Here is a 118,192-nt window from a genome sequence, read left to right on the forward strand (position 1 = left end):
ATAGCATAAATTTTTTTTAAACATTACTTTTCAAACATTCATTGAATCACTAATATGAAATATTTACACTTTTTATGCTTGTTATTCAATGGATATTTAAGAAAAAAAAATATTTATGCTTTATTATTATTATTATTTTGTTTGTTTTTTTGAATAAGTATTCATAGTAACATAATTTCAGTATTCAATAAACATGCAATGGGCGGTAAGAAATAGGCCTTTTTACTATTTTATAAGTATTAGAAATCAAACAATAATGCAATTTCAATATTGAGTATAAAATAAATATTCCAAAAATATTGTTTCAACTTTCAGTGCTATTAAAGGTATAAAATAAATGATAAAACGAACTTAAAGTAAACTTTAAAAAAAATTCAAATAATTTAATATGGTTTAAGAAATGAAAACTTACGTCGTATGTTTTGAGCTCGGCTTCACAGGGTGATTGAAGCGAAGTCGGAGACAGCGGTGGTTTATCCGCGTTCGGCCCATAATCTCTGTCCTTTTCTGGTGGAAGTTCTAATTTTCTTCTTACTCGTCGTGAACGGGAGTGAGAACGCTTGCGGCTTCTCTTGTTCATAAATCTCCTGAAATACATTCCAGGACTATTTTCTATCACAGATTTCCAAGGACTACGGTGCCATGTTGCTTTTTTGTTATATGATAGTCCTGTAACATAGCATCGGCGCTGGAAGGCACCGCGATTTGTCAAATTAAGCCTCTTACCAGCATTGAACTTTGACAGAAGGCTCATATACAGCTCAACCCGATTAGTTGTTTCGTTTGGAACTAATCGGTCTGCCTTTCTTATTAACTGGTCTTCAGCAGCCATAATGTGGTAATACAATCCGGCCTTTTCTAAATCTGGAACTAAGTTTCTATCTTCTTTCTTTGTACAAAAGTACTGTTTGCACTTCTCGTGGTTCCCAAATACGTGCGATGGACCATTTCGCAGGTCATCTCTAAGATCCTGCACTGAACACTTCTGTTTTGCATTATAGGATATAGCTCCCCGAGCAGCAGCGGTTAGACGTGGAATTCTATCTCGCAAAATTGTTCTGGCTTGCAAGGGAAAACTATTTTGCATACGCAGCTTGTGGAGCGCACATGTATAATTCCGCACACAATGATTTGCGCATTCAACTTTCGTGACTTGACGTCCATACGGCACCTTTTCGATTATCCTGGAGTGAACGCTGGAGTCGCCATCTGCCACAAATCGTTTGTAGCGAAGCGTATGCATTTCTTGGCTCTTTGAAAAGCCTTCTACGATTATGTCAGCTTCCATCGACGAAGATGAGGATGACCACTTGCGGTAGCATCGATGGTCGCTTGGTTTTTTATTTCTTGATGACGCTGCAGCGCACACTGAACAATATTTGTTTCTCACTCCCAAAAATAATAGCTTGTTAGTTTCTTGACCAATAACACTGGTCTACATATGAAAACATTTTTTCTGCTGACTGAGGTATTTGACTAGGTTTTTTAAAAATCGAGGTCGCTGATTCCGGTGGTGTAGTTAGTTTTTGCCTACCACGTCAGAATTTTACACAATCTGATCATACTTACGCTGACAGAAGTTTCTTATTTGTTCCATATATCTTAGTAAGAAACTTACATTAAATATTGTACTATTGCCTTAATATTAATATAAATACGGAACAAGTAACGATAAAGTTACTGATACCCACCTACACCTACCTAATATGGTTCCAGAATATTACGTATGGAGTAGTATTACGAACCTATTTGTCATAATGAATTTAGACTTGATAGAAAGTTAAGCAAATCCAATACATTTTTTAATTTCATTTACGACCACAAGCTGATAAATGCACACAACAAAATAACACAACGTGCTTACCTATTTAGGCAAAAATCTTCGTTTCTTTGATTTTCTGGAGTAAGTGGCGTCCGGAACGTCACGCTGCAAGCACCAGCGATAGTCAGCCATCATGTTTTCGTTCCACCTTCCCTGGTACCGGCTCCCCATGGTTTTGATATCCTGGTGAAATCCTTCATCCTGTTCTTCACTAAGGGCACCAAGATTGGAAGGAAAATAGTCTAGATGGCTGTGTAGGAAGTGAAGCTTCATACTCATATTTACTCCTAACTTCTGAAATGTGACCAACAAATTGTCAACAAGTTCCTCGTAGTCGTCCGCTTTAAAATTTCCAAGAAAGTTTGTAACAACGACACAAAAAGCACCCCATGCATCTCTTTCTGTGGGGTTCATGGTTTGCAAGAACTCTTTATCTTTCATTAGCAACCTTATCTGGGGGCCGTCAAAAATACCAGCTTTCACTTTCTCCTGTGTCAATGCAGGAAATTTCGAGCAAATATATTTGAAGCAAGCACCATCCTGATTCGAAGCTTTTATATACTGTTTTATTAATCCCAGCTTTATGTGTAGTGGAGGGAGTAACACTTTCTTAGGGTCAACAAGCGGTTCGTTCTGGATGATTTTCACTCCCACTTCAAAATCTACTCTGGCAGGCCACAATCTTCGTACCCAGTGTTCATTCCTTGCACGGCTGTCCCATAAAGAAATAAAGCAAAGAACAGGAATGGATGCCAACTTATTGCCATTATGCAGCAGTACACACTTTAAACTCCTCTTCGAAGAGTTAATAAAGAGCCTCCATTCACTCGCATCACAGTCACATTCCATAGCTTCAATTAGTCTTTTTACATATGAACAATACACAAGTCCTTCATATTTTTGAAAATATTGTAATAGATGCTTCTCTTTGTCCCGATATACGATAGTTTTCCTGATGCAACATATTCTTTTCTTTCAGTCTTAAACACAGCAATTTTGCTGATGTTTTTGGTAGAGCAAGGTCGCCAATTAAATCATTTAATTCTGATTGAGTGAAGGGTTTGCATGAATTGCATTCATCAGACACCACAAAATTCTCGTCACTACGTTCTGTATTTGTGTTGACAGGGCAATCGTCATCATCACTGGAACTTACAAACGTGCTGATGTAGGGATGGGAATTTTATTACTGTGAGGAACAGGTCTTCTAACAGAGTAAAGATCAGGATACTGAATAGTACGTTTAGATTTCCTGCTCATACCAGATACATTTACTATACAGAAATAGCAGTCTTTACATGATTTTGCTCCTCTTGCCACACGATTGGGATTCCAAAACTAAGGCTTGTTCTTCGATCCTTGCTCCATTGTCTGAGATTTTCTACACAAGTCCTGCATACTTTATGTGGTGCCCATGGTTTATCTTGGTCGTCCAATTGAATTCCGAAATATGCATGATACACTTTTCGTATAAATTCCGAAATATTTGTTCGTTGTTTCGGGGTTGTGAAAGAACCACAAATATAGCAAAATGTATCCGGATCATTCTTACACTTTCTACGAATAGATGTTATGTTATTTAAACTCGGTACAGCTGCCAACTTTATCAGAATGTGTGTAGTATACACTATAGTAGTTGTAATCCTGTAGATATCACTACACCAATACAGCGCACCAATACTAGAAATAACCAGATCAGTAAATGTTTGCAAATTTTCTACAAAATTCTAGCACACTTTTCGCAATCTGTTAACTCGCCATGCTTTCCATAAACAAAGAGTGCCGCGTAATTCGTCACCCTGCATAAAAATTCAGCTGCGAGTGCTCCTTTATTTCAACCTTTTACATACGTAATATCCTCTTCAATTTTAATTCAACATGATTTTAACTCGTAAAAATAAAATTAAACGTAACAGTGTATGTGCTGCCATCTTGTGTCATCTTGTAGAACTACGTTATGATTAATGGTTCTAAAGCATACATGAAATATGAGATAAAATTTCATTTTGTGAAAATACCTGACGTGATAGAGAAAAACGGATTTCATTTTTGGATTTAGCACATTGGAATAGTTAAAGAACAGCTGACAGCCTCCAGTCAGCAAAAGTGATGTAGACCAGTGTAATACATGCCTGGAAAAGATAATATATACAACAATGTAAGTAAAATTTAAGTATTAGCAACATTATGCACGATAAAACGTAAAACGTATTCAATTTTAACAAAACACAGTGTAGACCTTAGAGCGTTTGCACACGTCCACGGCAATGCTGGCCCAGTACCGACAATGCCGGAACCGGAACCGAGGATGCTTTGCACACGCGGCCGGCAAAACCGGATCCGGCGCTGCTTTGCCCACACATCCCGGTAATGCCGGTGCCAAGAAGTAGTTAGAATTTGAACGTGAAGGATAGAACATGAGTCCAGCAATAAACAAACGACATCTCCTTGCCTTGATGTACGTACGGCGAAGAAAAAGGAAACAAAGCAGTACTAGAAAGATTTGGATCCATCCATTGTTGACAGTGCGTCATGTGAAAGGTTCGTTTTATACATTATATGAAAAGATGCGGAAATATATTGAAACAGGCTGAGATCACGGTATTTAAAATACTACTACTACTACTACTACTACTACTACTACTACTAATAATAATAATAATAATAATAATAATAATAATAATAATAGGAGGTTCTGAAAAGGCAGCATTGCGGTTGCATATTCACTCAGTCCACAATCGTTCTATGGAACATATGCCAGACTAGACACAGAGTACATGAATACTTTTATAATGATCTATAGGGTAAAGCAGCATGCAACCACAAGACTGGAAGTTTTCTTGTTCTGCTGGTGCTTTTTCAGTTCTTTCTGTAGTTGTGTTGTAGTTTTTATTTACTTTAATTGTATTGGGATGCTTTACTTGGGATGCCTCTCGTAAGCCTCTGTAAAATCATGATACCCTTTCCCCGTAATATATTATGTTCCTTACTACAAACTTTTTTTCATGCTTACACTGTTCGTTTCATGCAAAAGGTTTATGACAGAAAAATAAATGTGGAAAACTTAGTAAATAAAAAAAAAAATAACTAAAAATCAATGGTAAAATGGAAAAACATCCCTAAGAGCAAGGAATCGTGAAATAATATTTATAAAGTATTGAAATTTCATTTGTTTCAGGATGTCAAATATTTATTGAAATATTTTTGACCACAGATTGAACATTTATGTTATTATAAATGACACTTTTCTCTGTGGATTTTAACCGCTTCAGCAGACAAAGCTCAGGCCAGGAAGTTGACCATAAAATCGCAATGAAACTGGATTCTCTCTCTCTCGCCTTTTTTTTTTTTTTTTTGTGCGAAGGGAACATATGTAGCGTTGTTCTTTCCTGTACCTCTGCACAAGAAACAGAGCAGGCTTTCTGCTAAATTGAATAGAACAGCGGTACTTCAAATATTGCGAATGGACGTTTCTAACTGCTCTTTCACTTTCTCTAATGATTACCGACGAACTGTACATATCCCTACGCAAGTTTTGTGTGTGTGCCACTACTCTGAAATCTTTCGGGCTGTTTATCACAATGGAAACAGGGAACGCGGCGTATAATGTGTAGTACTGTATGTTGTACGTATTATTGTAAGTGACCTGCTAGGAGTAAGATTGTAATTCCTGGAATAAACTAGACGATGGAATATGACAGCTATTGTAACGGTCGAGATGTAAGAGTATAAAAATAGTTCGTGCCGGCAGGGTCAGAAACAAGAGATTGTCTTTTTTTTCCCCCACCTATCCCAGTTGGGGAAGGAGGTGTTTGGAATCTTGGCTAAGATAATTGCCGCTAGTCTAAATTGTAAATCTGCTAGTACAAACAATGTACTGGAAAAGGAAAAGGTATTGTGGTTATAAAATTTCATCCCTTCACTTCAGCTGTTGCTTCTGGCAATGAGATAATATCGAGTTCGCAGAAGGAAGGCTGCAAATGGGAACAGCTCTTCAATCTTCTCTTTCGTGGTCAATAAACCCCCACCCCTATTTGCAGTGACCTTCACAAAAGACTATTTCTGCTTCAGAAGAAAAATAATATCCATTCATCTGTGAAAGCTTTCAGGAATGTTTCGGAGCTTATTTGGGTGTTTCATATGAACATACGTATTTCGCGAAAAATTCACACAGCCAGGAGTGGAAGCGGAAACTATTGAAAGCCTGTTGTTGGCGGAAGGTGTTTCCAATCTCCACAGAATGTATACTAACAAAAATTATATTACTTGTGCTCATAAAAGAATGCCAAGTTGAACTTTTGATTTTATGTTTAGCGTTCCTTTGAGCAGCGAGGCTACATGAGACGTAGATATACAACTCCTGAAATCCGAAGATTATCGTTCAATGCACTCCCACTGGGAATCGAACACGGGATCCCGTTCACCAAAGTCGCGCATAATAGCCATTAGACCAGCAGAGAGGGTCACCCCAAATAGAACGTGGATAGCAAACAAAACAATTCATTTCCCATCTTCACAATGATTGGTAGGGTGAAATTACAACTTACAAACATTATTTTAAAAAGAATGTGGTTAGTTGAATATATAGACAAAATATTCGTCGGCTTCACCCCTAGATCTCCTAGTTTGCTCGGTTTACGGCCTCTCAGTTCATGAACCTAGAACCATATTTAATTTCATTTGGGGCTTCGCCCACAACCTCCCTTATCCCTTTTGATCGGCCAACGGCCTTGCATCTGATAAACTTGCAAGCACACCGAATTTCATTTCAGATCCGGAAAATCGCTCCGTGTACGGCCTCGCATCTCATTAGGCATTTACTCGACCTATGGCATCGTACCTCATAATCCTGCAAGCATATTGAATTTCAGTTGAAGTTGTCAAAGGATTAGCTCCAACCCAGGTTTGCAGGTTGAGTCAGGTTCAGTACGCGGGGGCTTCGCCCTCAGATCCAGGGGCGTAAATAAGGGCCCCGTAGACCCTGTATTGCGGGGGGCCTCAAGCCATCAGGGGCCCCGAAATCGTGAAGTGGGAAGTAGGGAAGGGGGCTCACTCCACGCTGTCTGCGGGAGGGCCCCCAAGCCTTTAGTTACGCTACTGCTCAGATCCCCTACATTTGCTCTTCATATCATACACCTGCACATTTCCCGAATTTTTGTTCAAATTCCAAGTTTCATGTCTCTAACATGCCGGGGTTCCGAGATTTGAACATCTTTTCTTCCCGCCTCTTTTCTTTCCTTCTAGGATATACACCGGTGTATATAAAAACGCTTAATAAGTATCTAATAATCTTCATTGAAAAGTATAAATACCACATCCATGTTCCTAACCTTCAAAGATTCCAAGATATCGACATCTTATTATAAGAATTACAATGTAGCTCTTTTCTTCTACTTTCACTAAAATATCAAAAAATGCTGAAACATGTGTTAATTTATTTTAAATGGGAAATCCCAATACCAAATTTCAAGTCTCTAACCCGGAGTGAACATCTTATTATAGTAATTATAATCCACGTCCATTTTTCTTCCCTTCTGGGCCATATTTAAAAAAAGGCACTGAAATACGTGCTACATTATTTTAAATGAAAAGTCCAAATACGAAATTCTATGTTTCTAACCGTCAGAGTTTCCGAGATATTGGCAAGATACGAATTGCAACTCCCATTGCATTTTCCTTTTCTCCCCTTCCTATTTTCCTTTCCCTTTCGCCATTTTCCTTTTCTTCCCTCCTCTTCGTCCCATCTAATTAAAACATCACAAAACGCTAAAAACATGTCAAATGATTTTCAATGAAAAAGTGCAAATATCAAATTTAAAGTATCTAACGTCACGAGATTCGGAAATAATTCCATTTTATTAAAATATTTCAGACACCATTTTCATTCTATCCCTGTCGCATTTCCAAAAATCATTCCTTAGTGGTACTCTACGTCACAAATCCTATGTATTGTCCTAATTTTTTATTTTGACTTCTATATGGTTTAGTTTTTAATTCCTTCCTATATAAGTCATTAAATTTGTATAATTATACTCACCACTCCAGAAGCTGCATTGTATCCATGTCCATAACTTCTTTTGCTCCACCCTCCGTCCACGTATACAGTTATCCATGGTATACCATCTGGATCTACATGGCCCTTTTCAATTGCTAATCTTCTTTCTTCCTCTCCAGCTTCTTTCATCTGACTCCAAAGAGAATCTGTCCACACCTATAAAAGATATACATTGTTTTAGAAAACATGGCATATCGTTATTTTGTTCTAATTTTGATTCATTACAAATCTCATTACCCATTTACTTTCTACTTTGAGTGATATCAATAACGAACAAGATAAATTTCCCTAGTCATCGAGAATGTGACTCAGTTTCTCTATGATTGTGCAGAAACTATACGGATAAATAGTTATTATTTGTCTCTGCATGCTTTGTCTGGTATGCATTGCAAAGACTAGCAGCGTTCAGAAAATATCAGTTTGAATTTTACTTTGTATAAAATGTAGATAGCGACTGAGGCTTCACCTCTTGAATCCCACATATGCTCACTCTCCGATCTCTCATCTCATAAACATAAAATCATCAATGTTTGGTTAGCCTACGGCCCCGCATCCCTGCAAGAGTGCTGAATTACAGTCGAAATACTGGAGGATTTGTTGCAGAAAGGTTTCTAAAACTATTTCCTTGTGGCCAAATAGCGTTCTCGCTTGCTGTGTGGGAGATTCGGGTAATATTTCGTGAAAGATCAATGGTTTGGATTTCACGTTAATTTACAGATTAAAGTCTCGTATGGCTCCGGTGCGCAACCATCTCATCACACACACCATAAAGTATTCTTGACAACATCAATATGAAAATTCCACGAGAGCAGCAAAACGAGTGTGATCCACAATTCGTTATATGGCGGGTTACGGAAGCTGAGGATCATAGCGAGACTACGCTTGGGTCGCAGAGTGGTGCAAACTCCGAAAACGTAATCAAAAACCCCTAAATCAAAGTCTCAACTTTGATACTTCTCCAAATAGATAGGTTAGGTTAGTATTTTAACCATTAGGAACCCGGTTTTGTGGGTCAGATGCATATACTGGCTTTATATATATATATATATATATATATATATATATATATATATATATATATATATATATATATATATATATATATATATATATATATATATATATATAAGCGCCGAACTCCTCACATCAAGGTCTCGCTCGCTCAATTTCCTTGTGATTAAAGTTATTTTATCATTTTCTCCAATGGAGTCAGCGATTGAAAATAAGTAGATTTTAACTACGTACGTTAATTGTAATAAAATTTGCTTGTTAATATATTATTGAACCATTTATAACATCTTTTTTCCATTATTTTGAGTTGAAATTGCAAAATTAAAAATGTGGTGAGTTCAAAAATCTTACTACACCCCACCCTTCAACAGCTGCCCATGTTGACCCCATTTTGTTTAACCCAAATTTATCCTGCATTCGCATTTAGATATGAAATTTATGCACCGATCCTGAAGGAGACGCTGATGATGATAATGAATGAAATGGTTGAATGAAGAAAGTGGACGAAAGAAAAGAACCCCCAAGTAAACCCACGCAATGATATCTGTCCGTTTGGCGCGAGATGGGATCAAATCAGGAAACCCACGTACCAGGTGAACGCTCTACCATCCACCACGACTCAAATATTCGCAGTTAGGCGGCGAATTCATGCTTTCTTTCAGACTCCCCCGTTCAATATGAAGTGGTGATAAATTTATTTGTCATTAATTTATTTACAATTCAAAATTAGCCGCTTGGGAGACCCATTTATATATTTTTTCTTATGAGATCGCGTTAGTTCAGTGGTGGAACGGACCCTGCTTCGATCTCGGTCCCACCAATGTGGACTTTATGGTGGACAAACACCGCGTAAGTGTTTTCTTTGGAGTTCTCTAATTTCCTTCCACTTCCTTCATTCCACCATTATCGCTTATTTCATCATTACCGCCTTTCTTAGTCGCGGTGCAGAAAAAAAAAAAGATTTTCTCAAAAGCAAAAGTAATTTATTATAAATCCGTCATATTTGATCGCTATCAAAGCTGAAATCACCGATTTATGTGCTTTATGTGTTTTTTCTTTTTCTTTTTTTAACGATTAATTTACGTTTTCGAATTTTCCACATTTTTGGCAATTGAAACTACTACGTTGCCCTTGTAACCAGGTCAGCAACTAGAAGGGGGCAAGGGGCCAGACCTCCCTAAATTTTTCATGGCTCGCAGATCTCAATGCATCATATACTATATTAACACAAAAAATCATGAATTTATATATTTGTAACAATTATTTTAAGACTTGGGCCCCCCTAACATGTTTATGGCACCCCCAGACTTCTATGGCTGGTTGCGGGCCTGCTTGTAACTAAGATTACTTTCATTCCGCAAGTGCTATTATGATAAAATCTTCTATACAGAACTATATCAATACAACTATTATATTAGCCACTTGTGATATTGTTGATAAGTAGGAAAGTATATTTGTCAGTTTTTTTTTTTTTTTAAGATCAAACGGATTTGTCAATTATTACTTACCGGTTCCAGATCTTGTTCAATCTTGTTGAAAAGTTTGAAGCTCATACATGGGATATCCATAATACTGAGAAATTCCTCTAGATGAGAATACCCACTTCCAATGGAAACAGTACCCCAAACAGCTGCAGTATTGATTACAGATCTTTTCGACTGTTGTTCCTCCTCTGTAGAGTGACATACTTCGCGTTTGCACACGCGGCACTTGAAATAGAGGTAAGACACTAGTCCTGAACGTCTCTCTCTATGAAAATCCATTTTTCCTAAGACACATATCTTTCTGTGGTTTTCTTGGAGCTTTATGGACCACTTGAGAATGTGTCCTAAATTTACAATTCGGTAGCCATTTGGAAAGTCATTGCGACTAACAATCTCTGTTTCGGGCTCCACTACAAGAGATGGTAGAGACTCAGTGTCAGAGCTGAAATGACATATAATAATAATAATAATAATAATAATAATAATAATAATAATAATAATAATAAATTATAGAAATGAAAATGAAATTTATAGAAATTTAGTGCTTATATGTTGAACGATATGGCTTATATGAATAGGGTGAATAATTGAAGGACAGATGGTCAAAAATTACTTTTTTCCTGTATGTAGGACTGCGAAATGTGTTTATCTTTTTAAACATTTGAATTAGATTTTCTTCTCTATGACTATTATATTATCTCCTATTGTCGCTCGAAAATTAAAACCAAAAAAGTAACTTTTATATGAAGTTCAAATGTGAAACTGGTTTTGTTCTTTGGTTTGCAATTTAGATAGATTAAAACAGTGCAATTTTAGACTCGGTTTCATGACTTTTCGGGGAATAACCAAGAGTAGAAAATCATATGGAGCAAAAGCCACGACGAAAAAAAAAAAAAAGTTGAGGGCGAAAATCACGCTGCCGGAATCTTTGATGTAAACAAACAACTGAATGTTGTTGTAGGAGGCTGAGTCCCCTTCAGGTGTGAGTTGACCAAGGATTTCTAAAAATTATTTAGTAGGAATAATCTGTAAATTAAGCATGATTTTTTAAATAGCTTTCCACTAATAAATTACGTATAGATTTAAAGTTTGAATTTCAGACTTTTTTTTTAAAGTAACATTTCGATACATAAAGAAAATATGTATTGTTGAAATTAAATGAGAGAAATAAATCACACGAAAAAAAAGCCTTTTAAGTTAGTGAACAATGTGTATATATATATATATATATATATATATATATATATATATATATATATATATATATATATATACAAGGGCGGATCCAAAGGGAGGCTAAGGGGCTATAGCCCCCCCCTTGACGCTCAGGTTTACATTGGATAAAATGGGCTTCAATTCTGCTTTACACTGGATAAAACGACAAATTATGGTTTAGCCCCTCCCTTGATCATATCCTGGATCCGCCACTGTATATATATATATATATATATATATATATATATATATATATATATATATATATATATATATATATATATATATATATATAATTACTTTTTCCTCTAAACCTTCAGTTACAATGAACAATTTAGCAGGTGATTTTCCTCGAAGTGTACATATTTTAGCAGTAAACCATTATAAAATGTGTGATAGAATGAGTCGAGTAAAGTACATTTCTTCAAGTCTGAAATATTAATAGTCCTAAAGTAAAATAATCGTTTAATCCTTATTGTAATTCTATATGTTGTCAGTTAAATTAATTCCTATTTTTTATTTTAGCTGTATATTAAAACAAGTTTTTGTAAAGCATCTAATTCAGGTGAATTCTAAACAGTATCAAAGAAGATGGCAAGTGTATTAGGGTATATATATTATTGAACCAATAAAAGTAAACACTTAATAAATAAGGTAGAATACATTTCCTAAAATACCTACATATACAAACACATAATATTCAGACATAAGATGCAATATATATATATATATATATATATATATATATATATATATATATATATATAATATGTCGCTGGTCTAGTGGCTAGCACGTGCGCTTCTCTGCAAGGGGTCCTGGGTTCGAGTCCCGAAGGGAGAGCATAGAACGATTGTGGTTCGGATTCCATGTTAACCAGTAGGTCCATGTTTCATGTAGCCTCGCTGCTGACAAGGGACTCTAAACTAATATATATTTATGATCAGAGAGAAAAGTGAAATTTGCCATTGCATCATAAAAAAGTAATTTAAACAAGAATACTTACTATATCTACTGATCCTAATTTCGATTTTTGCAAACTTGTCAAGATCAACGGGTTATCAGTGGTCGATTTGGAGGAAATACGGAGAACGTCGTTCTCCATTTACCAGAAAATCAAATATCCGTTCCCCTACTTTATTTCGTTCTGGAACGCGTTACCCCGGAATCTTACAAAATAATTTTGTTATTCAATGTATTAGAGCATTTTATATTAATACATAGAGAGTGTTCCCCCACTTCTTTAAAGCCAAATCGACTACTGCAGGTCGTAAGATATGCAAGGTCCTAAAAATAGTGATTTTTTTTAAATGTGGCATATTGTTCCAAGCCCTTCATATATAACATTGCGCATAATACTATTATTATATGTATCGCTGTATAAAATTAAACACGCAAATGATTCACGTAATTGTATTTTAAAAAAATAATACACCTAGCAATATTATAATAATCCACTAAAAGATTAGTGAAACATGTGAAGGGTACAGGGAAAGAACATGGTAAGTACATTTTTTTTCTTCGATTTTGAGATTGCACCCAACCGTAAAAGTATGCGTTGCACACGATGTTTTGGACTACTCAAAGTGGTAAAAAATTTTGATCATTCCTCTGTAAATTGGATGTTAAAAGCAGCTATATGCGTAAAGAACACGCTCAGTCAGACTACAAAAATGAGTTTTGGTATAAAATCAATAAAACTGGATTTACAATGTTCTTTCCCTGTATACATTTAGATAGAATGATAACAATTTTATAAAAGAATCATTTTATGTTGGTTCAAAGTAATTAATAATCAGGATGGAAAGTAAAATAAATCTCACCTTTCTTTATCATTTGATTCATCCCTTGCAATTGGAACCTCCATAGAACTTCCACTTGTTTCTTCCAAAGATACACAAACAGAAGTGTCACACTTGGAGCTATCTTCTATTTTACGCCTTTTTATCCAAGATAAACGAATAGCCTTAGAATGCTTATTTCTCTTCCTACTTCTGGAAGGACATCGCCGCGTACGACCCATTTCTAAAACACTAGCTGAATAAAACTGTGCGTTGGTAACTCTGTCAAGACTTATCCAGACTGCAAGAAGTTCCGAAAAAAAACGTCGCCTGAAGTGGGAGGCGCCACCTCACAAACCAAGAGGGTGGCATTTTACATATTACGAAATTGTTTCATGTTTTACTTTGAAATGCATATGTCTATATCCAAAACTGTGGTACCAATCAAAAGACAAATATATAGGGATTTGCCTGATATGCAATATATAGGAATAAATAAAGTATTTTTCACAAAAATAGTGCTCAAAACTGAAAGTTTGTTCCTCATACGGAATTCAGTAGTATCAGCAATGCACTTTTCCATTTTCAATTAATAATAATTTAATATCTGTCACGATATTGACGTGTATTATTATTTTATGTCAATGAGAAATGTGTAAAGAATCATATACTTTTTTACAAAAATATTTCTGACAATTGATTACAGAGAAAAACACGTAATAAAAATGCATAATTAATAATTAATTATGCAGTAATTAATTATCTAATTTTGTATAAAATCACTTTTAATCATACATATAGTCAATGTAATAGTGTTTTCATACAGACAGAACATGAGTAATGCATTAATATTAGTAAATCTCAAAATGGCAAATGTCCCCTTAATGGCACCCCTGCCAATTACTGTATATTGTGGTGCCAATCACTGTAATTCAAAATTAATCAAATTGAAAAAAAGTTGATCACTTTAGCTCTTAGTTTCGATCGCGTGAATCAGAAGTCATGGCTAATTAGTATAGTGTTATTCAATACTACACCAAGGGCCAGAATCTCATTATGAGATAATTAAGTCTAAAGTTTTTAAAGCGAATCACATATAAGTAAACTTTTGCTTAGTCTTTAAAATTATTTCTTGCCAAACGCTGCTAAGAATTGATAGTGATTTTTATTTCCATGACTTCCCAAATAGAGTGCACCATAAACAGAAATTCTAAGAAGTGTCGCTTTCCCTATTGATGCAAAACACTGTCCGCTTTTATTGTTTTTTCAATTGAATCATTGAGTTTGAAAACTTGTCATCCCCATCGAAACAAGTCTTTCCAGGATATGGAATGTTTTCAAACTAAATAAAAATTTCAATGCTCAATATTTTCTACAACCGGTTGCAGGAGATGACTTGTTTTCAGCCTGAATGGTGTGCCTGAATGTTTTGATTATTGTTGAGCTGGAAAGTGCAAGAACATCAATTTTGTCAAAAAGTGGAGATGACTGGTATTCGAACTCATCGATTCAATTTATATTTATGGCTGCATGTTCTGGTAATGTTAATTTTCATATTTGTACTGGAGTAGTTTCCGTTGGTTAGAGACCTAGGCTAATATTGCAATACGCCAAGCTTTCGAACTCTCAAATATTATAAGCAAAGGCTTAAAGATGCTCTCCAAGTAGTGTCAGAAGCCATGGGAATCAAAACAGTCTCAAAGATGTACGGTGTACCAAGATCTACACTGTAATTCCGTTAAAAAAATCCTAATTGCATAGATGACTTTGGTCCTACTCCAATTTTGTAAAAATAAGAACCTATATAAGTGAAAAAGATACAGGGAGTGTTCTAGCTGAAAAGAGTACCAAAATGTGTATGAAGTTAATGCTAAGGATTCAATAACAGTAATGTTTACATTTAACGCTAACGGTGATACAACTCCACCAATGATGGTGTACCCTTATGTCCGTATTCAAAAAGATGTGGCAAAGTTTGTTTCAAAGAGATGGGGTGTTCGACATAGTAACAACGGTTGGATGAAAGGTGATCTATTCTACTAATGTGTTGTACAAACAACAAAATGTTAAATTTCCAATCATTTATTTTGTTGATGGATATAAGACCCACCTAACGTACCAGTTGAGTCAGCTATGCTGTGAGTTAAAAATAGAACTTAATGCTTTGTTTCCAAATGCAACTCGAATACTTGAAACAGCAAATGTTGCAGTAGTTCGGCCAATAAAAAAGGGGTAGAAAAAAGTGGTTCGGAATTGGAGGCATAACCATCCCGATGAAATGTGAACGAGCTGAATTTTGCTCCTCTTCTTAAAGAAGTAGTGGATAATTATATTTCCCCATCAACTATTAAGAATTGATTTCCCTTCTTTGACTTGTTTCCCTTTGACTCAAATAGTATGGACTATAGTAAATGCATTGGAAACACATCTACGTCCTCACCAATTTCTGCTCAACATTCTTGTGCGGAAACAAACGAAAATATTCTCTTGACAGCTGAGCAGTCAAGAGAAGACATCGTACGAGAAGATGGATTGCAATAGCTGGAAATCACTAAAGTGGAGAAGGACTCGGAAAAGAACAATAATGTGGAAATGCCAATCTTATATTGTTTGTGGAGACATTTCAAAACATCTATACAAAGCAGTAACTCAGCAGAGTGCCCATCAGTCAATTAAACAGAAGACATATCAGGTGCCGCCATATACGAACAAGAAGCAAACCTAAATACTCGTGATTAAAATAACTCCAACAATGTTAGATCATCATTATTTTCTGAGAGTGTAAATGTAGAGATTTTTGAGAATGAAGTCAGTGCATCGTGTTCAGAAAGTACTGAGATGAGTAAAGGTTGAAGCAGATAGTTGAAAACTGGCGGTTTAAGTTATGCGTCATTTGCCGATCATCTTCATTGGCCAGAGACGGCTAAGCGCAAGACAAAACGCAATATAGAGCGCCTACCGTTTATTGTCACTTCAGAGAAATACCAAGAAATGATAAGAGAGAAGGAAATCCGGAAGAAGCAAAAGCTCAGTGGAAAGTAATGAGAGAGGAATACAAGGCGGGAAAGGAAAGGAAAATGCCAGCAATAATAGGATATAAAGATTGTACAGCCAGAGGGGAACCAGAAATAGCTGAGAGTAGTGCCACAACCGGAGGCATTTCTCCTCAGAATTCAAAACAGGAACATACTATAAAGAGAAATTTGTTCGGTGCCCCAATGGACGTCAGTAAAAACTCCAATAAATCATATTGAAAATGTGCACTACCGTTAAACGCTTACAACATGATAACGCGTTCTTTGTGTATGAATAGTTTTCATTTGTATAGCATTCCTAGAGATCACAAGATTCATATTCCAGAAGACCTGCAAGATGATGATTTTGTGTACCATATTCAGGAGGGTAGCCAAGGGGGGCTATATCCCCCCTTGACGCCATAGCATATTGGGAGGCCATCCAAGGGGTCTAGGTAAAGGGTATTTAATGACTTCAACGGCTTTACTGTCATGCTAATAGTTGGTATGATATGTAAAAGATGTAGTGGAAAAGGGTAAAATAAATAAAGAATTACATTAATTTTAAATCTTTAATAGTTAAAAAAGTATTAAACGAGTATTAAGTTAAAAGCATTAAGTTAAGGATTTAACTTCTTTATTAGTTAAAACGTATTAAACGATAAACAAAAACATTAAGTCATGACATTAAAAATGATAGGTCTAACTATTGCATTGAGAACTTCGTGAAAAACACATTTTTAATTATTAAGTAAATGATCAATACTTTGAAGATTTAGGGCTATTTTTACATAAGGGTTATCTTCCTTTTTTCCTTTTTTGAGCTGTAGATATCAACCAAACTCTCTATATCCAATTTTCTTACAACATCTGATTCTGAGTATAGGACAATTAAGTTGTTCATCCTTTCTTGGCCCATAGTGCACCGCAACCAGTTGTGAATCCGCCTCATTACTGAAAAGGATCTCTCACAGGTGGCACTATTTGATGGCAAAACGAGAGCAATCTTCAAAATGGTGCCAAAGCTTGTGTATGTCTCTGAGCCGGTTGTTAATACAACTTCCATTAATTTTGCAACAATTTCTTTTAGCGTGTTTCTTTGCAGATCTATACCAGAACTTTCCATAACTCTTTTTAAAACTACCATTTCTGCCTTTAGTATATTTCTATCAACTTCAGGTATAGAAAACATTTTGACGAATGGTTCTGCTCCAGCTTCATCTACTCGGATAAACCGTTCGCTGGCATCAGCTATTTCCAAAGCTTCGCCGCCGAACCTTCTTTTAAGCTCTTCTGTTAAAATGTCTAGCAAAGGATAATAAAAGCCATTTTTGTACTTATTTTTGACAAATTCATCAATTTTCTGCAAATTAGTGGTTTCAGGATACATATCATCTCTATCTCTCTGGCCTATTGAACTACAAATTACGAAATCATCTAGGGTTTTCGATATCACTCGAGGTCGTTTAGGCTTGGAGCTATTATCTGTAGCTATACCACTTTCATCTTTGTTTTGAAAAATCCTTAGGTCAAACTCGTTATCAAAAGCCAAACCGCCTTATGCGGAGTCGTTTTGACAAATGATTAGCGTCATGCTAAACGCCCGACTTCAGCAGGAAGCATATGTAAGTCGAACGCTTTAGTATGACACTAATCACGCGTCAGAAGGACTCTGCATATGACCCTTTATGTCTAGCCATTTCTTTTCCCATGAGATTTGGTTTCGATTGTTAGTTAGCTCTTCGATCACACCCGTAGCAACATTTGAATTTTGTGCAATTGATGAGTCAGCTTTTTGTAGAGCTTGGCTAAGTACATTGATTCCGGGAATTTATGTACAATCACAAAGAAAATTGCATTCTATTATTATATTATGATTTCAAAGATAAATTCGTTTTTATATCACAATATGTTATTACTGTTTTCCCCAGAGGAGTCTTTAAAATATATATTCTGAACGATGTTGTTATTTTATTAATATTTTATTATATTTAGAGAGTACGCATAAATGGATATTTATTTACAATAGGGTCCTATGAAAGTAAATATATTTCAAAAATGGTATAGTAAACCCACATACTTTTAAACCGCTGAATAGTTTATATTTACATGTGAGTGGCTTTTCTAAACTTGACTCTACTGATATTATAAAGATATTAAATTGTTAAATGTTATAAACAATTTTGTCAACATTTGCGCATAAATATGTAGGCCTATGTTCACAATATTTGCAAGATACTTTCCTATCTTTATAATTTTGCATATAACATTGCCACACACGACCTTTCCTCCTGTCCATTTCTCGAAATTTCGTGCGTTAATTCACATGTAAGTCCGAGTACCTCTTCAGAAATTCGAGTCAGAGAAAGAAGACAGACCGACGTCTATTACTAACGGTGGTTCAGGGTTTATTAATAGTACTTCATCTCTATTTCTACAAATTACTTTACAAAATGAATTAACTAAATTAAATAAACTAAACTGAATAAGCTAAATTACTTTACTTAATTCTAAATTACTTTCCTTTTCATCATTTGTAAATTAGTACTTTGCTAAGTTTGGCTGTTGTTTAGCATTGGGGGCCAGCTTTTGCACCTACTTTTTTGCGATATTCTATTCCGATGCGGTTGTTTTGTGGGTTCATACGTGAAATTACGTACAAACATTAAATTCAGACAACATTGCAGAGCGAGCGTTAGCGAGTCAAGGCGGGTTAGAGCCCCGCATGGCACGTTGTTTTATATCTTCGTTACCAACAACTCACTTTCTTTCCTGACATACATCACTTCCACTTATCTTTACGGTTTGTACAAATCCCCTACTGCCCTAAAAATTGTGTTCAATACCTTCATGACTACTTGAACATTACTATCAACTCATTTCTTCCGTAAACCATCCTACTTTTTGCTAGTTTTGGCCCCGAATACTAAACAATTACCCTACTTTTAGTTCAAATGGAAATAGCACTTAAAAAATCATATTATTAGTTATATAAAGTACCGTCAAATAATTTTAAATTCTTTAACCTCGAAATTCCTTAAAACTTAGAAGTAAATCATAATATATTAAAATAAAGTAATTAGTCATATGGTTCTTATAATTTGGAAGATAAAGTAAAGAAATGGAAATAAATTCCTTCCCGGGAATTTATAGGCCAGGGAAAAAACCGGGAATATTCCCATTTTTTAAATCCCTTCCCACCGGGAATATTCCACTGCCCATCACTAGTACCTACCAAATTTTGCATAATGATACATTTTCAATTGTTGTTAAGCCTCAATAAGTACTTTTTCGAAATTCATCATTGTTCTACCCGAAACCCAAAAGTCAATACCCGATCGAAATTTGTGCTCTGATATTTGAAGAAAGAAGTAAACAAAACAATGAACGAATGAAAGAAAGGAAGTAAAACATCAAACTAGAAGCAATCAATTTCCAAATGTTCCACAAAATATGTGGAGAATAAGACTTTCCTGTACCAACCTACTAGTATAAGGCAACAATATAAAGGTGTGATGAGTCACTGCATTTCTAACAACAAAATAAATGTTTTCAATTAATGGAAATAGTTATTCACAAACTATTTCATAAACGTGGAAAATCGAAATTTATTGATAATTCACTCGACATTGAAAAAATAACAAATGACCTACATACATTCAAGGGCGCCGATCCTGGGTGCCCGGTCCCCCCAAAGATCATGTGGATCTGTATTTTTATGAATATATATTTTTATATGAATTTTTTCTTCTAATATGTATTGTTATATGCATTTTTTATGAATGGGCCCCCCAAAGTTACTGAGAAATCGGCGTCCTTGCATACATTTCATTTTCATGTTACAGTGGTCTACATATCAGAACTTTTTTTCTGCTGACTGAGTTATTTGACTTTTTTTTTTTAAATCGAGGTCGCTGATTCCTGTGATGTAGTTAGTTTTTGCGTATCACATCAGAATTTTACACAATCGGATCATACTTACACTGACAAAGGTTTCTTAATTGTTTCATATATTATAGTAAGAAACTTATATTCAATATTGTACAATTGCCTTAATATTAATATAAATACGAAACAAGTTACGATAAAGTTACTGACTCCAAACCACACACAACCTACTATACATATCCAACATGATGTTTGTGGTTCCAGAATATTACGTATGGAGTAGTTTTACGAACCTATTTGTCAGTAATCAATTCAGACTTGATACAAAGTTAAGAAAATGTAATACGTTTTTTTAATTTTATTTACGACGTCAAGCTGATAAATGCACACAACAAAATAACTCAGCGTGCGTACCTACTCAGGGAAAAATCTTAGTTTCTTTGATTTTCCGGAGTAAGTGGACTCCGAAACGTCACGCTCCAAGCCCCATCATGTTTTCGTTCCACCTTCCCTGGTGCCAGTTCTCTATGGTTTTGATATAATGATGAAATCGTTCACCATCCTCTTCACTAAGGGCACCAAGATTGGAAGCAAAATAGTCTAGATGGCTGTGTAGGAAGTGAAGCTTCACACTCATATTTACTCCTAACTTCTGAAATGTGGCCAACAAATTGTCAACAAGTTTCTCGTAGTCGTCCGCTTTAAAGTTTCCAAGAAAGTTTGTAACAACGACACAAAGAGCATCCCATGCATCTCTTTCTGCGGGGTTCATGGTTTGTAAGAACTCCTTATCTTTCATTAGCAACCTTATCTGGGGGCCGTTAAAAATACCAGCTTTCACTTTCTCCTGTGTAAATGCAGGAAATTTCAAGCAAATGTATTTGAAGTAAGCACTATCCTGATTCAAAGCGTTTACATACTGTTTCATTAATATCAGCTTTCTGTGTAGTGGAGGGAGTAACACTTTCTTAGTGTCAACAAGCTGTTCGTTCTGGATGTTTTTCTCTCCCACTTCAAAGTCTACTCTGGCAGGCCACAATCTTCGTACCTAGTGTTCATTCCTTGCAAGGCTGTTCCATAAACAAATAAAACAAGGATATTGCGTAAAACCTGCTTGTTGGCCCAGTAACATTCAAATTCCCTCGAAGTCTCTACACACAAGCCATCTATCATTCTGATAATTTATTTCTCAAGGAGTATTTTCAATGTTTGGTAGCTTTCCTTCAAATGTGTGGAGTGACCAACAGGAATGGATGCCAACTTATTCATTCTACAGGAATACACACTTTAAACTCCTCTTCGAAGGGTCAATAAAGAGCCTCCATTCTTTCGCATCATACACAAGTTCTTCATCTTTTTGAAAATATTGTAATAGATGCTTCTCTCTCCCGATATACGGTAGTTGTTCCTGGTGTCAACATATTCCTCTCTTTCAGTCTTGAACCCAGCAATTCTGCTGATACTTTTGGTAGAGCAAAGTCGCGAATTAAATCATTTAAATCTGATTGAGTGATTGATTTTGCTGCTCTCGCCACACCATTTGGATTCCAAAACTAAGGTTTCTTTTCGACCCTTGCTCCATTGTCTGAGATTTTTTACACAGGTCCTGCATATTTTAGGTGGTGGTCATGGTCGCCCAATCCTCGCCCATGGTCGCATCTTGATCGCCAATTTAATTCTGAAATATGCATGATACAAATATTTGTTCGTTCTTTCGGGGTTGTGAAAGAGCCACAGATATTGCAAATTATATCTGGATCGTTCTTACACTTTCTACGAATAGATATCATGTTATTTAAACTGGGTACAACTTCCAACTTGATCAGAATGTGTGTAGTCTATACTATATTAGTTGTAATCCTGTAGATATCACAACACCAATACAGTGCATCAATACTAGAAATAACCAGATCAGTAAATGTTCGCAAAACTTCCACAAAATTCTAGTACACCTTTCGCAATCTATTACCTCGCCGTGTTTTCCATAAACAAAGAGTGCAGCGTAATTCGTGACCCTGTATAAAAATTCAGCTGCAAGTGCTGCCTTAGTTGAATTGTTTACATACGTAATATCCTCTTCAATTTTAATTGAACATGATTTTGAATTACCTATACTTATATTCTTTAATTCTTACGTTTATATGTTTTCCAATAACTCGTCAAGATAAAATTAAACGTAATAGTGTATGTGCTGCCATCTTGTGACATCTTTTAGGATTAGGTTACGGTAATGGTTCTAAAGCATACATCAAATACTAGATAAAATTTCATTTTGTGAAAATACCTGACGTGATAGAGAAAAACATTTCATTTTGGATTTAGCACGTTCGAATTATTAAAAAACAGCTGGTTGACTCCAGTCAGCAAAAGTGATGTACACCAGTGTTATTATCATTATTATAGTAGAACATGTGAAAGTAAGGTGGAAAGTGGGACTTTTTCATCTCGAGAAGCGTTATTATAGTGTTTGAAGTTGGCATCAGTCTGTAATAGTGGCAACACCCTCTCATCGACAGACTGCGTGTGGGTGCTAATGCCATTTTGATAGTTTTACTGTTGAAAAAAATTGGTTATGTTCATAGGCGAAATATAGATATACTTTTCTTAATATCTACAAATGACTCTGTAATATATGTAGACTTTTGTGTGAGAAACAGACATTTATATTTTAAAGACAAGTTTTCAGGAGCAACATAAACGTTATGGAAACAATCTTTCCATATCAATATGTTCTAACACAGAATTCCTTGATCTACAGGTTGGGACAAGAGGGATATTAGTTACTCGTGAAGGAAAATGAAATACCTAAAGTTTTCACTGTGTTGTATTCGCTGTAAATCAATAGAGGAATTATTTCACCGACAATTGTAAATGGATTAGTTTGGATTTGAATCGTTTGTTATTCTTTGCGGAGTTGTATACCATATAACAATTACATACTTAGGCTACATAACTGAAAAACAAGCGGTAATTACGGAGCTTGTTACAATCCAGAAATCACCTATGAAGTCTTGATATGAAATAGTGTGACCTTCCCTGTGTCGTGCCTAAATAATGGAATGAAAATGCTTGTTGACACAATAATGCTCGCTTCCGTCCACTATCTGAAATAGACGGGAAATGATTGATTCTTGCATGTTAGGTGAGAGGTTAATAAAGAGAAGTAACGACTCCAGTTTACCGCAAAGATATTCATGTATTTTCAATTCAAAGATTTTTGTATAGTGTAATGATTGAGTGTAATTATTGGGTAAGTCAAACTCTGTCAGATCACAATCACGGCATTTCTGGTTATTGTATCACTGGTAACAATTCAGGAACGGAACACATACCTCTGGATTGTCCTGCCTCTCGGCGATGATGATTATATCTTCCGTCCACTCTTTTTACTGCTCTATGGATCAGCGTCCGTCTAACTTCAGTAATGACTGTAACCAGAGATCTTGTCTGCTATATGGAAGCACTCGCTGTTACTTGGATTCCAGAGAATATTCTATGATCGTGAACTATACAAGTCAAAAGTCGGATCTAGCTTTCCCTCCGTTACTAACTGCCAACTTTCCACAACTACTTCCTTCTACCTCGAGTTCCCCAATCCCTGGGTTTTTGTTCTTTCCAGTTGTTGAAATCTGCCGTATCATCTCTCGTCATCCTCGTATTGTCCCATCTGATTGATGAAACTCTCAATGATTGAAATCCCCAGAATGCCTGTGCCTGCAATGTCGACAGTTTTGACATACCCGAAAATTATGTAGATGTTAACAAAATTTTACAATCTTTCCTGACATCACGTTTTCCCAATTCTCTCAAGTAATAATTTTCTTTTCTCATCACAACAATTACAACATTCGCCAAATTGTTTCTTTGACGTTATATAATCATTACATAAACATAAACACAACGCAACGTGCTTTTGTAATCTGTCCGTCTACCCGCAGCATTTCTTAATTTTGTTCCATTAATCTGAAACAATGTGTAAGTTCTGAATTCTAACAAAACATAATTTTAATTAATTTAAAATGAAAATAAAATAACTATCCAAAATACACTCTGGGCCAAACGTCCCCCTTTTAAATTACGGGATGCGATACTGTCCCGATTAGATGTCAGAGGAGATCTGTCTTCTCAAAACACCCTGTATACCTTTTCATCTTCACCATAAAAATAAAATATCATTATCATTGCAACCTAAACCATATTATAAAATCAACTATAAACCATATATCACATTAAAATCATCCAAATTCCCAAAGCTTAACAACTTTCTCAAAATATTCTCTATATAATTGATCCTACATATAATATCTTCTCTCACTTTTAATCTTGGTTATATATCTTGAACAATACTATATTTTTATATACATGCAAACTTTGTATGTATACTTAATTTACAATGAAAATAAATTCCGATAGCCCTTTTTTCTTGTTAAGTTTTTCAAACTATCTTCCCTTCTTCTTTTCTATACACCAACACCACTATATTTTATTATCATAAATACACAACATATACCCTATTGGTTAAATATACAAACAACAATTTTATTTGTTTCTCACAAAACATTATTAATTTCATTATTTCCGTTCTCCAAATTAACTTTGAGAATAGAACGAATTTTCTTTGCTTCAAAAGGCAATCGTACGCCATTTGTTCCATTAGCAATTAACTATCAGCTTTTTACAGTTCACCCCACACACACATATATATATATATATATATATATATATATATATATATATATATATATATATATATATATATATATATATATTTGTTCCACTCTAATTTCCTCTGCAATTTTTGCAGTCCATGAAATGGAAAATTTCCGAGTGCCAATCACTCACATTTATCAGCATTCTCTCCATCCTATATTAATTCTTTTTATCCTCCAAAATTCATCACGGACAGGTTGACGATTTTTGATACACCTATTATTGTGTATTTTCAAAGAACATATTACCATTTATTAATATGTATATACACCACACTATTGTTAGCATTTTCACTTCTTTATTTTATTGTTTTATATTAAACATCCGATCCTAAACATCCCATAAATCCTCCACTGAAACACTTCCTATGAAAATCAAGTTTTGTGAGGTTAGCAACTCTGACTTCACCTTGACCATTGCTGACACTAGTATTTTTCAAGACAGTGTTGCCACACTTGGTACAATTCTACCAAATTCAGCCCTTTTTGTCATTCTTTGGCCCGTTGGTACTACGCTGGCATTTTCAGCCCCATTTCTAAAAAAGTTGGTACAATTCTACCCAATTCAGCACCATTTAACAAATACGTGTCACATTTTCAAAAGTATCAGTAAGATTTTCCTACATTTCACGCTACTCATACTATGTGTTGTGCTCTTAAAAATGCTGTTGAACTTGCGTTCTGTGACGTTGCACAACAGGAATTTTGTGTGGAAAATTCGTAATTCGAACTATACTGGGAAAAAGTGACGCTAGATGGGCGCTTCCGTACCGCGCATGAAGGAGACGAGAAGGAAGCAGTGTGGTGGAAATATTAACTTCAAATCCTAAAAAGAAAGTAGAACCACACAAACACGTTGAATCAAGTGTTGAATATTCTGAGGAAAACCGACGTGTGCTCACGTAAGTATATAATTTATGCCATTGCAAAGACTCTACACCAAAATATAATAATGCACGAAAAATACATTGACATAATTGCTGGCTTAGCGGACTAAGTTGTTTATAGCTTAGTTCACAAATCTCTGCCGCGATTGACACCAACGAAGAATTAGAATCGCGGCAGAGATTCGTGAGCTAAGCTATACTAGTGACGCTATATTGATGAATATAAAGATATCCGAACATTTCTGCGTTTTATAGATCTGTATCGACACTTTCGTTTAGACTCTTGGAAGAGGGGGAGGATTGTTCTAGAACATTATCTCTCTCAGTTTCGTGTTATAGAAACATCTATTACACTGGTTTAAAATTCAGCCCTTTTTGTTTCAATTTGGTACTATTTTTCAGCCCACTTCAGAGCTAAAAGTGTGGCAACATTGTTTCAAGATCACCCTTGAAAGTTATCACCTACGTGGCTTGTCTAGTTGGCTTTGGTGCGCGAATCACTATCGACACTCCGTGCATCCTCGGAATGGTTTTTATTAAACACTACATTTTAAAATTACAAAACTACTATTTGACATGGCGTAAAATATTCCCTTTTACTGCTCGCTGTACTGCCTATTTTTGCACAGTCCTCGCGTTTCGTCTCGGATTTATTTTTGCCCTCCAAATCTCTTCGCGACTCGTGAACCCAGGACCCACGCTTCTAGAATTTTTTCACCATGGGAATTACCAGTGTTTATTTTTCTTCTGGATGTGTTTCCTAATCAAAATTCTTCTCATTACCATGTTATACACCAGTGGGCACCGCTTTATGATCTATACCCATTACATTATGTTGTGTAGAAGAGTGATTTGATATAATGTTATTTTGTGTGTGTTTCTTGTGCTTCATGCTTTATTGACTTTAGTGTATGCTTATTAATCTGTGCGTAAATAGGTGTGGATAAATAGTGTTTGCTGTAAGTATCGGCTAGGCCTACTTTTGGTTTTTCATATGGGCTTGTCAGCTCTATCTCTTTCCTGTTACTACTAATCTTTCCTTGATTCTGATCTTTCTTAATTCATTCAGGATATAACCCGTAGTTATTATAATAATTAGTAATAATACTCCTACCGCTGTAATTGTTAAACTAAAATACAATTCGTTGATATCCATTTTCACCTTTACCTCTAAGAGACATAGAGAGAGAGAATATAAGGCTCATTCTCTCGACTAATAATTATATTTATATAGTCTAACTGCTAATTATAATTACCCTATATTTCTTACTTGTGTCTACCTTTCCTTTAGTTGTAAATACAACGTATTGCTTGGTAGGCCTAACTTGTTCTACTTTTTCATTACATTCTTGTGCATAAATTATGCATAATCCATGCAATATACCTCATTTCTTCTACTTTAATGCAATCTCTTTTAGCGCTATTAAAATCGCCTTTATTTCATATTAGTTTTTCTCCACCTTTTTTTTACTCCAAACCACGACCGTGCTAGCTTATACTCAAATTATTCCCCTTTTAAATCGTTTTACTTATTTGAACGTGTAATATTCCCTTTATTATACATTTATTTACTGTCCTCAGTCAATATATTCGTGTTTTAACTCGTATAATGCATGTATTTCAATATAATCTGTACCAAAGAGTGCATCTTAGATCATAATAGGTGTGTCTTTCCTGGAGGTGTGGCCAAGTTATCCGGCAGCCATTATTATTCTAGCCTCGATGCCAGGCGTCTCCTACACTTCCTACGCTTCGTCTTTCTACCACTAGCGGCGCTGCGAGTCATTGTTTTGCACAAGTAACTCCTGTCCATTTCTTTCTCTCCTAAATTTCTTACGTACTAGAACAAAGTAATTTAAGTATCGAATCATATTTAAATAATTTTATTTAATATTTTAATATACTAAGTAATTATTATTAACCAATTATTGTATACAAATTTTCGTACTTTTCTCGAAAATTATATATTTAATTACATTTTTTAATTTTACGTATTTTACGCCTCAACAATATTTTGACTTATGTTTTCTATAACCTCCTCGGATGGATAGGGGACCAAACCATATTTTCGTAAGTTGTTTTACTTCCTCCATGCATTATATTATTCAACCTGCTTTGTTTTAAATGTAGTACAGATATACGCAAATATATTTTTACCTAGTTTATACTTATAACATATTCTTTAATCCTTGACTGCTACTGTTATTTGGAATACCAAAATTTATCTAACTGTATGTGATCTTGCTACAACTTATTTCTTTGTTCATTACTCATCCTACACTAACTCTATATAGTATCTAAAATCTATCTTTCTTTTATCTTCTTTTCTAGTTTGTGCTGACATCTTTTAATCTTATTATTATTAGCTTCGAATAGTTCTTTTACATTTGCTATTAACATTCTATAGCTTTCGCTTCTTGATATTTACATAATATTCCCTCTCTTCTCTCAGTCTAGTTCTTTGATTAGTCGCCTCTTCTATTTTTATCTAGTCTTATCTATTTCTATTTTCCTGCTTATTTGCTTAGATCGAATTCGCAATTTGACCCTTTGCTTCCATCGCTACCTTCTTACAGCTATTACTATTCTTCGATTTGATCGAGGTTCTAGATACCCTTGTACCTACTTCTATCTGACTATTGGTGATGGCAGAAATGAAAGTACCCCTGCAGGATTTTGTTTTATAATCTGTATCCATATTTCTAGATTGTATATTTTCCTAATTTATTGTTTATTCTCCATCATTAATTTATTATTATTATTTCTTTTTTTAAAAAAATCCCAGTTTTAGGTTTAATTCAACATACTCTTAAATATTTTGTTCCTCCAAGTGCAAATAGTTATTTAACTTTGCCTATTCTATTATTACCATTATTATTATTATTATTATTATTATTATTATTATTTACGCTTCAATATTTTGCATTTTATATTTACGAATGGAATAATTCAGTCGACAATACAATACTATTAATGCACTTGTTCTTATTATTAGTACAATTATTACTTCTCCAATCACGTATGAGATATACTTAGTTTTCATTACCAATTGTGGTTCGGTAGTATCCACTTTTAATTTTAATAATTTCTCCGCTAGTATTCATCTCCTGCGTATGTAATGTAAAATGTAATTGTTTCTCCGACCAATTTCTCATTAAATTTACATGTTTATTCCTAACTTCGAGCACTTGTTTAGTCGGTATTGCCAATTCTCCAATTATTATGCTATTAAATTCACTGTAATTCTCGAAATATGATCGGTTATTTCCATATGGTAATTTAGTTGAAGTAATCTCATGATGTTTTCCTACTTTTGTTCGATATCCCTCTTGCAATAAAGAATTCATTACTCCTGCGTGAGTGTACTTATACATTGCTTTTCCCAAAATTTTTCTGAATTTTGTTGGCAATTCTCCAGGGATGTATTAAATATAATACTATTCAAACATTTAGTCTCGTCATCAAGTATAATAACTTAACAAAATATAGGAAACTTTTGAACTCACATTTCGGCTTTTCTAATGTATGACATATTCCACTCGCTAGATAAACAACTTCTGGTACAACAATTATGATTTAAATATCCCATTGAAACAACATTATACATTACGCATATACTATTATCATAAATAATCGGCGTTTTCAATAATAAGTCAATAATAATTTCATCATAATGATATCTCATAAGAGAAATATTTGACATTCTATAAAACACACATGTCCCACCGATAAATTGAATGTTTTAGTATATCGTGTAAATTTATAAATCTTTTCACATCTTCATTAGACAATATATGATGCGGCAATTGGTTATTTAAAATGTTATTCATGACTCGTTACTCTTTCTTGTAGCAAGTGTGTAAACAGAATAGTTAAAATTTTCCTTTAAGCCTGATGTAAGTAACAATAAAGCTCTTGTAATTTACTCCGAAAACCTTGCAATACATGTACTTTTACTACAATTCCATGAACTATAGACATTTCATTATTACAAGAAGACTAGATTTTTTTTGTTGACAGTAAATTCTCACGTTCTGTTAATTTTCCTATTGAAGATGACAGTTGTTGCGTATGAATAAAATTACATGTAGATAACCCTATAGATGATACTCCCAATAACCATGATAATAAAGATATTTTATTCCTATTACCCTTTATGCATCTAGCACTTCCATTTACATAAATGAAATGACATGTTATAGAATTTACAATGTTGTTTCTAAATTCTTTACAACGTGATCATTTAAAATATCATGTCTCCGTACACACATCATGCATTGGCACTACCTGATGGAAATATATGTGCATTCTTATCGTTGTATAAACTACATTTGATGAATGAACCGAAAATGCGTCTTGCATTAATGCCAATCCTATGTCTTGTAATGTAACTTGTTGATGTTCACCATTTCTATATGCTTCTGTCAATGCCACTATAATTGTGTACAAAATAATTTTCGTCAACATCTTTTAGCTCGGTTCCGAGTTTTCCCAAAACGTATTCCGAAAGTAATTGAGAACGTACTAATTACTATTTTTATCACGATTTTAACGTATTAATTAATTTATTTATGTATTTGTTTGTTTAATTGCACCTTAGACACCAATTTCTACTAAATATCAACATTAAAAATATACATTTAATATATTTTTATGAGAATTCCAAATTATTAACTACTGGAACCAAAACATGTTTTCTGATTCAGAATACAGATGGAGATTCGAATTTCCTCAGATCTCGGATTGGGCTTTTGTTGTTTACCTGCCGCCTTCCTGGTAGTACATCAATAAACACATTTTGTTTATAGTTAATCTACTTTCCAATGACTCATTTATTTTCAAATTAACAACCTATTTCTGTCCATCCCAATTTTCCTTTCCATTAATTCTTCCTCTCTTTTCGTTCCTAGATGTCACTCTCTGAATCTCGATGTTCTTCATCGTCACTCTCTTTTTCCTCTTTCTGGCCTACAAATGGTTTAATCCTTCTTATATCTATGCGATATGCAAGTTTTCGTGTTTCCTTAACGGCCTGAATCTTTACCTCGTTATCAATATATTCGCATGGTAGATCTAAATCCTGCTCCAAGAACGTCCCTGGATCTCGTTCAGTCAATAAATGATACGATGAATACCGTGTCCCATCATGTACTTGGATATTCATCGTAGAAATTATACTTGGTAATATCTCGTCCAAATTCCTGAACTCTTTTTCGATGTAGTGTTTCATCACCTGTTGTATCGATCCGTTTGCGTTCCGCTGTTCCTATTGAGTAGTGAGCACTGGTACTAGCAAAATGAAGATTCATTGCGAAACTCTCCGCCATTTCTTCCAAAAATTTTGCTCTTGTGTCCGGCCAGCCTATCAAGATTCAAATACTCTGGAACCCCATGCTTCGTAATCAGTTCTTCGAATATTACTTGTGCTATTATCTCTGCCGTAATTGCATTTAGTGCTCGCGCAATAACGTATTGCGTAGCATTATCCACAAATATTAAGATGTACTTATTCGTTATTCTTCGATCGTTTAAATGGTCCTATCTAGTCTAAAGTTACAAACTGAAACGGGTATAACTTGGATACGTTTGAGCGTGGAATGGTATTCTCTGTATTTTCCTCTTCTGAACTTGACAGCTAATAGACTGACTGACATTTACCGGAAAAAATTCTTCATTTTGGGGAAATAGATCGACCTTAAAGCTTTCCCATAACATTTAGAGTATGAAATGTGTCCACCTACATAGACTGAACAATATAGATTACTAAACACTTGCTCTCTCAATGCAAATGGAATACACAATAATAATACACAATTTGTTCCGCTCGCTAATTTTTGAGTTCTATCGTCCTTAGTCGTGTACCACCGTGCCTGCTTTTCTGCGTTCACATCTGCACTTTCCGGATGTTCTATTGACCTCATAATTGGACCGAAAAACAAATCTTTACGTTCCAATCCCCCTACATCGATATCCTTATTAAACGTTAGATTTACTTCAAAGTCTTCCATATTTACTTGCAAAACTTTTAAATCTACATCTTTCGTTGTCGGCTTCATATCCGTATTACGTGATATCACTAGGATTGTTTTCTCCTGGACAATGAACAGGGTTATGAGATATTTCCAAACTCCAACGAGGAAGCTTTGGCGATAATTTCGGCGTTGTCTGTTAATACTTCAGGCACTTATAGTTTGTCCACAACTCAAACTCTTTATTGAATAAATAATAGTTAAATGCTTTAAAAGCACTGACCACCGCCAAAATTTATACTTCCACAATATGACGCTGGATTCCTGTGATCTTCAAACCCTACTATAGTAAGCAACTGGAGTCCATTCGCCGTTTTCTTGATTCTGCATCAACACTGCCCCAATCGATTTCATTGATGCATCGGTATAAACTCTAGTTTCCAACTTTTTTCTAAAAGGTGCTAATGAAAGCGCATTTAGTAATGCTACTTTTAACTTATCAAACCCACTTTGATGATCATCCCTCCATACAAACTTGTCCCTTCTTCAGCAAACGATGTAATACTGCTGCAATTTCAGCATAATTTTTAAAAATTTCCGTATGTAGTTTGTCAAACCTAAAAACAATTTTAATTTCTTAGCCGATTTAGGTGGTTTACAAGGCTTAATTGTTTGTATTACTTTGGGACCTATTTCATATCGTGCGTCACTCACTACGTGACCTAATACTAACACCTTCTCCTCTACGAATTGACACTTCTCTACTGATATTTTTAATCCATAATGCCTTAACCTTTGAAATATTGACCTCAAAACTTGCACCATCTTTCCTTGTTCGTTCACGTACACAAATATATTGTCCATACAATACGATACCGCTTCCGAACTTACATTTGCCAGGGTCATAGCCACTTTTTTATATACTGCCGGTGATTGAACATACCCAATAGGCAAAACCTTATATGAATAAGCTCCTATGCCTGATATATTAAATGTAGTGTAGTCTCTTGACTTCTTAGTAATCGCAGCCTGATGGTAGGCCGACTTAATGTCTAAAATGGAGTACCATTTATGGCCTCGCATGCACGTCAAAATTTGGGTATTGGCGGTAAAGCCACGTTATGAAACAAACTTTGAGTTCAAATATCGACAGTCCGAGACCGCTCTGATTGCTCCCGACGGCTTCTTGATGAAAAGCATGGGTGAATTATACGTACTATTACTCTCTTGAGTGATGTTTTGTTCAAGCAAGATGTTTATCTGCTCTCTAACTTTGTCTCTTAACGCAATTGGTATGGGATACTGCTGTCGTCTAAATAGAACTTTCGTTTCTAGTTCTATATGACGTTCAACGTAATTCACTCCCCTTAACTCGTTCTCTCCCATGCGACGACATCCGTATAGTCATATCATAACTTTTCTATTTTATCTTAATATTTGGTTTCGTGCTTTCTCCAAACTTCAACATGGATCTATCAAAATTGTCCCTTGCTCCTAACACCCTTTCTATCTTTTCCTGAGATAAACCTTCTCTTAACTCCTCACTTTTACGTTCTTTCGCCTCTCCAATTTTCACATTCCGTTTCAAAATAATTGGCTTGTTCGAAGGATTCACTAGCTCTAATTTATTATTTTCCTTGGATTACAATACTCCTGGAATTAACATGTTATACCGTTCCTCAAAGTCCCTATTTGGCTCTAGTAGAAATTCATTGCTATTCCAGGAATTTTCTAAATTTTCTATAAGAGTAGTTCGACTTCTAGGTGACAGTTCACTCTATTTTCCAAAACCCATTTTGGTTTTAAACTAAATTTCAGACCTACTGCAATATTTTCCGATACCGAGACCGTTTCTGGAACGTTCTTTCCTCTAACCTGGGGTTTTCCAAACCTTTGAACTATTATTTTACTATTCTCATAATCCATTTGACAAGTTTGACTTTTCAGGAAATCATTCCCAACTATACTCTGTACGGGAAATCCTTAATCACCCGAAATGGCAAATGAAAAATTTGGTTTGCAATCTTAAATTTTACGATGGCCAATTTGTTTACTACTAACACATTTTAAGTGATTCCTTTAATTTTTGTCTGCTGGGGAATTACCGCAGCAGTGGGCGGAATTAAACGTTCATCAATTGTAGAAATTTGTGATCTACTATCGAGTAACGCTTTTATCTCTCTATTCTCTATTTATATGGCCATATACACCATATTATTTTCTTGAATTACTGAGGCTATTACTTCACGAACCTTTTCATTACTATTACCTGTAAATGTGCCCCTTCCATTTACAGTTGTCTCTAGTTTAAATTTTGGCAGGTTGGGTGATAATAATTCGTTCCCTTTACTTGGGTTGGTACAACCTGTACATACCGAGGTTGTTGATTCCCAATTTACTGTCCATAACCGTGACAACATGCATGTTTACATTGATTCCTCTTTTGCCAATAATTTTGTTGTCTTCCTCTGTTATTTCTCTAGTAATTTCCTCTATTTACTCTTCTGTTCTGAAAATTAGTGTTCGCTGTATTATTATTCCAACGATCTCTACTATAACTATCTTGATGTCTGTTATTATTACTCCATCTGCTACTATTATTTCCTCTATACTGATTTGTTCCTCTTCCTCTAAACTGCCTATGTTCTCTACCAATGCCAGAATTTTAACCTCTTGTCGAATTTTCATCCTTATTTTCCTGTTTTCCGCCTTCCTGAGGCTTCGTTGACAAAGCTATTTGTAATTGGTCCAATTTTCTCTCTAACTGTACTAACTGCGTTACATTTTGTGGTTCTTGTTTTACTTTCTTTTCTCCTTTATTCCTAATCTCTTTTCTTAATACTACCCTATCTACTTCCGAATCACTATTCTTTTCTTCTGACTGTTCTCTAATTTAATTTACTAGATCCTTGAATGCTACTTTGCCTGTTTCTCTTTTCACCCGCTTATCTACCTTACACTTATTTTTTCTATTTTCTGAAAATCTTCAACGAACTTCTCTACCGTTGAGTAAGCAATAGTTCCTACCTTCTTCATATAATGCGGTTGTAACCCGCTTATAATTATACCTATTTTCTTCTTATCTGACATGTTTAATCTAATCTTTCGCACATTATCAGCATATCATATATATAATTTATTATAGGCTAATCTTCTTGATGTAACCTTTCCCTAATCCTTTCTTCGATAGCTAATGTTACATTCCTCCGTGTAAACTCTTCTATTCCCCTCCAATTCTTTATACGTAACTTCATCTGTATTTCTTCTCTTTAAAAATAACTTAATCCATACCTGCCTGCTCCTTTAGAGAGACTAGGTAACAATTATTTTCTCTTATTCTCGCCTAATCGTGCCATCTGACATGCGTCATCGAACTCATCTTAAAAACGCTATAATATCCCATGTGTCTTTAAATCGAACTTCGGCTGCTTATTTATATCGGCATAAAAGGTTACGTTTGACGCCATCTTCTGATTCCTCTTGTCCTTATCCTCAAAAATTGACTCCGTTTCTATTTCGCTACTTCTACTAGGGGAACCTGAAGTTTCTAACTTACTTGTATTTACTTTTCCTTGATCTACTAAGTTTTCATCTACTTGTATAATTGATGGAAATTCTTCTGAAAACGATTGAGCTACTAGACTTGATCGAAAATGTACTACCGGTCCTAATTGAAACTCAATTTTAGGACTTGCCGGCTGTGACTGTTTATCCTGTTTCGTTATTTTTGTTGTTTCCGTTTTTCTGGAGTTCCCATGTTAAATAAATTATCAAAATCAATTTGCACCCCTCTAGTTGCTTTCTGAGCTCGAGTACGTATTACTTCTTCATTCATTTATTCCAAAAATTTTTACATTTATTTTTAGCGTGGGAGGGACGGGCAGGTCAATTTATCCTTATTTTTAGTTATCTCTAATCAAAAATTAGGAAGGGTAGGCGGTGCGGGATAACCCACTGCTACTACTCTTTACCATGTTACTTAGAAAAGACGAACATTAACCAAAATATCTTCACCTACTAGACTTGGTGGAAAGAATACTAAAAATTTGGACTTTAACACAACATAGAAATGTAATGAACTGGGAATTGAACCTAAAGCATCTCCACCATGTGAACTCCCCTGTGTCGTGCCTAAATAAGGGAACGAAAATCCTTGTTGACCAATAAACCTCCCTTCCGTCCACAATCGGAAATGGACGGAAATGATTGATTCTTGCATGTTAGGCGAGAAGTTAATAAATAGAAGTAACTACTCCAGTTTACCGCAAAGACATTCATGTGTTTTGAATTCAAAGATGTTTGTATAGTGTAATGATTGAGTGTAATTATTGGGTAAGTCAAACTCTGTCAGATCACAATCACGGCATTTCTGGTTATTGTATCACTGGTAACAATTCAGGAACGGAACACATACCTGTTGAATTGTCCTGCCTCTCGGCGATGATGATTATACCTTCCGTCCACTCTTTTTACTGCTCTATGGATCAGCGTCCGTCTAACGTCAGTAATGACTGTAACCAGAGATATTGTCTGCCATATGGAAGCACTCGCTGTTACTTGGATTCCAGAGAATATTCTATGATCGTGAACTATACAAGTCCAAAGTCGGATCTAGCTCTCTCTCCGCTACTAACTGCCAACTTTCCACAACTACCTCCTTCTGCCTCGAGTTCCCCAATCTCTGGGTTTTCGTTCTTTCCAGTTGTTGAAATCTGCCGCATCATCTCTCGTCATCCTCGTGTTGTCCCATCTGATTGATGAAACCTCTCAGTTTCATCATTGTCTGTCAATGATCGAAATCCCCAGAATGCCTGTGTCTGCCATGCCGACAGTTTTGACATACCGGAAAACTATGTAGATGTTAACAAAATTTTTCAATCTTTCCTGACATCACATTTTCCCAATTCTCTGAAGTAATAATTTTCTTTTCTCATCACAACAATTATAACATTCGCCAAATCGTGTCTTTAACGTTATTTAATCATTATATAAACATAAACACAATGCAACGTGCTTTTGTAATGTTTTCGTGTATCTGCAGCATTTCTTAATTTTATTCCATTAATCTGAAACAATGTGTAAGTTCTGAATTCTAACAAAACATAAATTTAATTAATTTAAGATGTAATTGAAATAACTATCAAAATTACACTCTGGGCCACAATAGGGTGAGAAAACAGTATTATACGTGCTAACATATTTTATTTTTTTATATACAATACGAGGGTGGATTGGAAAGTTCGTGGCCTGACTAGGAAAAGAGAAATGTTGCATTTTATGTTTGTATACACTAGCTCCGTAGCTATCTATATTCGATGGTAGTCATTGTGTAAAATTTCACTTCTCTATTGTTTCAGGTAAGGAGTTTATAAGGCGCTAACTAAGCGGAAATTTGAGACAAGGAGGAAATCGAGTTCGACCTGTCATTAAGTACCAGTATCGAACACTACAGAAAATGTCAATAACGTTTCTGACTTGATTTTGAATTACCACAGAATCAAAATCCAAGAGATGGGTGAGACTGTGGATATTTTCTCTGTGCGAGCACAAAACATTTTTGTAACCGAATTAGGATTCTCTAAGGTTTGCGCGAAATGAATATCCAATTTCTCCATGCCGTAAACGTCGCCAACACCTAGTGACCCACTTCCCGGTAAATGTCAATCGTCAATATAGAGACGAGTCGAATTATTGCCGCTAGTGTCCACTGGCAGCACTGTTTCATGCAAACAGATATATCGAGTCGGGTGTTTAAGTTACCACCGCGTAGCAGAAAGGACTTGGTTTTGTTCCGCACTCCGATTTGTCGCGGAGAATTGCGAAGAAACCAACACGAACTACCGCCAGTCATGTACATGCGGTTATTATTATTTATTATTTTTTCCTGACGAATTTTTCCTAAAGTGAGCTCTGGGTGTGAATAGCATCTGCTTCTACATTATGAATTGAAAAATCTTGAGATGAGTGCGATAATTGTATGAATTTAGATGGCAACTGTCGACGATCATTAGAAAGTAAGTATGGGAAAATTATCAAATAAATAGACACGCATCATTATGCTATACAATTACATGGCGAACGCATTTTGTCTTATACTAAACGATTATAGTCGAATATACAGGATTAAAGGAGCACCTTGATTGACTGAATTAAAAAGACCTCAACGATTTCGCTTTACAAGCCACTTTTCTTCCATTGCCTCCGTGGCAAAGTCGGAAGAACACCCGGCAATAATCATATAAGGTTGGTGGATCAATTCCACTTCGGGGTATGGTTTAAGACGCACCTTTAGGGGGAGTAATTTTGTTCTTCATTGGCGTTTTGTCACGTCTCTGCCACTGGCGGTATAATCTTCAAAACGGAAGTAAGGTCCCCGCCCGGCCGCCAATTTATGGCGAGATATCTACCGACGCTTACGTCATGGCGATGCTTTCGTTTTACACATAAGCAAGTGACTCACCCTGAAGAGAATAACATAAGTCGCGAGTGGAAAAAATGGTGTGCGTAGTAGCTATTTTGAACTGCATCTTCAATTTGAGAACTTAGTTAAATTTAAAATAGAAATAAGTAAATTTTGGGATTATTGCTTCATATGTATGTTTTAGGATCACCTAATTCATATCGGACTTCCGACGAGAAACATCAAAGCAATTTAATGACCGTGTCTATAGCAACAACCCAGTCATCCCACCTCTTCAGTTTTGTTAAAAAGAAGAAAAGAAAGAAGGTAGGAGAAAGGAGGAAAAGAGAAAGAAACTAGGGATAAAAAATCAGTGGGTTATTATAGAATTATGGTAAAGAAACTTGAATAATTATTAAAAGGTGACACGTTCTCTCATACTATCCCGACCTGGATCCAGGTAATTGCACAAGTGGCAGTTACCCTACTCAGCCCAAGTAACGAGAAGTTTTAATTTAATTGTTTGCCTATTATTTCGAAATGTTAAATAATCTGTGTCAACTATTGGAATTTATATAATGGAGATGGAACACACATTTGAATCAGGAAAGAAAAACAATTCTAAAGTAACGTATATATATATATATATATATATATATATATATATATATATGTATATATATATTCGCAAATAGAAGTTTTAAGATTTCTGAAAAGAATGTCGTTATTCAGGCTCATCTTGTTATTTTGGCTTTTCTCCCAGAGCCGATTTAGACCTTAGAATTAGTTACCTTTCATGACCTCCGTCATACACTAATACATATAACATGCTTGTACACACTTATTATAAACACTATTACAGTAAATCATTATTAATTGGTAACAGTAGCGTACGCAGAAATTTATTTCGGGAGGGGTCCAAACTTAATATATTTTATATTAAAAATTTTTAAAATCTTCCCTAAAATTAGGCTAAATTTACACAAAATTCGAAATTTTGGGCGGGTCCGGACCTCCAGGACCCACCTCCCGCGGACGTCCCTGATTGGTAACACTTAAAACAATGTATCATTCATTCTCACACAGTCACACACATATAGGACAGCCTATCGACATTGGTGAAAATAGTTTAAGGAAACCATTTAACTACAATTTGGTGAACATTTATTACATCTACGGAGAAATAAAATAGGATTTTTATGAACATGCAATAAGCATACATATACCTGGGTTAATTCACATACGATATTGCATGTTAGCAATGTAGTGATACATATACATATATATTAGCAGACAGATGAATATATATATATATATATATATATATATATATATATATATATATATATATAATTATTAAACTTCATTGAACTTTTGGTAAAATATGATGTAAGTCCGTGAATATCGTCTCATCCTATGATATTATGAGAAAAGAGAAAAACTGTAGAGGGTTATAATGAGTCTTTATCTCATATATAACAAATTTTAATTAATTCTACGAGTTCTCTCGTACTTTAGACGAGCTATAATGTCACACATACTATAAAAGCATCCTTTCTTCTGTCCATGCATTTAACCTACTTTTGCTCCAATGTACACATATGCGATCATATTTATAACTCTTAAACAACAAATATTCAGTCGGTGGAGTTATTTATCTACACATTTTTCCATTTCATGGATTAAGAGGACAAAGTGTTATCACTCATAACATAGTGACTACAACACTCATCGCGTCATTTCGTTCATTATCTCATTTGTTGACTCCGATTATGTCGCTATCACCTGATATCACCAGGTGCACACGTTTATCATTAGTTTCACGCAACGAATAGAGGAACGAGAGGTTCCCAAATCCAGAAGGATTTTCGTTTGTATTGAGAGCACGATTTCTGAGGCAGAAACACTGTTCAAGTTTGAGGGATGGAATCGAAATCTAATTTTACAGAAGGAACTCGGTTTACTAACTTGAAGCTAGATATAATAACACTTTACGGTTACGATTACCTGCCTTAATCTCATGCTACATGCAGTTAGTGTAATACAGACGATGTTAACTGATACATATGTTAATTAATAATATCACAAAGATTGAAGAGAATCTCATAGGCGCCGGTATTTTACAACTTTTACATTTATTGGATATTTCGGAACTATGGCAACCGACAACCGTTCGGGGTAGGTACAAAAACCCTTTACACATATTTATCTACTCAATTCAACATTATACATTTTACTTTATTATCATGTTAATATTCCACATGTATTCATATCTCAACATACATACACTCAATAATTATTTAATCTTTCAAATTAATAAGCCCGACAAATTAAATTTTAAGTTGCAACATTTTACATAAGAAAAATCCGACATATCACAAATTCGACTAATTACCCGCGGAGAACAACAAATTTCATATTCTCAAACATTACGGTTAGAACAGTGAACATTTGATGTTCAAGATAGTCACGTAAACAAAAAGATATAGATAAGAAGTAAGCTAGAGATATTGATAGTAATTTTGGGCCCAACCAACTACAACAAGATTCACTTTTGGCAACCAAGGGAAACAAAAGTAGATATGATTGATGGTCCAACAGAAAATTCCAAACGGATAATGCCTAAGAAAAAAAAACGAAAGTAAAATTTAATCTTGTACACAAGCATTGCACGCTATTGTAGTGGGTGAAAATATTATTGAGAAATGTTTCTTTAATATTCCACATCAACGAATACCTCCACGTATCGTGTCTCGCGACATCTCAGTTGGTAAGTCAAGTCAAATGATATAGGGTGAATGGTTGGTATTTGTCAAGCTCAATAGTGGGGGAGGGGAGGTTGAAAAATAAAAAAAAACCTTCACGAATAGGATGGAAAAGAGAAAGAAAGAAAAAGGAAAATCGGGGTCAAAGGAATAAGCTAAGACACTAAAACTACAAAGATAGCTGGTCGAAATTTAACATTCAACAATCTATATCCAAATATACTGTATATGCCGAGAAAGGTGGCCTACTAAATATATAGCCTAAGAAAAATATCTCCAAGCCAACAAAGAATTCCAGTTGTCTGAGACCTTGGAGACCCCGGCACTACCAGAAGGTTGGTGGGGTCTCTAATTTAGAATTTCCAAATAAAAATATATCCGACCCCTCAGAAGCTGAGAAGAGTTACGAGTAAAGATTGGAAAAATAGAGTAACGTCGATAAAATAGAGAAAATTCTAATTAGGATTTACCAAAATTAACAAAATTAAATTAAATAAATTTTGTAGTAGTAAGTTATCTGCCAAATCTTATTAGTAGCTCCCACATCCGCAAGGGCGCCAACCTTGAGCTGACGTTGAATTTCAATCGATACCTAGATTAAAACTAAGAAACATGAAAACATTTGTAGGGGGGATCGACACCTTGGTACGGAATAGCAAAATTCTACTGTAATAAATTTTCTATATTATTAGATCCTATCCTCTTCCTCACCTCTGCGGACAGTAAAGACCTCTGCGCTTAGTTTAATGAGGTGACGTGAAAAGGAGAAAAAAACAAGTTTCAGAAGAGTATCGTAAATATAAACTGAGCGCATATATTTAAATTGTATCAATTCTGCAAACGGTTATTCTGTTGTGTATTTAACTGTAGAATATCCGTAATCGTTTCCTATATGAACATTATTCGTAACGTCAGGCTGGATGATCAGTTCGTATGTATATTTACTTTCAAATGTCAAGCCAAAAAGTGAAAATACAGTCCATCATTTTTGCACATCACGCTATCCTCGCAAAAATATCCTGGCGTAATGCTTAGCGTAATAAATATTTATCATTATATAAATACAATCAATACCTCGTACTAAAATTCAGAAATTCAGAACTGCGCACATATATGCGCGGGTGTGCTGTTATTTATTCATTCTCACTCAACATACACATATATATAATTAATATTATCATTACTCACTTACCTGTATATATATTTTACTCCCTATACTCTATCATTATTCTCAAGACTGTTCAAAGCAGTCTCATTATAGATATTAAAATCTACACATTCGTCTAGTACGCTAATCAATACGCGTGAGCTTGTTTGAACAGATATCAGATTCTTTCAAAGCCAATCATAGTATATTTTACTTTACAGCTTCGAATTATTTTGTAGGCAATGAAAACTCAATATTCTTAACTACATGCAATTATATGTTAGAAAATATCAACGATGCGATCGTTCACAGAAAGCAACGAAGAGAGAATTGAAAACTACAGCCTGACAACAAAAACGATGCCTTATAAACAAACTTGAAATTAAAGGGAAAAACAAAGTTTACTATTATTCATAATATGAATACAGGAATATATAAATGACTGCTTCCCAGGAAAATTAATTTACAATGTAAATTATTTAAATGCCTATTCATATGGACCCGAACTAATATTTAATCATCATTAATCGCAAAAAGGGGTCATTTTCGTGCTGTTTAGTTTACTAAGTATTGGAGTAACAAAAACCTAGATGCGAACGATTCTCAACTCGCCACAAGATGGCATTAATAGTATGTAAACTAACTTTGCACTAGTAAATAAAATTTGTACATTTTCCTCGATAAATATAAGCAATCTAATGAGTAATTAAGGTATTGTATTACTATGAATTGGAGTTGCGAATCGGTTTATCCGTTTTAACTGAGTACAAGAGATTACTAATTAAAAATTCACTGTCTATAAAGAAATAACTCACATTTACAATCACACATCAATTCGGCGGTCAAATCACTAATTTGTACACACATATATACTATACCGCACATAAACTTAGAAAACAAATAATAATACATATCACAACACATGTTAATCCATAATATCACGCAACTCTCATATACGTGAATCAAACAAAACAACAAATTTCACCACCTTAAACCAGCTCTATACACTGGGCAAAAAAGAAACGGAATGATCAGAGCTCAATGGCTCTATTAATAATTACATCATGGATTTTCAATTAAAGAAACCTTTTCAATGCCCCAGAAAGGACAGAAGAAAAAAGAACCCTGACAAAAAATCGTGCAACCCATTTCTGTTGGAAGCTTTGGTCAATTTAGGAATAAATGAGAGTCCCTGTGCTAACCTACTCTGACATCATGAAAATTAATTTAACGACAAAGAAACCTACGAATTCCGCCGAGTTAATAATAATTAAAAAAAGTCAAAGTTACTACGTACACACACAGAAGCTAATCTTCAAAACTGTTCTTTTGCAAAAGATCACACACTAAGATAAATAATGTCCATCACTATTTAAAATATGACGTCTATCGAGTTGAAGTTCATATTTCAGTGATTTTTAAGTTTTTAAAATAAAAATCCAATCTTCTGGAGACTCCTCGCGACGGATTTATTTCTTAATTAAACCTGGTATTACCTTATATTACTGCATTCTTAAAGAGAATCCTAATACATATATTCGAAGCAAACTGGCGTAGTGCTGCTTGATTCTTACCACGTATAGAAGTAACAAGATCGACGGCTTAATACTAGAACGTCGAAAATAGGTCGAATCAGAGCAAACAGTTTTCGCTGCGGAAAATATAAAGCGAATGGAAAATAGTAAAAAGTGGATGAAACCGGATTTGGGAGGAAATGGGCATCTCGGAGGGACGAAGAGGGTGTAAATAATTCTGCCAAATAGATTGGTGGATAATTTCATTAGTTTCTATCCAATTGCGGGCCTATGTTTTCGTATAGCATTAAGATGTACAATTTTAATACTCATCCATTTGAAATGTCCATATACAGCGTTTACATTAAAATAATGTATAATAAAGATTTGGATATTATTCTAAGGATAATATGATTAATTCCTATTTGATTCCGAAGCTTCCACATTGATTTTGATTAAAATAAAAAACAAATATATTTACTACCTGGACCGAAAATTATATATTGAAAAATCTGCAGTACACAGTACGTTCAAAAAATATTGGGACCCTCGAAAACAAAAATTTCGTTATCCCGACTGTAATGGTACAACCGTTTTCATGTTTGTTTGGAGCTGATCTTTCAATAAACACCCTAGGGACCTTTAAAATGTCTTAACTTGGAAGATGTTAACTTGGATTAAAGCTTTTTTGCCTTTATCACATATATTTTCATCTGTATTCAATGTTTCTCCTCCAACGTGAACCAGTAATTTATTTCGTACTCTTGGTAAGTGTGAGATTTTTCACTTCTATGTAAAATAGTATTTGTCGCCAATTATGAACTTCAAATAAATTCTTTTCCACACACTTAGTACGCCTGCGGTTTTTACCTGTCTATAGTAATATGTGTATTAATAAGATCCCTTTTCAATAAACTTTTTCCAGATTTCTCTAATATAATTTACACTTGTCTATTAAAACGTGCCTTTTCAAACTTGAAACTCGACTAAAATTCTTCCCATATTCTTAGCAGAGGTGAAGTTTTCACTCGTGTGTATTAACGTGTGGTTTTCCAAACTTGATTTGTTTTATAATTTTCGCTCGCATGAGGTTAGTTACCTATATGTATTAACGTGTCTTTTGCCATTAAATCTTTTCCCTCATCCTTGGCACGAGAGATTCATTTTACCTATGTCTATTAGCATGCGTCTCGACAAATCTTAACTTGTAGAAAGTTCTTCTTCTTATCCTTTGCATGTTAGATTTTAAGCCTGCTTGATTAACCATGTGATTAAGTAAATTTGGTTTGCTATTAAATCGCTTTCCACAGGTTTCGCACCCCCTGTGTTTATCAACATATGCTTCTTCAAATTTGAATTTCGAATAAATTTCTTCCCACACTATTAGCAGCGATAAGATTATTCGCCGGTATGTAAAAACATATGCTTCTTTAAACTTGATTTACAATTAAATCTCTTTTCACAATATTAACAGATATGAGGTTTCATATTTGTATGTATTAACATGTGATGTGCCAAACTCGAGTTTACACTAAACCTTTTTCCACATTTTTGGCATATGTGATTTCTTTCACCTGTATGTACTAGCATGTGTCTTGCCAAACGTGAACTTGTAGAAAATCGTTTCTCACATACCTTGCAGCTGTGAGGTTTATCACCTGTATGACTAAACATGTGTAATACTAAATTTGATTTAAATATAAATCCCTTTCCACAGTTGTCGCACTTATAATTTTTGTCACCTGTGTGTATTAACATGTGTTTTTTCAAACGTGAACTTAGAGCAAATTTCTTCCCGCACTCTTGACAGCGGTGAGATTTTTCACATGAATGTATTAAGATGTGCTTCTTTAAACTTGATTTACAAGTGAATCTCTTTCCACAGTATTCGCACATATAATTTTTCTCATCTGTATGTATTAACATGTGTTCTGCCAAATTCCAATTCTTCTTAAATCTTTTTCCACACTCTTGGCATATATGATTTCTTTCACCTGTATGTATTGTCGTGTGTCTTGCCAAATATTTAATTGAACAAAATGCTTTTTTGCATTCTTTGCATGTGTGACGATATTCAGCTGTATCTATACACCTGTGCTTTAGTAAATTTGATTTGCAATTATACCCCTTTCCACAGTTTTCGCACCTGTATGTTATTCTTCCAGTGTGTATTAACATATGTCTTTTCAAATTTGAATTTTTCCTAAATTCTTTTCCGCACTCTTGGCAGCGGTGAGATTTTTCACTTGTATGTACTAACATGTGTTTTACTAAATAAGATTTGTAACTGAAGCATTTCGCACACGTTTCGCAAGTATATGACTTTTCACCAATGTGTACTAACATGTGTTTTACTAAAGTTGATCTTTGCTTAAATCTCTTTCCACAATAATCGCATGTATAAAGTTTTTCACTTGTGTTTATGAACGCGTGTTCATTTAAATTTGAACTTATAGTAAATTTCTTTCTGCCTTCTTGGCAGCCGTGAGCTTTTCCACCTGTATGTATTAGCACGACATTAAGTGAAGTTGAACTCTTGTTATACCCTTTCTCAGTATTTTGGGAACTAAAATGTTTTTCCAATGTATCTGTTGATGTATATGTTGTCAAATGTGATCGAGGAAATCGTTTGTTCAACTGCTTGGAAATATGAAATATCTCATATGAATCAGAAATTGATTCCTTCAGTGTAAGAAACGCATTCCCTTTTCTGGAAAGACAATGTTTATGGAAACGTAGAAAAAAAAAATCAATAAGCAAGGAAATGGAAATCCAGGTAGATAACATGATACAGTGAAGAAATGTAAACGCTTGTATGTAAAATGCAGAAACAAATGTACTACACAATAAATCTGAGGTGTTTCTAGGCACTCATACGATATATTTCATGATAAACTACTGTCTGGTACTATTTTTGAAGTACATAAAATTTTGTAGAAATATGGAACAGAAGTATGGATTTGTTTCCATATAATTTCTTTTCTACAAAGAAGATTACCTTTCATTTATTAACTAAATTGTATCTATATTTATGTATAGGATATAAGACCTAACTGATTTTCATACCAAAGTACATATTTCGGTCCATGAAATGAACATCTCATTACTATAGGTGAGAAAATGATTATTATAAGCGCCATTACCAATATATCTTAGACACCTCCATTTTATTATCTGTGTAAAAAGATGTAATCTGTTCTCATATAGAGCTCAACTACACGTAAAACGACATAATTGTTTTCTTACTTGACCTCATACTAAGTTACTTACTTAAAATTTTGATTTCAAAATTCATCAGTCTTCTTTCATGTGTGTTAATAACCATCTATATAACAAGGTAACCTGAATTGTCACAATCTTACGTTATCCAGCTTATTCGACGAGGAGATAGATGGAAAAATCATCCTTTTCTCAACGTGGTCTTGCATGTGAATTGCTTACGGTTCAGATATATTGTGAATGTTGTTAACAGACAGTTTCTGTTACCTATTTGATTGCAAGTAATGTTGGCAGCTCATACGTTAAAATGTAAAGCTGTAGCTGCGTCATAGGCCTATTTTAATATCTACATTAATTCCCATGGGTTCAGCAACAACTATCATTCACATAAATTAATATAAACCCCAAGGAAATTTCTCCCACAACGTGACATCATTCTTATTAAGCTTCAGAATTTTACAAACAAGTAAACTTTGTTGACACATACGAGTAAATGTTTACTGAATGGGAAAAAATTTATTGGCTTAATTATTCATGCACTATACTATATATCATTACATACCAAGAGTTGGACCCAAATCAGTATCGAACTCACGACCTCACGCTTGTAAGTCCGGCGCTTTAGCACTTATTTATAAACTTTTATTTATAAGCTAGTTAGCGAATAGACAGAAGCGGACAAAGTTTACTATAATGTGAAAATAACGAAAAAGCTGTTTAAAAAGCTCACCAAAACATTTTGTTTACGGTAAAACAACTACTACGATCAAGTTAAAAGTGCATTTCTTTAAGATTTTGAGATGCAGCCTATGAGCTTTTCGAGAAGCGAACTGCTCTAAAAAATACTTCTGAATCACTTGTAATATATGAATTATTATATTAAAAATTGAAAGTAAATATGTCTTCGTGATGATCACGGTCAAATTGCAAAGTTAAAGGAAATGACATTTGGTATATAATTAGGCCCCAATCTCAACTGGGAAGTTATCATAGGCATATTACTTTCATCACAATATCATTAGGGGGGAGAAGGGGTCCTATATTTTAAGGAGAATTGAGTATTTCATAAGCAGTTTAAATAGAGATGAAATTCAGTATAGAACCCTTTATTAAAAATAAACAGAACATGTCTTGGATTTTTTTAAAAATTCCTTTTATGAGAGGGGGGGGGGCATTTTCTATATATTGGATATTGGTAGTTGGGTAATTTGTAAAACTAATTGAAAACGATTGATTAGTTGAGAAACAATTGAGAAATGAAAACTACAGTTTTTTGCATTTTATACCACTGCTTTCTATTATAATAGTTGCTGAAGCTGGTGTTTAGTATATGGAGCGTTCAGAGGATAATGCAATCAAGGCATAAAGTAGTGAGAAAAATGCCATAAAATTAGTATTCCAAGCTTAATTACATGGGCAATTTAAATTAGTACGGCATGCTTAACTGTATGGAAAACTAGTTTTTCCTTTTTATGTTGGTCTACTTTATCTTGATTTGAGACTTTCAAATTTCATCCTATTTTTAACTGAAATGTATCTGTAAGCTAACAAAGAAATAATTATATATGATAAATCTAAATTCATGTAAATACAGAAGAAGAGAAACACTTTATCATTGTATATCGTAAAGGTCAGATCCACCGGTATTGAAAGCGGTGCTGAGCGATTGAAGGTAGAAATTCAAACTCCCATAAGTGATAATTTCACAGTCTTGTTTTATTACAAGTGTAACCTCTTTAGTCAATGCAGAGGACGACGTGGATCATGGGTCAGAGTTGATGACGACAGGTTTGGGTTGGTCGGAGTTCGTCACAATAGTTCAAAGTGGTTCATAGTTGGTGGTGGGTCAGAGTGGGTTAATGGGTCATTTGGGTGGTGTGTGATACGGGGTTATGGTGGGTCGTGGATTAAAATTTTCAGTATCCACACCATCTCTGGTTAAAATTATAGTAAAGAGAAGAGGCACCGAAGGTGCACGTCGGCGATTATGCTCAAATTTTGAACAAAGGATTAGTGCAAAATTGTAGATAGTGCCCACCAAAAAGCAATAAATCTGAAACGGTTCACGGTATCACCTCCTAGAACTCGAGATATAGTGGTTTGTCTGATTAGCTAAGTTAACACCTCAATAATATATCTTTCAGCAAGCAAGCTTTCTATCATCGCTTCCGTGGGGAAGTCAGAAGAACACATTCCTAGGAATCGTAACGTTGATAGTTCGCGGCCACCCCGGGATATCTGTTTTAGTGTTTTCTTCTAAACAAATCACGCATGTATGCTATTTAACGTATTTTGGGGATGTAGATTTGTGGTTCTTTGATGTTTCGTCGTGTTGCTGCCACTGGTGTTTTCATTTTTAAAACGGAAGTAGAGCAATCACAGATCGTCGCTGGGGGGCCGTAAATTTTGACCAGAGGTTGTCAGTTGCCCATCGGTGGTCCAACGACGCTTACAGAATGGTATCCGTGAAGTCCGGTGGCGCCCCTAAAAGTCTGAAACGGTGAAACATGTCAAAACCAGAAAACATATTTATTATTTTCAAAGGAAACCCGTGTCGAGTTAAAAACATTTGCCCGAGGTCCCCAGGAAAGGTCCAACTAAAAATTTAAACATGACAAGGGGAATTGAGTACTATATCATTTGAAAGTATTGGTAGAAGAAGGAAGATTTTAAATTATAACGCTTAACGATAAACAGTCTGCATTAACAGCCTGCCCTCTCTGTCGTGCACTTTTCTCCCCGTATAGGATAAGTCTCTTCCAGTATCAATTGCAAATATAATTTACAATACTTGATTCCTTGTAAAAGATAACTGTAATTCCAGGCTGGGAATCGAACTAAGAACCATTAGAATGAGTTTCTTACACGCTATCTAGTTACCTACCCAGGCTAATATTAAACCAGCCACTAAACTCGCAACTGTGAGCGATTCCCCGGTTCATTTGAAGTTTGAATTTTATTTACGATCTTTAGTCGTCTATGGGTCGGTCTTTCCTGTTTTCAGAAAAAGCATTTGATCTGTAGATCAAGATCAATTAAAAGTTATTCCATAACCTTGGTAACTTACTGTTCCACCAACATATATATATTTCAAATTAATCATGAATTAAGAGAGTGATTTCGTAAATCTACGAAATAAGTCCTAGTTCTTAAAGCAACACTAAGAATGATTTCGATCGTCATAAGGATGATAAGATCATAAAGACGATCTATGAAACGAGTCCTAGTGCTTGAAGGAGATGGTCGCACCACTAATCCAAGCGCGAAGAACATTTCATATCGTTGTTGCATGACACGTGTGCAGTTTAAATAGAACTTTGAAAACGTTATTTGCAAGGTGTGATGTTCATAAATCGGTAAGGGATTATGCTGTATTTAACACGCAAATCTTTTACGAACTAATTGACCGACTCTGACGTCATCTTGCACAATTTCGACTTTTTGCGCTGTAACAAAATGGGCATAACAGTATTTGCAAGCTTGACTCAGTGTCCTGTTGCGTTGGAGTCTTTAATTAAAGGGCGTGGGTTCGAGTCACGGCACTAGCTACTTTTTCTTTCAAAATATATTTCTATATGTTCACACATATTACCATTAATTGCTTTCTCTCATTTTCGTAGATTATCTTAGATTAGTGACCATGCATAAGGATAGGTTAAGTGAAGTCAAGTTCGTTAATGTATGTTTACACTTTGTTTCCTTGCTTTCTTCATACATTTCTATCTGTTCACATTTATTAATGAGAATTTCTTTGTTACATTTTTAGTGACCATTATTTAAAATAAAGTTAGGTTCCCACGAAAAAAAGATCAACGCCATAGCACGTTCTTTACACAGCAATGCTTTGTTTTCTTTGGCACAGATTACTTCGAATGTCAGCCAACCAGTAAGCGTCTTGCTCACTGCCAGTGCCGGTGGCATCAGTTTTTGCACATTAGCAATGTAAAGTCGAATGTTCAGCCACTCATAAAGTGTCAAGAAATGTTAGAAGTTACCTACTCGTTATTATTTCGATGAAAAATAGAGAGCGTGTTATAAAATGTGTACTGGTTTTACCTGAACTCCCACAAATACTTTGCATTACATATAATGTTATAGCAGGCATACCACAACTTGTTTGGAATCTTGTATAATATCACGGTTAATTTTTTGAACTATCCATGTAACTGTTTTTGATATGTTATTGTTCATAATGAGCATGGAACCAAATACATGTTTTTAGGCTTTTAAACTATGCTGTGCATATGTCACGGAAGTCTTTAGAACTGCTTCGTGCATCCCTTCAGCTGTCAACAGTAGAATAAAATTAGTAGCCGTTTTTTTCTGCAATCGGTTGAGCGTGCAAAGAATAGGTTTCGTTTTCTCTGTTAGCTGTCTACTCAAACCTTAAAAGGTTCAAATTTGTCATTTATAAATTAAGCGTTTATTACCATAGAATGAAAATGGTAATATTGTGAGAATCGATTTTTTGCAAACAATTCAAGAACATTTGAGACTCCAAAAATTCTACCAAATCCTAAAGTAGTTCAAATTTAATCTTACGTCCGGTTTCAAAACTGGTTTCCAAAGACGATAAACGGCAAACGTTTTCAACGTGCGGTTTCTTATATTTATTTTGTCCGTGAACCCTATACTTAAATTGAAGTTAATTAAATTATACATTTATTTTCAACCTTTATTGTCATAGAACGAAACAGTAACATGACGAGAAGCGGTTAGCCCCCAAGTATTCAGCATGTCAAAACAATACCGCTTCTATGCACAATATTCTATTGATAGCGGAAATATTTTAAATTTACTATTGATTTCCGCAGAACAAGAATGGTAAACGATACCAGGAAGGTGCTTTTTGCAATCGATGAAGCATCCGAAGCATAGCTTCCGTTTTCTTTATTGTAATGGTATTCATACCAGAAGTGGTTAAGATTACACTTTTCCGGTGTGAACTTTTATCGCCTTAGAACGGAAAAAGATAGCAAAAAGATGCCTTTTAACAAGTGATTCAGCATTCAAAAACAAAATAACATAACTATTGCCAACACTCTCCCACAACAAAAAGTCGTTAAAATTTAATATAAATTCCAGTTACAATACTTATTTTTATAGGACAACAATGGTAAGTGATATCATAATAATGATCACAATAATAATGATCATGTCGCCTAAAGGAATCCCACACAAAGAAATGCAACGAAGCTTACAACTAATGTCCGGATTTGTATGTAATTACATAATTATTCCTTCATATGCAGGTTCGACAAATCCTTAAATGTTTGTGATTCAAAACTGTGGGGTGCTTTAACTCAAGTTTCATATTACATATTTTTATACATTTTGACCAATATTACACATTTCCGTGGTTTCTACATATTTTTTTTTTTTTACACAAAACTGTCTTAAACTTTTGCGTTTACTAAAATTTTAATTTAAAATAAAAAAAAAATAAACTCTTAAACTGTACAAGTTTGCATCTGAATTCACTTTTGCCATGTCTAGCTTTTCGTTTCTTTACCGAAAGAGAAATATCTCTCTTCTTTATTTGTTAAGCCATGCACCGGTGAATTTTCGCCGATAACAAAAGAAATATAAGAAACAACTAAAAATCGTCCCTCCGCGGTACATTAGCAGTGCCATTTATTCTGAAACCTGGAGGAAGACAGATCACGTGCCCGACAGGCGACTGGCCAGGAAAATCCTAAAATGAATTCTTTTTGATTTTAACGGATTTCGGATGGGAAAAAAGAAGAAAGTAAATCCTACAATTCAACCTAAAACTGTATGCAGAGTGCTTCCAGGAATTTACTGCAAGAGTTTGTTCCAAGAAGCTGACGGCAATGGCAATATCATAGCACGTAACCTAAGCCTTCAAAGAACTTCGCTTGTTCAACTGAATGACAGGAGGACAGTACTCTAGTATTGCAGTTGCAAAACGCACGTGTGCTGTACTGACCGTCGAAGTTAGAAATGGTTGCTGTTGCCTCAACTTTATCCGCGAAATCCCGGTCGTGGGTAACCATCGATGATGCGTTTACTAGCGATGGTAATGTGGTGTTGTGCCAAGTGTGTGATAAAAAAAAATGGCCAATGAAATCTCAGTTAGTACAACATGTACGAAGTGCACTCCATCCAAGAAATAATTTGCGAACTGCAAGAAAACAAGTACTCTTGACACAAATGCATCAAGATAATTCTGTGCATCAGTTTTTCAAGACTTGTGCCAAGCAATGATACCAGTAAACATTCCTTGGAACAAAGTTCAAGTGCCAAAATACCGTGCTTTTCTGGACAGAAACTGCGGGCGTCGAATTCCTGACGAATCCACTTTTCGAAAGTGTTATCTCGAAGTTTGTTGTTTGCTATAGATACCATTAGGGCAGAAATAGGTAGTTCATATATATGGATTTCTGTGGACGAACGACAGACGTTTTGGGACGTTATGTAGCAAATTTAGTGACCGGAAAGTTAAGTGAAGGTGCTCCATCTAAATCCTATCTTATTCGGAGTAAATTCCTGGACCGCAAGAGTCATTCCACGATTACTCGCTTTGTAAACGATGGTCTTAAAATGTTGTGGCCGGGAGTTCAGGAAGAAAAAGTCTTTGTTCTCTATACAGTCAGTTCAGCGTACATCTTAAAAGGGGCTAGAGCACTTATAGCTTTATACCCTCAGTTAATTAATTTCACCTGTATGGCCCATGCTTTTCACCGTGTTGCTGGAGAGGTGAGCGACAACTTTTGCGAAGAAAACTTCAACTAGTTTCTTCCATGATAAAATTTTTGTTAAGGAGCCACAACGTGTTTTATTTTACATAGATCAACTGCCAGACATGCCACTTCCTCCGGAGCCTGTGCTAAAGAGATGGTGCACTTGGATACAGGCAGTACATTTCTACAATGAAAATTTTCAAAAAATTAAGCCCGTTGTTCATTTATTTACATCGGCGTCTGCTGTGTCAGTTGGCATTGTTCAGAAACTGTTTAATGACTCAAAAGTAGCATGTGATATCGCATACATAGACAGCAATTTTAGTTGGCTCCCTACAAGCATTATAAAGCTAGAGACTGTTGGGCGGCCTCTTCTGGAATCCATGGAAATCATAGAGGATGCAAAGAGACTGCTGCAAGGTATGTGTGGGGATGTAAGAAAAAATTTTCGAAAGAAACTAAATACAGTGTTGGAAAGAAACCCGGGTTACGACAGCCTATTGGCAGTGTGTGAGATTCTCAGTGGTGAAAGAGAATCCTCCTGAAGATATTACCCCCAACTACATCCCCCTGTTGAAATACAATCATGTTACCTCATATGGTGTGGAGAGATCATTCCATTCAGACAAGAATATTTTATCCGATAGCAAACAAGATTTTACTTCTCATCATTTGCAAATATACCTTGTAACCCATTGTGCAAGAACTCAGTTGAACTGCAGGCACATCTTTTGTAAGTATTTATTTCAAATTAAACATTCTTCAATCCAGTGGAAATATTCTTCAATCTTAGTTCAGCTGGTATTGTTTAAAAGATATAGGACTGATTTTCCCTGCATGAAATAAATAAACAAATATATATATATATATATATATATATATATATATATATATATATATATATATATATATATATAACAATACATTTCGTCTCAAGTTGCTTTTAGTATTTAAATTTGTATATTGCGTATAATTGATTTCAAGATTGGGCCGTGGTGACGGATGCGCATTTTGTGAAAAATGTTCTAGATTTGAAACGGGACCACACCACACCACATCCTCCTGGATTCGCGTCTGATTTTTATTATCATACTATCAGTCAGTCAGTGACGTATGGCTCTCTCAGCTGTTCTAGCATTTCACTTCATTGGGAGACTTGCGTAAGTAGGAAAAAATGGAGTAGATTTTCCTTTTTATTTTCATAATTCGTTTAAATACTGTATACTCATACGCGTGTTAATATTACGTTCACATAAATATGTAACATATATAATATTACATATTCCTTACATTTTTAAGCTATTTTTGTTACATATTTATGTACATATTTACGGGGCTGATATTACATAAAGATCCGGACCCTACTTACAAGATATAATTTTCCAATCTACTAGGAGCATATTTTCTGAGAAAATATTACTGCCATCTAATACAGATTGAGGTTGCTTAGATATGGATTTATACTCATAATGAGCACGTATATTGAAAGGAAATTTGCACAGAAGATGCGAACATCGTGTATAAGGTACAGCTTATGAAGGTACTAAGGGTTTAGTTTTTGAAAATACACTTTACATAGTTATTTTGTACTGATAAATCTATTTTAATCTGCTACCTGAAACATATATACAGCTGTAAATAGATAAACATAACATTTTGATAGGTAAAAATACTATATGTACTGTTCATACTGATTACAGTATGATGTCAAATACGTACTTAATTAATGGCTTGAAAAACTCACTGTCTCACTCGTATAAAGGTGGCAAAATCTTGGTGTTACCAACGATTTATCTCGATCCCAGCAAGCCACGACACTTCCGGAAGGGTAGCAAGATCAGATCACAACACAGCAACAAAAAAATTTCAACAAAATTAACATTATAATACATTTTTACATGAAGGAAAATGAAACAAAGCAACAGTGGTTAATGATAAAATACAATATAATTTTAAGTAGAAAAAGAAACTATAAATAATTAAATTTAAAATTTATTTTTAATAAACCATACAAGAAACATTTCTGTAAAATGCAGAGTGTAATTCATTCACTCTTAACAGATCACAAAATTATTTATTTCATTCGTATAATAAAACTAGGATAAGATCGAAACTTTATCTACAGTTAGAAGCGACAGTGCTATAGATGATACGCATAATTTCCGCACAATTTGGGTAAGAAACAAAAAATACTGTGTGATTTATATATATGGCCATCCTCACGTAGGTCTAAAATCTAGGAAGTAACTCAAATTTATTTCGTTCTTCTAATAAGAAAGATCTGATCTCAGATTATACCCTCTGTAGTTAGAAGTAAAATAATTGGCAATAACTAGGCCAAGTTTCAAATAAATTTTAAATAGAATAGTTGGGAAGTTTGTCATGGCTTTTACCTAGGGATATTCTTATATTACTCTAAATAAGATCTCAATTTACTCTTATAAAGAAATGAGACGATCTCAAATTATATCATCCGCAGGTAGAAGCAGAAAAGGAGTCGCTCCGATGCCAAAGTTTGAAACAAGTTTAAATACAACGATTGAAGATTTTATCAATGCTAGTTAGTGGAGAAATTCCTACATCCTTCATCATTCTAGAAAAATAACTCCCTACTTACTTCACTCAACCACTACGAATAGTATGATGTCAAATACGTACTTCTACGATACGGTCCAGAGCGGCACAAAGAAGAGGTTGAAATTCAGAATGTTTGAAATAGAACCAACGTAAATGTGTTTTGTGGTATGCCAGTTAAAATACATGTATTAAAAAGAGTTATAGACAATATTTTGGAACACGAAACTGGTGACAAACTAAATAAAGGCAACGTTTTTGCGGTCTCCGTATCTGCGATTGCCATTGCATAATAATAATAATAATAATAATAATATAACTGAATAAAATAAATAGCAACGAACAACACCTAGGCAAGCTGAGAAGAGTTGTTGACTTATCATGGGCTTAGTTATTCAATCTGCCACCAAACAGCTTAGTGGAACTTAAGACCATCGATTTAACACTAAGAGCGGCTACCTTCCCAACACCCATAGGTCTCTCATCTCGATAGTACTCTCTTCCAGATTGTAAGTCATATATGTATGTCATCATGTTTTCATATATATATATATATATATATATATATATATATATATATATATATATATATATATATATATATATATATATATATATATATATCAGATGTGTGGGTTGGCAGTGGTGTCGTGGGGCACCCACAGCGCCGGACCGCTGGTGGTGGTGTGTTAGGTCGTTCTCCATAATACGTCAGGCGCAGTGGAACAGCAGTCTCCAGTGGCTGCAGCAGACGGAGGTAGTGTAAAATGGGATACCTCTCAGATTTTCAAAGAGGACAAATTGTTGGTGCACGGTTATGTGGAGTGAGTGTGACGGAAGTGGCTACTGTGTTAGGTGTGTCGCGTGGGACAGTGTCGAAGGTGATGACGGCCTACACAACACACGGGAAAACCACATCGGGGAAGCGGAACAGTGGGCGGAAGAAAATCATGACTAACAGGTCACGCCGGGTGTTAAAGCGCATTGTCACGCAGAACCGTCGTGCCACTGCGGAGCAAGTGACGGAGAAACTCAATCAGCACCTCCACCCTGTTTCGACAATCACAGTCTGCCACGAATTACATGACATGAACTTACGAGGTCGTGTTGCACGGGCCAAACCGCTCATCAGGGACCATAACGCTTTCGCACGCCGCAAATGGTGCCGCAACTATGAAACTTGGACCGTTGAGGACTGGAAACGTGTGATATGGTCGGATGAGTCATCCTTCAGCCTATTCCCAACCACGGGCCGTGTTTACGTGTGGAGAACGCCCAAAGAAGCTTATGATCTGCATTGTCTCCGCCCAACTGTGAAATATGGCGGCGGCTCGATGATGCTGTGGGCCGCAATATCATGGTTTTCATTGGTTTCTGTAGTCACACTTAGCGGACGAATCACTGCCAACGATTATGTTGCAATTTTAGGAGACCACTTGCATTCTATGGTCCGAATGTTGTTCCCGGACAATGACGCCATCTTTCAGGATGATAATGCACCCATTCACACAGCTGGCGTTGTTGCAGTGTGGTTTGAGGAACGTCGGGATGAAGTTCAACATATCCCCTGGTTCGCCCAATCCCCAGATTTAAACATAATTGAACATCTGCGGTCCGTCTTCGAAACACGACTCCGGCGATGATTTCCATCTCTATCCTCTCTCACAGAACTGGCCGATGCCCTGCACGAGGAATGGTGTAAAATTCCACTTGCTACCATTCAGGACCTCTATGCCTCCATCCCACGTCGCATCAAAGCTATTCTGAAGGCGAAAGGTGGCCCGACACCATTAATCTGGCAAGTTGCAATTTCGTACATGTGTTTTTATTTTTCTGATCACCATCTGAGTATATATATATATAGGGTGTTGCAAAGTAAGTGTTAGAACTCTTCGGAGGTGACTCCTGCCACTCAGACAAGAAAAAAGTTCTCTTGAACTTTCGGCTATCAGACATAGTTTCGAATCTACAAGGTGCCGAAAGCGTGGGAAAATGGCTTTCGGACTCCAATAGTTCGAAAACTATGCCACGTAAAGAGGCCGGGTAAAAAATTCACTGAAGAAGTCGTACGTGCTGTATTGAATTTAGCATGTTTCACAATCCTACCATGCACGCGGAAGGGTTTCCCCAAAGGAACGTAGGGAGTCCTGAATAAGCTGGCAAATGAAAATTGGTCTAAATGGATATGAGTTGATAGGGTTTATACCAGGTAACAATAATTCGTTTGTATTAAGTCGATATCTGGAACAAACACGAAATGCCGGACATCTTCATTCCCGTTGTGTGTGGTTGCATAATTGCCAGGTACGGATGCTGGCCAACAGTGACGTTCTGAGTATTAAGTGTAGCGAATTTGTACTGAAATGTTCCAGAAAGACATCTGGAGTGTCGGTAGAGCACAAGAGATGAAGCAGGGTGATTCACATGTGTGGAAACAACGAAAAATGCCCACAAATGCACTCATACTCAGTAAACGTGAGTTCAAAGCGTCGGAAATGTAAGGATTAGCGTCAAGAACATGAAAGCCATTGCCAATTCACCAACAATATTCCCTCAATCCGATGCAATATGATGTGCACGGTTGTATACCAATAAGGATGGAACGACTGCGGCAAAGTTGAAGTTATGCAAGGGAACTCACAAAAATCTGCCTAAACTAAATGAATGTCACTACTGGGATCGCATGATCGATATTGAAATGTGGCCAATGTTTGTGCTGACATCAACCTGTAGCTAATGAAGAAATGTCAACATGTCCCACTACTGCTGGGACACCGTCCCACGTGCGAAGGAAAATAACTACTCGGGAATTGAATCTGAAGCCGTGGGCTTTTGTAGGATTGCAAACTGTGACAAGGCGAGCGAAAGCCAGCGCTCTAGCTCATAGGTTTCGAGGGAGCCTCACTTTCTCTGTATTCATTTCTTTGAGGAGTGCCTACTTTATTTGACAAGCGCTCTTGTACAACTTCCCGACTTGCTTGTGTGTTTCATTTTGTTATTCCTACTGCGCAGTTGTAAACAATCAGAGCTTTAAGACGTTTCTTCCTATTTCTCATGTCGTTTTATTTTCCGTATGTAGGGTGTTCCAGCAGTAGTGTTACATGTGCCAAACTGGTTAATTTCCGTCTTTGTCTTGGCATGTGCGCTGTGTCAGATACGAATTTCTGGAAGTATTTTCCTATATCTCGAGTACGTCATATGTCCCAGAAGACGTGGGACATGATATAAGTTTGTTATTTTCACGCTCTATCAGAATTTGAACTATAGATTAAGAGATTTCTTTTCATATAAGTCGATTGTGGGACAATGTCCCAAAGAGGGACATTGATACAATCGTGTTCTAGTTACGTTCTACCAATAAGTGCACCAGATGCAATAGCAGAATGTACAACGTTATTTTCCTACTTTTCGCACTTGGGACGAAGTCCTAGCAATAGTAGGACATGTTGACATTTCTCCATTAGCTACATGTTGATATCAACACACACATTGGCCACATTTCAATATCGATCATGCGATCCCACTAGTGACATTCATTTAGTTTACCCAGTTTTCTGTGAGTTTCCTTGCACAAATTCACCTTTGTCTCAGTGGTTCCATTCTCATTGGTATACAAACATGCACATCATATTGCATCGGATTGAGGGAATATTGTTTGTGAATTGGCAATGGCTTTCATGTTTCTAACGCTAATCCGTATATATCCGACGCTTTGAACTCAAGTTTACTGAGTATGAGTGTATTTCTGGGCATTTTCGTTAAGTGTTTCCACACATGTGAATCACCCTGCTTCATCTGTTGTTCTCTACCGACACTCCAGATGTCTTTCTAGAGCATGAAAACAAATTCGCTACACTTAATACTTAGAACGTCACTGTTGGAAAGCATCAGTACCTGGCGATTATGAAAGCACACACAACGGGCATAAAGGTGTCCGGCATTTTGTATTTGTTCTAGATATCGACTTGAAACGAACGAATTACTCTAACGTGGTAGAAACTCTATTAATTCATATCCATTTACCAATTTTCATTTGGCAGTTTATCCTGGACTCACTACGTTCCTTTGGGGAAACCCTTACACGTGCATGTTAGGATTTTGAAATATGCAAATTTCTATACAGCAGGTATGATTTCTTCAGTGAATTTTTTTCCGCCGTCTTTACATTGGATAGTTTCCGAACTTGGTGTGAGAAAGACATTTTCCCACACTTTCGGCACCTTGTAGATCCGGAGTAGTTACAACTATGCAAGAGTTGTAACACTTATTTTGCAACACCCGATATATATATATATATATATATATATATATATATATATATAGAAAGAGAGAGAGAGAGAGAGAGGGTGTTACAAGAATGTGTCACAATATTTTGGGAACAGGTTCTTCACATCAAAAGAAAAAAGTTCACATGGAGGAGCTGTGCTCAAAAGTGAATAGTTTCGGTTATAGGGTGCCGAAAACGTGAATCCATGTTAAAGAACGCTCGGTATTTGCACAACAATTTATAAAGAAGTAGGTCGAGAGTGATCAAGCACTCCCAGCCTGCCTAAAATAACTGTGTAAGTACCGGAGCTTCTGAAAGAAGGATATTTGGATAGTTTATATATTGGTTCCTCAGTGATGTCTTGACATGACTATGATCGGTTCTATAATAGTGGAACTATGGACCTTTAAAGTTCACTTTTTCACGTTCTCGGTAACATGTTGGACCACAGATACATAGGAACTTTTCTTCTTATTTTGAAGTGAGGAACCTATTAAAAAATACTGACAAATTATTGTAACATCCTGTATATACAGTAAATTCTGAACCACCTTTTCTCTGTTCACGCTTTCTCTCCCAGTTACGGAAAACCAAATAAAATTATATATAGTTTACGATTTGAGTTGAGTTGATTTTGAGTTTATCGTCCCGTTCAGCAGCGAGGCTATATGAGACGTGGACCTACTGATTAACGTGGAATCCGAACCACATGAGCTCCCGCCGGGAAAGTTTACGATTTATTCCAAACTATGACGTCTTGGAGAAAACTACTTTGAAACATACAAACTCTACGGTCTAAATTTGTATACCAGAGCAACTACCCTGCAAGCATTCACTGGTGCAGATTTACTGAAAATTATACAGACTTGTGAAATTTATATAATAAATTCGTAATATTATTTTAATAGACTAGTGTGTAAACGCTCTAAATGTGTTGTTGCATATGCGATGCCTGTACACGTAAAAACGAATTAATGAAGATTGAACTTCTTATGCACGGATTCGCCCACAAAGTAGCTAGTAACAATTTTTTAAGTGAAATGAAGTATCAGCAGTAAACATTCTAACTCATGACATGCAACTATAGAAAGTTCCGAGAGTTAAGGGATTCACGTAATTGCGAAATTTACGTTCTTATTGTTTCATTTTGGAACACAAATATGTAAGCAATGTACACATATCGGGGTGTTATCTGTAACGTTTATACTAGACTACAAATACATAATTTAACATGCAAGGTAAGTAATTTTGTGCAATATACCGTGATTTGTGATATCCTTGTTTATATGTATACTCAACTTTGGTGACGCGATTGTGCCAAACCGACACATTTTTTTGCTTCTGTTCCAGCCAACATTCTGCGCTCCTGCTCTGACAAATCGTACATAGCATTCGTGCTTTCAAGTTGCCAGCCGCACAAGTTGACTACAGTCTTTTCCTCAATAATCATTGGTATGTACGTACACTGGATGGTGATGGGCAGTGAGAACATTCCATGTTATTCCCCTGGCATATAAATTCCCAGGAAGGAATTTATTTCCAATTCTTTAGTTTCTTTTCCAGATTATAAGAACCATATGAAAGTTACTCTACTTTCAATTGTTATCATTTACTTCTAGATTTTAAGTAATTTGGAGTTTTAAAAAATTTAAATTCACTGACTCTACTTTTTTAACAAAATATGACTGATTTCCATTTCCATTGCAGTAGAAAGTAGAAAGGTATTTATTTTTAAATGACGAAAAGAAACCAGGCTGTAAATAAATGTAGAAATTCTGTAGAAACATAAACGAAATACCATCAGTATACCCCGAACGACCGTTAGTAATAGATGTCGGTCTGTCTGCTGTCTCTAACTTTATTTTCGCTCTCTGAGGAAGAATCAGATTGTATAAAGAGATCTCTGTAGTCCTAAATACATATTCTTTTAAAATCTAATGTTTACATATCAAAATTAGGGTTACTTCTGAGACCGTTTCATTAGTGGCGGGTTTCCGGACCTTGTGTTAATTAGGATTTGTTTGCTTCTTTTTACGTGTGTATTTATGTACTCTCATGTCCAAAATGATTGTCGCATATCTATAACTGTCTTCTTGTAAGAATATAATTCTAAAAAGCTTTTGCAGGGTACTTTTAATACCGATACTGTGTGCATAATCGGAAAATGCATATTTATGGTAAATTTCATAGAAAAAGAATTATAAATACAAAAGTTAGAGTAAGTAAAACAAAATGTTGTTAAATGGACCAGGAAGTCTTATTTTCGTTTTATTTTTCTTATTTACTGCTCTTTTCACATGAAATTTGTCACATACATGTCTTTGCCTATTACACACATACTAACATTATAAGAAATACCGGGCGAAATAGTTATCAAACTTTATTAGTACAACAACAAATTTATAGACATGCGACATTAATTTTGGACGTAAGTGTACCTAATATTGTTGGCAAATTTTTGTAACACCGTGTATAAACATCGAAATAGCCTATCTTCTTAAATTATAGATTGAATATTACATAGTAATAAAGTACAGTGTACCTCAAATCAACATACTGTATGTATAACATCCAATGCTGTGGCAACCTTAAGAATTTTTTCACAGAGTATGTGTTTTCCGGCAGTTACCATAACCAATTTGTTTATAACACTTGAAAACTTAATATGTTTATAATGTCAGTAGTAGTGTCAGATTTAGAAAATCCATTTAGATATGTTTAAAGTGTTTAGCGATGTTAAAGTATATAGACTTTCAATACCAAATGCTTTTCCAATATATTTACTTGCATAAAACATTGTAATCAAATATACATTTATGCATACTCTCTAAATATAATAAAATAACAAATACCATTCTCAACACACTTTTTAAAGAATCCTCTGGAGATAAAAGTAATAAATATACCCATAATGATATAAAAAAATCGAATTTTATTTTCGAATCATAATATTATAATAAAATGTAATTTTGTTTGTGTTTGTACGAAACCCCGGAATATCTCCATTTTTGGGAATCTTCCCAGGAACATTCCCAAAAAATATTTTGCCGGAAAATTGCACATCACTAACACCGGAAAACACCTAAAGTGAAGCTGCATGAAGGAATGCAACTCCAAAGTGATTGTTGAAAATACATGAAGTCGACTTTCTCAAAAAGGAGTAAATATGCAACGAATTTATGTTTGGATTTTTACAACAAATCTGAACCCATTTTTGATTTCAATTCTCTCATTTTTGTTTTGCTAATATTCTTGAAAGCCCTCTGGAAAAATGTGGCTGGGCGCATTCGAGATAAATCGTGTGTAAAATCACAAACGTCCATATATTTTTTTGTAGTACATTTCAAATTTGAATTTTCTGAAATGTTCGGGTACCCTTCAGTCACGCTACTTGTTTTATTGCTGAAGGCTCTATATATGAAACATTATTGTAGAGTACCCATTTTGTAAAGATATTCAAGGATTGGCGAGAAATGTGTATCAATAACAAAGTAATCATTACTCAACCGACATAAAAGCTACATCAGATTTGTATGGGTGATATCGATCACTTGTTTTTGAGTACATCTAGTGTATGTGTACTACTTCCAAACTGAAGATTATGAATTTAAATTCGAGGAATTTCCCATACCTATTTCTCGCGAAGGATTGCTTTTTACGGGTTAATTGCTATATCGCCGGAGAATTCAGAAAATATACTAGATGAATTGTAGTATTTATTTTGTTTTAAGACGAAGAGTAACGGAAAGTCAGGTAAGGGGAATCAGGGTTGGCAAAAACCACGTCTTTTTCCTTTTTAAAATATGTTTTTGTTTAAATCCATCTTTTTCTGTTTAAATAATTTACTCTATGTACTTATAATACATACGGATAGAATTAAGTTTGTTTCGATTTGGTGTTATTATACAACAATGGGGCTATACAGGAAGGGGACACATAAGCTAAAAACGGAATCCAAACCGCTCCTCGGCTTACTTGCGAGGGAAATTGCCCTCCATTTGGAATTGGAACAGCAGAATGGAAATTGCCTTTACTGCACTCGAACACTAATAGTATATTCGCTTATTTGGAAATCGAGATTGTCCAATTTTACTATATAGTTGGGTGGTCCGGTCAGTAAAATTCTTGAATCGGGAACCTCCCGCCTTAGCCACCGGGAATATCCTGTTATTACTTTCAATGCAAAGCAACACGGGGAAGATCCTGTTAGTGCATTACATGCAAAATTTTACGGTCACCTTATCATAATCAGTACACCAAAACTGAGATATTAAATTGCAAATTTAGTATGCAAATATCATTAAATACTTCAAAAAAAAAAAAAAAAAAAAAAAAATGAGAGTCCAATCCAAACTAATGTTGGAAGCTACGTAGGCAGTTGATAAATTTTGTTAATTTCTATCAAAATATTTAAGCAACTTTCACTTGTTTATAAAACAACAGACATTCAGACAAGCAAAAACATACAATTTGCTTTTGTTTCGTATGTTAGGCTTAAGATCCTTATGTAATACCGAGTTTCTCAAGAAGACTCGCTTAAAGTGACATCCGAACCGCTACTTGGTTTACAGTTGAAAGAAGGTTCCACTAAGACGCCTTGGATAAAAGATGAAAGAGATAAAATCAATGCAGACAGATTGATATACGGAAACGTTATCATGCAGTATACACGATTTAAAGCATTTTCCCTTTTTTTTCTTGAACTTATTTTTTTTGGGGGGACTGGCTAGTTTAAGCCACCCAATCCTTCGGGGAATAGTTGGAAGTTAAGAAAATACAAGTTAGTTGTTTTTGATGTAATCGACACTACATGTTGAGGCGAAAAGTATTATTTGGCGGAGAAGTGCACAAGTTAGGAGAAATGAAGTGTGGAAATGGTGCGTAAATAACAAGATTGTCACATATGTTGTTTGAGCTTTGTCGAATTATAGAGAAGTAAAGAATTTTACTTTTAGAAATTATGTGAGAGACATGGTCTAGTAAACAGGCGGACAGTTTGTTGTAAGGTAGAAACGAAAGTACAGAAAAGAATAGGAATACCTAACCAAACCTATTCCAATCTAACCTAATTTAGTACATTTTGGTACTTTTTTGGATGACTTTAGAATCTCACCCAAAGTTGTGCAACACATAAGCCAAGAATTTAAAACATATTGTATTTTTCCAATATCGTTGACTATGCGGATACCCACTGCCGCTGACGCGCTTCCTTACTATGGACGCATTTCCTATTTAACGGTCAAGCTCCGTACTGTGTTCCTGGTCTGAGCCGATTAGATGGCAGTAGTGCTTTCTAGTGATCACCTAGCACAAGTCGGTTCGCGCTTTGCACTAGCTTTTATGACACACTGACAATGTAGGCCGTACGCAGAGTCGTTCTTACGCGTGATTAGAGTCATACTAAAGAGATCGGCTAAAATTGCACTGATGAGTATTTTCCCGGGGATATTTTTCAGGAATATACCCAGGAAGATTCCCAAAATGGGAATTTTCCGGGAATTTATGTACAATCGCAAAGAAAATTGCATTCTATTACTGTATTATGATTTCAAAGTTAAAATCGCTTTTATATCACAGTATGTTATTACTGGTGTCCCCAGAGGAGTCTTTCTAGTGTATATTCTGAACTGTATTATATTATTTTACAAATATTTAATTATATTTAGAGAGTACGCATAAATGGATATTTATTTACAATATATTCTATGAAAGTAAATGTGTGTGAAAAATGGTATAATAGACCCATACTTTTAAACCGCTAAACAGTTTAAATTTACATGTTTTATTTTTTAAAAAAAACTAGACTCTACTACTGATATTACAAACACATTAAATTTTTAAATGTTGTAAACAATTTTCTCAACATTTGCGAATAAATATGTATGTTCACAATATTTGCAAGATACTGATTTATCTTTATAATTTTGCATGTAACATTGCCACACACGACCTTTCTTCCTGCCCATTTCTCGAAATTTCATGAGTTAATTCACATGTAAGAGAAGTCCGAGTACATCTTCAGAAATTCGAGTCAGAGAGAGGAGACAGGTCGACGTCTACTACTATCGATGGTTTAGGGTTTATTCATAGTAGGTACTTCACCTCTATTTCTACATTATTCTACATTACTTTACAAAATGGTTCCTCAATTGTAAATTAGTACTTTGTTAGTTTTGCCAATTGTTTAGCATTGGGGGCCCAGCTTTTGCACCTACTTTTTTGCGATATTCTATTCCGATGCGGTTGTTTTATGATTTCATAGCTTAAATCAGGTTACCAATATTAAATTCAGATATCATTGCAGAGCGACCGTTAGCGAGTGAAGGCGGGTTAGAGCCACGCAGGGCACATTGTTTTCTATCTTCGTTACCAACAGTTCACTTTCTTTTCTCACATAAATCACTTCCACTTACCTTTACGGTTTGTGCAAGTTTCCTACTGCCTTAAAAAATATTGTGTTCGATACTTTCTTGATTACTTGAACAACACTATCAACTCATTTCTTCCGTAAATCATTTTACCTTTTGCTATTTTTGGCCCCCAGTACTAAATAATTAAATTGCGTTTTAGTGCAAATGGAAATGGAAATTAAAAAATCATATTAATAGTTATATAAAGTACGGTAAAGAATTTTAATTTTTCTAAAATCCAAATTCTTTAAAACCAAGAAGTAAATCATAATATATTAAAATAAAGTAATTAATCATATGGTTCTTAAAATTTGGAAAATAAAGTTAACAAATGGAAATAAATTCCTTCCCGGGAATTTGTAGACCAGCGAAATACCTGGGAATATTCCCATTTTTTAAATTCCTTCCCACCGGGAATATTCCCACTTCCCATCAATGCTAACATGTTTCATGAAGTAGACAGACCTTTAGTAACGCGGTAACCATTCATCAAAATGACTGCATTTTGAACAATAATCACAACGAAATGTGCCAGAGTTACAACCTAATATTTTGAGAAGAAACTAAATAAAATCCCCATTATTTTCGATTTTCGTGTAATCCGGCGATACAGCACTAATGTCCAGTTTCCGTATAAATTACCCAAACTCATTTACTTTACACCTATATTCAATCTGAACAAATCACTATATAAAAAATTTCACGTTACCTTTCTGGCCCAACTGAATTTAAACTTTTTGTTGTTAATTGTTTGTAGTCATTCGAGTACGACGTGCAAGTCTCTTTAACCACTGTTTTTCTTAGCGTTTCTAAATTACTTTCAAATGCAGGATTTTCTTCTACTGCAAATTTTGATTTCACCTCATCAGTGTTCAGTTTCACATCCGAATAATGCATAGCTACATCCTTCTCCTTCGTTCGCTCTCGTTCCGTTGTAGATAATATTAAGTCTTTGTTGTTAGTCATCAGTTTGTATGTCCACCCTTTCCCTTCGAGTGGATCTTCCTGAGGAAAGCCATTCTCTATTTCTTCTTTACACATAAACTCCAACTTAACAGACGTCTCATCAGCCATTATGAGTTCATATATCTTACGACTTTGCAACCGTGTTTGATACTTCTGTTATACTTTACGCTGCCAGTGCTCCTGAAATGATTTAGAAGAACGTTCATAGCAGTGATGCCAATTCCTTCAGAGTCGTTTTCCCTTCACAAGCTTCAGAATTTCCCTTTTCCGGACAAAATTTCCCTTCATCCAAACCGTTCAAGTACTTTTTAATCGTTTTCGCTTCCACCCCCTCTCCCCAATCTTATAACCACATACAAGCAGATACCTGACAGCCTTCCTTTGAGCTTACGCAGAATTTTACTTCATTTGTTCTTTAGGTATCTGAGGCATCGCGCTAGAGGAGGGGAAAGGATATGGAAAGGTGTAGGCCAGGACCTATGTTAAAGGTGCAATCTGTAAATTTGCTTGTGTGACTGAGGAAAAACCCTATAAATACCTCGGTCAGGACGGACAACCTAAATAAATCATTAAAAATATAAAATAAATATTATGTAAATTTAATTTTTATCCTAGACATCATTATAGATTTTAATATTAATGTAACCTAAGGTACAAAGAAAATATTAAGTATATATTTGGTATGTACTTACTTAAGAACAGCACTCCCATATTTACTGAAACGAATACGAACAGTTACAAAGAAAACTCTAGCTGCTACTGTCTTTGGCTGTACACGAGGAATGTTCGTAAGCACAATACAAAGTTTAGAGATGCGGAATTCTTAAGAATTAATAATTCTGTGCGCACAGTCACCAGAAAATGTGTAAACTTACACAGACACACATACACTAATGACCCAGTATTCACCCATATATACATATTTACATTCACGACACGCAGATTTTCTTCTCTTATATCGATTAATCCTCTTCACAATCAATTTTCTGGTTGGGAAAAACATCTGATTGGAAAAACCAAACTGTTACAATAGTTGGAGTGATAATTTAATTGAGAAATATTTCATCTTATTGCATTGCATATAATTCAACAATGGGAAGATTAATTTTGATAAAAGATTTTAAATAAGCATTGTTGTAATGTTTCGAATTTAACTGAATATGTTGATCGATGTGTGTTGATAAATATTAATGAATGCAAAACAAGATAACTTGTGAGAATATATGTGAAATATGTGCAACGGATTATGTTTGCAACAAATAGGATGTTGAATTTATACTGAATTTTAATTAGATTAATCAGATATGTAAATATATTCAATCTATAAATGATTGAAGAGAGGTTCAAATTTCCCTGCAATATTGAGAGATTACAAGCAATTTCCCTTTTTCCCTTTTCTCTAAAATTTACTCAAAATTTCCCTGCGCCAAGGGAAATTTCCCTTCAATTGGCATCACTGGTTCATAGAAGCAACTTTACTCTTGCAATCGAAAATATATGATCAGACTTTATAATTGTTTAAGACAGCACATTGATATTCCCTTTACTAGCGTGAACAGGTGTACACAATGTTGCCAGATCCGAAAATTTAAAAAAATGTAGCGTGTCTGTGCTCCAAAAGTTGCGGATTTGGACTATATGCACCCCAAATATATAGAAATGAATTATTTGGCAACTAATGACTGTTACTAAAGAAATAATTTTAACTGGATAATGTGTTAAGAAATTATGATCGATGGTCGAAAACAAATCTAGACTAGATACCACGCGACAAAAACAGAACAGGAAACGTTCGTATACAAGAAGGTGTGACGAAATCAAATACCACTGGGGAATAACCTCTAAAACAATTGCTCAAGATCGATAGTTGTGGAGAAGACTGGGAAAGAACCTTCATCCAATAGTGGATTAATAATGGTTGATTATGATTATGGTGGTGATTTTATTATCTTTGTACCTCGGAAGTAAATTAAACCAAGTCATGATTTCATAATTTTACAGGAGAAGCGAAAAACCGTTTCCTTAAATAAGACCTACAGTACTGTTTTTCAAACTACACTCAGTAGTTACAAAGTAGTAGGATGCTCTCAGACTTATGTTATTACATCACTAGAAAGAACATAGTCTATTTAAAAAATATTCTTAACTCAATTTCGAGCAAAAAAATGTCTCTGCATACCTTTAAAGTTCATATATACATACAAAAGTTTACTAGTTAAGGTATGGCAAAAATGGATCCGAAGTTTATCGAAAGTCGTAGAGCGAAAAAATATTTTTGACTATTCAATTGTTTATGTTGCAGCGAAACTATGAAAATTAATACAAAAGAAAACTAAAAAGTTAAGGATCATTTGTTCTCGCGCGCGAGAGAAAATAGATACAGATAGCTCTAAATATTTATATAATATATATGTTCATGTTTCAAAAGTAATTTTCAACCTATATAAAATTTCAACGTAATGAACGCACGACTAGTCTTCTCGAATAAAAATCACATGCACCCTGCAGGGATTAATTTACATCTCCCCCAACACCCTTCCAAATTTCTTTACAGACACCCCTGGATGGAAAAGGAATACTCCCCAAAATCCAATTGTATCAATCTGTATCATATAGGTTATTTATTACATCAAGTTAAAAAAGGTTTAGGGTTTAGGAAAAAAGGCTATATTCTTATTGATTTAATTCACTTCAAAATACGAAGCGACTTTGTTCTCATGTACGGCTTCGATAACCACATGACCTCATTGTTTTGGGCGGTATTTCGGTCGAAACAATTGACAAAACAGATCCGCTCAAACCTACCGTCCTGGGCTCCGCGGTCGTTTTCGAGAAAAGAGATTGATAGACAGATGCAGATGACTGAAATTAGTAACGTCTCGAGCGGTCATTCCTACCTACCTAAATAAGGAAAAATGTGACAATACAGTAAGGCCGGCTATGTGTGAAAAATGTGACAATACACTATAAGATAGATCCTAGGAAATCTCTTACGATTTGTCCTAGAGTCATGGTACTTGACAATATTGTATGTTTTTTTTTTCTTTTTGTCTTTCTGACAACTGTAATGCTTACATGAGAATTTCTCATGCTTTGTAAGCTAATGAAACAGGCAAATAAATGAATGAATGAATGATCGCATGTCATTTCCTGTGTTCTGAAAGATCCTATGAGATTTCTCTTCTTTAGAGCACGCTCTATTTTGGAAAGAAAATTCGTAAGATTTCGATTTAAGCAACATCAGGTGAGAGAAAGTAAAAACAAAACAATTGAAAACACAACTGATGAGGTATCTTCTGATCGTGCAGGTTTACTTTAGATGTACCACTCGAAATAATTGTTGAAAAATTATAATTTGTCACTGTTTCCTAAATACTTTGCGTTGACCGACATGAAAATATCTAACATAGCATAGATAAAATCCCTTAAGGGAACCACCAAAAGCAATTGTTGATATACTACAATTCTTTTACGATTTGTGTACAAATACGGAGTCCAGATATATAGTATAAAAACTATAGTGCAAAAAACGCAAACCAAGTTGCGCTAGGTAGTTTCTAGAAAGTACGAATGGTAACTAACCGAGTCAGAGCATGGCGAAGGGGGGGCCCGAGCGTCAGCTAGGGGGTGCGAGCGAAGGAAACAGGTGCGTCAGTGAATGTAGTGAAAACGAATGGGTTTTAGCAATGATACGAGTTTGAACAGCACATGTCATGGTATCGTGATAGTAGCGCTCCACTTATAAACATAAATTATAGCTTCTGTAAACTATGCAGAAATATACCGGTGGTGGAAAATAGTTCACCGGTCATCTTTCATATGCACTCATTTAGGTAAATGTTTCGCAGAAGGGGTCCAGAAGTAGGCAGAATTTACAGGAGAAATGGAAGATGCAAGTACTTAGACCTAACACAACCTAACCAAATCTAACCTAATGAAATTAACTAACTTAAACTAACCTAATATTAATAGAAGTAAGCGAAATTCTATAACTTTTTGAAAATTGTGTTAGACCCATATACTAATATAATCTAACGTAACATAACCGTAACTAACCTGAACCAACCTAAACTAAAGTAATGTGAATAGAAACTACCAAAATTGTAACATTTCTTTAAAAAGAAAAGCAAGCTAGGCCCTTTCTGCTAAACATTGTCTCAGTAGTACTGACAGCACTCTACCGCACTCTTAATAATCCAATTTTGGGTCCCCATGGTCCATAGTGAATGAATCAGGGATGCTTTGGCCCGGAATTGAAATTTTGCTTATGCTTATTCAGGGGTCATGCACGCTGGTACGAATGAATCAGTGGTACCTTGGCCAGGCTATGACGTCATTGAATTGGGAGTTTTGGATCAGAGGTCATGATGATTCTTTAAAATTACTAAAAATATGGTCTTGATGAGTCATTACGTTATGAAATAGTACAGGTTTACGAATGCTTTCGTTCCCTTTTATGGCATAAAATTTGGAGATTGTTATATCTTTGATGAGATGGACTAACACTGGTGCAAATGAAATCTTTAGTTTTACGTCCCACGCTTATGCCGTTTAGGCTAAAGGAGACGGTGACGACGAGAAAGGAATGAAAGTGTGGGAAAATGTAGCATAATGTTGCCCACCACAAAACTATTTTCGCGGTGTTTGAACTAGGGACCACATACGGGAATGCGGCGTAGGATCGAAACTGCGTAGCATCGAAACTGCGTACGATCGAAAAATTCAGCTCAAAACCTGTTTCGATCCTACGCAGTTTCGATCGTACGCAGTTTCAACCGTACGCAGTTTCGATCCTACGCAGTTGCCCTGAAATAATTTAAGTTTTAATCATGCGCTCAAAAAATATTTTTTTCTCTCTCTCTTTAATTTGTTTAACCTGTGCAGCTATAAATTAGGGTTATATTCATGGACTCCACACGACCTAAACTGCGTAGGATCGAAACTGCGTACGGTCGAAACTGCGTAGGATCGAAACTGCGTAGCGTCGAAATTGCGTAGCGTCGAAACTGCGTACGGTCGAAACTGCGTAGCGTCGAAACTGCGTAGGATCCACACTGCAGGTAGGATGGACAAGTTACAGGCGTATGGATTGAGAATCAATTATGATTTGTAATGATGACTATGTCAGAAGTGTAATACTAACTTTGAAACAGCTTCGACGGAATATAATGTAAAATAGTTATGTAATATGAAGAATTTAAAGTAATGAAGAATATGATGTATAATGAATATTGAAGGATAGTAATAATAATAATGTTTAACGAATATTTCGATTGTAAAGATATTATTTCTAAAGGCTATCAGAAAGTTAGAGAAACAAAAGTCAGATAAAGATTCATATGCTGTTCTGTGTGTACTTGTCTGCGTAATATGAATGAAAATTTATATGATTTTATGTACAGCTTAACGACCTAATCACCAGTTATTCATATGTATGTCAACAACGTTACAATATTGTACTTCGCTTTGGGAGTTTCTCATTTGTACGCTGAACCTCAAATCGATTTATAATTGGAACACGTACCCGTGGGGGTAGGAGCATTTCAATGTATTCCGTTACATTTCACAAAAATATTTTTAACCGTAAAAGATTCGAAATTAAACTACTATTCAAATAGAGAATAAAATTACGAAAGTTTACAACTATTACTGGAAATCAATGCTGTCATCCATTTTGAACATTTTAAAAGAACATAGTTTCTAATGTATTGAAATTTCATTTCTTATGAATAGTTTGAAACGTTGTAAATAGTTGTAAAGAACCTGCAGAAAATTCGTCAAAATCCTCCTACAATGGGGAAGCCGTGTTAGACATGGAGTTAGTGGATGCAGATGGTGGCATTGGAAAAGTCCGGGTCTCCCGAGCACAGTGGTGATATCAGAAACCGGGCCCTAGCCATGAGGCTCCAGAAAAATGGGGTCCCGAAGTTTTGGGCGCGGGTTCTTTCTATACGCCTATTAAACATGGAATTGTATGTGGGTGGGTGGTGAAGTTTTTAAATGTTCGGGTCGTCTGAGCACAGTGTTAACGTCAGAAATTGGGCCCTTGTCTCAAAGGTCCAAAAATGGTGTCCCGAAATTTTGAAAAATGGCTTCATTATATTTTTCTTTTAAGCATGGAGTTATTGGATACATATTGTGGTGTTGGAAAGCTCCGGGACCTGAGACTCCAGAAATGAGATCCCAAAAGTTTGGGTTCAGGTCTCTTTTATTTGCCTATTTAACATGGTGTTGTACTATAGTGTTAGCGTTTGAAAGGTCGGGGTCGATTAACGAAAGCGGTAATGTCAGGAATTGGGCCCTGGCCTCGAAGCTCCAGAAAATGTGGTTCCGAAATGTTGGGCTTGAGTCCACTCTATTTCTCGTTTCAGCATGGAGTTGTTGAATACAGATGGTGACGTTAGAAAAATCCGATTCCCCTCAGCACAGTGGTGGTCAGGAACCGGGCCCCCAACATGGGGCCCCAGAAATGGAGTCCCAATGTTTTGGGCATGAGCCCTTTCTATACGCCTATTAAACATGAATTGTTGTACGAAGGTGAAAAACTTGTATCTTCGTAAAAAAAAAAAAAAAAAAAAAACTTGTATCTTCCTTATAATTATTAGATAATAATCTCAGCTCCTAAACACGTATAAAAGATACCGAAGTTATATTTCAGCAAAAAACAATTACCATAAAACATCTCTTTGCATGTGTAATGACTGAAATGTATTATACTTTGCTTCCCTCCCAAATAAATAAATAAATAAATAAACGATTACAGTCGATAAGCGTAAATCTGGCAGAACCTATTTTCCGAAATCTAAAACAAATCACGCAGATTGTTTATTGCTTGTTCGCGATTGTCCACATCACATTTTCGGTTTTTCATTGTATGTAATTAACTATACCATAACAGAAATTCCCGCTACGAACAAATTACACGTTAGGTATACGCCTATGTGTCTCGTCTCGAGGACTTCCGGGCCGCAGTGGCTTAGTGGCAGAGGGTTCACACATGCTGCGGGGCCCTGGTTCTATACCAACTTGCGCAAAGTGGGGTTTGTGGTGAACAAACACCGTGTGTGAGGGTTTTCTTGGAGTTTCCCTTTCCCACAACTCTTTCATTTCACCATTCCATTTATTCTCATCATCTGCGTCTCCTTTAGTCTACCCAGGATGACAGTCGGACATAAAACTTAAAGATTGCATTTTCATTTTCACATTTGGAGACCCTGTATCTGTGTTCCTTGAGTGCCCCAAATGCTAAATAATAATGGGTTGGAAGGCCCATGAAGTTTAGTACCTGGTACACTCATTATCTCAACTTGCCCAAAAAGTTAAGGGCTCACGTTAAGTTAACGCCCCAAAACTTTGATTTTCACACCTTATTAACTATATTGGCCCAAAAGATGAAATTTGTTAGCCCATCGATCTTTATCTCGACTAGCCCAGAAAGTTGGGAGGCTCTGGTGAAGTTAGCCCCCAAATTTTCGGCGCCTATATCACATTAACTATGGGAGAACGAAAGCTGAAATTTGGTAGCCTATCCAGCCCGTAGACAGTACTATGTAGGCCATTCATTCTCTGGACCAGCCCAGAAACTTTGGGGGGGGGGGGGGCTCACGTTAAATTAGAGCCCGAAATCTTTGGCGCGCATATCTCATTAACCCTTTCGGGACAAAATTGATTTTGGGGTTTTTGGTAGACTTTCAGTTAATGATTTATTGCCCAAACACTGTTATCCCGATTGATATCGTTTACGTCTTGTATTTTAGAAGAGGGACATGGCTATTTTTTGGTGTAAGTTAGATTGCAGTGTTGCTAACGGGAGGGATTATTGAAAAAATGTAGGAGTGAAATTAAAAAAAAAATCCCTAGCCGAATTTCATGATTTTTTCTAGCTGGGAACACCGAAGCCACAGGGGTTCAAGTCACCTAAAAAGAATTTTCTGGTATGTTGACAAGGTACAGTCAAAATCTGAAGTCGCTGGCTGCCATACAAAGAGAGAAAGAAAAAAACTCTCTCATAATACACATCAAATTTTGGCACTTCTTACGCGTCAGAAGCAAAAATCAGCATACATGGTGGTTCACCGTCTTCCCTAATTATTCAATCGTGCTCCTCTATGGTGCGTTTTGTAGGCCAAGAATGATTCCAGACAGTTGTAAGTTGGTTTGAATATAGCCAAGGACACTGAAATAATAGGGGGGAAAGGATAAACTTCCCAAATTTTTTACAAACAATTACAATTAACATTTTTTGTAGCTGGCAACATTGCTACCACTCAGAAGCAAACAATTTTAAAGTAATCTTTGGCCCACCAATAATATATTCAGCTAGTATCATGATGATATCTCTTAAATTAAGCATGTAATTTTAAAAAGTATATCATTTTTCCTAGAAAGTCACTATTATCCTTAAAATTATGTAATATGGTATACTGTAAGACCGGAATTGTAGTGTCCCCAATTATCCAAGTGAAACTTTTTATAGTGCGTTGTGTAAGTCAAGGATGAGGCTTCCAGAATCTGGTATGTTCGTTCCAATGTAGCCAATAGAAGAGAAGGAAATAAGAGGCAAATTTTAGAAGGGAAAAAAGGAAATTTTTACCAAAAAAAGTCTGGAAATAAATAGTTCTATGGCTGGAAATACTGCTAAGAGACAGATGCAACTATCTTCAAATAAACCTTAGCCCACCACTAATATATCCTGAAAGTATCATGTCGATATTGAATAAACGAAGCTAGTAATTAAAAATTAATAGATTATGGTAAATATAAAAGTGAGAAAAATCAAGGATTAGAACCTTAATACGAAAATGAAATGAAATGAAATCTTTTAGTTTCACGTCCTACGGTTATGCCGGTTAGGCTAAAGTAGACGCTGATGATGAGAAATGAATGAAATGGTGGAATGAAAAAAGTGGAAGGAAATGGGAGAACCCCGATAAAACCCACACACACGATGTTTAGAACCTAAATACGAATTTATGGTGCGCCTCCTAATTACGCAATTGCAACGATCTGTGCCCAAGTTTGTTCAGTAAGGACCGATGTTTGACTGACGTAGTTCACTTGCGCTCGGACGTATAGGTACGGAATTATAAACATAAACTTCGAAAATTGACAAATCTGAAAATACTTTATCTTCGCATTGAATTTGGACCCCTCCTCCAAAGTAAGTTCATGCGTATGGTACGTACCACCATACTACGATTTTTAATTTCAGTAAAAATCCCTTTGGTTTCTTGCCCCCAGGATAACTATATACTCTGCCAGTTAATATGTTTAAAACATTTGGAGTGATGTATCGTCATGTGTATAGATTAACCTCTTGCACACAGAGAATGTTTCTTTTCCAAGATTTAAATAAAACTGAAATGTTTTCCATTTCCATACAGAATTCAATTCACCTAAGATGTCCAAAGTTCATCTAAGATGTCCAAAATTCAATTCACCTAAGATGTCCACAACAATTTTTATGGAGGTAGTTGGAGAATACTTTATATCATAGGCTCGTAGTTAAACTCCCTCTATAAAAATTGTTGTGGAAGCACCTCAGGATTCTGACATACGCATTTTTGGATAGGGCACATACTAGTTCCTAAGTTAAGTCTTGACCCGACTGCGGTAGGTCCCATAGTTTTGGAGCTATGGACCTTTAAAATTCCTTTTTTCATGTTTTTGGCAGCCTATAACACGTAAACCGTCGCTTGTAGAGGGATAAATTCTTAAGGTCTTTTGAATTTGGCTAATCAGAGTGCTCCTTTAACCCGCGTATATTCGACGATAACCGTTCGGGATAAAATCTGCTCGCCATGTAGACCTAATTTTATTACAAAATGACGACTGTCTATTTACTTTATTTTGTAGTTCTTCCATATTCACTTTCAAATGATCGGCGCCAGTTGCCATCTAATAAAGTTGATGCGTTTGTTGCTTCTAGTACACAACCGCTTTGAAAAAGAAGCAATAAATGCATCAAATGTGGGAGATGAATTTAGAACACCAAAATGGTACATGCCTAGCACATCTTGTGCTGTTAGGGTTTCTTCAGAAACATTTTGTAAAACAATTGAAAACACATCGCGCGGTTTGTATTTTGAAATTTTGCGTATACTTGGATTTGTTTAAGTATTTCTTTCTACTGTGTTTGCCTGTAGCTTCAGTTCATAAGCCTTTATAATTAGATACCCAACATATATGGCAATCACGCAGAAAACAACACCGAAGATTCTACACTTGTGTTAACACACAGGCTGTGTGTCATTTCAACTAGCGGCATTTGACACACAACTCCAAACGGAGAGTGAGTTGTTCTAACCACTTGTTTGTGTTATATTTTAACACAATCGTGCTAACACATAGGCATGTCGTTGAAATAATACAACGATTTTTTACAGTATAGGCACTTCCAGTAGAACTACAAGGATTAAATTTGGCAAAGTTTTTAGCCTCCTGGGACTATATAGAAAATTTCCAAAAGTGAATATTTTCCATTTTTAGCAGCTTTAAAGAGACAAAAAACTGTGTAATTTAAATAGACTTTTTGGATGTACAAAATCTCATATTTTAGGTACCGTAATTGAAATCGGAATAAAAACTAGGAATTTTGGTATGTTAGTAGGTTTATGAGGCGCGAGGCCGTAGGATGAGAAATTTTGTATCTGGCGACAAATTCCCACCTACTTAAAACTAAACTGATTATATAAACATTCAATTTTGCCAATTGCCAAGTGCATAAAGAAATTGAAAATCACAGCAACTGGGTAAGTAAGAAAATGCTAATCCAAATGTCAATTGAAAGAAACGGAAGCCTTTTAAGTAAATATTGGCAGCAACGCATTCTAATTTTCCAACTTGGTCAAAAGTTAGCAGGGTTGGAAAAAATACAGTTTTTTTTAAAAAAAAAGAACAAAACGCGTGTTTAAAACATGAAAAAAGTGTTTAAAATGTTTTAAAGATATTTTAAAAAACACACAAAAAAGTAAAAGTACATGTTTTAAACATTTTGAACAGTTTAAAATATTATTTTAAACATATTTCAAAATCGTGTAATCACGTATTTATTAAGACTTTTTGCTCTTTCAACCGATCTTTTCATTTATTTTATTCTCTTTAAGACTACACAGTGTTGGGTACAGAACATTTCCGTATAGATTAGTAATTTTCAACTTATTTCATATAACGACCCCTTTTATTACACCCTCTTGCCAGTGACTCTCATACAGTAAGTATTTTCTTGGATATAGTAAGCTTTTAAGGTAGATTTTAAAATTTACCAACTATAGAGGTTTCACACAATCTATCAATATACATGGCAAAACAAAAGTCCTCACCATCCTTGTGCGTTGACAACGGGTTGAGGGAGAATGATGAATCTTGGAAGTGGTCTGACACATCAGATGGTGCTATCAAGCATCATGGCGAACATCTGTGCTTAGTATTCGAAATTTCAAATGCAAATGGTGTCATGTTACATGAGGGCTAGAATTTTACCAGAAATGCTGTTGTGCGGTTATTTTAACCATAAAGAAAATCATTTCGAGTTACCGCTTCTAAAAGTTTTGTAGTTATGCCTTTAGGGGCTAAGCTAGCGTTTCGTGGAGGCGGGTGAGATTTTTGTTGCAAAATTTGATTACTACTTCATAACACTGGTGCTAATAAAATTATTTTATAATAATAGGGCTACGTTTTCGAAAAGTAATGTTTGAAGCACACTTCATATTGTGCTAACTTCATATTTTCTGCAAGTCTATGTAATTGGTTGTTTTTTGAGTCAAAAATTTATTGACGAAAGGTAATATTTGGGGCGTTCAGAGTACAATAGATCCAAATCCATTTTCAATAAACTTCAGTTTTCCTCAGCAAATGAATTCTATTTCAAAAAATAATACTTCGCAGTCAAGAATCCAAAACAAATGTAACTAAAACCATGCGAAAAGGCGTGGGATAGTTTCATATGACAGCCGCTAGTAAGGGCGTCAGTGGAACAGGAGGGCAACCACCCTCATCCGCACCCTGCATTTCAGATTTTGGGGACGGTAAGACAGTTTTAGAAATCTTTTGATAAGCAAAGTCCAACAGAATAAGCCTGAGGTAATTACACCGAATAAATACGAAGAACATACAGATGATTAAAACTGGGAAGTTGCTTAGGTCTAATTTCCTGAATTTTAAGCAGGCCCGAAACTCGAAAGTAGAGCCACCTTTGAAATCCTTGGGTAAAAAAATTATACAAGAAAGCAATATAGGCCTATAGCTCCTTACGGCCAATGATCAAAATCCGTATTTATTCGGTGCAAGGACTTCAATTTTTAAATGTTGGACTTTGCTAAGCAAAATGTTTCTAAATCTGCATTACTGCCCCAAAAATCTGAAATTCAGGGTAGAAGGCGGATGATTTCTAAACGAACGCCCCTATCTAGCGGCAATCATACAAAATTCTAGATTCCTTTTTTTCAGGTAGTTTTTCTTTCTTTCATCTCGGATTCGTGGTTGTGAAAATATGACATTTTACGTCGATGTATTCTTTTGGACACATTCTGCATTTATGTAACGTAATTATGCATCATTGACTATGACATTCGGAGCTTGACTTGTTAATCATTCCAACGCTGCAACATACACAATACAAGTATAATGTTAATATCTTAAATGTATGAGCAAGGAGAGGGAAGGGAAAATTAGCTCTCCTCCCCATTCCGTCAACGCCCTTGTCTAGCGGTTGTCCTATGAAACTCTAGTCCACACGCTTTCCCGTTGTTTTTGTTTCATTTATTTCATACCCTATGCTACGAAGATATTACGTTTGCTGAGCAAAAGTGAACCTTTCTGAAAATGAACTTGGGTCCCTTGTGCTCTAAATGTTGAGTTGAAGCCAAATTTATCCTGCAACCCAAGTTTGTTCCAAACATATAAAATTAGTTTGTTTAGTTTGATTGATTACATCTTGCATCAGTAGCAAGGCTATATTAGACAGGGCTTTTTGTTTAAAGTGGGATCTGACCCACTAATTTTGAAATTTTACGTGGGATCGCAGTCAAAATCTATACAGCAAATTCCGACGCCTCGTGTCTCTATCCTCAAAAATTAATGTTAAAAGACTGAATATTGCACCCTGTAGCGTGGTACATACATACAAACAAACAAATTGAGATCAAATTGTCCCAGACCTTGACGTTCAGCACTAACGTTATAATAAGTATCACACTTGGTTAGTTACGTGATCGACTGCCATACCTTGCGTTTCTCACCTGGTCTCTTCATACAAGCTATGCCAAGTTGTAAAGTTTCAAAGAAAATTTAGAACTGTGGTGGGGAAGAGGTACGAAATAAAATTTTCATAATATAATGAAAAAGATATTGTTGATACAAAATTAGTTGTTACCTGAATTTTCCAGTTGCATCTCAGCCACACCACTGACGTTAGATTCATCAGAAGCAATTTTCGGATCAACATTTTTACCATTTGTTTGGGTTTCCATTTTTACCAAGCATTGCATTTTTTATAATGATTTTCGTTCTTGGAACTAAACCACCCATTTCTTTCTTACACGTTTTGTGACAAACTCGTTTGATCGTTTACTTACCGTTTGTAGATCACCACATTGACCTGCTGTAGCCACGAGAAATCAAACCATTCACATGGGAAGAAAATAGTCTTCTGATTGGGGAGCACTTTTGGACAGTCGTTAATGATTGTCGTTTGGCTGAAATTGTCTCTTATAGCGAGTCGTCCCCAGAAGGCATTCAAACAGAGTTTTGCTAGACTACGACGTGCTGAATTTGAAATTATATTTGCTGCATCCAAAGTTATGCCTTCCCGTTGTTGTACCATTTGAATATACTGCTGCTTTTCTTCTTCGGTGACGCAATTGGCAGGCCATCCAGAAGCTTCTAGCTTCGATTTCAAAAATGTGTTAATGTATTCGCTGAATAATCCGCCAGCCTTGGTTTCTGGATCATATACGGTGATGTCGTAATCCCAAATTTCGTAAATTTCAATGACTTGATATCCAAGTTCAATGGCTTTTTGAATTTCATAGGACACCGACGTTCCTGTTAGACTTCGTTCAGTGTCCAAATGTGTACATTCAGAATCTTGATTTAATGCTGTGGCACAGGCAGGGTGCGAAATCCCGGGGGGACGGAAGGGATTTCCCCCCCACCAAAAATTTTACACTTGCGTTTCCCCTTCACCAAAATCTGTAAGGGGGACACCTTAATAGGAAAATATAAGTAGGTCTATAATGAAAATTTTCAAATAATAATTTTAAATGCATGCTGTTTTAAAAAAAAACGTAGTTTATTTGTAAAAGGATCAGGTGTTTAACTTTTTGGGTTGTTCGGTTGTTGACGAGATGAAGACCTTTATTCTCTAGCGTACCAGTTGCATGCAAAATTGGTAAAATTTCTCAAACAAACAGGTTGTTTTTCAATTTCAGTGGACGAACCTACAAACAGGTTTGCGGATAAGCACTTGCTGTTATATGAACATAAGTGGACGAAGAAAATAAACCTTGTTGTCGTTTTTATAAATTAGTGCCTGTAGAAAATGCTGATGCAAAATCCCTTGAAGACAAAATTATTCAAGCATTTTCCGAAAATGGCATAGATATTTTAAATCTTAAAGAAAAACTTGTTGGATTTAGTTCGGACGGGTATGCAGTATTTACTGGGAGAAACGAAGGTGTTGCTGCTCAAATTAGAAGAAATGTCAACCCGTGCCTAATTAGCGTACACTGCATGGTACATCGAATTGATCTTGTTTCTGAAAGAGTTTTTGGTGTTGTGAATGCTGTTCACAACTTTGGCTGTTTGTTAGGCGAACTTTACCAGGTGTTCAGTAAGTCATCTACAGCTGCAACACTTAAAGTATCGCGACAGTCACAGATGCCGCAGGACAAAAATTTGAACGATTACAGTGGTTCGAATTTCACCTTAAACTGTAACTCCACATTTCATAGCCTCGCTGCTGAAAAGGGTCATTAAACTTAAATCAGCAAATCAATCGTATTATAGTGTTTGTGCTTTTCTTTTTCTAAAGTTTAACGTCCTATGAATATTCACCAAGGCTAAGGAAAACGGTCATGATGAGATGAATTATAATGGTTGATTAGGATAGTGGAAGGAAGCGGGAGGACCCCGAGAAAACCCGCACACAATTGTTTGTATACCAACAGCAGAATTTGGCGCGAGCTAGGATCCAGCCAATGACCCCACGCACCTGAGATGAGCACTCTACCACTGAGGCAACACGGCTTTTTGTTGTCTATCAAGTATTTGTATTGAAATCATATCTGTTATTTATAATAATATATTCTTGCTAATAATACAATATAGATACATAGTATTAGTTAGACGTACAAAGGTGGTGACCGGATATCTGAACGATCAAACTGAAATACTACATACGTAGCGAAGAAACGAGAATTTCATAAATAATAATAAAAACTATACTCTGACTCTACAGCTCATGAGGATCTATGGCTTGCCAGGTGGAGCGCTTCAAGTTAGTAGTTCTAATGCTTGGTTAGGACATCGGTTCTCAGGGACTATTATTTCTGACTTATATGTCTCTACTGCTATTTTCGCGAATGTAATCTTCAATATAATGGTAAACACAAGGGTACTGTGCTCCCACTAGAGTCTAACCCTGGACCATACGCAAAGGAGTGTATATTAAATGCAGTAGATAAGTTACCAATTTTGGTTAAATGAATAAATAACATTAAAGTATTTTTAAATAACAATGACGACTAGTTTGAACATTTAATATTATTATTATTAATAATAATAATAATAATCCATTAATATTTACATTTTTTGAAGGCTCCACGAAGCATTAGTGTGGATCGCTGAACTTCTTTCCCCCCACCATTTTCAAATGATTTCACACCCTGGGCACAGGCAGCACAAAGTGGAAACAACAACTTCTTATTTGAACGAAATGGAAGTACTGGATGAAACACATTTCTCCTAGGCAAAATCTTTAACTTGACTAATCCGTTGACATCTTGAATGTCGGGCATTTCTGGATCTCCCTGTAGATATATTCGTGGATGTCCTATTGGATACCGTCCACATTTATTCACATAAGGATACAGGGAAGCGATATCCAATAATTTTATTTCTTCGCCTTCATTTTCATTTGCGACGTGATACAATTTAATGGCATTAACACGGCCACCATAGAAACTGTCTCTTGGATTTAATGGTGTCTTATTCATATAAGGATGTGTGCTTAAAGAAGAGGCCAATGCTGGATTGGATTTTAACACTTGACGAAATTCACATTCCCACATTTCATGTACTTTATATCCCATGGATCGTAATAATTTGATTTTACGCTGTGTTCTCTCGTAGCGATAGTTCATTGTTTCTTCGGAGTTCTCATAAATGGGCTGATCACGGCCTGTAGGGACACATAGAGGACAGGCATGAATTCTGCACCCTTCAAATTCATACACGTGTTCCTCTTTAGTGTCAGGATCTTTGTAGTAACCGTCCAGATGAAAACCAGCAACATAAACTTCTTTTCCTCTCGCAGCATGCAGAATTGAATGACCCTCTTTTTCCTCCATGTAGGCAAGCCAGTGCAAAGCAATCCGTGACTGATTGTTTCTGTGACGATATCCTCGTGCAGGAAGAATGCTAATAGTATTGGGTTTTAAGAAATTTCGTCGAAATACTAAATTGCACGCACTCGCCAAAGTGATAATCTCCAGGAAAGGATTGACGTGAGTTTCTTGTTCAAAAGTGGTCATGAAAGATATACAAGCCATTCGAAGTACGCTGACGTCCTGGACACAATAGTTCACCAATTCTTCTTGGAAAATAAACGTATCGTTCTGGTGTTCGTTGTACCATGTCATGAATTTCTCACGTTCATCCATTTTCATTTCATCTGCACCATAATAATGGATGTCCGGTAATTTTCCCACATACGTTTGATTTGCAGCAGTATTAAAAAAGTGTGGAAAATATCCTTTGGTCGCTGGTAAATGAAATGCCTTGGATAATTTACTTAAAGCCATTGGCATGAAATTTAAGGAGTCAATAAACGATAAGTGATTCACTTTCATGCTTAAAATTTTTGCTCCGTTCAAGATCAAAGTAGGTTTCAATTCATGTTCTTCCACTAAAGATTTAAGAATAAAATGACCATCATATCCCTTAGAGTTATGTGCCAAAGATACAATAAGTTTGATGTTGGGTCGTGGTTGACGTAAATACGCAAGAAAGGCATTGATCGGATCATCTTGAAAAATATGTTCCCGCTGTCCACAAACTTCACACGGATGATGTATATCTTCATCTTGAACACAGTTGTAACATACTTGTTGGGCCACCAGTAAATTGGGCTTATGAATGAACGTGTCTTCATCGAAGAAAGTATCCTGTGTGGCTTCGATATCATAGAAGACAATCATAGCCTTCTTGGCATGTAACACTGATGGAACTCCAGGCTTTAATTGAGTCGTATCAGGCTTCATGTAGCATTGGTGGGTAGAGGTAACGTGTTTACGACACACATTACAAAAATAATCTGTACAATTATGTTCTCTTTCTCCTGTATGGACAAACGAATAAATGCGTAGACATTTGGAACACTGTTTTACCATCTTGAATATTGGCTGGCCTTTATGATATGGTACAGTCAGATGATTTGTATAGCATATTTCACCATAAAATTCACGATTGCACTCTGGGCACTGTTTCTCCGTATTGGTCTTACTGCATGGCGGTTTCTGCAAACATTTCTCACACATGGCCGAACAGTTCTTGACGTGTCTATTAATATGATCATATTTTTTGTGGCATGCAACACAGTAATAGTTGGCAGAAAAAACAGACGTTAATGACGTGATGATGTCGTAATGAGAATTGATGCACATTCAATTGATTGGAATTTTGTCTTCGCTACCCGGCCCTTCATACAGAATATCTTCTCCGGAAAAGCTGGTGTATACGGTAAGTTTATAATCGGTCAAGTATCGTTGCAATTGTCGCAATTCTTCCACGGATCCCCCATGCTCTAAATTCACTGAGGATCTGGACAAAAGTTCATGTACTTCAGGGAGAACGACACACTTTCTTTGGTCGTGATATTGCCTGTGCAGTTTCTTGTTCGTATCCTTATATTTCTTTAGGCCAATAGCAATCACAATCGCATAAGGCAAACATTTCTTGTCGGTGTTTTTTACACGTAAAATGCCAGTCTTGCACTTTAATAACTCTTCGTTTGATAAAAGACCTCGACGCATTCTTCCAAATCCACGGGGCACATCCACATGATGAAAATGTACAATGAACGGTTCGTTCATGAGAAAACTATCGTTACTTTGAAGGATGCGATCAAAGGAAGCCCATAAAGTCTCAAGTGTCAAATTACTTGCACGCCGAAAAGATAAATAAAACGGCTTGTTCTTCTCATCGTGAGATAAAATCGATAATCCAACCATCGATGATTCGTCGAGATTTTCCAATAAGTAATCCAACATCTGTTGAAAGGAGGCCTGAACCCACTCAACAATATCGGTGTCACTGGTCGGAGCATTAATTTGAATTTCCAGCATTCGTCCTTCAAGATTAAAACGCCGATAATGTCTATTGATTTCTCGCAAGACAGTAAAGCCAGAGGTAGCCATATTCAAACAGGAAAAGGTAAGATAAACAAAAAAGGAATGGCAAAGAAAACAAATATCTAAAACGAAAAAAAAACAGGAATTAAAACTGAATTCAGAAATCGCTAACACGTTTAACTGTATCAAAATGACTACACGATCAATCCTAAAAGAATTATCATATCTCAAATAGTTCTACTGTTAAAAATTTTTATTGTCGTCATACTGGAAATCAAACCCGGGACCAACATCAACATTTAATGACCTAAGTTTCTGTAGTGATAAAAAGAATGAATGAAACTGTTTTTCTAATTGTGTTGAGAGACTCATTGTAGTAAGCATTTCTCCTCTGACACTGAACTTTAAAACGTATGACGAACATGAAACGAAAACAAAATCTCATGCGATTGCTTTTTTTCGAGCTAAGACAAGAAAGACTCGAATTCGTTTCTCGGCGGGAGATCGGATCCCACATTAAACTGTAGGTCCACGTCTCACCTTGTAGGGAACAAATTCGTGCGTAGTTTCTTTGTTTACGTTAATGGTAACTTTCAGAAACTGAGCTAAGTGACTAGCGGTACGTACCTCTGGCTCGGGTTCAACACCCAGTATGCGCTCAGATTCAACATTAAGCTGTATTCCTAGCCTCACTACTGAAGGGACGCTAAACCAAAAATCAACAAATTTCTCGTGCTTACTTCTAATGTGTGGGATTCCTAATTCGATCCCCGGTCAAGTAAGTGAGGTTATTCTTCCCTTTGCTAAATATTTCATGCTAAAATAAAAAACAGTGATAACAATGTTATCCTCATGCAAAAGCACTCCATTGATATTAAGAAAACACGGTTGATACTTACCTCAAATTCAAGGAACGTAGTAAAGTCACGCTGTCACTAGAGGTACACCTTCGTTCATTCACGATCTTCGTGGAAGTAGGACTTGAAAAATGAAAATGGATTTTTATTTAGGCCAGAAACTTGTTCAACTATAAAGTGACATCACTATCAGCCAATCAAAAACAAGGAAACTAATAAATGACATCATGAAGAACAAATGAAAACAGAATTCATCATGTATCATGAGCCGAAACGTGATGTAACAATCGATCGTAACGTCTTTTCTCCTTACTCAACAATCGTTACGACATCTAGTATCGCGATTCTGATCATGACATCATACCGTTGACTCGTTAGTTTCTTACGACATTCAAATTAACACATCTAAAATGTGATTCATTTTCCTTAAACTTGATTGAAAAAATGTAACACTCATCGCTATGTTACGAAACTGTCTTAAACATGAATGTAAAGTTGAGCTTTAAAAGTCCGTCAGCTGAGAAAAAATGATGATGTAGTACTCTTCGTAAAAGCACATGCTGCAATTTCACAATAACAAACTTCTATGCTTAACAACGAGCAGAAATGTGTAATGTAACATAATCTGATCATGTTCTTTTTCATACGCAAAACTGCTCGCACTGAAGTTGGCATGGTGGCTCAGCGTTTTTTTTCTGATGTGTGAGGTCTCTGCTTCAATCCTCAGCCAAGTAAGTTTATGATGTTTTCTCATTTCATCATTTCTCATCATCGTTTCAAGGGGGACGTTAACATTTCCTGAAACTAACACCAAGAATCAAACTCGGGACTATTACATAGTAATCAACACACGTACACGGTCGCTTAGCGCTTGTCTCTAATGTGTGAGGTCCTTGCTTCAATCCTCAGTCAAGGAAGTTCATGTTTTCCCTGTTTCGGTCTATCACCATCGTTTTCGCGGGGACATTAAATTCAAATTTTCCTAAACTAGCACCAAGAATTGAACTCGGGACGATTGCAAGGTATCCATGTTCACCCCTGAAGCGGAACAAAATGGATCACAAAGTACTTATCAAATTTAAGGGAATAATTTTAAATATGCCTCCATATAACGTAATAAGGCTCCAAAGGGAACGATAACTCCCAAAAAGTAAATCATTTTACTCTATTATACAACGAAAATGTCTCGTGAAAGATAATAGGATAAGTTAAAAAACGTCCAAATTTTAATATTTTTATACTCATCAAAGAGAACGAGGTGCGATACTCCCCTCCCCCCAACTCCTGATGTAAATCAATGTGATCTTATGTGTCCTGAGTGATCCCTGATCCCTGAGTAAACATAAGCAAAAATTTCAATAGGTAATGCAATCCCGGGCCAAAACATCTCTAACTCATTCGCTATGGTCCATGTGGGGGGGTCCCAAAAGTGAAATAGGGTCACCCCGACGTCAAACAATCACATTACCTCAAACCAAATACCTCTACTTCATTCGCACCAGTAAGGGAGGTGGTGGCTCAATGGTAGAGCGTTCACCTCTACTGTATGGGGTTCATGGTTCAAACACCGCAAAAAGTAATTTTGTGGTGGGTAACATTATGCTCCAGTTTCCTCCCACACTTTCATTCCTTTCTCATCGTCACCGTCTCCTTTAGCCTAATCGTGGGACGTAAACTAAAGATTTCATTTGCACCAGTGTTAGTCCATCTCATCAAAGGGATAACAATCCGAACCGCATGAGCTCCTGCCGGGAATCGAACCCTGGTTTCCCACGTTAAAGACGTATACGCTAACCGGTTACCCACGGATGAACTCCAAAGTTTTCGAGTTTCATATTAATACTAATACTAATTTATACTATTACTGGGGTCTACTAATTCATACTGTAATAGATAATCAAGAAAGAGATCAAACCTTATTTTGGTAATTTTATACCCATAAAAGGGAACGAAACAAGCCATCATAAGCTCCAAGCTAAAAATCCCAGTTCAGTGACGTCAAACGAACATATTAGATCGAACCAACTACCTCTAATTCATTCATACCAGTAGAGGTGCGGTGACTCAGTGGTAGAGCGTTCACCTCTGCTGTATGTGGTCCCTAATTCAAACACCGCGAAAATAGTTTTGTGGTGGGCAACATTATGCTACATTTTCCCACACTTTCATTCCTTTCTCGTCGTCACCGTCTCCTTTAGCCTAAACGGCATAAGCGTCGGACGTAAAACTAAAGATTTCATTTGCACCAGTGTTAGTCCATCTCATCAAAGATATAACAATCTCCAAATTTTATGCCATAAAAGGGCACGAAAGCATTCGTAAACCTGTACTATTTCATAACGTAATGAATCATCAAGACCATATTTTTAGTAATTTTAAAGAATCATCATGACCTCTGATCCAAAACTCCCAATTCAATGACGTCATAGCCTGGCCAAGGTACCACTGATTCATTCGTACCAGCGTGCATGGCCCCTGAATAAGCATAAGCAAAATTTCAATCCCGGGCCAAAGCATCCCTGATTCATTCACTATGGACCATGGGGACCCAAAATTGGATTATTAAGAGTGCGGTAGAGTGCTGCCAGTACTACTGTCTCTCAAATGATTTTACACTAGTAACCCTGCAGTTGTAAACATAAAATACAGTTGTACTACTTTGTATTTAATTATGTTACTTGCAAAAAATTTGTTCCTTATAAATATGACTTTTCATGCAAAGTATTAAATTTTACTTGTAAATCTTCTAATATCTGGTGCGCCGAAAGTATACTAGCACCCTTCTGACTTTTATGTTTTTTCTTTCTTTTTTTTAAAAGAGGTATCCAATTTAACAATATAGCGCCTGATATTAATATCAGTGGGATGTGCAGTGTGGTTAGCATAATAATTCTTCAACTTTATATTTTTATTATATAGAACTATTTCACAATGTTGATAAACGCCATTCGGTCAGACAGGAAAACTCTTCACGTGTATGGCACAAAAAGGATAAGATTTCCTACAAGATATGTCATAACATTTTTCCGAAGATAAATCCTAAGATATTTCCTAGGATTAATCTCGTAATGTATAGCGCACCTAATAAGCCTATACCAGATTCACTTGGTAAGTGCTACTCTGCAACAGGCTCGCAACCAGAGGGGGGCTAAGGAGGGCCTGGCACTTACTTAATTTTTTATGTCCCCTCCAGACTTCAATACAAATTGTACAATTTAGATATTTCTAGGAGAATTTTTAATGACTTGACCCCTCCTAACATATTCAAGCTCTGTGACTGGTTTCGAGCCTGCTCTGCAAGTAGTGTATCAACGGACGGACGTTAGAAGGATGTAGTCAAAATATTTTTAGAAATGAAGAGATCGATCGAAGTAAGAATTATATATATTTTAGACTGAGTCTAGTGTTATGAAGGAACGCATTTGGCGCTAGCTTAATTTTTTGTAAAGTATATTTTTAATCACGTAAATTCATTGAGTGGAACAAGCCTCATAGCGAGTTACTCTTCAGAGCCAATAATGTAGCCAGGAAGGGGAGATTAAGATATCAAATAATATTACAACAATTAACGTTAACAACAGGGTTAGAATATTAAAATAATGAAATTGGAACTATGTACAGTATAATTTACTAAACGAATATGATCTCAGCATGGGACGAGGGAATTTTTTCCCAATTAATATTTTGGAAAAATATCATCCACTAAAACTTGCTGGCGGTGAATAAATTGAAATAATAGCAGAATTGTGCAAAATAATTACAATAATTCGTATGCAATCAATTCGCGTGTAATTACTGGGTAAAATAGTGGAGGTTAATTCCAAATACAGTGAAACCTTTCTTAACGGGCATCTCTCAATAGTGGACATCTTCATAAGAGGACAAACTTTCTTATTCTTCCATTCCATAAATATGTGTTGTGTGGTGTTATGAAAGATAATCCTTCCTTTTAGGAACACCTCTCATTTACGGACAAATAATCGTGTTCCACCGATGTCCGTTTTGAGAGGTTTCACTGTATTACTTAGTTTCATAATAATAATAAATGCTCAAATGTGTGAACTTACTTTATTGAATCTACCACTGCAGTGAGCAGATATTATTATTATTATTATTATTATTATTATTATTATTATTATTACTAGTAGTAGTAGTAGTACTAGTATTGTAATAGTTGCGTAAAAAATATAGTGTTTTCTTGTTTGAGTCTGTTTAAAAATTATATCACTATTCTGAGAGCACCCCCTTTTCCCACACAGCAAGGAATATTTTCTCAATCAAAAGAAAATATTTTCCTTGGTTTCCAAAAGGTTTTCCTTCTCTGGAGATTTCCATCCTGGTTCCCCCAATGTATTCCGAACATTTCCCGAAAATATTTTCCCAAAAATGTTTGTAAAACATTTCAGAAATTACCGGGAGTACATTTTGAGAACGCTTGCCAGAAAGTAAATCCAGGAAAATATTCACAAAATATATTAGAAATATTGTTTTGGATCTAATTTAATATGTTTTCACTGTTGAGAAGGGAAATATTTTTGAAATGATACTAAAAATGTTTTCCATATGTGATACGGAAAACAATGAAACGAAATATACTCCACATATTTAAAAAATGTTTTCTAATACGTTATTTGCAACATTTTCTATTTTTACGAGAAAACGTATTAAATATATATTATAAAAAACATTTAGAATATTTTGAAAATAAATTATTTCATAATATAAGAAATATTTTTTAGTAATGTTTTAAAAAGGTTGACTTAATTTTTACAAAAATATTTTGGTAATCTTCTCCTATAACTTAAATGAAATATTTTCGTATGATATTTTAGTATTATTTCCAGAATATTTTATCAAATTTTGAATATAAAACTTTAAAACAGATAAAAGGAAACATTAAAAATGAATAGAAAAATATTTTCCGTTCTGTTTTGGAAAATATTTTGTGTCTTTAGTGAACAACATTTTCTGATATAGGTCTATTATAGAAACATTTTTACATTGTTTCCAGAATATACTCTTCCCTTACTGGAGAAAACACATTCCTTGTTAGATCTGAGAAGTATCCCAAATATTTGCCGGAAATATTTTTTAAAATGTGTTTGGAGAACATTTAATGAAGTACAGGAAGCAGTGGCGTTAAATAAGCTTTCCGGGCTTAAGCCCCACTGAAATTTGTTTTACTATATTAACGTAAATGAAATATCCTGCACAATTTTCACATTTCCAGGAATAAAGTTAGCAAAAATTCCCTACACGAAACCAAATCGTAAATACGCCACTGACAGGATGTGCATTTTTAGAACGTTAGTAGGAAAATAACATAAGGAAAATTTTCACAAATTGTAATAGAAATATTGTGTTGAATGTAATGTAATATGTCTTCAATGTTGAGAGCAGTGGTAAAACTGGATCTGAAAAGGTGGGGGGACGGTAGGTAGCGGATGACGTCACGCCGTTGCCCCTGACTATCTTTGACCATTGTATTTTTTTTAGGAACTGGGGAGACGCCGTACATATTTTTCCCAGGTGGGGGCGGCGTCCCCCCGCACCTTTTACCCCTAGTTGAGAGAGAAAATGTTTTCGAAGTAACACTAAAAATGTTTTACATAGGGTCTACATGATAAAGAAAACAGAATAGGCCTGTGAACACAATAAAATGTTTTCCAACATGTCATATGCAATCTTTTCTATTCTTACAAGAAAACATATGAAATATAATTTTTAAAATATTTCGAATATTTTAAAAATAAATTCGTTCGTAATATGAGAAATATTTTTAAAACGCCTATTAATTTTGTATGGAAATGTTTTTGTTACCTTGTCCTGTAACTTAAATGAAATATTCTCATGCAATATTTTAGAATTATTTCCAGAATATTTTATCGAATGTTGAATAAATTCTCTCACAAGAGTATTGTAGTAGCATTATTACCAATCACTAGCAGCATCAAATAAATATATTTGTCAAAAATTTGAAATTTATAATATCTTGTGTGACAAGCCATTTATTTGAGATTGCAAAATAGCATCGCTACATCACCCGTCATTTGTTTATCACAAGTACCAGCACACAGACAAAGGATATATCCTTTGTCTGTGTACCAGCATTCCTGGCGCGATATGTTGAATTTAAATGTTGATCTGTCTCTGTCACCTTATCCCCACCTGTTCTTACTGCTTATTATCTTTATTTACAAAGATCTACGTTATTTAGCATCTTATAAGCATCTCTAAAGATTCATTTCAATTCCTCATCTTTTTCTTTTGATCATAAAGTCTATAATTGCCGGGAGAGCGATCTTCGCTAAGGCAAGTTGCAACCACAGAAGAAGAAGAAGCTGTCTTTGTGAAGTTGAGACAACAAGAACTTACAAGAAAAGTCGAAAAGTAGAACGATTACATAAAATAATTTAGCTTTATTGTCTGTAAAAGTTATGACAAATGGTAATAGTTAAGAACAGCTACTTCTCATCTCCCGTGCACGAGGATACATCTTACTGTTGCACTACCTAAACACCCTAAGTACAAGGGCAAGAACTCAGTCTATTACCAGTCAATGAATAATTCCTGAAAGTATGGTGTTTCTCGTCCTTCCCTAAATGGGAAGTACGGCTCCTTAACTATAACCTCACAAATTTATGTTTACAAATTAATAAAGGTCGTGGGAGACTAGATTTCTACTTTTTATGTTTATACATAAAATACCGTGCAGGTTTCTTTTGGCTCAGCATTCGAAATAATTGCTGAAAAATGGATTATTTTTATAATATTCTTTTTATCGTATCCTAAGTGATTTTCGATAGGCGATTTGAAATACGTCACATGGCATAGATGAAATTCAAAGGGAGCGTCAGAAGTAATTTTCGAAAAATTACAGTTATAATTTTATGATTTGCGTATATATATACGGGGCCGGATGTATGACGTAAAAACTACAGTGCAAAAAATACAAATCAGCCTGTACTACGTGGCCACTAAAAAGCACCAATAGGCAGGGCTCTAGAACACAGGTCTCTCTTCCCATTTATCTGTAATGTAGACAGAAATCAACGTGCCCTGCGGGGCTCTAACCCGCTTTCACTTGCTAACGCTCGCTCGGCAATACTATGTGAATTAAATATTTTACTTTGGTACAGAAAAAAAATCTATTAACCTATATGGGGACCTGTGTTCTAGAACCTTCCCGCACCAATACTATCTGAATCAGAGCAGGGCAAAGGTGGAGGACAGCAGGAGCAAGTGAATGCTTTCCAAAGGGAAAAGATGTGAGCAAGTGTACTTTAGGCAAGGCAGTGGCAATAACCAATTCATCTGAACCTGTTCCTGCACTTAGTTACAGTTCCCAAGAAGGAAAGACAGAAAACAACGTGCACTGCCGGGGCTCTAACCCGCCTTCACTCGCTAACGCTCGCTCGGATACTTGTACTTTATAATGTTACTGCCTTGCCCAAAGTAAAGTGTTACCAGGTGTATTTACGGCCATTCCATCGTAACGGGTGTTACATTTGGACGAATAGAAATTGTTATAGAAATGTCCTTACTGGGTCAAGATATATCAAACTGCCTCGAAACATCCCCGTTTGTCTGTGTATTTTAGTAAGCACTCAATTTGTTACATATACATGATACCACAACTCAGCGAGAGTGAAAAATGTGGCGTAACGGGTGTTACAGCAATTGGACATGCACTTTCAGATGCATGCAAAGTTAAGCCAAACTCTGCGAATGTCCAGATCAGAATTTGTTTTCAATTATGTGTGCACTTTTCTGAAAGTATGATGTTGTGAATATTAGAATCAGAAATTCCATAAGTGTAATGGGTTTTATTTTTTAAAAAATGTTTAATACCGTAACGGGTGTTACACAAATTGTAACGGGTGTTACACAGTGCGAATGAACTTAAACCAACTTCACTTTTAATGAACATATTATGTAAAGAACAAAATATTACAATATTAATAGATAAAAAATTACACACGTAGTACAGTGTAGGAAATAAAAATAGGAAACAGTGTAGGAAATAATAAACATATAACTCAGAAGAATGTAGGAAGTTTCAGTATTAAATATGTAGGTCTGTTCATACACTGATCATCAACAAAAGTCTATTTTTCTTATGCTTCAGTGACATTAACTTTGGAACTAAACTGCTACACAACTTTGTTATTCTTTAGTTTTCATAATCGGATTTGGCAGTTTACCAATCACGTCATGAAAATGAATTATATTGTGCCGTGCTGAGAAAATCGGCGCCCGGGGCGAGAGTATACGACGGCGCCCCCGTACATATTAGTCAGGTCGACAGACCAGCCGCGAAGCGACACTATGGTTGGGGCAAACCATAAGAAACTTTTCCAAAATAAACCCTGCTTTTCCTTGATTTCGAGGATTTTTTATTACTTTTTTCCTTCCATTTTATATATGTGCACTTGCATTTTCCTAACATGAGTAACATTATGGGACCAATTCTAAATCAGGAAGAGGAATTAAGTGCATACTAATTTGTACTGATATGTGAAGTATTTTTTCTCTTTTTTTTCTTTCCTTTTCTTTTCCTACCGAATTTTTTCCCCCTTACTTCGGCGCCCAGGGCCGTCGCCCCGCTAAAGCCCCCTTACGGCACGTCACTAGTATACTTTCTAAACTTCGGCGTAGTTCGAATTCCTTTTCGCCACAAGATTTCAAGAAAATAACTCTAATATTACAATTTTCGTCCGAAAATCCTTGACGGATTCCAACTTGACGATAATCTTTGTTACTTATTTCATCTTTCATTGCCAGCAAGACAACATTCCAACACAAACATCTTTCCGCAAAGAGCTGATCACAACTTCATTCGGAGTCTGCGTACATATCATTGTAGTATAGGGGTTTTCAGGTTTCTTAATGAAAATTTGTCGCGCTGCAGCCTCTAATGATTTGCTAAACGAAGACTTCCAAAGCAGCGTATTGGGATTCTGATAAAGAAGTAGACTTCTGGTATGTAATGAGTACTCAATTAAAATACGGCATTTTAATGCTATATAATCACTACCCTGAGTATGCGACTTAACGGGGGAATGAGAGGGAGTCCCCCATCGTACGATATCTCCTAGATATTATATTCTCTGGAATGCATTTCATCACCTCCGGTATAATGTCCCTTAATTTCGCCCACTGCTCATCCTTACCATAATTTATGTCTTCAGAAGAGGACCCTCTATAACTTTACTAACTTCAAATTCCCTATTTAGAGCCTTAGAGCTAGCCTAAGTGCACAAAATATCACTTTTAAACCAAGCTAACAATTCACGTGTAACACCCGTTACATTGGCAATGTAACACCCGTTACACAGTTTTTGCCTATTAAATTATAAATATAATGATATCCATTTTCTTGTTGTATTGCCCATGTGCTCATTTTTACTTTTGCAAAAGATAGACCACTTCTGACTTTTAGTATAAGTTGTATAGAAAAAAATATATCCTTTTTGTAACGGGCGTTACATAATTACATTGGTACCAAAAGTAGTCAAATAGAAGACTACTTAATATACTAACAGCTTTAAAACTTCAGAGTTTCAGTTCCTAAGGTGTACGTGCTTGTCTAAATCGCAGTGCAACTGAATCAAATGCTTATCATGTGTTGTTTAGGGGTGTCCAATATTGTTGGTAAATTCTCCCTTCGACTGGCTTCGTACAGCATAGAATTTCAATCGCTCAAAACGACAAAAAACTAAAACGTTTTAACAAGAAATCGATCTGCATAGTAAATTTTGAACCTTTCTGGTTATTTTTATATAAATAACGAGCAAAATATATTTAAAACAATTTTCTGTCCTTAGGCTCATATTTACGTGGAATGGCCGATTACCATTTTAATGACAGTTTTACTTCTGGCGTGTTTCTTTCAGAAGTAATGTTCCGGGTGCATTGCTAATACTATTCTAGTTATTATTATAAACGTATTGTTTTGGATGCTCCGGGGGGGGGCCTGCCCTCCCAAAAACAGGTCTGGAAGAAACACTGCTCGAAATACTTATTGAGATATAATTCTTTCACCACTTTCTTTCTTGTGTATTCAATAGTTTTCGCCAAGCGAAGTATAAATTTTTCACTTGGCATAGATAAAATTCAAGGGGACCGTCAGAATTAATTGTCGAAAAGTTAAAATTCTTTTACGATTTGCGTATATATACTGAGTCCTGATGTGTGGATAAGAAGTACAGTACAAAAAATAGAAATCAATCTCTGTTAGGGGGCTACTAAAAAGCACGAATGCCATCTAACCGAGTCATGGAGGGTGAAGGTGAGGGCCCAAGGGGGTGCTTCCGAAGGGAGCAGGCCCGTACTCTTCTATTTTGATGACGGGATAATGGCGCGTATATTACCATTTTAATGACGTATTCACGATTTTTTTTAGGGGAGAGGAGCTTGGCTAACTTTGTTCCTGGAGATGAGAAAATTCTGCAAGATGATTTATTTACTTTAATATCGTAAGTACAATTTCAATGGGCTTAAACCCGGAAGCCCCCCCTTAAATAATCCACTGGGTTATAATAATTGTGGGGTTCACTCGAGCAGACGTTTACACCGAGAACAAAATTTATAGGTAAAATGTGAAATATTTTTCGTGAAGGAATAAGAGTGTGAATGTGAGTTATTTCTGTCATTGCACAGCTTATTGAAATGGATTTTGAATGCAAATAGAGTAGAAGTAAGCGGCGGGAATTTACGGTTCATACGCCAGTTGTGAACATCTGCGATGGCCGTAATGTGATTTTTTTTTAAAGAATTGTGTAATAGAGAGAGAAGGATTATAAAGTTTCTGCAGAGTCATGGTATGGTGAAGCGCGTAAAATCAACTGCGCAAAGTGTGGATAATATGTATTCACAAGGAAAAATTCAGAACAGAGGCATAGCCCTACATACGCTATTTTCAGTCGTAAAGGTGAGAAAGAAAGGGGGTGTAACACACGTGTATTAGCTGTGAAAGGTATTTTTTTAAAGCATCGAAATTAAGTGTTTTTGAAGATAAGAATAATTACAAATATTGTAAATGACCATTCTCTTTTATGCCTACCCCTACCCTTCTGTCGCTGACGTGCCTGCTCCCTACGCTGTCGCTCGGACCCCTTGCTGTGCTTCTGCCCTGACTTGGTGAAATAGCGTTCTTGTTTTTTACTGGCCACCTAGCACAAGTTGTTTCGCTTTTTCTTTTAGAGCTCCTCATTTAGTGCATTTGGGGGCGCGGTTGCTTAGTGGTAGAGCGTTCACCTCCGGTGCTTGGAGTCCCTGGTTCGATGTCAGCTCGTGCCGTGTCGACTTTGTGGTGAACAAACATCGTGCTCGTGGGTTTTCTCGGGGTTCTCCCGTCTCCCCCCACTTTCTTCATTTTACTCATTTCTCATTATCACCGTCTTCTTTTAGCGTAAGCGGCATAACTGTGGGACGTTAAACTTAAGGAATTTTTATTTAGTGCATGTTCTGCGAAAAGAAACCGGAAGATGCAAGAAATGCGTCAAAATTTGGTAGAACAGCCTGCTCGAGTATTGCCTAATTCTGTGTGCAGGTTTACTATTGGCGTGCCGCTCGAAATATTTGTTGAAAAATTATAATTCTTTCGCTAATTTTATTATTGTCTCTTAAATGATTTGCGGCAGGCGAATGTAAATATTTCACCTAGCATATATAAAATTCAAGGGGCCATCAGACTAGATTTGCCGAAAAATTACAATTATTCTAGTATTGTATTGTATTCAGGGTTTGCCCAAGTGGGCCCAGCCCGGAAAATACCACCGGATTTTTTCGGGTTGGACCCACCTGGATTTTTGAGATTTTCGTTAGTATATTATTGGTGCAATTAAGGTGATCACATTGGAAGTTTTTCGTATCAGATTTTGGACTTTCCTTGGGTAAATTAGGCGCTTTCACGTTAAGGTATACAACATTCAAAGTAAGGCCTTTATAAAGTTCTGAATGCACTGAATGCATTTTAAAAAGCCGTACCTTAGATTGAGATAATTATAGAACAAATTAATGTATGGAATGTGCTTATATCCTATTTGAAGCAGTGATGTGCCGTAAACTATAATTTTACATCTACGCGATTGTCTACTGTAATCTATACGTAATCTACATTACACCTTTTCCCCTGTAGACTATGTAGACAACCACTATCAAATGTGAGGAAGAATTTCGTTGCTCGTTTGTTCATATTTCCTCATTCAGTTGTTTTGCTTCGGTGCAGCGAAAGATTAGGGAAACGACTAACATATAAAAAGTAGAGGGAATTATCTAATCTGTATGTTTACTCTGCTCTGCACTTACTACTTCCTTCGATTTTCCACTTCGAGCACTGCTTTTATAATGAAATTTACAAAACTAATTCTTACCTATGGGCTTTCAGTATTGAATCTGCTGTATTTGCCAATTTTTTCTTGCATATTTTACAAAATGCATAATATTTTTCATTTTCCTTCATTAAGACGAAACTAAGTATTCGAAAGTTACTATTCGCTGGTCTAGGCATTTTATTTTGTACGCAATTTCGCAAGGTAACAACAAAAGAAAGCTCCTTTATTGTCCACGATGCCATATTAAATTACAGGTTGTTGACATATTCTACATAGTCTACGTTGTTTACATTGTCTACGCATAGTTGACACGCAAACGTAAACTATTGTTTTTTACGCGTAGACGCACATCTCTGATTTGAAGTAAAATATGCAATTTTATATTTTAGAAAATACTTTCCGTGAATAGTGTGCTCGCTTACTCGGCGACGCCGAAGGACATTATCCCCCATACATCTTATGGGTTTAGGGCCATAGGTGCTGGTAGTACTAGTAAATATGTAGTGTATTAATAAAATTATTAGTATTATTTTTTATAATCTTTGATGCTAACACTGGTATTCTTCAGTAGAGTTTGTTTTCCAACAACAGTTTAGTTATTTGTTGCTACTTTTCAAATAAGCTTTCTGTAGAATCAACACCAGCAATAGCGTAAAAATTCGTGTCAAATTTAAGAATCGTAATGCTCGGAGTTTCGAAGAGTGCGTAACGCTTACTATTTCAAGTGCTGCATTCAAACTTTGTACTAGTGGAAGTTTCGATGTACAGTAAAGAAGCTTGCATTTTCGGAAACCTTCGTAATAATAATAAACCTTCGTCGCGAAAGAAGTGCTCGGGAAATTCCCGCAATTAAACGCACAAAGCATCGGAACTGAATACTTCAACAATAAAACTATTTGAAAAAAATGAATTGAAATCTTTCAGTTTTACGTCACACAATTATGCCTGTTAGGCTAAAGGAGACCGTGATTATGAGAAATGAATGAAATGGTGGAATGAACCAAGTGAGAGGAAACGGAAGAACCCGAGAAATCTCACGAGCACGGTGTTTATCCACCAAGAAGTCGACACGGCGCGAGCTGGAATCGGACCAGGGACCCCAAGCACCGGAGGTGAACGCTCTGTCACTGAGCCACCGCGTCCCTAATAAAACTGTTTATTTTACGCTGTAAGATATTTAGTTTCATTTAAGACATATTGAAACATTTACTTTATGAAGTTGAATTATACAGGGTGTTTCAAAACAACACCGACAACGTTTTTGAGATGATTCCTGACACCAAGATAAGACAAAAAGTATAGACCAACCTGGGTGCACAATTGCTTCCTTTCGGACTTGTAGGCTGCCGAAAATATGAAAAGATGAATTTTAAAGGTCTATAGCGCCAAATCTATGGGACCTACCGTAGTCATGTCGATACTTCACTTAAAAACTGCGATGTGCACTTTCCAAAAATACACGTTTCAGAATCCTGCGGTACTCACGCAACAATTTTTATAGAGTTAGCCTTGCTACTGGCATATTATTTGGAGTACTGGCCAACTACCTTTTGTTCATGTTTTCGGCAGCTTATAACTCCGAAAGGAAGCATTTGTTCACCCAGGTTGATCTATACTTTTTGTCTTACGTTGGTGTCAGGTATCACCTCCCAAAGCGGTGTCGGTGTTGTTTTGAAACGCACTGCATATATGTTAATTGTTTTAAATTAATTTTCTGGGAGAACGGTCTTGCAACAAGTGCTCGGGAAATTCCCGTAATTGAACGCACAAAGTATCGGAAGTGGACTTCAACAATAGAACCATTTATTTTACGCTAGAAAATATTTAATTTTATTTAAGACATTTTGAAACATTTATTTTATAAAACGAGTTATAGATTGATTTGTTCTAAATTAAATTAATATATTGGTTTTCAATTAATATATTTGGTGTTCATATTTGGCGAATGTCAGTGAGGGTATTAGGCTGATTCGTTCTATATTTGTTCGTTCGTCTGCCTGTACCACACGTACAGCAGGGTACCACTTTCCGTCTTTTAAGTTTAAATTTTCAGGGTACAAGTACGAGACAAACTAAATTTCATGTTCAGATTTTGGCGGCATACCGACCTAAAATTTCAAAATGGCGGATATCCCCGCCGCAGTTTTCAGTTTTTCAAGTTGAAATTTTCAGAGTAGAAGCACAAGACACTCTAAATTAACTGTATATATCTTGGCGGCGATCCAACGTAAAATTTGAAAATGACAGTCATTTTTCAAAACAGCAGTGAATAGAAAATTGTTTCAATCATAATCTTGAAATATAAATCACATTCTAACACTTTTACCCTAACGACATTGAAGTATTTTTTTTAAAAAAAAACCTCAATTAAACCCGAAAATACCCGAAAAACTCCATATGGGTCTAGGTGTGTTGGGCTTTTTCAAAAAAGTCAGGGTTTTTCAAACCCTGATTGTATTATATTTATTTTCACACGTTTTCATACAAATTTTTCACAACGTGAACGTATGAGTTGGACACGTCACAAGAACATTGAATGTGTACATATTTATACATTTAAATCTACATCCAATAGTAAAATAGCGTCAATTTAAGTAAAAGAGGAACAATTTTTCATTATTCTAATTTACATACAACGATATAAAAACAATATAACAGTTAATAAAGCATTACATTATAGGCTACATATGCAAAAATATATATACACTTTAATCCTTATTTACTACAGACATTTTCAATATAAGTGATTATAGATTTGCGAGATATTCTCCTACAGAATAGAAGCAGTGCTCGAATAGTTAGTACTTGATTGCTTTATTGAAGCCGGATGTTTTGTTTTTTAAAGTGGAAGGAAGCTTGTTATAAATATTCACTGCCATAGGAAATGTACTATTCTTATGCACTTTTAAACGTGAAGACTACATTAAGATCCGACGCTTGTTTTGTATTATGCATATGAATATCTGAGTTCAACCAGAAATTGCTTGTTATACCTATCTATATATCTTTTTTTACAAATTTTAGAAGTTCATATATATAAAGATGGAAGAGATAAGACTTCAAGAAATTTAAATAGAGGTTTAAAAAAAGTTCGAGAAGAACTACAGTGCCAAGAATAAAAAACAACCAAAAGCCATACTAGTAGTGCTTCTCTTGTAAATATAAAATACAGGTTCTGTACAATGTGTAGGAATACGGTCCCGGTGGAAAATAGTATCTTATACAGTTGTCTTTTATATGCACTTACGTATTTTATCCATCGTAAAGCATTTATAATTATTTTACACTTGTAACGCTTCACTTATAAACCTAAAATACATGTATATTACTTTGAATTTAATTCTATCGCCTGCAGAAATTTATTTTTTATAAATGTGTCTTTTCATGCATAGTTTTGAATTTTACCTGCATATCTTCCAAAATGTGGTGCGCCGAAAGTAATCCAGCACCTAAAATTTAAAGGTCTGAGTGACGACTGACTGATCCTCGCACAAGACAAGCCGATTAATTTAAAAACTTGAAATTTCGACAGTACATAGGATTTGTGACGTATGGTACCACTAAGGAAGATTTTTTGGAAATTCTACGTGAAAGGGGCGGGAAGTACTTTAATAAAGTGGCTATATCTCTGAATGTCTTAGGCTTAGATGCTTGAAGTTTTATTTGGACTTCTCATTTAAAATAATTTGATACGTTTTTAAGGGTTTTTTGATATTTTAGTAAAAATGGGAAGATAAGAGGGGAAAATGAAAAACAGGGGATGGGTTTGCAATTATTATAATCAAATGTCGATATCCCGGAAGATTTGAAGGTTAGGAACATGGAGTTTGGAATTCGGACTCATCATTTAACATAATTAGACACGTATTTCAGTTTTTAATTATTATTATTATTATTATTATTATTATTATTATTATTATTATTATTTTGATACAACTTAGAATGGAAGAAATAGGGCGGATACGCGGAAAGGGGTGAAAAGCATTTTAATAAAATGGCCACATCTCCGAATCCCTTAAGCTTAGAAACTTGATGCTTTGTATTTAGGCTCCTCATTCAAAATAATTTGCACGTGTTTCACTGATTTTTGATATTTTAGTAAAAATTTGAAGAAAAGAGGGGCAAAAAAAAAGTTTTGGTTTGAAGGTTAGAAACATGAACTTCTAATTTAAAATAATTAGATAAATAATTAAGCTTACTTATTTAAATATATGTCCTAGAAGGGAAGAAGAAGGGTGCTGACGGCGATGGAGGGAGAATGGAGGTGGTAAAAATTATGAAATGAAATGAAAATGAAATCTTTCAGTTTAACGTCCCACGTTTATGTCTATAAGGCTAAGGGAGATTGGTGGTAAAAGTTAGTAGACACGTGTCCGAGAGTTTTTGAAAATTCCGTATATTAGAGTCAAAGAGGCTCAATTGTTGGTCTGACAGTGAAGCGAGTACGTTTAGAACTAGTTGAAACGTTTAGAAAGTACGTAGTTCATCAGTAGATTGGGTACCTAACTTCTGGCCCACTTTTCCCCCCACCCCCTAACTAACAAAAACTATGAAGCCGCCACTGACCATTACACTTTAACACAGAAGGATAGCATAAAGCGAGATTGGGTAATTGCACTACGCATATGCTTTTATGACATTTAAAAATCAACAAAAATGAACTAAGTATTTTGAATATTTTATATTTAATAAATCATGAAGAAGTGTGTAATTTGCGGAGAATTAAAACAATACCAAGAGTTCTCTAGAAATGGTAATACAAGACGAGATGAGTGTAAAGCATGCCGGAATAAAATGAGCAAACAAAATGATGAAATAGAAAAAATGGGCGCGTTTGCTTATCATGTTGTAAATCCTGAACAATTATCTGAAAAAGAATTTAGAGACTTACAAAACGAATTGAATGATATCAAACTAATGTTTTTAGAATTTTACATCGACTACAAGAATGGGAAAGCTCAACTTGATGAAAGAGCAAAATATCATCTTAATAAAATACACGAGCTGTGGAATAATGCATTACCCTATAAGAATTTAGACTACTATTTTAGTTTTAAGAACCATCATATCTTTATTAATCATATCAATAATAAGAAGTGGAATGATTATATAAGTGCATTTTTGAAATGGAGGGTAAGGATGATGCCTTATTCAAATTGGGAGTAAAGCTAAATAAACATTTGTTTTATGAAATTACTCATAAAACGCTTACATCTAAAACTTACAACCTAAAATCTTACATCTTAAACTATTTCTCTTCTATTTTATAGTGTCCCCATGGTAGAGTATCTATCCCATTCTTTAAAACACATCTCTTATCATCTACACAACTTAAAGCTAGCTTATTTACTTCTATACTGTACAAATCGTGCTTATAACTTCTAATCAAGTTCATCTTCTTATAATATTCTTTTTGGCTAATCAAACAGTCCTTATATTCGTTAAATGAAAGTTCTTTATACACAACGCTCTTCTTAACACCTTTAGCCTTCTTACAACACTTTTCTTTATCGAACTTACCTTTAAAGTCTTTATCTGTTAAATCTATTTGAGGTGCTTTTATACTGTACATCTTACTTCTTAAACCCACAAACTCTTCTATGATTGTACCTTTAATCTCATCCTTCATCTTACCAAGTATTTTCTTATTGACCTGTGGCATCTTATATTTGTTATCTTTAGGGTAGTCACTGGTATCGAAGTAATCAATGTAGTTTTTCATGTCCTCGTACACATCTTCTGTTTGGATATGATATATATAGCTATCAGTATCTGTATAACATACTTCTATTTTGTCTTGGTATTTTGGCTTCATCACATTGTAATGGAAGTCGTACATTAAATATTTCGATAGATCTAAGATACTCATTCCAACATATATTGGTTTATTGAAAGTTAATTTTGTTTTATTCATTATGATCGCACATAGATTCTCAGTATAAATAATTCTATCTTTAAAATTTGGTTTAGCAATTAGTTTTTCTACTCTTGTTGGATCACATTCTATTTTTATAGGTTTACATCTCTTTCTAATATTTTCCATAGTCTTTCCAAAAACTGAATTGTTCATGAGCTTATAAAAGTCTTTTTCAAAGTCATTTGTTGCTCTAGTTCTCATCTGCGTGTTTAAATCAATATATTTCTTTAACCAATCTGATTGTTCGAACTCTATTACTCGGTGTATCTTGTTAAGTTTTAATCCAAGTGAAAGACATTGTTTTAGGTTTCGATAGTGAATTACATATTTTTCTTTGTCATATAGGGTTGTTAAGAGTTTTGATTGTTTTGAACCAGGTGGACACATGTTTTGAGGTGCTAATGGGTAGTCTTTGTGATAGTCATGCAATTCTTTAGGATATTCAAGATCAACTTCTAATATGTAACCAGTATCAGAATCATCAGGTATATTTGTGAAATCTATTTCTCTTATCTCATCTTCACTTAACCATCTGAATCCCTTATACGGCATATATTGACTCATTGCCCACCCATACAAGTTATTGGCATCTAGATACATTAAGTAAGAATCTTCTTTATTCTTATTGTAATCTTCCATATACTTATTGTTTGCTTTCACATATCTTTTTGAGCATTGACTAATCCCGCCTCTTATACCTTTTTCTATCATCAATACCATATCGTAATCAGTTAATAACTCTAGTTTTATAGTTGTCATCTTTAACATTGCATCCCAAGCTAAACCTGGTGCTGTCATATACCAAGCTGGATCGAGACCATAAGCTTTAAGACATGTTTCTCTAAAGTTCTCAAACACATCTGCTAATAATAACACATCGGTTTTTAGATATAAGTCATGGTATTGTCCGAGATTCTTAATTTTAAATGTTTTCCACACTTTCTTTGCATGCTTATAATCCTCATCGCTTATATGTGTGTTGTTAAGCTTGTTGTAGAATGCTTCCTTTGGTGGTAATTTTCTTTCTCTAAACCTATCCCAATTGTTAACATAATCGTACGGATAAACACCTTTTCTTGTTACAAGGTTAAATTGTTCTTCATCAGGATAGAAGTGTTGTGTGTGCACCATTTGTTCTCTCGTTAGGTTTGATGATAATTTGTCTAAACTACATGCCATAAATCTAAATGAATCTACGAATTTCAATTTGATAGTTCCAACTTTTTTACTGAATGATATGTAGCGTTGCTCGTTATTAGGTATTAATTCTATTTGTTCTTTATTACATCCTAGCTCTTTTATAAACAAGTGAGAGTCATATCCGGATAAGTTGTGTATAATCACTGGTACGAACTTAGGTATTCTAACTTTCAAATTACAGTTGTTACATAATGCAGCTACAAACTCTCCTGTTATATGATCGTGATGTTTAACTTTATGGTTTTCTGGTGTATATTTTACTTTACAGTAAGAGCAGGATTCGGATTGGTTGAACTCTTTTATCTGTTTACGTGTTAATGGTAATTCATTATTTTGATTATATATGTTTGATATTTGTTTAGCTTCTTTGTTTAACATTCTTATGAACTTTTTTGCTGCATCTTTACCTCTATACACAACAGGATTAGTTTTACTTCCATCACTTTTTACAATATAGTAACAGAATCCAGATGGTTTGTGCTGTTGATATTTTTTGGTATATGGCTCGTTATCCGGATAACATTCTTTACAACCCATAACTTTATGTTGCAAACATTCAAAATCAGCGTAAATCGTAAATGGTAATTTCATCGTAAATTGATAGTTTTTAAATTCAACGTATGTATCTTTCGGTGGCATTTCTATCTTAACAGCTTCGTGAGTGGAACAATCTTTTTCGTGTTTATCTAATGCACATTGTGAGTAAAAATATAACAAGCATCTATCACATAAGTATTTTCGAGCTCTCCATTTAGTTATTTGGCTGCTTACTAATCTACTTAGATCTTTAATCCAACAATAGTGTGTTTTAACTTGGTCTTCATTTTGTTCTTTTACATATAATAAATTCACATGAATGTCTTTCTTGTTTTTAGTATGATATAAAACGTATATTGTATATTTTCTATCATCACTATATGTATAAACGTTAAATGATATATTGAGCCGTCTTTCAAGTTTTGGGATGTCACTTAGTTTTACAGGAAAATGAATTTCTTTTAATATTGTTTCTAAGTCTTTAACAACTTGCTTGTACTTTGGTGGTCGTTGTGGATGTTTCTCAACAGGATGCAATGCAGAGGCAATTGAATACAAGAAACATTTTTCATCTTTGTTCTTTACATTGATAACAGCTTTTTTTCTTTTTAATTTCATTTGGTAGTTCTATGTATGATGATCCTCTATATGGTGCATATTTATTAAGAGCTAACTCTAAGTAGTTTATATTTGTAAGAGCCCATCCAGAACCTCTAGCTTGGAACTCATCCATTCTTGCTCGTAATATTTGTTTAGCATCACTTAAGAATTCTTTTAGATTGGTTGATTGGAATACCTCTTTGTTATTAATGTTGAAGTAAATGTCTTGAATCTCTTTACCTTTCTTATATTGGCAGCTTATTAGGAGATTAGCCTTTAACGATCCATGTTTTTGTAAGCTGATATTCAATCTATTTATTAAAGCTTTCGATGTTGAGGTGATATATTGCTCTAGAGGATCATGTTCTTTGTAATCTGTTGTAAATCTCCATGTTTCTAATCTTGATTTGAATGCTGTGCTTTTAAGTTTTACATCGATTGGTACTGATTCAACTTTGATTCTTGGTTCTTCAAATACTTCTTGTTGAAATGGGTATATATTTCTAATCTGCCTTCTGTTTTGTTCATCGTCATGTTGTTTAAGAAGGTCTATTAGTTCTGCTTTTCTTAATCGGGAATATCTTCTGATTCCCCTCTCTTTACATTGGCGCCTTAACTCTATTACAGTAAACTTATTATAATTACTCATCTTATTTGTTATATAGAAAATCTTCGTTAGTACTCTTCGCCGGGTTATTTCAGTTCCTTTTCATTTGTCCTAGTACAACGCTTAACATTGCACACCCCTGTTATTGTCTACATATTACGCGTTGTATTAGAACACGGCTTTTATGGGATTAACCCATCAAAGTCACATATACACATTTAAAACTGAATCATTTTTGTAAGCTTACTCATCATCATCATCATAATCATCACTACCATATTTATATTCATCATCACTACTCAAATCAGATGTTTTTTGTTGCATTACTAATAACTCTTTTTCCTTTAACAGTATTTGCTTCTCTAGTAGTGTTGCTAAGAGTTTAAGATCATGATGAATTAGTTCAAGTCTATCATGTAATAAATCAAAATCTTTCTCCATATTTGTTATATAGAAAACCAACAAAAATGAAATAAATTTTAAAAATCTAAGAATAAAAACAAACATGACTAGTGCTAAGGAAATATTATCTTACAAACCTGTATTTGATTGTGTATGTAAACATTTAGATATTGGTGGTTATAATGACAAAGACAAAATAAATTTTAGCGTATCCTTAGGTATGTTAGATCATTTGTTCAAGAAAGCCACTAAAGAAAACAACTCATTTCTTACACAAAACATTCTCTATGCGAACGTTATGAACTTGTCAGATGAAATATTAGATTCACTAACTAATGAGCAATGGTTATCTATAGGTTATGATGATTATGAGGAGGAATATAACTATGATCACATTACAGAAGACTTCATACGCAAATATCAGGAGAAAGTTAATTTGATTGAAATATGTTTATGGAAAAATTTATCGGAAGAGTTTATAAGAGAATTAGCTGATAAAGTTGATTGGGAGATTATTTCAGGAAGCCAAGACTTATCAGAAGACTTTATAAGAGAATTTGCAGATAGAGTTGATTGGAAAGAAGTATCGTATCACCAAAAGCTATCTGAAGAATTTATTAATGAGTTTATAGATAAAGTTGATTTTGATGCTATATCTTACAAAAACGAACTCTCTGAAGCCTTTATACGAGAACATGCAGATAGAGTTAATTGGTGGTACATATCTGGAACTCGTCAATTATCAGAAAACTTTATAAGAGATTACGCTGACAAAGTAAATTGGGAAATGATTTCAATGTCTCAAAATTTAACAGAAGAATTTATTGCAGAGTTCGAAGGTAGAGTTCATTGGACTAACATTTCAACTTATCAAGACCTCTCTGTAGATTTTATATATATATTTAGACATTACGTAGATTGGAGTGCCATAATAAGAAAATATCATAATAATCCTGATTTAGGTAGTATGCTGAATTTAGCGTTCGATGTTGCAGCAGAGGGTTAATGCATAACTAATTATCTTTTATGGCTATTATACCATAAAAGTTGTATGTTTGAAAGGGAGCCAGTGCTGGTGGCCCCCAGTTGTAACCAAAACTTATTACCTTTACCTCTACAAATCTCTTATACTCAAAAACAAATCAACAACAAACTCATCGTCGTCTTCTCCTTCAATATCCACGTGACAACCATATGAAACAACACAGCTGTATTTTTCTTTGACTTTGCTTTGGAGGTTGACTGAGTTTGGATCTTTGGTTTCTGATAACACTGACATTCTTGGGTACTTTTCTTTAAGACACTGAAGTCTTGCTTTGATGTTTCGCTGCTGAACTCTTCCAACCCAATATTTGTATGACTCGTAACGCCTAACCTGATCGTGTTTGTCTGTGTCGTACTTGTCTACTATGTCTTGAAGCTGACCAGCTGTGAGGTTCTTTTTAACGATGATCAACTTGTGTACCTTACTTGGGTCTTCTGTGTGTTCTGCTGCTATGGTCTCGAGCTTTGTTATCTCCTTTGCTTGTTCTTCGTTACGTATTTTGAGGTCGGACATTAGCTGTTCTACTTTTTCAACTCTTGCGTTTAGGGCGGTTGTGTTTTGTCGAAGCTGTTTAAAGTAACTATCCATAGTACTCATATTTATTATATAGAAAATCTTTATTTTTAACTTCATTTTCGTTACCAGCTAGCCGACGCCAGATATCCCGCACCGGCTTTGATTTATGTAAGAGACCCCTGGATGGTTTTGTTTAACGCTTGAAATTGTACTTTGATGGATTAAACCATAAAAGTCGTAACTTTAATTATCAGATAATAACTGATCATACAAGCGATCTATACTGTTAACCAATTCTTCTGATAGTGATGTCCAAAACTCATTACCCTTACCTTTACGAATATCTAGTTCTTGCTGCATTAGGTTGAATAGCTTAATACTGTTAGGATCTCTAAACTTTTCGTATATTATTACATGATTCGGATATTTTTCTTCTGCTTCACTAAGAGGCTTGTATAGACTTCTCTTTTGGCATCTGATAGCATAATAAGGGAAAGGATCATTAGGTTTATTCTTCTTATATATGATTAGGCAATTATCTTTTGAAACATCATCTGTATATGGTGCTGCAATTTCTTTTAAGCTCTCGTTTCAAATTCTCAATCTCTCCATTGTTTGATCTATTTCTTCTACTCTTTTTTGCAACTCTTCATTGTCTTGTTGATAGTGTCTAAATTCCTGAGTGAGGTAGTCTTCTATAATGTTACTACATTTATCATAAAAATCGAGCGATAACCATGAGGCTATTTCTAGAAGTATTCTTTTGTAAACATATGTTCCTGGAATTAATAAGTTACTTTTATTTGTACCTTTTGGTTCTATGTAATATGACGATTTTTGCCGGAGCACATCTGCTCCAGCTAATTTTTTATCATAATATTCAAGTAGTTTTGTACTTCTTACTAATCTTAGCCAATCTTTAAATGATTTTCCACCACTCTGACACAACTTGGTAGCATTGAAGTATCCTGTACTCTTATCTATAATCAACTTGAAATCACCAAAAATACCATACCAGTAATCATCTTTAATCTGTTCATAGCAAATGTCATTAAGACTAAGAGAACTATCCATAGTACTCATATTTATTATATAGAAAATCTTTATTTTTAACTTCATTTTCGTGGGGTCCACCAGCACTGGACCCCTTTCAAACATGCATACGTCGTTTCTTTGAAGTGGTCTTGTGTTATGATGGTGTATTTTGCAACCGGAAAATCTTCCGTTCGGGAGTTTGTTTATGTTTTTTGTTAAACGCGGGTGCTCCATTGCTCCCCCGAATTAGTTTTGCTAGCTTGGATGTAAGCTAGCTAATTGTTATCATAATATTCAAGTAGTTTCTTACTTCTTACTAATCTTAAAGTCATCCCCACGAATTCGTTGTGATGGCTTTATATAAGAAATTAACTCTTTAGACTGCTTATTTTGTTACCACCTAGTTTTACTGTGTAAGATGAGTTTCTGAAGTTCCTAGCTTCCTTCGGAGGAACTTATTTCCCCATGTGCAAAATCCCACACAGCGAAACCAAACGAAGCAAGCAGATGGTACTAAATTTCAGAAAATTTTTAGCCCCTCTGTATTCGGAGGTCCAAAATGGCTGATGATGATCCCCGGTACGGGGCCTTGATTTGTTTGTATGTAACTTTGTCTTGGAGTATATGAGTGATTGCTTTACGTATCTAATTCTAGCTGTGGAAATTATCAAAAAATAAGCGACTCCTACCCCCCTTATCTCATTTAAACCAACCTTTTATGGCATAATAACCATAAAAGACAAACATTTATATTTACACTACAAAATTACTCTTATCTATCCAACTATTATGTGAATCATCAAACCCTAACCATTTGACATATACTTTATCACCTTTCTTTCTCAACACTTTCTCCACCAAGTATTCATCTTTATGCTTCGTCTTTAATAGTTCTGGTTCGTAAAATCTACCTTGCACATCCTCTTCTTCCAAATCTTTAATTCTATATGTAGGCGGATTAGATGGAATAACTTCGCTAATAACAAATACTTCTGTTGACCAATTAGGTGTATATCCTTTCTCAAATAACCCTTTCGACTTACTTATACGAACATGATCACCTAACTTGTATTTGTGCTTAACACGCTTATATTCTTTTTGATACACTTTCTCCAATATTGTTTGCTCATTCTTCTTATTAACTTCTACAGGCTTTAAACCAATTGTTCTATGAATTTGATGATTATACTCTTTAACTAGTGTTGGTAATATCTCTACCCATTTGTAGTTCCCTTGTGTTGTGAACCTTTTCCACATGTTCTGCTTAAGTGTTCGATTAAATCTCTCAACAACAGAAGCTTTCTTACCACTATAGGTTGATTAGTGATTAATCTTATTTTCATCCATCAACTTCTTAAACTCTTTATTGTAAAACTCTTTACCTTGATCTGTTTGTAAGTTACTAGGTTTTCTCGTTCTTAATATGGATTCGAATGCTTCTGTAACATTCTTCCCACTCTTATCTTTAACAGGAACAGCAAACGCATATTTCGAGAACACATCTATAATCGTTAGCAAATACTTATAACCTTTATTGATTTTGGAAACGCCTTTTAATACTCCGCTATCCATTTCTACAAGATCAGCTTGCCAAAGATCATCGATACCTTTTATAACTACACTTAATCTGTCAAAGTTTTTTCTAGATGGTTTGTGAATTTCTTCTATAATGTCTTCTCTAACACCTTTACCTTCTTCTAGTCAATCAGGCTTTTTAACGAATTGAGTTTTAGTAATACCACATACAGAACAAATACCTTTCTTTAGATATCTTCCATTCTTTGCTTGTTCAATTCTAATGGTATCTTTCTTCGTATCTGTCACTTTCTTACACTTAACACAATACATCCTGTTTATTATATAGAAAATCAATAACTATCGCTGTTTAATATTATGCTATCAATATTCTCACCATCATCATCACTATCTTCGTCTTCTCTTTCTACATGCATAAGAAGCAATAGTAATTTACCATGTTTCAGATCAGAACCTTTAGATGGTCTAATTGCCAAATTATCATTTGTATTAAAGTGCAATGGAAAAGTTTCAACTAGAGAATCATTTAAATATAGATCTATATAATACGTATTGTAAGATGACTCTATATGCATTAACCTACCTTTATAAAGAAATTTGTATGTGATAGAGAGATTATGTATTAAAAAGAACGGAGTTTCAACATTTTCTGATATCAATCGACTATGAAGCTCTATAACATAACTCCGTTTAATGAAGTTAAGCTCTTCTTTCAACATAGCAATATCTTTTCTCACAACTGCATTATCTAACTCTGGTGTCATTTTAACATTACCAAAGATATCCATATTTATTATATAGCAAACGTCTTTAGGAAAGCTCTCTTTCTATGTATATCACAACAAACAATAATTGTCCTTCTTCCATAGCAGAATTTTTATTTGGTTTAATCGTAATTATATCGTTCTTCTTAAAGTCAAAAGGTATCTCTTTAATCAAAGTATCACCCAAATATATATCTAGAAAGTATTTATCCAAACTTAAGTCCATGTGCATTATTTTTCCATTATAGAGAAATTTGTAACCGTTAGAGAGATTAAATATTCTAAAGATTGGCTCCTTAACGTTTTTAGCTCTTAATCGATATAGTAGAGGCATGGTTTCTTTCTGCATAACCAGTTTAGTAGTATCCATCCTAATCTTTTGAAAATCTTCTTTCTTTATGTATGTGTCTTGCAACGTTTCTAATACATCTTCGAATCGTTTTTTTATCGTTCTCTAATTGGACTTCTATTGATCTAAGTTGACTTACGCTAACAACATCATTTAAATTCTTCAACAATTTTAATTTTTCTTCACTAATATCAACATCGCCTTTTCTATCTTTAACATTACCAAATATATCCATACTCATTTATTATACAGAAAATGCCCATCACAGTTTTTCAAAACATTTCTTTAGCATCTCTATTTGTCTAGGTGAGCGTTTAAAATCAATATCAACATGAACATCATGCTTTTTCAACAGATAGTACAGTACACATTTCAAGTTAATAAACAATGCTCTTTCTGGATACAGCTCCCTAAAGACCTCGTGTAAGTTTTCGAAGTCGTTTATAAGTGTTTCCTCCATATGTTGTAATTTTAATGGTTTTTGATCGGTAAGGTGATAGTGTATTAAATAGACATCATCATAATATTTTGTGTATTTGTTTTTCTTTAGTACCTCTAGAACATCTTTTGTTGATATTAAATCTCTTGGTATATCTCTAAGTTTATCATTTAACACCTTGAGCACCTCTTCGAGAATAATTCTATCCTGTAAAGCTTGCAAACGAGATAGCTGTAACTTAAATCTTTTTGTAGTATCATACCATGGTTTTCTCGCACAAGCAGCTTTCGTTTCTTCACAAGTACTGTAAACCCAACCACTCTCTACAAAACAATCATCACAAATGTAACTACTCATACCTTTTGTTAATGACTTACTACCACAATAACTGCATTGTAATGGTCTAGAGCTATAATTCGACAAGTCCTTTAAGGTAATTATTGGACGTAACTTTTCCAACTCTTCTTTCGTGTACAAAAATTTTGGTATTAACCTTTTCCATAGATCAATAGCATTATATACGTTGTTTTTATCGTTTAAGTCTATCTCGCTAACATCCTGAAAATACTGATAAAAATTATATCTATCTAGTTCATCTAGTTCATCCTCATGCTTCTCAAAATAATCTAAAAACCTATTGTGTATAGCTTCCATATTTATCTTAAACAAAACTTTTATGGATACAAACCATAAAAGCGCTTAATCATTTTTAATCATATACATAACGTCGCTAAAAGAATACCCTTGATTTAGAAGATTTAAAACCTTAACACAAAGATGACCACATATAACTGAGTTAAAGTCTTGTATTCGTTCGTCATTGTAAAGTAAGTTTTCGGTACCAAGATATTGTACCAGTTGTTTAGGAGGAACACCACCATAAGAATCGAACACGTACTTTATGTTGTTATCTTTCCAATAGCATATCCAATGAGTACCAATGTTTTCTGATTTATCAAGGTTAACTACGCCACACTCATTTACATAAGGTTTTTGTGGAAGTTCATCACTCATAAATACACCTCTAAATCGTTTTATCTTTAATTCTTTAGCCAACCTCTCTATATCGAAGTTGGTCAATGGTTTTAGTTTTTTGACTTCTTTGGTTTACCTGCCCCCTGCTTTTCTTCCATAGCCATATTGTGTCTTTTTTGTTCTTCAAGTTCTTGTTTATTCTTCTTAGCATCCAGTACAGTTTTAGTAATCGCTGCTGCACCACCTGCTAATGAGCCAACTGCTCCTAAAGCTGCTAGAATGGCTGGAATTGTAAAGACAAAACCGCCAATATGCTCTTTCTTAATCTTTTTCATTTGTGCAGTAGTTAAAGTTAAATCCATTCCTTTACCTTCTTTAATTTTCTTGGCTTTATCGTTAAGTTGTTTCTTTGTTAATACATGATCAATATTTAAATCCTTTAGTTCGTTATAAGGAACACTAAACATACAACCTTTAATAGAACACATCTTCCTATTTATCTAAGAGAAAATCTTGGTTTGTAAAAGTACAGTTGTTGTTGCTCCACCAAAATCAATTAAGGAATCATTCTCATCTGTTATCCTTATCTCAAAATTGTCAACCTTGTCTTTGGATATAGGGAAAAATAATGGATAAGTAGGCTCGTAAATAATACTATGTTTGAACTCGGCATCTGTTTTGAATGATGCTATAATTCCTGTTTCTCTATGTGTGTATTCTGTATCTTTAACAAACATGCCATCTGCTATATTACAGTGAACATTTATAGTATCAAACGGATGAAACTTTGGCAACTTACTTCCAATATGTGTTTTGTTCTTTTCTAAAACTTCAAAAACATTAAACCCGAGGACAGTGCCTATACTCCCAATTGTAACATCATTACTATCAGTTTCAATTTTAACTCTATTTCTTAAATGATCTTCTGATAATGTTATGTTGATGGATTGAGATTTTAAATATTAAGACTGTTTAAGCTGTATTGTCCTTCTGGTATAAAAACTTGTCTATCACCATATGAGAAACTGTTTTTTGTGTTGTTATGTTTGGTGTCAGATATGTACTGTAAAACCCAACTAGTCCTATGCTTAAGTAGTTGTTACTGTTGTCTAATTCGTAATGGAGCTTCTTCTTTAAAACAGAAGTATCACTTGTTAGCTTAAATACCCTAGCCATTTATTATATAATAAATGAATGAGTTTGATTTACCTAGAGATATTCCGAGAGAGAAAGTAATCAAGTTAATAGAAGATGTCATTCGAAAGTTAGAATACAGTTTAAAGAAGAAAAAGAGAAAACTACGAATTGTTAAATACGCATACTACACTTTGATCGCGTTGTCGGTTATCCTTTCTGCAACAACTGGGTTTATTAATATTTTTATACCTGTAACAATTTACTCAATATTAACAACGTCTCTTGCAACTGGAAGTGCTATTATAACAGGTTTGTCTTCCAAGTTGAACATAAGCAAAAGAAAAGATGAATATAAAACCATTGTCACGTGTATTAGCTCATTCAAAGAACAGTTAGAGATGATTATAACACTGAATGGTGAAATGGATAGCGAATATATAAAAGATACGTTGCTTAAGATCAGAGAACAACTTAAAGATATAAGATAGGCTATGTAAATACAAGTCAAGTCTCTAATCTTTGGCCCTTCACATGTGTAGGGCCTAAAAGTCTTGTAAACGTTTCAACTGTTTCCTTCGCATTACGTAAGACAGGCGCGAGTTTAAGTCTTTTACAGACGTCGGGAAAATCGACGGCCGTTGTGATGGTAAAGCAATCTTCATCAACGAACCCGGGCCTGTACTAGTACTGGACATATAGAGATTTTTAAGGGTGAGCAAAACGCTCACCCTACAGTTTGTCCTCAAACTGTTTGAAAGGGTCCAGTGCTGGTGGACCCCTGATTTTCTCTATAATAAATGAGTAAGAAAACTATTAGTTAGGATGTAAAAGAGATGATAAAAGAAACAACAGCTAAGAAAAGAAATGGAGAGCTTATACCTGATGATGTTCGATGCCTTATCGTAGGTTCGTCGGGGTGTGGTAAAACGTTTTTGCTATTTAACTTCTTATTACAGGCAGGTTGGTTAAACAATAATTACTTCTACATATATTCTAAAAGCATGAATCAGCTAAAGTATGAGCAGTTAAAAGATCGATTTGAGAAAGCAGAACTAAAATTTAAGAAGCAAATAGCAACGTTCTTAAGCGGTAATGATTCTATTGTACCTATTGATGAATGTGAAGAATACTCTGTTGTTGTGTTTGACCATTACATTTTGGAGAATCAGGATACTGTTAGAAATTACTTTACAAGAGGTAGACATAGACATTTAGACTGTTTCTATCTTGCACAAACATATTCAAAAGTACCTAAACAGCTCATAAGAGATAACGTCAACTTCCTATGCATATTCAGGCAAGATGATACTAATCTTAAACATGTGTATAACGAGTTTGTTGGAGGAGATATGTCTTATGATAAGTTCAAAGAGTTGTGTTCAAAATGTTGGCAAGAAGATTATGGTTTCATAGTAATTGATATGACAAGGAAGGTAAACAATGGTAAGTATAGGAACAAGATAAAACACTATAGACGTTTGACGTTTTTGATGTTTGACGTTTTAACGTTTGACGTTCTTTGACGTTTATTGACGTTCTTTGACGTTCATTGACGTTCATTGACGTTTGT

General features: G+C 35.2%; 3 protein-coding genes across 5 annotated transcripts; all 3 read right to left on the bottom strand.

Moving 5' to 3' along the window:
* Positions 1-7,706: 7,706 nt before the first annotated feature.
* On the bottom strand, positions 7,707-14,166 carry LOC145663782 (uncharacterized). The gene is made up of 3 exons (XM_081729867.1): positions 13,409-14,166; positions 10,397-10,814; positions 7,707-8,033 (listed from the first exon to the last, which is right to left on the bottom strand). Exons 1-3 carry the CDS (start codon positions 13,606-13,608, stop codon positions 7,836-7,838), a joined length of 816 nt encoding a protein of 271 aa, XP_081585993.1. The 5' UTR covers positions 13,609-14,166; the 3' UTR covers positions 7,707-7,835.
* A 3,001-nt stretch (positions 14,167-17,167) lies between these two features.
* Positions 17,168-17,770, bottom strand: LOC145665505 (uncharacterized). Its single transcript, XM_081732811.1, has one exon. It carries the CDS (start codon positions 17,768-17,770, stop codon positions 17,168-17,170), a length of 603 nt encoding a protein of 200 aa, XP_081588937.1.
* A 21,594-nt stretch (positions 17,771-39,364) lies between these two features.
* LOC145664834 (uncharacterized) lies at positions 39,365-68,008 on the bottom strand. Of its 3 annotated transcripts, XM_081731836.1 has the most exons (3): positions 67,543-68,008; positions 55,302-55,399; positions 46,232-46,369 (listed from the first exon to the last, which is right to left on the bottom strand). In XM_081731836.1, the coding sequence occupies exons 1-2, from the start codon at positions 67,905-67,907 to the stop codon at positions 55,306-55,308; spliced, it is 459 nt and encodes a 152-aa protein (XP_081587962.1). In that variant the 5' UTR covers positions 67,908-68,008; the 3' UTR covers positions 46,232-46,369; positions 55,302-55,305. The 3 variants fall into 3 exon arrangements, with proteins under 3 accessions (XP_081587961.1, XP_081587960.1, XP_081587962.1); XM_081731835.1 differs by lacking the exons at positions 55,302-55,399; positions 67,543-68,008 and adding an exon at positions 61,685-65,902 and having other exon boundaries at positions 39,365-46,369; XM_081731834.1 differs by lacking the exon at positions 55,302-55,399 and having other exon boundaries at positions 39,367-46,369.
* Positions 68,009-118,192: the final 50,184 nt, after the last annotated feature.

This window comes from Thermobia domestica, chromosome 11 (assembly GCF_964235325.1).
Source record: "Thermobia domestica chromosome 11, izTheDome1.hap1.1, whole genome shotgun sequence".
Classification (NCBI taxonomy): domain Eukaryota; kingdom Metazoa; phylum Arthropoda; class Insecta; order Zygentoma; family Lepismatidae; genus Thermobia; species Thermobia domestica.

Bases quoted from the DNA above. Each gene is read 5' to 3' on its own strand.
- LOC145663782 (XM_081729867.1), bottom strand. From the start codon at position 13,608: ATGGGTCGTACGCGGCGATGTCCTTCCAGAAGTAGGAAGAGAAATAAG. The intron at 10,815-13,408 runs GTGAGATTTATT...ATGTCATTTCAG, and splicing joins GAATCAAATGATAAAGAAAG to CTCTGACACTGAGTCTCTAC. The intron at 8,034-10,396 runs GTAAGTAATAAT...TATCTTTTATAG, and splicing joins TTGAACAAGATCTGGAACCG to GTGTGGACAGATTCTCTTTG.
- LOC145665505 (XM_081732811.1), bottom strand. From the start codon at position 17,770: ATGTATCCTGAAACCACTAATTTGCAGAAAATTGATGAATTTGTCAAA.
- LOC145664834 (XM_081731834.1), bottom strand. From the start codon at position 67,907: ATGGCTGATGAGACGTCTGTTAAGTTGGAGTTTATGTGTAAAGAAGAA. The intron at 46,370-67,542 runs GTAACGTGAAAT...TTGTCTTTCCAG, and splicing joins AATTCAGTTGGGCCAGAAAG to AAAAGGGAATGCGTTTCTTA.